At 43.3% G+C, this 144,179-nt stretch overlaps 2 protein-coding genes across 3 annotated transcripts in view; one reads left to right on the top strand and one right to left on the bottom strand.

Moving 5' to 3' along the window:
- The window catches only part of ifrd1 (interferon-related developmental regulator 1), a 6,083-nt gene extending 448 nt beyond the window's left edge, over positions 1 to 5,635 (bottom strand). The window contains exons 1-12 of the mRNA XM_053415106.1: positions 5,349 to 5,635; positions 3,211 to 3,315; positions 2,814 to 2,895; positions 2,493 to 2,617; positions 2,189 to 2,346; positions 1,980 to 2,030; positions 1,533 to 1,711; positions 1,318 to 1,426; positions 943 to 1,077; positions 657 to 785; positions 276 to 371; positions 1 to 169 (exon numbers count right to left, since the gene is read on the bottom strand). The exon at positions 1 to 169 is cut by the window's left edge and continues 448 nt beyond it. Coding sequence (XP_053271081.1) covers positions 83 to 169; positions 276 to 371; positions 657 to 785; positions 943 to 1,077; positions 1,318 to 1,426; positions 1,533 to 1,711; positions 1,980 to 2,030; positions 2,189 to 2,346; positions 2,493 to 2,617; positions 2,814 to 2,895; positions 3,211 to 3,315; positions 5,349 to 5,379 — 1,287 coding nt within the window. The 5' untranslated portion in view covers positions 5,380 to 5,635 and the 3' untranslated portion in view covers positions 1 to 82. The remainder of the gene's footprint in view (positions 170 to 275; positions 372 to 656; positions 786 to 942; positions 1,078 to 1,317; positions 1,427 to 1,532; positions 1,712 to 1,979; positions 2,031 to 2,188; positions 2,347 to 2,492; positions 2,618 to 2,813; positions 2,896 to 3,210; positions 3,316 to 5,348) is intronic.
- A 27,970-nt stretch (positions 5,636 to 33,605) lies between these two features.
- Positions 33,606 to 141,852, top strand: dock4b (dedicator of cytokinesis 4b). 2 transcript variants are annotated; one of them, XM_053414831.1, is made up of 52 exons: positions 33,606 to 33,845; positions 63,891 to 63,974; positions 66,516 to 66,556; positions 68,763 to 68,818; positions 68,900 to 68,996; positions 69,568 to 69,716; positions 71,834 to 71,918; positions 77,311 to 77,462; positions 82,599 to 82,680; positions 82,836 to 82,896; positions 83,002 to 83,134; positions 83,793 to 83,881; positions 89,266 to 89,391; positions 92,545 to 92,669; positions 93,246 to 93,408; positions 95,673 to 95,779; positions 97,305 to 97,458; positions 99,270 to 99,367; positions 99,563 to 99,646; positions 100,716 to 100,816; positions 101,618 to 101,699; positions 103,318 to 103,488; positions 105,683 to 105,875; positions 106,621 to 106,757; positions 108,346 to 108,480; positions 109,126 to 109,224; positions 110,063 to 110,157; positions 110,893 to 110,968; positions 111,488 to 111,588; positions 111,762 to 111,820; positions 112,606 to 112,754; positions 112,955 to 113,040; positions 114,902 to 114,997; positions 115,108 to 115,168; positions 115,686 to 115,779; positions 115,922 to 116,070; positions 117,470 to 117,556; positions 117,888 to 117,992; positions 118,267 to 118,408; positions 119,729 to 119,895; positions 122,113 to 122,199; positions 123,473 to 123,649; positions 126,698 to 126,781; positions 127,755 to 127,874; positions 128,425 to 128,546; positions 129,779 to 129,890; positions 131,094 to 131,175; positions 132,355 to 132,464; positions 133,309 to 133,381; positions 135,781 to 135,897; positions 136,629 to 136,690; positions 139,757 to 141,852. In XM_053414831.1, exons 1-52 carry the CDS (start codon positions 33,809 to 33,811, stop codon positions 140,210 to 140,212), a joined length of 5,910 nt encoding a protein of 1,969 aa, XP_053270806.1. In that variant the 5' UTR covers positions 33,606 to 33,808; the 3' UTR covers positions 140,213 to 141,852. The 2 variants fall into 2 exon arrangements, with proteins under 2 accessions (XP_053270806.1, XP_053270805.1); XM_053414830.1 differs by having other exon boundaries at positions 136,626 to 136,690.
- The last annotated feature ends 2,327 nt before the right edge of the window (positions 141,853 to 144,179 follow it).

Below are 144,179 nucleotides of genomic sequence, written 5' to 3'. Positions count from 1 at the left end.
GAGAACACATGTGAACAATTTGTCTAAAAAAGCAGGAAAGCATGATAAATGAGTTACTAGAGTCCAAAAAAAAATATTAAACTTAAAATTCTCCCACATCCACTCTCTTGTCCCTGAACTTGCTTCTGGCCTTGGTCCGAGCCTTGAAGGCAGCAGAGTTGTGCAGATGCTAAAACAAAAAGATGGGATTTGTGTCATGAATATAACATAATTAGGTCACCACGGGTAATGCATGATAAATAAATTAACACCAGTAACCTGTATAGTGGACGTACCCTTTCAAAGCGAGGTATTTTCATGGCCTTTATTGTGGCGGCATCAACCAGTATCGGTGGTCCAAGTTCAAACACGTCTCTGATGAATTCATTTCCCTGATTCAAGTAAAAACAAATATATTATTTAATGCCGACTGTTAATAGAATCATTTTTTAGAAGCATGAAGTACAATCTAACCGGCAGTAGCAAGTTACTTTTAGATGCTGTGAAATGTTCAATTCTCTCATCTTCACTTGTGAAATGTCCCTTTTCCACAGCCAGATACTTGGAATAGTTTTTTTTTTTTAACAAACATCTTACATTATCTTCCTGTAGAAGCGCCTATTTCAGTTTAGAGTTTGGCAGTGAGACAGATATTTATCAAGTCATTAGTAAGATACCTGTAGGTGGTCATTCATCCCAGAGCCCACAAACTCCCTGAAGGCGTCATACGTCCTCTTTCTGACCCAGCTATCGATGGTCATGCGCTCTGTTCCGAAGCGAATGGTCTCAGATTGGAATTCACCGTCCTGGAAAGACGTGGAGGAAAGTGAGAAAAATATCCTGGACCACAAACGGATCATTCAAAAAATAAAAGATTCTTCTAAACTTCTGTCTGACAAAGAACAGAATCTGAATCAAAGCTCAAGAGTTTAAGCTGTAAACACAAGCTTCTGTCAAACTCACCTCTACAGCCTTGAGCACGTCCCTGAACACAGAGCGCTGCTTTCTCTTGTCCGTCTTGGCTCTGTGCTTGTTACAGTCTGTGGCCAACGAGTTCAGTTTATCACACAGCTCCTCCCAGCCATCGAAATCAAAATCCTGAAGGAAGACAAAAGATAGAAATTCTGGATTCAAGTCCAATGTAAAAATTAGAAATCGCAATCAGCAGACACCATTTATCAAATTCAAAAGGCAGATAAAGATGCAGATTTAGTTAAGAAAAGACTCAAATAACAGGGGCATTTGCATCATGTAGCAGTAATTAAGAAGCAGTTTAAGTCCAGCTGACTGTAGTAATGAAGAGCAGTGGGAGATGAAGTGGGACAGATGTGAACTTACAGCGTCCATGTCTCTGGCCAGCTCAAACAAAAGGGCAATGGTCTCCCCTGCAGCAATCCTCATGTTGACATCCTCACTCTCCAGCAACTTTGGTAGTTTGGGCAGGTACCTGCAAGACAGCACACACGCATTTAAAATATTAATAAATATACGCCATACGTCTCTGGGTTGCAGTGAACTAGAAACTTAATGTTGAGGTCGACAGCGGGTCGTACTTGTGCAGGACGACTTTGAGCTGGCTGGCAGTGCAGATAGTAAGCAGCAGTGCCCAGGACAGCAGGGCGTTGGTGTACAGCTGGCTCATCTGCGGACTGACTGAAGGACAGGTACCATCCGACCTCGCACAGGACCGGGAGAACAGGTTCTCAAAGCACTCCATGGTGGCATGCACGTCCTGAAGCAAGAAGCGGTGATCAGCAAGCACATAAAAGCTGTTTGATAACAGGTTTATCATTTCTGACTAATTTCTTCAGGCAGTACAGAGTTCAGCTGCCAGAGCAGTTGACATGATGATGGTAAAACAGGAGGAGGCAAAATGTCAGAATCGATAAGAACAAATAATACGACCGACAGAAGGCTGTAAAAAAGACTTTACTGTGTCTTGCCCTTAAGCTTAAGAGGGTCAGCTAAAATAAATACTTCAAAAGTGATCAGAAACTTACCAAAATGTCATCTTCTGCCACTAAACTACACAGGCCCAGACTTGTTGCCACCTAAGACAGATACAGAGACATCTTTCAGTTGCATTTTCACTGAAATATCTCCTTTAACAAGCTCACAGATGCAGGCACAACATTTTTTTCAGCATCTTTATCCAAGATGCATATTTCCAATGTATCTGCAGACATCACAATATAAATCATGTACTCACAGCCTGTCGGGCTTGTATGTTGGCTGATCCGTCTGCCAGGATGTTTTTGAAGACTGGTTTCAGGGTTTTCAGCACCTCCTCACTCTCGATGCCTGAGCCCAGCTGGATACACAGCAGGCAGGCCAAAGACGCTGCCGCTCGCTGCTCCTCGCCTTTACCTGATAGAGAGGGATGGGCATTATGAGACAAGTTGGACTTTAAAGAAGTACAAAAGCTATTTAATTTGCGTATTAAACCCCAGCCTTCCAATTCCCTTCAGTCAAAGAAAAGAGCAACACTAAACAGCTGAATTCATTTCAGGTACCTTTCTTAAGGCAGCGTTCGATGCTGTCTGTGATGGTCATTCTTCTGTCAGAGATGAACTCGTACAGGATCCGTGTGGCCATTGCAGTCTTTAGCCCATCCAATGCCCCCTGTCGGGTCTTAGCACTGAGGAGACACATACAAACATTCATTGATACTATTATACAAAATTATTCAATCAGACAGGAGTGATGCGTGCCATCACTTGTCACTAAGTCATTATTGACCCATTACCTGCTCAGGTTTGCTATGATCTGCATGCTGTGATCAGATAACATGTTTACACTGGGGGGGGGGGGGGTGTTAAGGGCCAGGTTTTTACCTCTTATCCACGGTGCTGTCTATGAAGCCCTTCAGCTTGTACTGAAAATCCTCCTGGGCTGTGTCTTCACTAGCCTCGCCACCTAGAGACACATATAGACAGTGTAAATGCACGCTCACCTGCTGGTGTGCACAAAGAGTAAATGTAGAAAAAGTCTGTGGACAAAAAACAGAGGGGCTGAGATTTTCTGAGTGGGTGTTCTTAAACATTCGAAGAAAAACTAAAAAAAAAAGCATAAGATTCAAACCAAGAGATATCTCGTACACTCCAGCCATCCAGTACATTCCTGTTTGACGATTAATGCTTAACAGATGAACACCAACTGGCAGCAGCAGCAGGATGAGCACACATAATACAGACAAATGCACACCCAGCTGTAACGTACACACAAACCTACCTTCGTCCACTACACTGGTGGCGTCACTGAAGCTGCTGCAATGACTGAGGGTCTCAATGGAGGCGTCCTCATCACTGAAGGGCTGCACATTGCCATTGTGCCCCCCTGGAAAGAAACAGAGGAGATGTAATTCGGCCTAATCAAATTAAATGTGTTAAGGACAGGGCAGCAGGTCTATGAAAGTCCATTACATAACACAAGATCCACACAGGTACTGTGGCAAAAGCTGCGGTTATCTAATCAGGTTATGTCTGTAGCAGACCTTATCCTGCTGTACTTTTCATTATCTCACATGAAAATACACCGTGACCACGTCTTCTGGGTCAGGGGGACGTCTATTTGCTGTGTAAACAAAAGTTTGCTTTCGTCGTCTTGCGTGGGTCGGCGGCACATGGGTCGGGCACACGGTGAACTAAGAGACGTGGCATGACAGAAACACAGGGAACCACTGCATTTGCTATTCAGAAGAGTCAAGTGCTGTTTGGGTGCATTCCATAAACCCAAGAGTCAGCATCCACGTGTCATGCAGGGACAGACAGAAGCCAGTTTTCAGAGTCCACAGATGGTGCATGTGATTATCATTACAATACATGACTCACAGTTGGAAGATTGTTCTCTGGAAGGAAAACCTGCAGACAACAGGCACTTAAACACACAATACTTGTATAGCTGCCAGTCTTTGGTTATTTTTTTAAGTCTTCCTGGAAACTAGAGGGGTGTGAAAAACTAGCAGCAAAGTGGGTGTGAAAATCAGTCTGGTCATTTTCCAAATCATTAAATGATTAGCTCTCAAAAGGAGATTGTTTACCAGCATTTTTTTTTTTTTGGTAGATAGAAGAGTTATGCAAAAACTACAAAACCCCCATTTTCATAAAGCTTGAAACATAAAAGGATGGGGAGGGTTCAAGAAGGAGTTAAAGTGTTGTGGATTGGTGTCCCCCCCCCTCTCCTTTATTCTCTATTCCAGGTCAATTTGATATTTCCCTTGAGACAAACATTCGTGAAGATTTGTCTGCTGTGGGAAAATAAACACTTATCATAGTAGGGTGCTTTTCTACATTTCTCATGGAATAACTCATCATGATTTCAAAACAAAACATTTAGGGCACTGATATTTAAGAAAGAAGATCTAGATCTACTTTATCTAAATGTGGCTCAATATGGGGATTGTTGGGCCTAGGTTATAAAATGCTTTCTACTAAATGCTAGTCTAGCTCAAGTTTATTAAGAAACACATCTGACTAAATACAAACCCATATTTAGCAGACACTGTTGTGCACTGAAAGCAGACTGAGCAGGAGTCAGTGCCATGACCTGACTTCACCTCTGGTAGACAGACATGTCAACGTATTACTGTTTGATTTACAGGACTCAAAACCAAGCATGGATTCAGAGCAACTCTGCGATCAACGATCAGAGCTACTGGAAACTCCATCAGAATCAAATCAGCCATTTAATCCATGTGTGTTCAGTGTTGACGTGGACTCTCTAACCCCCTCCACACAGTACAGCTGATTTCTGAGAAATCCTCCTCCCCGCTCTCTGGAGTCCAAAATATCCGCCCACTGTGTGGAAACTATAATAACCACCTCACAAACTAGCTTAAACCGAGCTAACGCCAAAAGCATTAACCAGCAGGAGCTAACCGCGAGGCTAAAGTTTAACTGAGGTCAACGTGTAAACAAAAGGAAGTCACGTTGTACGAGTTGTGAGCTAAAGTCTGTTGCCAACACATTCCTCTTTAATGCTAATAGCAACCATATAAGCTGCCATTGAGTTACCAAAGCTACATCTTGCTAGTTGACACTAAGCTAGCAGCTGTTAGCGTACAAAGTCCATTAGCCGTAGCTCTGGTAGAATATATAACACACTGAATGGCTGGTAAACACGTGTGACCACACATATGAAGCCAAACAACGTTGTCGGGTGAAAGCAGGTTTCGTCAATAACAGCGCCGCTTTGTGTGACCGCAGCTAGCCTGCTTGTTGTTTTGACGTATGCCAGCCTCCATCTTTTGTAGTCCTCCCTGCGAGCTCACTCCACTCCGGTCAATGGACGACCCGCGCTTCTGGGAACTACATCTCCCGTCAGCCGAACCGGGGCAAGGCCGGAGAAACGCGGCCGCTCGGCACACTCACCTCGGCTGTGCTTTTTCTTGGTCCTCGGCATCTTCCGTGCGGATCAAGGCGGAAAAACAACAGAAACCTCTTGATCCAAAATCACCCGATACACGACCAGCTTTTACTGTATTGTCTCGTAAAATGAAAACCTTCCCGCGGAGCAGAGGACGAAAAGGAGCGGAGAGCGATCTGGGAGAAAGACTGAAGGCCGAGACGATACATTTTCCTCATACACTACGGCTGCGTGCACACAAGGCGGCGGCGGATCTTTATACCGGCGGACATGTCACGAGGAGGTTTCCCGGCACCGCTGACCAATCAGGGGGCGGAAGCAGGGCGTCGCGTGTGTTGGCGCGTGATGCAGCGAGCACACACACGTCAGACGTCATCATAACTTTCTACTGATGTAACACATGCTTCAGAGTTTGTATATTTATACATTAAAAAAATCTCACATATCAAACAGGATTTATATATGATACAAACTGGAAGACATCGCTTTATACAATTTATACAACACTTTAGTCAATAGTTGTGTTGTGGATGAGACAAGTTCCACTGTTACTCTGTGGTTCAGATCAATGGCTTCTCTGATGGAGCTGTAACACTATGAACTTGTATTGATGTGGCAAATACAATAAAACAACAACAACAGATGATTAGTCACAACTATTAATAGAATAAAGAAAAGAAAATGTACAGTCTAACAAAGGCAGTTTAATACAGTTATCACTGGGCTCTGTGGAGCAGGTGACACTGTTATCACTGGGCCCTGTGAAGTAGGTGACACTGTTTCCACTGGGCTCCCAGATGCAGCTGACTCTGTTTCCACTGGGCTCTGTGATGCAGCTGACTCTGTTATCACTGGGCTCTGTGATGCAGCTGACTCTGTTATCACTGGGCTCTGTGGAGCAGGTGACACCGTTTCCACTGGGCTCTGTGAAGTAGGTGACACTGTTTCCACCGGGCTCTATGATGCAGCTGACTCGGTTATAACTGGGCTCTGTGATGCAGCTGACTCTGTTATCACTGGGCTCTGCGATGCAGCTGACACTGTTACCACTGGGCTCTGTGATGCAGCTGACACTGTTACCACTGGGCTCTATGATGCAGCTGACTCTGTTATCACTGGGCTCTGCGATGCAGCTGACACTGTTACCACTGGGCTCTATGATGCAGCTGACACTGTTATCACTGGGCTCAGCGATGCAGCTGACACTGTTACCACTGGGCTCTGTGATGCAGCTGACACTGTTACCACTGGGCTCTGTGATGCAGCTGACACTGTTACCATTGGGCTCTGCGATGCAGCTGACACTGTAGGCACTGGGCTCTAGGATGCAGTCATTTTAAAAGATTACTCTGATACAGTTGTAGCTCTGTATTACATAATGCTTAATATAATGTGATGCTGTATTGTAATTAACCGCATTTTTTCAGTTCTCCAAGATTTATGTACAATCCAGAATACATTTAATAATTTACTAACTGGGCTGGACAAAATAACAGGATTACTATACAATTAATTCTGTCCTCAGTAACCATCAATTTAGTGAAGGTGCACTTTAAGCTCAGCTTTGTGATGATCCTGGGGGAAATGTAGGTGTATGTCGTCCTTTTTACCCTTTAACTCATGCAAACAGCAACTATTTGCAAAGCGGTAGATCCATAAATGAGATACAATACGTAAGAACGGACTCATTGTTCAATGTAATGCAGTAGAACATGAAAAAACTCAATTACTCTTGCTCTATTATCAATAAAATCAATAATGTTTTCCTCATTGTGTTGTAGAAAGCAATTAACACGGGTGGCCTGCAAATCACATCAATTAAATGTCCTCTTTCTAAACATTTGCATCTTTTGTTGGGGTGTAAATAAAGGCAAATATAATCAGAACATTTTCCTCAACACATACAGCTGATAAACTAAGCTATTTTAATGTCTTTCCTTTTTAGAAGAAAGAAATATACATGTTTTTATTCCCAGTACAAACCCAACATGGCTTCAGTCTTGTCGCTTTATTTACAGAAGCACAAGGAGTTATGGATTTATTCTAATACTAACATTGCGAGTGAGAATCAATTCCAGCTCGTTTCACATAAGCTTGGCGGCATCGCAGTAAACAGCAAATCTCATGAGCTAACGCAGCGTAAAGTTTGTTTCTCATAATCTAAAAGTTGAAATGCTTGTTTGGCAAAATCACAATCCAATGGTAATGGGCTCCAAAGTAGTTTCACTGGTTTGAATAAGTATAATTGTGATTATGTTTTGTAGAAGACAGAAGACGCCTCATCATCCCAGGGAACATTCCTATTACCATGATACTCATATACCTACCATTTCAGATTTGCTTACTGTGCATTTCACAGCTTGGCTTGCAACAGAAAAGCCTCTTTTGTATTTCAGTAAGTGCCAATGATAATAATAATGTTTCAGTAGTGCAGCCAGAAGTAGGTTTCCTCAGCTATATGTGGAGCAGTGTGCATCAGTGGCACAGGAGCTTCTAGGCCTGTAAAAACCAGGCATGTGGCCAGTATCTGTTCTCTAATACTCTGAGTTTTCTGCTCTGTCATTCATCTTAGCTCCAGTATTCTGTATGGACTTTGATGGCATTGTATTTATACCAACGGTAAACTGACGACATGTCTGAAGTTGCATGAATGTTATATAGTGTTAATTTTATAATAAGAAACTAATAATCCACCTATCGGGAAATTTGCAGTGTTATAGCAGCAAAGGGGACAGTGAAAAATAGTAATACATTTTATTTTTCATAATATATACAATGTAAACAGAATATAAGCAGTGTAACTGGATTGCATATATAAGATATTCAAATTGCACAGTCACTTGCTATATTTATAACTGAAAACCCTTATATCACATGCATACATACAGCTGTGTAATGCTTGTATGTTGGTTTCCACAGTCTATGGAGATTTTGAAGGTTGAACACAGGATCGACCTCTGATAGCTGAAGGACTACTTCTCTCTTTAGGTCTAAAACCCCAAGAGCAAAACTTCATTGTCTGTCTCAAGTAGAACTGTGAAGACACTGATATGGAGTCAAGCATGGGTCAGAGTCAAGTTTGTTTTTATAGATCCCAACTTTTGCATGCATTGCAGAAGTGGTGTACACATCGATCAATTTGTTTTGTGCGTACGCAGCAGTTGTAAATGAGGCCCCCTTGTCTCCCGTTATACCGAACAAGCTCATTAGATTTCTATCCCAATAACCACAGCATCTACTTACAAGACATTGCCGCTGCCTGATGTCCTAATAAACGTTTCTCAAATCTTGGCCCAACCTGGACCCTAGAACAGCTCGTTCCTGTTAATTATCATTTCAGGCTTTTTGTATTACTTCCAGTTACTCTTCTGCTTATGCAACATAAATAGCCCCCCCTGTCATTTCTCTTACCCGAGTGGAAAATCTCACAGATGCAGCCTCCTTGTTGGCATTCCCACGGTCCAACTGTCAGCGGCGCTCCTGCCAGCTACACGACCTGACAAGCATCACAACACAGGCTGGCAGCGTCCAAAGCCTCATTTTTCATGCAACTCATCTTCAGCCACTGGGACGTCTCCAGGGCTGCATCCCAAACACACCTACAGGTTGGTCCAGAGCCTCCAGCTTTTACCTTTTCAAAATCTAATACCTTAATAAATGAAGCTTCCTTTTTATCATGTTTTCTTCTCTCTCCGGGGAAGCAGGTGCAGTATCAAGACGTGGGTGGGCAAAAACAACAAAACACATTCAGCAGCTCTCCTGAATGTTCTGCCAAGATATTAATAAAGAACAAGCGCAGAAGCTCCCACAAACAATGGCCTCGTACAAGAGCACAAACAGCAGGCAGCAGCCAACAGCAGGAGGACTCAGCACTTAAAATCTAAAACTAAACAAAGCACAGACAGCTCCTTACACCGTCGAAATCCTTCATTAGTGGGTAAGACACAGAAAGTTTAAGTGTGACTTTCACGAAACAGTGAAGGACCGAAGAGCGGAGTATCTGCATGTGGAATAAAATGTGAATACACGAGGTGGCAAACACTTTTTACCCTGAAGATGCTTCACAAGCAGCCTGCACTCGTTTTCCCAGAGAAAAGCCACAGTGCACCTCAGGGGCACAGCGCATTGGACAGAGCTGCTGTTCTGTTTGTGGCATCACACGCTGAATTATTCATCAGGTGTGAAGCTGCGGCTTGTGTTTACAAAGTGTGGGGGGGTCACAGAGGAAACATCGAGTAACATGAGTGATTTCTGTCTGTGTGTCATGCCCAGCCTAAAACAGATTTACAAGACATCTTAATAAGATAAAAATGTTATTTATTCTCAATTTCTGAACTCACACAATTCACACAACCTGACGTCCTCTGGGAGGTTTTTAAATCAACTGACTTTGAGGACCAGAGGGTGAATCCCTGTTCAAGACTCTTGACTCCTCAATAGAGTTTGTTATAACATAAGATTCAGTGCCATAATTGTGCTTTCGATATATGTTTGTAATTTTGGTTGTCACATTTTTTCACACATTATTTCTATTGTTCAGCTCCCTCAAAAACATATTGAGACACATGGAGATTGTTTATATTGTGTGATTCTCTCCAAAGAAAAATCTTCTTATCACCCTGTTTTCAGACATATTAAGAAAATGATTCCACAGTTTCATCATCTCAAATTTTCCTCTGTTTGATCCAGGAATCCAACACCTGTCATCCGGACCAGCCAAAGTAGTAACGAAACATCTGACTGCTAGAAAAAGCAAAGGTAAGTAAAAACACTCAATAATATATATGTCAGATTTTATAAATGCTTAATTGCTTCCTTTTTTTTTATTTCCCAAATCCCCAAATGTCCTTATTGTGAAATGTTGATGTTATGAAATTTGACTGTGATCTGCTGAGTTTGGGTATTATAGGAGAAGTAAGGAGTGTACTTTTAAAAAAAAAAACATCCGACTTCTACACACAAACACGAAAATCGAAAGAGTCCGTGAGAATCTAAATTTTCAGGTCATTTTCCAACAAACCGCAATCACACAGTCCCCGAAAAAAAATCATCTTAGACTCAACTCACGTCGTTCTGTCAGAGCCACCAAATCCTGGCTAATTCAGCAACAAACTTGTACCCATGTCTAGTCTGCAATGTTTGTTTACGTGTGTTTTATTGTATATTATATTGTCATTGTCACTCTTTTTCTGTAGTCTCTCAATCTTCAATCCTTCTTTTATATCCTATTCTATCTCTTATATTCAAAAAAATAAAACACTGCGATACAGCTGTTCTCAATTTGTGTATTGTTCCCTTTCACATAAACCATAAATAGATATATATATTTGCACTATATGTAAATTAGATCTATATATGAATGTGAATGGCTCACACTTACCTGGTCCTTTTTTAATGTATTTAAACAATGTAAAAGTGGTATTTGATTTTTTTTAATCAATAAAATACCAATTATACAACTAAAGTGTGAAGTTAAACCTATATTTGCTTGATGAGAACTCAGCCTCCACGGTTCACAACGGTCCTCCCCACTAGGGGGAGCCAGTCTGTATGAAATTCCAAGGACACGCTGCTCCCCCTGCACCACAGCAAGTGAAATTCCCAGAGATGATGTTTTTTTTTTTTGATGAATGATTTATGGAGTCAGTGAACTGTGCTCACCGCTGAGCCCGAGTCCTGCTTTAAACGTTAAATAGGCCGAAGCGTGCGAGGAAAAAATATCACAAAACAAAAACCAGTTAGGACGAGTGTGAAAGTACCATTTTGAAATATGCATGATCAGTAATGAAAGTATTCAAAGCAGACTTTTATTTGGAAGGGGGCTTGGATCGGTGCAAGCGAGCCAAAGCAGTGAGCAGTGGAAAGAGGAGAAATCACCTGCCAGTAAACCAGTGCTGGAGCGTGGAAACAACAGAGCGGCCCAGTCTAGCCTCACTCAGCATGCCTGACACGTTGCATCAATGGGCACAGGCCCGGACTGACCTAATGCCTCAGGAATACAGATCATTACCCAAATCACAGATAGCCGGGAGAGGGAGGGAGGGAGTGAGAGGGAGCTGACAGCATATAATGAAAAATGTCTGAATTTTAATTTCATGTGTGTTTTTAAATAATTCATAAATGAAGTGGCCTGGAGCGATTTGGTGAAGCTGCTCGGGTTTAGCCTGGCGGGGAAGGGAGCGGGGTTAGGAAAGGATCTCAGGCTCCGTAGCTTGTTTGAAGTGCATCGTACAAAAAGCTCGGCCGAGGTGCTCTCCCTTAAAAAAGCCTGAACTGCTTCTCTTTAAGATTTCAGAAGAATGTGTGCTTGCTTCCTTTACTGGTCATTTATTGAATCACGAGACATTTATATCTATGAAATATCCGGGTTGTGGATTGCACAGGCCTCACTGGGTGTGCACACTTAAAACATAGTCCATGTTACAGACGAGCTGAAAGGAATATTGCTTATTCGCCCTCTTGCTGTACAATCGATTGGAAAGATTGCTGGAGGTCAGTCAGAGTTAGGGGTACTAAGATCAAATCTTTTTAAGGCCTTCCTATTCATTTGAATGATCAGCAACATGTATCAGCTTTAGAAAAGCAAACAACCATCAAATTTGGCTTTAGGGCGTCAGAGATCTGAAACATGTTTGACTAATTCGGACAAACAAAAATCCAAAATCTCTGCAGTTCACATCATTTGTGCATCGAATGCGCTCCATAGAAAATACACTGAATGTTCTGAAGTTATATATATAATTTAAAAAAGGTCGTAAGGATCCTACTGTGCTACTCTCAAAATGCTACTGTTGAAAATTAAAGTAAAGTTTCTTAAATTGATTTTAGAAAACTTGTTTGCCTTGCAGTTGTTGTCCCTCACCTCTAGGGGATGCTGCCTTTCAGTGTCCTTGATGAATTGTCAATATGCAGCTAAAGCCGCAAGATGTTAGCTTAGATTTGCAAGTGTGTTAAATCCAATTTTAAATACATATATAGTCACAACTATTCCAGTTGATAATTCATTTGGTAATTAAATCATTCTCAAGTCAATAGATCCAAACATTTCTCGTGTTTATCTCTGTTTAGTTCACTAAACTGGATAGGTATACTTATAAATCTGATACAGGAAAAGGAAATAGACAACTCTTATATAAATAAGATCTAAAACTACTCCTTTGATTTAAATATGATATGATACAATACAGATAACTCATACCTGGCCTTTCTCTTTGTTTAAACACCACTCAAAGTCAATTTAACTTGATGTGACTCGTGTGAAGATTGACTCTAACTCTTCCTGGCTTGAGCGTAAATATTCAGCCCTTTTCAGCTGCTTGTTGATGGAGGTGTGATGCGCAAATTACTCCATCCAGCCCCTAATTACAGGCTCCTAATCCCATATTCCTTCCTCTTTATTTTCTTGTAATGAGACGGTTTCAGCCAGACAGCTTACGATGTGACATCCAGGCCGCGCTCCTGTCGATGTAATTACCTCCCCACTGCTGCACACATTTGTCTTACCGGCTCATATTTTCAATCTCAGACCATTAACCTTTTTTTTTTTTTTTAAAGGGAGGCTCCTGGCAGATAGATGGATGAAGGGGAGGGGTCGTCTTTGTTCTGAGGTCCTGGTGTGCCAGGAATTCCTGACGAGAATTTTTTGTTCTTGTGGATCAAAGACAGTTAAAAAGAATAGAGAATAGGTTTGGGGGGGTGGGGTGGGGGTTCAGCCAGAAAACACCTGCACGCCGCAAACCTGCTCAGACATTTCATGTCGACTTCAAACTCGATCGTGCTCCGAGCGCAGAGTCACGGCTTTGATTAGCTGTTTGCAAATTAAAGCCAAATTAATCACACAATCCAAACAAGCTGGATCTATTTATATATTTGGAACGCCAGCCTTGGATTGGCAATGAAGGCACCCCAGACACACACGCCTGAAGCTTATGAGGTAACGTCACTGTCATCTGATTAGGTCGATTAAAAACACATTCAGTGGCTGGTTATGGCTTCATGAGGAGAATGGCTCCTTCACACACTCCTCATTACCTGCTGCCTTCTCTGATAGCCACCATCCTGCAGTCATGACACTTGTGATGTTGTAGTTGACCTAAAACAAACCACAAGGACGTTTAAGTCCATTTCGCAGGTTTCCACTAACCACTTTAGACCGAAAAGCCCCGTGCACTGAATCAATAGATGTCCGAGCAGCGATAGACGTCTTGTGCAATTCTATTTCCTCTGAAAAGCCCCCTTCTCCTATTAGGGGAATTTCCTCTGTTTGCCGCCTTCCTCCTCCGCGGGAGTGATTGTGGAAAACAGGTTGGCAGGAAAGCACTTGAAATAAGTTCAGACATCCTCTCTTAAGGTTCAGTGCAGCCATCCGGAGAGGCTAACTGAACCGAGCAAGACAGTTCAGAGATGAGTTGTGAGGACCAGTGTGCGAAACCCCCTGTGGCAATCTGGGGTCCCCCCTACCCCAGAGCTCCAGTGTTATTCTGAAATAACCCTGATGTCCTAGTCTCTTGTCTGGGGGGCATTTGAACTGCTTACACGCAAAATGTTGGACTTGTTCTTCAATGTGTCCAACAAACACAAAGTAAACTCCAGTACTGTTCAGTTCATAATATCTTCATGATGGGTGTTGGTATTTATTGTGAACGTGTAAAGTCAGCCCAGGTCAGTGGGGGAGTAAGGAGGGAGGACATGCAGCTATACATATTACTTACATATATCTTATGTCATAAGATTTAAGTGATATTCCGTGAGTCAGCCTCATAATTCAGAGGCGAAAAGGGATAATAAGCAATTTAACAAAGATAAGTCGTCTACCGTGGGTAATTGTGGATGCTGCTGCGGTGTGTGTTTGTGTGTGTGTGTGTGAGTTTGTGTGTGTGTGTGTGTGTGTGTGGGAAGGCAGCTGCTTTCCAGACAATGGAATTCCATCTAAAGAGAGGACATTACGCCCAAAGGCTATTAAAACAGGCAAACTATCTTTTGGGAAATCTTAAGCGCTCCGGCTTGCAACAGAGGGTAACTACACCTGCACTGTTGTATGTTATCCATCTATTTCCCACTTTATATTGTGCAATATCTGCCCACCTCTTTCATCACTCCCTCTCTTTAGTTTTTCATTTTGGTATTCATGTCTGGGTGTGTGCCTGTAGGAAGCACCACAACTGGGATATCTAGGTGCATATCGACTTCTCGACCGCTCTTCTGTGTTTCCCCAGAATATAAAAGATGCAGATGAAAGACTACGAGAAGAAGAGAAGTTTGAAAACTGCAGAAAGTTAGTTCTCGTTTCACAGAAAGACCTTTTCTGCTTACTTAATGCACGCGTGGCTACAAGAGCTGCTTGTGTCTGCCATACCATACAGTGTCTATGCACCTGCAGCCGCCACACAGAGGACCAGAACATCCATCTCCAAGACCCATAATGATGCATTCTGGAGGATGGACAGTGAGTGGGTTGTTCACTCATGGAGCCCCTGCAGCCCCCGGTCTGAGAGCACAGTGTAATCACAGTATAGAAGCACTGCGGTGAATCAAAAACACAGAGAGCACAGTGGCCATTCCAAGCAGCTCCACTGGAAATGAGTATCACACAGGGTCATGTGGAGCTCAGCTAAAGATCTAACAAATCTTTTGTAACCCAAGCGAAACTGGGCCGCGAAATACACATATCTAGTTAGAACCAGTTGCCATGTTGTGTGGTGACATGATCATATGTAGATATATATGTGAGCTTTTACTTTTCATCAGGATTTTTCTCTGATTGGATTTGAGACTTTCAGGTTTTTACAGAAAGCCTGTGTAATGAACTGGGGGCATGCAGTTGGAAGGATCTTGTTATTTTCAGGGCATAAAGGACTGAATGGATGAGTTGCATTATGGGAATTTATGGGTTGTCCCCCCCATTCTTGTTACACAGTTCGAATTTTGTGGCTAAAGGTCATGGTGACCTTGTTAACGCAGCATCTCAATAACATCTTGAGGGAATTTTGGGATCTTACCGATCTAGAGTCCTACAGGGGATATTATTACATCTGAAACAAACAGTTGAATTCTCTGCATCTTATGTGCAATACTAAATCACATAGAAACCTCTTCAGCTCAGTCTCACTGCCTGTTTATCCTGATGATTCACAAATCTATATTCGTTTCGGTCACGTCTGTCTGACTAAAAGTGACCAGACGCCGGACGGAGACTCACAGCTTCCAGAGAATTCGGCACATTCAGCAAAAACAATGTTGCACTTCTGAAGTGGCTAATCAGTTCTGTGTTTTTCCCTGTTCGCTATGAACCATTACTCCATCATCCAGCTCTGCAGCAGCTAAATCAGACACAGTACAGATGAAGCAGAAGCAGACTTTAGTTTTCTTTTGTCGACAAAACCCTTTGGCAAAGAAAATACAGCTCCAAACAGACGAGACTTCAGAGAGGTCACCGACTCGGCTGCAGGCTCAATGTGGGTCCAAGTTCCTTTGGCCTTCCGAGTCCAGGAAGTTAGTTGGGAAACCTGACGCTGTCATCTGGTGTCCAGTGGAAGTTTCTGTTCTCCTTCCAGACTTCTCCTTTTGACCAGCATCATTAGCTTAGGTAAGCAGAGATAACGGGACCTGGATAGCCCTCTACCTCTGAGGCAACACACTTACAGGAGAGAACTGGTGATTAAAAGGATTGTTAGTGTGTGTGTGTCTGTGTGTTTGTGAGAGAGAGAGAGAGAGAGAGAGAGAGAGAGAGAGAGAGAGAGAGAGAGAGAGAGAGAGAGAGCAACAAAAAAGGTTGCAGGGACGCAGTCAGGCAGACATTCTTGGAGTTGCCTGGCAACTCTGTGGCCACAAAGAGGGGGAAGTGTGGTGCTGCTTATGACGCCTTATGTAACCGCAGGGATGAGTTCGTGGAGAAAGACTGAAACAATGCCTTCCCAGAACTTCACCTCTTATATAGAATCTGGGAAAACAAAATTGAAAGAGAAGAAAGAATGAATTAAAGCAGGTTAGGTTCCACGCTCTGCTGTTCCAACAATCTTTACTCTCTTTAAAGGAGTTATATAATGATGCTTTTTCAGGTTCTCTTTATTTTAGTGTGTTATATAGGTTTGTGAAAGATCTGCACAGTTGAAAACCCCAAAGTCTTCAGTAAACACAAAAACATTCTGCTACTGAAGCCCCTGTAGCACCTCCTCAGTTGTCCAACGAGAATTCAGGGGTATTGTGACATCACGATGGCCAATCAGAGCAGACTGGGCTTTATTGGAAGGAGGCGCCATAGAGAGACATGAGCTCAAAATGAAGCCAGGCTGAAAAATGATGCAGCAATTATAAGGAAAGTTGTGCAGTTTATGAACTTTAGAGCTTTTACAAGTAAAAATTATGAACGGGAATATGAGCATTTATGCATCCACTTAACCAATCTACCACTGGGGGAAATAACATCAGCATCTCAGGATCTAACGTCCTCTCAAAAGTCTTAAAAAATTGCCTTATATAAACTATATATAAACTACACAGGTTTCTTTTGATAGATTCACAATCCATTACCCTGCCTTCATCATCCATGATGGTGTCTTCTTTTCCGTAGGTCAGCACCAGCTGTGCGCTGCAGGGTGGCATGAGATGAAGCCATGAGAACCTCCGGTGAACCTGCGGTGAATCCTGGCAGGGGATTCTTCTCTCCCCTCCCCGGCCGCCCTGGGGAGCGTGGAGCCTGGGATAAACACAGCCCATGGGTGCACCGAGCTAGATTTGCCTGCAGCTGTGTGGTGGATTATAACACTGGGTTAGAAGAGGGGGAGAAAGAGGGGGTGGGTTCGGATGGAGAGAGCGGAGAATCGGGGAGGAGAAAGGAAAAACGACAGAGAAATGGGGAAGAAGTGGTGGAGAGCAGCTGGAGATGATTAGGACTCCCAGGTTGCATCCTTCACCATGCTCCAATTCCCCCTCGCTCCACGCCTCCTCCACTCTCCTCCGTCTTCAAGCAGTGCAGAGGGACACCTGTGGTGCACTGAGATCCACTCTGCTCTTCCCATTAAACCAAATAAGGAGTGAGTTTGGTACATTCGGAGTCTGTTTGACTCTTTGCTTTTCCATAAAAACACACATGCATTTGTCACATCCATCGGGATAAATGTTGCAATTGTGGATTGTGGATTCTTTTTCTGGTCACCTCTTGTTCCAGGGATGGTTTTGGTCTTTTTTATATATTTTTGTGCTTGTACCCACACTCGTGACCTCCAGTTCCTGCTCCTCCCCAGAAATCTCTCCATGCACCTGTTTCCATTCTGTAACCAACCCCTCACCTAAGCTTCGCATTGATCACCATTGTTGCCAGAACGTCATTTGTTTGAAGCTCTTTTCTGATCGGAACTTGGAGGGATTGTATGTGAGAACGCAACCGTCAAAGTCAAATGTTCCCAAAATGTCAGAGTGAACCCCTGTGAGAATACAGCAGGAACGTATAAAACAAATTTCATACACAGAGGTAGATTCAAGGTCAAAAAATGAAAAAGCACAAAAACAAAACGAATGAATCTCAGGATGGAAAAGAGCAGCCGTACAGGTGGAAGACGCCAACTTAGATGTCACCTTTGAAAGATGAGAGAATCGAGAGCTTTTTGATGATGACTCAATGTCATGTGATAATTGTCTTCCCTTTTCCCCCCCACTCACCTGGAACCGCACTCTGCATCCTCTCACCTGGACTCTGGAAGCCACGATACCTTAATCAGCTATAATGGGTGAGTTTAAATAGTCAACTACTATGCATCCTCACAAAACAATGCCTGAAATGATATTTGGCTGAACACAAGACACTGTTCATTGGCAAGTGTGCTAAAGAAACATTTGTAGTGAAGCTCCGAGTCAGTGCAGTATATACACAGAGCTCCTGTATGGAATCTGTGCGGATGTTATATATGACTTTACTGTACGTCTGAAGTGATGGATGGAATTTATAAAACGCATGTAGTCCACGTGAGGAGAGCCAAATATACAACAGATACTAGACTGCGCATTTATTATACATGTCAGAGCGCACACGTTCATTCAGTATTCAGTCAGTATGTGCATCCAGGCATCTTGATGGCATACTAATTCCCCACATTCACACGGCCCATGCTGCGCTCTCCGCCTGAACCCTAACATTATCGCCAGCGGCCACAAACAAGGACAAGTAAATCAGCTACATGGCGTCCAGGCAGCTCAGCCCCCGAGCCACCGAGGAAAGGGTAAACAGCGTAATAGTAAACAGTAAGACGATGAAAATGAAAGCGAGGATAAAAATTGTAATTATTATTTTTGGATAGGTGCAATAGTGAAAACAGGAGTGAGTGACAGAGCAAAAAAGAGTCAAGGCGGAAAGCGTCGGGAGGTCAAGTGAGCAGCGATGGAGAGAAGTGATAGAGACAGAGAAGTATGGTAATGGCTGTGGGCAGTATTTAAATGAGTCTGTGTGGCGGTCCAGTGCACAGATTGACTGTGAATTATTACCACTGTGTGCCTGCGAGGCCAGTGGGCGCTCGGTAATTCAGAGAGACAGACACGGAGAGGCCAGAGAAGGAGACAACCCTGGAAGATAAAGGGTACAACATGTTAAATTACAGAGTATAGGTCTCCTTAAATCCGATCAATTACTTTGCTATTTGTTGTGCTGGACAGCCTGTAGTCAGTTCCAGTCATTTTTACTGGAGCAGCTTTATAATGTCTCTATGGGCCGGAGGTACTTTCGGAGCTGCAAACTGGGAAAGGGCACTTGGAAGCCACTGTATTAACAATACAAAACACAAAATACACATAATTGAAATATCTCATCATCTCAGCGTTTTAATCGGCCCCTGGTGGCTGGCTGGAGTATAGGTCATAAGCTCCACCTCCTCCATGTTAACGGATGGGACATTGTTGAAACTAAAATGTCATGTAAATGCATCCTCTTTTTTAGCCTTTTTTTATCTTTACCGCTTCTTTCTTTTCCCTCCATAATTTCAAACATCCCTTTTTACCTCCATGCAATATAATTGCATGTCTGTATTTTCTGCTTTAAAATTGAGAATGTGTTCCATAAGAAAATATCATTGCACAGTACGTGTGTATTGTTTGTTCTCAGTTTCAAGTCAGGCTCATATCAGAGCCGAAGAAAATCCTCCAATGTGCAGACAGCTCTTGTTACTGGTTTGTTTGGTCTGGAGGCTTTCGTGCATAATGTGTTTAGGCTGAATAACAGAGAGGCTCTTATTTTTGTTGGGGCGTAAACAGCTGGCTGAGGAGGCTTTGTCTATTCCCACCTGGATGTTTTGTTGGCTGTCTGGCTGCTGTCAGCTAAAAGAAACAGGCCTGGCAGAGAGACAGCATGGCGTTTACAAAAAAAAACTATTTACACATTAGTGTGCACCGCCTATATCTCCAGTCTACGTCTCCTCTTTGCTCGCTCACTCTCGGTCTCTCCCCATGTGTCTGTTTTACTTCCTTCACTTATCGATTCTGATTTTGGCACTTGTGTTCAAGGCAGCGCTGCTTCCCGCTGTTTGTTTGTGTGCAATGCCAGTGTGTATTGCATGTGTGTGTTAGACCCCCCCTGTCTGCCCCTGCTTTTGCAACAAGAGATCCAGCTTGTTGACACTAGACTGTAGCACGCTGTCTGATGAGCCGTCTTGTACTTAACTGGTGTAAGTGACGCAGGGACACTGGAAAATCTGTTGTTTATTTTCAAACGCCATTACTTTACTACTCGTCTGTAAACCTGTGCTGATATATATGCAAGCATTGGCTTTTCACTGAAATTGAAAATACCTGAGTGTCAACATTGTGTTTCCAGTGTTAATAGCCTACATCATTCGCTGAAAAATGACAGCCACGAATCCAATCCACCCCCAACCTGCCTCATGTATAATAAAGCCTTAACTCCCTCCGGAGAATTGCCAGGGAATTCATAATTTTCCAGATTTCTCTTCCTCCAAGGTGCTTTTACCACAAATCCACCACGGTAATGTATGCAGCCAGCGCAGAGATCAAAGATACACACACATACAGTAGATCGTATTTTGGTATCGCCCCTTTCGAGTACGTATGTGAGCTGCTAACAGGCATGCATGTATATCTTCAAAAGCGCCATGACGAGGCCCCAGGCGAGAGGACACGGAACTCTGGTCTTGATGTCAGATGCTTCCATGTGTGCCGCCTTCATTCGAGGTCAAATTATACAGCTCCAGCATGAAGGTGAATCACTGATTGTGATGCCTCAAAGCCAGGGTAGATTGACTGCACCGACCCTAAGTAAATACAGCTCTGCAGGATGGTGCAAGCAGCACTAATGCTCGACTACAAGCCTCGTGGCTAAGAATAGGCCGAACTATCGCATAATGTGTATGTGTATTTCAATAAATGGTTAGATTTTTTTTTAAATGGTTGGAAAACAGGTATATGAAGCTACTGCTAGCAGCTGTTAGCATAGCTTTCGTTGGGAAGCCTCTTGCCTGGCTCTGATAGCAACTGGAATGAGATGGTCTGGTCTACCTATTGAGCTTCTCCTGCCAGGGTGTTTTTGTTGCTCTAGGTTTTATACATCGCTAAGCCAACAGGCTAATATGAGCGTGGCATCAATACTCAAAAGAAGAAATGAAGAAAAAATTGAAATATTCCGAAACTGATGTGTTCTTTCATTCCTCACTGTTTTCTCTCTGTTGATAGTTAATTTCCAGAGACATATTAAGGTCCACTGTGCCATTTCCTGACACTCTGCTGTGCTGCAATCATTCCATCGATTCGGTCTTCATTTTCGAGTGCTACATGTCATGTTCGCTTAACAATAGCCCGGGCTGAGCCTTCAGTGAAAAATTGCTGCAATCATGGTGGGCCGCTGCTCAGAAATATAGAGCAGACTGACGCAAGAAACTGAGCCAAAGGGCTTTTTAAAGGTTATGTCATCGCCAGTGACAGTCGGAGGAGAAAAGGATTCAGCTCTTTCTGACAGGCCAGAGATGAGGGGAGGGAGATAGAGAAAGACAAGCAAATGGGTTTGAGTGAAGGTTTTTATACAGGCAGTGAAAGCTAGAGGGGAAAAGAAGAAGGTGAATTGTTTAGTTTTATCCCCTTGATTTAATGTCGTGCCGCCATTCACATCTGTGCAGGTGAAGTAGTGTCGTTTCAGGAGGAGGTACAGTTTCCCTCAAGGCGCTGTTTATATATATAAACAACACCCAAGCTCAGGGATAAATTGAAGCTTATCCAACAACATCGTGGTCAGGGATATCGGACACAGTCTATTTGTTTGCCCCTGCGAGGTTTTGAGCAAAGATGAGAGGCGGGATCGGTTGGTCCGACTTAAACATACACAGTACCTGGAGTGATGAATCGTAATCATGGGAAAGTAACGGCTGTTTCGGTTCCTCTCTGTATACCACCAGGTGCCAGTCTGTCTGTCACCCGAACTCTCACGCATCAATTCATCCACCTACTGAATCTTCATATTTATATACAAGCCACAAACGTGAGTAGCAAAAGCCGAAAAGCAGATTCTGTTTCATTTCACAAAAGCACGGACGAGGAAATCGGCACAAATAAACCAGAATCTGCTGGTTTCAGGAAGAGAGCTGCAACCAGCATCACCACAGACCACCAGACCCATTCAAAACAGGCCCGGCTTAAAATGGACACTGCCCTTGTGCAATGAAATTTCTTGTTGTGTTCCCTTTCCTTGTGGCTGCAGCTGCCTCTCAGATGTGAGCATGTAACAGGCCAGTGAAGGTCTAAGGTCGGGGAAACAAACCAGGATCGGCCTGACACAGAAGCACAGGCAGGACTGATATCAAGCTGCCCTGACATTTTGGAAGCGCAGCCTTTTTTTGTTTTTGATGTGGGAGGCAGAACAGATCTGTCTCTCTCTGCTTCTGCAAATCGGTCTGTCTCTCTCCGCCTCTAACTGCACGTCTGTCTTTGTTTCTGTCAGTTGCATAATATTTGACAACCCTCTCTTTTATTTATCTTCCCTTTTCAATGCACTTACAACACTCCCCCACTGTGTGCATGTGTGTACTGTGTTTGTGAGTGTGTTTGTGCTGCAACTGGATTCACGTGGATGTCTCTGTATTGCGCTGCTGTCCGCTGCAAATAGAGCAGCAATACGCAACTCCCCCCCCACCTCACTTTCAGAGAGTTATCAGGGTAAAGCCTGGTGTGTCTCCCACTGATCCAGGAGGCACAGACCTGCCCCTGCAGCAGCTTTCATCTGTGCCTTAATGCAGTGAAATCAGACACACACTCAGAAACACACTCACAGCATTTTTTCGCAAAGGCTTTTTCCACCGTGTCACATTCATTTTAGTCCCAAACCTTCCTCTTACCTGTAAACCAGCTTTATCGGGATCATTTGATGGTGAAAATGTGCACATGCACAGCAACATTTTTTCAGCGCTAATTATTTGGTATCGACAAGTGTTGATTGTGGTGTTGTTTGTTCGTCGATAAGGTTCTGGGTGGAGGGCTCGAAACCATTCAAAAGTGTTCACTTGAGAGTGGCGGTGCAGACTGTCACAGGAACTGACAAAGTGCTGAATTTACATTCCAAGTTAAATTAGCATTGATTATTACAGTTAACAAGTTGATTCCCAGCATCACTATGAGATAGTACAGAATGATGCTGAAATGTATTTCATCCTTTTTGCTTGCTTTTGCTTATTTCCTCCACCAAGGAGGTTATGTTGTCACCCCTATGCATTTGTCAGGGAAGAACCCTTTAAATTTTGGCGGGGACCCGGTTCAGGAGGCATCTGATCCTGGATCTGCATTTTCTCAGGGAGTCATGGATCTTGATGAAACAATCAGGCTCATTTAGGGAACTGATATTTATGATTGTGTTAAATTTAGTGCAGCTTTATTGAATTTAAGGGGACTACTAGGCCTTGATGGAGGTATGTGTTCTACTGAGTGCCATTCTAGTATAGAATGCATTTGATATCGAAGGGAAAAACACCCAATATGGATACTATCAAGAATGATGCCTGGATATCTGGCATTTGATAGAATCTATTGATTTTGAAGGATATTTAGCAGCTTGGTTTAGCTAACAAAGGATGGTTAAACAGTCCACTGCTTTGGTCCAAACCGAAAACTATGAACAGCTATGGTAACAACTGCCATGACATTTTGTACAGACATTCATGGTCCCCAGAAGATGAACCCTACTAACTCTGTTGATCTCCTGACTTTCTAGCAGTCCGATGAGGTGTTGTAAAATTCTAAGTATACATTCATATTCCTCCTTTATGAACTGTTATAACTTTGATGATCCCTTCCCTTTCGATCTAGCGCCACCATCAGGTCAAAGTATTTCCGATACTTTGATTTCTGAACAAATACCTGCAGCTTGTTTGAATCTAAGGTGGCTGTTGGGCCTTGTCAGAGGTACGTGCTCTTCTGAGTGCCATTCTAGAATAGCATGCATTTGATATTGAGAAGAAAAAACACCTTTAAAAACATGAGAAACATGTTCTGTATTGTCGATTCATGATTTCTATTTGCACCATGTTGGGATATTGTATGTGACAGTGCAGCACGGAGGCCTGTTAGTGATTTATGTATACTGTATCTGACACAGGACGCCTGACCAAGCTTATCAAGGCAATAAATCTATGCTGTTCCACTTCCTGCTGTGATTTGCAATATTGTTGACTTATCAGTGCAGATCAGTCTTTCCTGTTTCTGGTTTTGCTGACAAGCCAAATTCACACTACACCAGTGCACGAGCCACAATAGTGCTCACACACGTATACGCACACCCTCATGCATACGTAACAATACAATTTAACTCTATAGGGTCTTTACAGAAACAGACGGAAGCTTGGATGTAAATTAATTCAACTTTTATTCTAACAACTCTGAGCAGAAATATAGTCGTTATTGCAGTTTATCATGTTCATAATTTATCTCCAGGATTTCTGGAGAGTGCCAGGCCTTCCCACTGCTGCATGAGCTCACCACAACAATAATGAAGAAAGATAATCACATCATGGCGGAAATCCCAGATTTAGATCACCACTGAAATTAAATTAACTGGCCCGTTGACCTTGTGTTATCGCTCCACCAAGTTTCAGTCAAACAAAATCAGGACCGGACTGGTCAGTGTGTAACATTGATACAAAACAAATTAATTTTGCTTGCTGAGAAGAATAACATACTGGATCCATGCAAACACAAATAGACATAAAAACACCATATCTTTTTTCACACACACACACACACACACACACACACACACACACACACATATTCACTGTGATCACACATGGCACAGTAATCTTTATAATTTAAACGGAGATATATGGAAATTCATATTTGCCTCTGTTTATCAAGAAAACAAGTCGCACCTCCTGCTGCTATGTATTTTTTAAATATTTATTTACATATTTATTTATATAGTTTTATGTATTCATTTATTTGTCATATTAAATATCTTCACATATATATTGTGTATCTCATTATATATCTTTTTATTAAAAAATTTATTTCATTAATTTTATTGGAAGGAATACAAATTTACCATGACAGCCGACATGTACTCTTTACAGAGGAAACTGCTAATTAAAAAAAATAACAAAAAGTACTACAAAGACACAGAAGATGACAATAAATAATACTGAAAATAAGATTGAAAAAAGTCACTAAATATAACTCACATTATTGGTCCTTGAAGACGTTGACATGTATTTTGCTGAGATGAACCTTCTGCTGACCTTCAACTAAATCTGAGCATGAGCAATTACAGTATGTTATTTCATGGCATTAGAAGGATCACAGGTGTCATTGGCATAATTTACATGGGTCAGCATGTTTTTTTCTTTTTCACGTTATTAGTCCATGTGAACCTGCCGCCAGGGTAATCACACCCTTCTTGCCATTTGGTATATGCAGGGCCCCGCTGCATCAGAGAAGCAGAAATTACCACCTCGCCCGCAAAGTGAATCTTTCACACCACCCCTTCGTGGGGATTTGATGATGTAGGTGGAGCGGTTACAGACGCTGCAGCACAGACTGCTCCTCACACCAAACACCCACAGACCAACAGGCTGGTGGGAGAGTTACAACGCCGGGCAGAAAAAGAGCAGAACAGCCACTTAGAGCTGGTCGGGCTCTCGCTAGTCTGTGGTCTTACAGATATGACTAAGACAGATGATTGAGCACAGAAACAAATGATTGCATGTCTGTGTACTGCAAAACACGGACTCTCAACATGCTATTTAAATACGTGTGTATACGTTTGTGTATGTGCTTTTGTGTATAAAGAGTGTGCAGTCAGCAGATGAGATGAAACATGTATGTGGGTCATTGAGTAGGTGCAGGGAGGGGACACTTTGCCAAGGATTGCTTTCAACTTGCTAACAGATACAGCCATTTATGACAGCCATCTGTCCAGCATATAAGTGGTGTGTGTGTGTGTGTGTGTGTGTGTGTGTGTGTGTGTGTGTGTGTGTGCGTGTGTGTGTGTGTGTGTGTGTGTGTGTGTGTGTGTGTGTGTGTGTGTGCGCATACACTTGCAGGCACAATTATGCTTTTGCTGGTGGGTGTCGAGGTCCAGGTGGCTGGATACTGTAATATTGCACACACAATGTGCAACAGCACAGGGGATGCAGGAGCCCAGCAGGGCACGTTAGTCAGAAAGATACACTCATAAATGCCAAATGTGTATCCTGCTGCGACAATAAACCAAAGAGTGTTCCCTGAGGACATGTGGTACTCTGGCTTTTAGGGCTGAGTGTTAAGACTTTTGCACGTCATATGTCGTTAGCCTCAAATACTGGACGCTCGAAGAAATCATTGTAACACCCGTTACTCGTCGATTCTGTATCTTTGGAGGATATATAATAAAAAAATACCTGTACAAGCAGCAAACTACACATTTAAAACAGAGGCAGTTCCATTAATCTCCCTGTAATAGAAAGTGGGGGTAAAGTGGCTGAAAGGCTAAAGTCAGATCACATGGACAACGAAGTCGGTGGGAATCTGTTGAGAGCTGAAACACTTTGTGAACGGAGGAATCACAAATTCCTTGAGCAGTTGAAAATAAGCATTAGCCAAAAAACTGAATAAGAAATAATTGGATCTCGCTCATCGGCTCTGACTCATGAGCTTTTTGATGGTTAACATTTTGGGTGTATATCACACAGGCGGTTAAACTCGATAATAGATAACATGAGTGGGGGAAACGCTGTACTCTGCAGTCCTTTGATTCCCACTCGAAGGTGACAGGACAGATTCTTGTACAGCAAATCAGTTTTCATTGCATTTGAGCGCGGTTTTGCACATCAAAACCCATGAAGAACCATCCGCGGTGCATTCCGCTCTGATGCCGAAGAGGGAGACGGAGGAGGTCTATTTTTACATCCAGCCAAAACAAGGTTTGAAGTGAAGGCCCCGCGGAGAGGAGGAATGAAAGTTGAGCTGATGTGCCGCTCTCATCCACAGTTGCTGGGATCTGCGGATGCTCCTTCATCATTCAGAGGGAGAATATAGAGAATGATGCCCACTAATCTGGTTAAAAATACATTTGTGTTGGTTGTGAAGGATTTTTGGCAGCATGGTGTAGCTTGAAGAGTGGACAGTCCAGAGCTTTTGCCCAAAATGAAACATGTCCACCTATGGCTTTGACTGCCAGGAAATATTTGAACAGACAATGACAGCTGACATGCTGCTAGAGGATGAAGTGAGGTCCCACTGGTCAACGAGCTCGACCAATCGTAAGTCAGTCTCACATGTGAATCATGACATTTAAACCATAATTAATCAAACTAAACTTACTAGAAAATAAGGGCCTGAACATCAGTGTTAATATCAATTAGTCTGGCCCATGTCTCATCTGCCAACATGGAGGAGGCTGGCTTTATGGCCGATGCTGCTGCCTGCCAACAGCAGTGTTTTCTGAATAAGACAGAAAACACGTACCAGCTTAACATCAGAGAGCTAGCATTGTCACTTTGAGTGTGCTAGCATGCTGATATTAGCATTCTGCTCAAATTAGCTGTCATTTTCACCCCATTTTGTTCAGTCGATGTGTTTTTAAACATTAAAGATTCACACATGCTATGCTAAGCTAGCCTGTCTTGCATGTGTGAGGTCTGTATTTATGTGTGTGCATGCACATACACATGCATCTGTAAATATGAATGAGCTTTGTGATTGGATTATGTCCTAATAAGGGATGACGTACAATAATCGGTATAAAAAACAAAGGACTAATCCCTTCTAATCTGTGCCTGTACTCTATGTGTGCTGCTGTCTTGGCCTGTATTCCCATATGAAAACCCTTTATTAGAGGCACCGAGCTGTAAAGTGTAGTCGTCATATGGAACAATACACTGAGACGGGCGTTTTTCTTGTAAGGCACAGCCTATTTTCTTGGCTATATTTAGCCGCCTGTTTCTACTGGAGGTGAGGATATCGCATGCTGGGTGCGAGCTGAGGGAGGCATATGTTTTTCCCCTATCCGACCTACACTTCCTGGTGTGAATTAAATCAAAGCTGAGGAGCACTGAGAAGTGGTGATAGGCAGTGTTCACTTGAGATAAGCCGCTGTCAGCTTTGCTCCAGCCGGCCGAGCAAAAGTAAATCAGCCTTGTGTCGTCTCACTTTCTTCTGACAAATAAACTAGTTGTAGTTTCAGGGGGAAATGGGGAGGACGAGAAAAAAGACACCATGCAGGGCCGTCCCAACATGAGACTGGAAACACATCACTGACCATGTCATCTTCAATCCCCTCCATTAGATACAACCTGTTTATGGAGTCCTGTACAAATCCATCCTCTCCCCCTCGGCCATTTTTGAATGCAGGCGTTTCCTTTACGTGTGACCACGCATGCGCCAGAGAGGAAAAGATGCTAATGGCTGAGTGGCAGAATAGCTGAGCTTTTTCTACAGAACCCATCTGTGGGAAGTGGATCTGTCTGTGGCAATGGCCGTCTCGCTATCTTCCCTCTATCATCTGGGTGACACCCCACAGGGAACAGAAGGGTGTCCCTGATGAAACTCTGAGCAAACATGAAGAAGCATACACGAGGAGAGGGAAGAGGAGATGAAGGGATGAAGGGCAGGAGGACCAGAGCAGGATGCTGGGTGACCTAGTCTTTCCTCAGTCCACCATGATAATCCTGCAGTGTGCTTGTGAACTGTGAACACCTCTGATCACTCTTTTTTTCCATCCCCAGTCCATCTGCTGCAACTATATTAAACCAAGGGTACAATACATTTCTCTCTCTATATATGTAGGGTTAGTATTCAGGTGCTTAATATTGTCAGTATGAGAACGTTCTGTGGATTCAAGGGGAATAAAAGAGGATACGAGTTGTGTTATTGACAATTATTGAAAAAAAGTACCCAAAAAGTAAAAGTACACTTAAATCACAACATGACCTGTCAGTGTTGTCTTGTATCCACTGTGTATACCGTTTCTTTGCGGGTGGCTAATCCCAGCTGACATTGGGTGAGAGGCAGGGTACAGCCTGGACAGATCCAATTAATCAAACCATCTGTCTTTGGACTGCAGGAGGAAGCTGGAGTACATGGAGAAAACATACACAGACACGGGAAGAGCATGCAAACTCCACAGAGACCCCCCCCCCCCCCCCACCTTCCCATGTCGGCAATTCTTTAGAGCTGTTTTAACTGACGTACAGTATGTGTTTTATATGTGAAATCTATATCTGGAATGTGACTTTATCTAGCAATTAAATATAGTGAAGTAAAAGTTACATTTCCCTTGGAGTACAAGTACTAAAATGTACTCATTTACAGTACAGACAATAATAGCAACTTATTTCAATTATGTGTTAATATATGTTTTCATAGAAAAAAAGACACAGACTACGATGTAACCTTGGAAAGTCAACGAGTTTGAAGAGCTTTTGGTGATAAGGTGTGTACCACCCCTTGCCCGAATATTCATTATAATGATATATATTTATATTATGGTATTGTGAATGTGTCAGACCCCGACAATATCCTGCTGCGTTATTCATATGTGAAACTCCAGTAAAATGTCTGGACCCAATCTTTTCTGGCATTTTCTGAAGTCTGAAAATGGCACTCACAGGAACTGGAAAGAGAAATCACATTTCTCCTGTGTTAGCATTTCTGCAGTGGTGCAATAACACCATCACATCCTAAAGAGGTCATAGTACCAGAGTATAACATTAGACCACTGTGCGCCCAGGCAGCAGAAGGCAGAGCGAAGAGCTATCAGCCTCCTCTCCTCTGGAATCAGGAGCCCTCTCCACTTTTAAAAGACTTTCCTCTTTAGTAAAGCTTATAGTTATAGGGCTGGCTCAGGCCTACATCCCTATAGGTCTGCTGCTGTGGGCCTACACTGCAGGGGGGACTTCCCATGATGCTCCTCTCTCTCTCTATCTGAATACATTCATATCTCATTAATATATATGACTTACCTAGGTCCTTCCCTCTCCTATATTTGGTGCTCTCTCATGTCTATACTTTCTCTGGAGCTCTAGAGTCTGGATCTGTGATTGTGAGCAGCCATCTGCTACAATTACTATTTTTAGTCTTATTGTTATTTGTCCATGAACCATTGTTGTTGTTACTGGAAACACCTCTATCTTTACAATTGTCATTACTGCTCCCTTCATCTCTGTCAGACATAATCTTTGTAAAAATACTGAAACACCTCTCCGTTTATTTTAGAAACCCTCTTTTCTCATGAACGTTGTAACTATTGTTATTTTGTTGACTCTGTTACACACCACATCTATCTCACTTCTGTCCTTTCTGGAAGAGGGATCCTTCACATCTCATTTCAATAAAAGTTTTTCTTTGTTACTTTTCCCTCACTCTTGCCGAGGTCTAAGAGCAGAGGATGCTGCACCTTGTTCATCCCTATATGAGGCAAATTGTGATTTGTGAATATGGGCTATACAAATCAAATTAAATTGAATGATGGCCGATACATCTCTGCCTCCTCCTCGTGGCTTCTCTCTCACGACCACACGAGGCAGATGGTCGCCCACTGACAGCATGTTCAAGGTTCCTTCCTGCGTATATCTGTTAATGATGATGCAAGGAGTCCTTGACTTGACAAACAAATATGACAGCAGCTGTAGTTTGCACGTAGATTCACTGATGTAGAACATATAGTTTCCACTCTGTGAAAGTGCACACCGGCTCCAGTCAGCGGCCCCTCTCAGAAAGGAATCCATGGGGTTTCTGTCTTACTTCGCTCCCCGGCTTATGATTTATTCATATAGAGAGTAGAGCATTCCCCCACACACCGCCGCACCCTGTACCCACAACCCCCCACCTCTCCAATCAGGAAAAAATCCAATGTGTGGAAACGCACTGTAAAACGAATCCAGCTTTGTGTCCTGTAAAGTCTGTGTTTTAATTAAATGTATGTATTTTTGTGCACAAACAGGGCAGATTAGAAAACGTGACCTTTGCACTTTAAAACCACAAAGCCGGCAGCAGCGGGGCCTCGGGTTGCTTGCTTTTTTTTCAAAGGCTCATCCATTCATAATGCACCATAGAAACTACAAAGGTGGATGGGTAAGTGGACAGGCGAACAGGCGATGAGACACAGAGAGAGACGAGAGGCACATTTGACACTTCAAAGCATTTTTAATGCGCCATTTGCTGCATGGGAAATGAACCTGAGTCAGGAATTTAGTAAAAGAAAAACGCAAAACCAAGGTACCTCCAGACAGGTGAGGATGTTCATATACTGAAAACTACTGAGTGACATGGATGTATAACAAGGTGATGCTCACAAAAGATGTGTGACCCCACGTGCCTTAGCACTCAACCTGGACACTGCATTGTCTATTTAGACCAATTCCACTGAAGGGTGCAGCACCTGAATTGAGACACAGCTACTGAAAGCTGCGAGTTGAACTTTCATTTCTGCCTCCAGTTTCCTGCTTCTTCCTCTCACCACATATCCCAGTAGAAGGCCTGCGTGTGCAAGAGAGGACTCACTGGTACAAGGGTCATGCAAATGGCAGCCATTATCATGTGGCTCAGCAGATACGATTCTGTAGCGCTTCTTGAAAATGTCACGCCACAGGTACAGTTTGGCATCATCAACAAGGCCCGGGACCTCATCATGCACGTTCATCTGTGACTTTTATACTTGCGCTTTCCAAGACTAATAACGGTCATAACTGTACATACCTCAAATTGTAAATATCTACACACATATCTTTTTTCTAGTTTTTGTGTTTAAAATAATTTGACACTGTTTTTCTGCTTTTTCAACACACCACAGCTAAGTCCTTGTAACCTGCTTGGCAGTTAACCCTGATTCTGAATCTGATTCTGATTATTGTCTATAATGTGTGATTTGCATATCCATGGATAAATTTGAATCTAGTTATTGGATAGAGAGATAATCACCGCTTCCTAATACACCAATGTGTTCATTAGATTCTTCTCTCTTTTATTTCTTTTTTTCTTCTTTTCTTATTTTGTATAGGCTTCTCCCACAGTGAAAATACGTGACTGATCATTTACCACTCGTGTGCGCTTGATGATGCGAAAATGTGAAGATGCTTGCGGACGTACAGCCTACATTGACGTCACTGGATGCTACTACAAGTCCCAAAATGCATCGCACTCGTTTCTCGCGACGGTGCTGCGTTCAATGATACCTCGGAAATCTGAAGCTTCGACAGCGAGACGCACTGGATTTTTTTACACATGCAGTATGGTATGAACGTACCATTTGATTAGCTGAAATAGGCTACAACACCTTTAAAGATGTTAGCAACAATTATTTTCTTAATAAGCTAAGCTATATGTCCATCTCGTTTAAAACAGCAGTAAATTCAGTATGGGAAACATACCTGTTAAATCCCAGACTAGCTAGCATGTTATAAGGTAAGGGTTAACACGTATCTTTATAATTGGCTGTAGAAAATTTGCTTTTATTCAGGTGTGTAGCTTACGAGCTCAAACTTTTTCTATGAAAAGAGGTGTACGCTAAGTGTTAGCCTACTAGCCTTTTATGCTACTAGAATTTTACCTGGTGACAAACAGGCCATGTCGAATGTTACTTTTTTCATAGAATTTATAAGATATTAAATCTTACAACTTTGTCTATAACCTCATGTTAGGACCTAACAATGTCTAATGTTTGCGATCTGTTATTTCGTAACCGTAAGAACATTACCCCATAAACACAAGTATTATTAATTAATGTGTCTAAATATCTGTTTTGTTACATCAGTGTTTGATTTGTTCGCTCATTTGCAATCTTTTATTATTTTACTTTATTTGGGTCCCATCATCAGGAACGATTTATGTGATGATCAGGCAATGGCACACACATTTTCAATGTGTAAAGAGGATTTTAAAATAGCCCTTTTTAGAGCCTACTGTACTGTACTCCTTTCAACACATTCAGCTCATTTGTGGTGCAGCCACAGTAATGTAAAACTGAAAACACCTCAGGTGGAATTTAATGATGCATTTCAAATTTTGCTGAAGCTTCCAAGATGGACAAGTGCAAGCTGCATGTTTGTGGCTAGCAATGTCCCCAGCTCTCATGCTCTGCTGAGGTTTTTTTTACCCACTACGAGGGTGGGAACATTTAATTTGTCAACACTACACCTGTCATTCTATTGGTTTGTGAATTTTGACAGACATATTGCAATCAAAAATCCAAGCGCAGAAGAAAGAATTAGAGAAGGAATCAGAGAGCAGTCGTTTCAGGCTTGCACAGAAGCAGCACAAGGTGAGATGCTGAAGCTGAAGCGCAGGAAATTTGTCCGAGCACAGTAAGAGCACAAGCAGCGCAAATCTAAGAAACAGCCAGGGGCTATTTGAGTGTGAGAGCAGTGTTTTGAGGGAAAACATTACAAAAACAGAACGTGAAACCAACAAGTCCTGCTTTCAAACTGAAAAGCGCTCTCTTGAATAAAGAAAGGGGGAAAAAACATCTATTTAAATATATGTTAAGATTAAATAACTCAAAATATGTGATCATAAGGGCTTGGACCGAGACAACAAGTGGTAATCATAAAAAGGTCAAGATCTCATAATTAAAAACAGTTCCCACATTGAGCAAACACTGGCGATTGTGGAGAAAATAAGACTGCCATAGTTTTTTGTGTGGTTATTACTATTATAATATTTTTTTATTTAATTTCAGTTTTCTACCCATTTCTGTGCAGCAATTTCTTGAAAGGCCATTATAAATGCCAAAACAAATCTAATTTCACAGGGTCTTCAGGGTCTGCTGACTGTGTGAGAACCACATCTTCCGACAGCCCGTGAAGGCAGCAGGTCTCTGTACCACTACGCTCAGCAGCAGCAGCAGCTCTCTCTCTCTCTGCCTCCCTCTCTCTCTCACTCTCTCTCCCCGTCTGTAACCTAAACAATGACTCCTACTACAGACCGGAGGACGGCACGTCAGTAGAATGCGTTACCCAGCACAGAGCCCGTGCGTCTCGCTGCTACACCGACCCCTCGCTTAAATGCGCCCACCGTAAACATGTGGATACCTACTGAGCATGAGAAATACGGCGTCGGTAAGTTGATTCCCCCTCATCTCGCGTGTAGATGTGAGTGTGTGATTGAGTGAGTGTGTGTGTGAGTGTGTGTGTGTGTGTGTTTTCCTCGCACCGCTGTCCTCTGGCTCCGGTCGCAGGGCATGTGTAAATTGTGTGTAGAGGTGAGCTGGCTCCGCGGCACGGGGGGAAAGTGTTTGTGTGTTTTTAAATGTCAGGCAGCATCAGCTTCTCTTTCTCTCTTTCTTTCTCTCTTTCTTTCTCTTTCCTTCAGTCCCCGGTTGATGGGAGCCTATCGTTCAGTCTCACTGCCACATTGCAAAGCAGAAGGTTGTAGCTCTGACCCCCCCCCCCCCCCCCCCCCCACCTCACACCCCCCACGGTTTGCAAAATGAGCTGCCACATTCAGATTTATTTGTTCTTGCCCTGTTCTTGCTTTGTGTTTGTGCGCATCGCCCGGGTGTCATCCCATTTGGCTCTGGAGTGTTGTGTATTTGCTCTCGCTACTGTTTGAATGGGAGAGGAGGTGGAGGAGGAGGAGGAGGGGGTGTGGGGGGAGCGAAATCAGCTGCTTACCACAGTCAGTGGCTGAATGTCTGTGTACACCCCCCCCCCCCGACCCCCCAAAAAAACCCCTCTGCTAATTCTCTCTCAAAAAAAAAAGAAGAAGAAGAAAAGCAAATCTGCAAAGACAATGAGAATCTGTATTGATCCTGCTGTATGTGAGGGACCGGGATGGAGTCCTGCAGCCACACACTGCATTGTTCGGGGGGGGGCTGTCGGTGGATTCTGGATCGGCGAAGTGAGACAAACAAGCGACAACAAGGCAGCCGAAGCCAAATAAGCTGGAGAGGAGAGGAGAGGAGGAAAAAAAGAGAAAAAGAAATCCCACACAGACTTTGTTCTGTTCTGTCCCTTTTTGCGTTGTGTTCACGCACACACACAAAATAAGGGCTCATTGAGATGCGGCTGCTGAGAGGCGGCTTAAATGTCTCATAATAATATTCACTAGAGATGTTGGCCTGCTCTGTGTGTGTGTGTGTGTGTGTGTGTGTGTGTGTGTGTGTGTGTGTGTGTGTGTGTGTGTGTGTGTGTGTGTGTGTGTGTGTGTGTGTGTGTGTGTGTGTGTGTGTGTGTGTGTGTGTGTGTGCGTGTGATGCTCTGGTCCCTACATGATCCCGCAGCCCTGTGAAAACGAGCCAGTAATCATTTTGTAATTTTTCTCGCGAGCATGCCAGGAAAAAAAGTGGCCCCGTAGAAACCTCCTTAAACTAATAAAACTGGTATTTTGATAAGTGTTAAACCATCTCAATTATACATCTCCCTCCCTCGCTGTTCTCACTTCCCCCGTGTGAATCATGTGCAGTTGCGTAATAAGGCTCCCTGGCTCTTTTATAAATGTTCCCTCTTGTCCTAAAACATACACTATGGTGCCACCTTGCCACTGTGACCTGAAACCAGTGAGGCACTGCGAACCAGAAACCAGCCTCTGGCCTGCCCTTGTCACACTTGGTCACTTGACTGCTCAGGCTGCAATTTCCCCTGGTTTGGAGTTGTTTCCCTTCCATGTCAATGTGCTAAAAACCTGATGTCACTTACCGGGCAGTTATATTACATCACTCTTAATCCTACCCCGAGCTGAGCCCCCTGGAGCCCACAGCTTCCATATTCTGATAGGAAAGGATAGTATTCTTCCGTTTTGGCCACTTAAACCCGTTTCCTGTCAAAGTTCACTTGGCTGGATAATAGGAGGACAGTTATTTTCAAGGCTAAATACCCGCCATTGTCCCTAAACTCCTAGAAGGGGCCCTGTTAATGGGATTAAGGCTCCTTATCCCCCTCCCCTCCTCAATAACAGCAATAAGACTCTGTTAATTGGCTCTGATTTATTTTATTAAGACATGTTTTGGCAGCGGCACACTTCTCTGTGGCCTGGATCTTTTCAGGAAGGAACTTGGGTTTTTTCCTGTTGTGAAATTCCGGGTTACATGATCTGCAAAAAACACACACGTACACACAAAGATATGGGGAGGGGCTTTTTTGCAGCACAGGTTGGTCCAAGGTTAAGATAAGTGTATGTGTATCTGATCTGGGGTTTTGTTTGTACTGTACATCGCTGGATGAAGATGGTCGGGATGTGTTCATATGAGGATAACGCTGCACGTCCTGTCACAAAAGTTGTCACAATTGAAAGAGTGAGCTTGGGAGAGGAGGTCCAACCATGCTGACATCACACCTCGCTTGTCATGCAGCGATAATCTGTTTGTGAATGTGACTGATATGATTGGATGAAGCCCCGCTACAATTTGGATGTCAGAAACATGTAAGGGGAGGTTACTTTCCAACCATTTGTCACATGCCCAAAATGACATATACTGACGCCTGTACTCTCAGCACAAGACATGCTCAGCCACCCTGCATTTAAATAATGTTGTACTTGTTTGTTATGGTTACTGCAATGTCTCCAAGGCCCAAAGTATTCCATCAGCGTGTCGTAAATGTTTTTTACAGGTGTAAAGATGAAAAAAAGTTTGCCCTGATCAAATATCCTCACGCCAGCATTGATCCCCAGTTTGATTCCTATCCTCAGTTATTCATGCCAGGAGGAACGTCTCCTTCCTTTTCCACGAGTCCCCAAAACACCACCTGAAACGGCACCGAGTTACATCACACCTCAGTAGAATTAACGTCATTGATCCACATCTGTTTGTACTTTGCTGTGCAGACGTGTTGGCTCCTCCGCGAATATCCTCTCTGTGGAGTGATGAATTGTGCTAAATATTAGCACAAGTAAGTCCCTACCTTAGCCATTTTAAATGCGATCCCCTCCAGGTGCTTTCAGCCCACATTTGATCCCCTTCTGACAGGGAGGCAGGCCAACTAACAGGGCTTGGAATTCTCCTGATCCCTGAACATTTGATCTCGGGCCAAATCGAGATGAGATCCGAATGTGTCGCTGTGTAATTGGAAGGTTGCAGCGTTTGATGTCGATTCGCCTTACTAGAGATGTGAGGCCAGGGGTGGACGGGGGCCCCTGCCATTGATAAAATATGAATGGGCTCTCGTGAGTGGATTTTAAGGCACCCATTAGCCTACCAGTGGAGTGATTACTGGTTTTTGAACTGAAGCAAGAAGGGTGGGAGATTGATGAGCTGACCTTAATATCTGATTCCTTAATGTACTTGCTGAGCTTGGGATATGGAGACATTAAATTGAGCCAATGGAGAAAGTCTTTTGTATCTGTCATGTTTTTACAGACAAAGGTGGGTTAAAGTGCAATGACTCAAGGTCCTAAAGATTAATCCAGACAAATCCAGACAATTTCCAGAGATTCTGAGGAGTTGCTGTATGTTACAACGCAAATGTTCAAGTAATTTTCAGAAACTTTTCCTGCCACCCTCCTATAAATATCTCAGGATGTCAGGGAGGTGTCATACATGTAGAAGACACCAATCTAGATGTCAACTTGAAAAGACAAAGACCCAAAAGCTTTTGGCTATATCGGCCCATCCCAGTGTTGATGTGTGGTAAACAAAAACATTTGCTTTTAACAGAATTCATAAGTCAGGTCCTGCCTCCTGCCTCAGGCGCCACCCCTCGACTGAATGTTGCGGACAATTTCTTGTTATGAACACGTTTGTCCCGCACAATGTCCTTCTGTGACAAGACAAACTTTTAGAATGGAAACAGCTTAAGAGGAAGCACAAAAATGACGCAGAATTGAGAAAACAGCATCTTGGATGATGTCTTTCTGTAAGTAGATGATGGACAATTGGTCGTAAATGTAACCAAAGACAAACAGACTTTGACTACTGAAAGTACTTGAGGCTGCATTGTGTTGAAGACAGTCCACAGACAGAGTGAGGCCTTTCCCCTCATTAAGGCCGTCTGATACAGCCAGTCAAGCATGTCATTGCTCATCATAATTTAGACACATAATTAAAGCATTTTAACGAGCTGGGTTTGATCCGCGTGCGGGCAAGTTCAGTTCACCGCCAGAGGTTGATTGGAGAAGCTTGATTTAGTGAGTAGCCCTGTTCCATTCTTTGAGCTCTGTGGACAAGGCCACTAGCTCCATCGGGTAGAAGACAGGATGGAGCTGGGGCCTGATTGAATAGCCCCGGGCCCGGTGTCCTCCCCAGGCCGATGTCAGGCCCTGGGCTCTCTGCTGCTCTCCCACCGCTGACATGGCTGGTTCCTCCCTTGGGGCGATGTCGCTATGGTTGATCGAGATTGGAAGGGGTGGGGGTAGCGGGTGGTTTAGAGATGCTGGCGCGTGTCATGGGTGGACTCATTGTCAGGGCATCCACACTGCCCTGTTACCCCCAGATCCAGCCCCCTCCACTCTATAGGGGATTAGCAGGTTGTTTTTGAGGGCCCTGAGGCCCATTCCACCATTATACCCATGATTCCCTAATGCGGCAAGCCCGATCTATGGGGGAGAGTGGGGGGTGGGGCAGGGCGAGGCGAAACCTACCAGTTGTAATTGCTTCCTCACCCGTCACCTCATCCCCATCTGCAGAGATAGCGCCCCTTCTCTTGTGTGCGCGCCCACGGTTTTGCACACACAGAGCGCTCGTTCAGCAGGGACGGAGACAGTGGGAGGCTCCCTGGTGAATTAAACAGATGCAGTAAATAAAAAAAAAAAAGAAAGAAAGCAGCAGAGTTAATCACCAGTCCCACAAGCTGTTCCCTGGTGTGTGCATCATCTAAGGGTTAAATAAATCTACATGGACATGCGACATATGACGGGCTCGGCTAGTGTTTTATTCATGGCTGATTCACACCGACAATTATAGCATTCGTAGCACAAACACGTCCCATGACGTGAGGACGGAGTTGGAGTCAAGCAACTGCTGGTTCGTTTGTGTTATTCAATTAAATCATCATTTATGATGGAGCCCTCCATTATGAAAGAAAACACCAAAAACACGAGACCCAGCCGTAATAGAGACGGTTGTGTGGGACTACAGTTGTGTTGTTTTGTGGAACTAAAAACATATTTTCTCTGCACCTCCATTGAGCTCGTCTTCACTACACACACCAGGGACACCCTTGCAAATCTCACTGGACACAAACAACCAATATGCTGTAATTGTGTGTCCACATCCATGTATAATGTGGGGACGGGCAGCGGGAGAAGGCTTCTTATGCATTTTCACTCCAGTCGTCCGTGCTTGCTGAAGAGGCGATGCTTCCACTCAGACATGGCCGAGTGATTTCTAGTTTACCAGAATGCATCTGGCTGTTGTAATGGCCATTATTCCGCATATGGTTGACAGAAATTATTTGTGTCATATGCTTGTCTGTCTGGTGATTACTAATATTCTTCTCACAGGCTCATTTGTGCATTGTTGGTTTTCGGGCTGAAACAATCATATTGAATTATTCTGGTGGTTGATTGCTGGATTAATCACTTTATCTAGTTAGTTTAAGTCTATTGTTCAGAGGCCATGCACACAACCCAACCCAATCGTCGAACCAAAGTTAGATGCTAATTTCATCTGTGGTCCCTGGACAGGAAAATATAAAATACATCCAGTACAATGCAACAATACAGCAATTAATGGTAAACAACAAACCTAATTTACAAACAGTACATCACATAAAACATTAAGTATATGTTTTGTGACTTGTCCATCTAAAACTCCAAGGAGCTAATTAATGCTCAGTGTTCGACACATCTACATAAAAGGATGAAGCCTTCTGTATTTCCTTTGTGTCAATTTGCTCTGTATTTGTGCAAGCTTACAGAAATGGACAAAACTGATGAAAACGAAGCAATACCACCGAAAGTTCGACAAGGTGACCATCGGACAATTTCTATTGATAAGAAAACGACCACCATTAAACATGTTTGTTGTCATAAACCTTCGACTCTGTGACACATCACTTTTCACATGTAAAGCTTGTATTAATGAGCCTTTAGACGCCGAACGCACAGAAACATCTTGGCCAACAAAAGGATCTTTTGTATTTTTGGTAATGAGACTTTTTCTTTGTTTTCATAAAACTGAAAGGAGATTGTGGCTTTTGAAGAAGTAAAACCTTTTCCCCTGCTGGCAGTTAGGCGCCGTTCTGTGTGTGTTGTTGTACAGTTGTGGTTCTCCCATCCTCGATATCAATCTGTGATCCCTGCGTGAGGGAGGTTAATGGGATATGTCCTATTAGGAATTCAGCAGCTTAACTGATCAGTAGCGCTCCTGGAGTGGAGGCAAGTGCAGATTGTGCATGTGTGTGTTTTTGTTATAGAGAACCGGCAGGGGGGGAGGAGAAAAATGACTGACGTGCCATTTTCTTAAATGAAGGGGTGCCTGCCAGTGACAATAACTGTGATTGGCGAATGAGAAGGGCTGTTTATGCGTCAAGCACACACTATTATGGTGCCACAGATATGGTCGCCTGCGCTGGTCCAGCGTCAGTTATCTGTGTCCCCTGGCTGTAATCCAGGCTTGCATGTATTGACCATAAAGGAAGGAAGTACATTGATTTGTACAAGCGTTTGTGTGGGTGACCCAGTGCATTGTTATGACCCCGAGCCTTTCGTTCTCCCATGAATCTCACTTTAGTAACCGCTACCTCTGTTTAACCTCAACTTACCAAAACCAATGTGCTTAATTTATTATTAACACGCTACTAAAAAGGAGCAGCTATGGTCTGTTTGGGTTGAATCTTATGTCATTAATGGATTATTGATGGCTAATTCAGTGTCAAGCCTCGGTTAAAGGACATATGCATAATTTAAGAAAGTGAAGAGGTAATGGTCGCGGTTGTGTCTTGTCTTAAATTACCCAGTTAATTCTTGAATACAGAAGTGGCTTCTAGTGTGAATCACACGGTCACAGTGGGGGATGTGCGGCCGCTGGAGACTCACACAGATCACTGTGGTTCACTTCTTTGTTTTGTGCCGCTGTTTAATCTATTTCTCTGCGGGATGTTTGACCCTCGTCAGTGTAAATCCATACAGGGGCAGTTTTTTGTCTCTTCATCTTCTCTTGTGGCTTTACATTGACACAGTAGCATGACACATTTGGATACTGTACATATTCACTCACAAATGCCAAAACAACAGAAGAATATGAAGTCTGCCCGTGTATGACAAGTGGTTGGTTAATTGAGACATGATTAGATTCTGATGGGTAAGGATTTTTGCAGGCAGATTCCGATATTGAAACAAATATTGCTATTGGGTAGTAAAACATATTTGACATATTGGCCAATCACATATTTCCCCGCATTTTTTTCTATTATGTTATTAAAGAAATGTAATTGAGAATTTATCTTCTACAGTTTAAGCATAAACTTTACGATGAATAAATACAAAGCACATATAAAACCAAATATATTGAGTTTTAATGAAGAAAATAAGGATACATCTTTTGTACAATCTCTTATGCATCTGTTTTTTCTCTAAAATAAGAACTGTCATAATGGCATGGTGATACCAATATGTAGGTAGACTCATAATTGCATATTGACAATGTATGCTAATGTGGGTGGATGCACCAGCCTTGTAAATTGGTTGGTTGGTCTCTACTTGAGAGTAACAACCAACGTATCCCAAAGATCAGATTGTAGTCGGCTACGTTAGTAGTTTAATGTGGATGGATGGCCCCAATAAAAGATGCTCTAAATACAAATCATGCAGAGATAGATATGGCTCAGCTCTGCTTAGTTCCTCTTCATAGCAGGTAGTTGAGGAGTTTATCAGCAGCGAGGTGGATTAATGTCAGCGAGAGGAACATAGATAGAGGGGGAAAAAGCAAAAAAAAATCCTCAGACAGAAAGCTGCTGGGTGCCAGAGCTCGACCTTGACTGAGTCTTTTCACATTGGCTGTCCTCACGACCTGCCCTCATCTGTTCCCTCTCTCCTTCTACTTTTGTTTTGTATCTCCTCAATTAAATGGAAATGCTTTTGTGTTTTTCCGTTGTACTGAATTGGTTTTCCTTTGCGTCCTGTTGCCTCCATTTGAGTCCGTTTCCCTCTCCCCCCTTCCACTCTCCCGCTCATTCCCGCGGAGCGAACTGTTTCCAGAGACAGCAGGTCGCACTGTGATGACCCTTATCTCACTCTCTGCCTCTTTTATTCTTCATCTATCACTCACTCACTCGTTCATTTTCTGTCTGGCTTTCTCCCCCTCATCCCTTTCCTTTCTGTAGCCCACTTTCTTCTATCTGTGCTGCTGCCAGTTCGACCTTTATCTCTCTTCCACACGTTTCTCTTTCTCTTTTTTCAAACTCCCCTCTTCTGAATCCATGCTCACCTGCCCCAGATATCCCCAGATACTGTTTGTGTGTGTGTGTGTGTGTGTGTGTGTGTGTGTGTGTGTGTGTGTGTGTGTGTGTGTGTGTGTGTGTGTGTGTGTGTGTGTGTGTGTGTGTGTGTGTGTGTGTGTGTGTGTGTGTGTGTGTGTGTGTGTGTGTGTGTGTGTTTTTGCATACATGCATATGCTTTTCTGTGTGCAAAGATGCGCACATGTGCATGTTTGTATGTTGTATTTGTGGGTGTGTGTGTGTGTGTGTTTGTAGCAGCCCCAGTGGACTGCATGTCTGAAGATGATAAATTACTATAGGTGCTATGAAGTGGAACTGTACCGACTGTAGACTGGTTACTCTGCTTCTACTAAACGTCCTTCCTACTATTGGATAAAACATTCACCAGTGAGCAGGTTTTAGCGATGATCAACACAGAGGCGACCGTGCAAATCTCTCTGGCAAACACAGAGATTTCACACGTCCACCATGGGTATGTCATATTAGTGGTGTATATTGACCGTGGGCTCAGGAGCTGAGGCAGTGACATCGATCGGTTAGGAGCCTCCTGTCTTGAGTGCGATTGGACTGTTTTGCCCATCACTATCTTTGCCTCTGTCTCTGTAAAGATCACACCGGGAGGATCCGCTGATGCCTGGCTGATTTCTGGGCAGCAGCCTCTCTGACCTTGCTGTTAGCAGCCTTATTACCCGCTCACTTTGTTCCTCCTCTGCTGTGTTTTTTTGGATTCTACATTCGCTCCCTGTCCCCCTTGGAAGCACGTGCTATCTGCTTCCTGCTCTGACTGTGCCGTTCAGATGATGGCCTGGCACTCTCCTGCATGTCAACCTGCTGCATGCAAGGCACTGGCTCGCGGCCCGTCCTCCTCACCTCTCCTCTGGCAGCTCCCCTCACTTCCTCTCTCCGCCCCGCACACAGAAAAGCCAGTTTAATGTCAGGTTGACTTTCAAAAGGGCTTTTCATTGCAGCCCTCTGCTGCTCCCTCGCTTGCTTTCTTCACGCCTCCAACAGACTGAAGTGTTCAGGCCAATTGCAATTGATTTTTTTTTTTTAATGCACGACTGCTCAGCTGATTGAAATGGCTTTATTTTATAGTAGAAGAACTTATAGGATGGAATGGTTTTTCTTTCATTTAGATTTATGGGGCAAAAGAACGGGGTTACAACTCTGAAACCAGATTTACTCTAATCTCAGCGACAGAGCTCTAATATAATTACTCAGAAAACTGACTGTTTTTTCCCTGCTGAATGATTCTTGTGAACTCCCAAATGAATTGTGTGGGTGTTGTAGAGTGTTATTGCCTCACAGAGTCTGTTTAATTCATCAGGTTGACTAAACCTCCAACCGCGACCCAGTTCACTTCTTACGACTCCTCCCTTCAACCCAGCCTCTCAGCGGGGACTGCTCCTATTTGGGATGTTTATCCAGTTAAGAGGAAAGCCTTCAAACCACGCAGAGACCGAAACAGATCTCTTAGTTAAATGTTTGAATCTCGAATAAATAACCCCCCTCCCCTCAAACATCTGAGCTGCTGGATCATTTGAAGTTTTGTTTGTCTGAGGGGAGAAAAACCAAGTGTCTTCCCGCTTCTTGCCTCTCATCGTTGATTGAATGGGGCCTTTACAGCCGTCTTCCAGCGACACCAAAGTTTGGCGTCGCACTGCATTGTAGAGTTTATTTTTCAATCGGGCATTCCTTTTGGGCTGGGTTTTTCCTCTTCCCACCATTTTACTAGAAGATCTACAAGTAAATACAATAGACATTTTATGTGTTTTTTTTAATTACAAGATTGTGGAAATATGCTTGTTTGCTTGTTTGTGTGGAGTTAAATAAGAAGATTGATTCCACTCATGTACATATACTAAATGTATAGCAAGAGCAAGCAGATGGTTGCTAAGCATAAAAACTGTCAGGCTTAGTCATCAGTAACCATTTGGATTAGGAAAATGAATGATATATTAAACTTTTCCTTCCATGAGAGCATATATGCTCTACCAGCTCTCAGATCACATGAAGCAACACATCATTAAACCAGACATTCCGGGGTCAAGTATCAGTTTCTCCTGTCTCTAACAGGCGCTACCAAACACAGACAACATCCCGTCACAGTGGGGTCGGCTTGAGTGCCCCCTGTTTGCCGCAAGCCTAATCCCTCTCCAAGCATCTACCTGGTGCCTTTTTATTTTCCTCCATCAACCAGTCATACCCTCAGGGGAGGGAGTCTGAAGAACTAAAAGCGGAAAGTGGCGCTGCTAAAAGTGGTTGAAATGGATCCCCTTTGTGTGGGGGCAGGAGGGGAAATGCGAAGGAAACCCTCCCCTCTGTGACAGCCTTTGTTTAGCGTGTTAAAGCCCTAGGTCGGGCCGTCGGTGGCAAACCGACACCTCGGGCTGTCGGCTCAGTACAGCGGAGGAGATGACGCAAAGAATATCTTTTGGTACGTATGATAGCTATGTACACAACATGAGCACAAATTGCGATCCTGCAGTGGCTTCCCTCTGCGGATGGTTCTCATACCTTGTGAGGCCCCTGGCTATTCTTGTTAACAAGCAGTTTGTGTTGAGAGGCGGCCTCAGATAAAATATACAGACGCTGGCATGGAAACAGTTCAGAAGCTGGTTAGAAAATGCCCACATTTACTGCTGTTTATTGCAAAGGATCCCTCTGACGACAAATGGTTTTGTTGGTCAAGTAAAAACATTGAGATTGTGCTGGTTTCCATTTCGTTCCCAAGGACATCAGAAATAGCATCACAGCTCAACAGGAAGTATTTTCTGCGCTGTTAATGGATCAATAATGGAAATCTCTTTTTGTAACACGTATCCCCCTACCTATTTATCTTAAGCCTAATGACCTGCCACTGGATGCTTTTTGACCTTGATGGTCATCACCAAGCCCAGTATCATCTTACAGTCTTTGAGCACTTTGAGCTTGAAGTAAGATGCTTTCATGCTGTTTCATTCGATTTGACTTGAAAGACTGGTGAGAAGGAAAGCTTAGCATCTGTGATTTATGACTTTTTCTTTGAAACATGAATCCCATCCTCTCAGCTTTGTTTACAAAGCACCTCGGGAGCAGGCTGGTTTCACAGCTACGCCAGTGAAACCAGGCTTATTCCTCTTCCATCTCCCTTGAAAAATAAAATTAATTGAAGTAGCGAAGAGCGGAACACGCTTTGCGCTGCCAGGCTTCATGTGATGGAGGATCATGCCTGAGCAGCTGTCCGAGCTGAGGCAGTATCGCGGCCCGTCTTCCTCCCTGTCCGTCTTTCACTTCACTCAGAGCGGCTCGGGCCTTCTGCTGCACCGTGCTGACATAATGAGTGTGTGGATGCTAAAAATACTGATGCACAAATGGAGCATGCTGCACTGCACATGTTTTTAACATATGTTTTAAAGCGGCTGCTGATGCTGGTGTTATCTGTGGTTATCTGAAGCAGGGTGGGAAATATTCTTTGGCCTCTGATACCAAACCAAAGTGCAGCTGTTTCCTTTTGAAGACGCCTTTGATCAGCGGATGGTGACCTGGACTACACATGTAGAATCCAGTTGTTAATATATCACAATATCTGCAGGTACATGGATGTGCTCAGTTTGACATTTTGTAGCCTTCAGCAGTGGCCTCTCCTCCAGCTTGTATTGAGTTCAAAGGTTAGTGTGGTAATGGTAGCGATTGAACGGGTATGCATCCAGGCGAATTGATTTGAAAGGGGGGGGGGGGGGGGATGTTTCCAGGCATCATCATTGGTGATGCGTCACCCGCAAGCTCCCCCCCTCCTGGACCCTCATCTGGACAGCAGCCATAATCCTCTTTGCACAGTCTATCCTGGTGCACTAGTAACCTTACTGTAACCACCACCTAGGGATAGGGACTGGGTGACAGTGGCTGGCTGTGTCTGCTCGTCTGGCATATAGCTGCTGGAATGGATAGAAATATTACAGGCAAGCTTTTAAGTCCCCTAGGAATATAGCAGTATGGGGTGGTCTCTTACTTTACATCATTTTATGATTTTACTTAAATACTTTAGAATATGAGAGCATATTTCGAAGGTTATGTTTTCTAGCAAGCTATGCAAGTGTTTCATTGGATCAGTTTTACGTTATTGATTTTCCTAATACACATACACGCATATTATATAATTCATACTGCAGTGTGATTGCAGACAAAACAATTGCTATTTTAGGCCTTAAATATACCTAAATTTAAATTTGCAATATTTGTTGATGATTCTAGGCTGGCCCCTGATCATTCATAACATGGTCAAGCTGACTTTTCAACATGAAGAAAAGAAAATATATATGTATAAATTTTTATGAATTCCGTTGTCCTTATTGAATACCAATAATAACTGAGGCCATAAGTCCTGCTTGGAGCTGACAGCAGTGCAACACAAAGCTGGTGCTCCTTAACAGAGAGAACAGTGAACCTGTAAAAGATGTGTGGTCCATATGCATTGGTCTTGAATTACCTAGGTAGCTGTGATACTAAACCCTTTAATTTAGTGATCATAGTGTTTATTCAAATTCAGATGTTAATAGACTACTATTAAAGAAGTATTAATGACTGCATTGTTATGTAAATGTACTCATTCAGAGCTGCTAACACTGACTATTGTCGTGATTGACTAATCTGATCTTAAATTCATAAAATCCATAGTTAATGAAATATAACAGAGTGAAGCATCAAATCCTCTTATTTGGAATGTTAGAACTGCGATGTTTGAAGTTTTTGTTGGAGAAGAAGGACTTTAGCGATTTATAGTTGATGTAAAAAGTTGTTATTGTCTTTGAATCAATTGTCTCAGACCTACAGACCGCCATACGTCTGTTTCGGGGAAATACACTTACATGTATTGTAATGATTAGTGCACAAGATGATGAGATAACAGGGTTTTACATAACTTAAGTGCTTAGATGGAGTGTGCTTTATCTTGGCATCATCAGCCGTTGTTAGGTAAATCTCTAGTTGTGGAACATTTAAGCTGAAAATAGGAAGAGTTTGCAGATACACCGGTGCATCACTAATCGTGTTTAATGCATCAACTGTCCCAATCACCATGCATGCCAGGCTTTACCACTAAAGAAAGAGAGGAGAATGTGAAGGGAGAGGGAAATAAAAAGGAGGGGGAGATGGAGCAGGAGATATAGTGAGGCGGAGAGAATCAGACGGAAACAGAATGTGATGGTTGATGGGCTGTCAATTGCCGGGTCCACACGGAGTTCCTCCTCTGAGCCGAGCTGCCAAGGCTGGCAGAGCACCCGTACCCCTGTGTGTGTGTTTGTATGTGTGTGTGTCTGTATCCTACCCGTTTGTGTTTCAGGAACTCTTTCTGTTGCTCATTAGAATCTTTATGCTTTGCATCCCCCGGGGAGCAGCAGGCGTTGAACGGGCCACGCAAATGAGGCTACCTTTCTACTTTGTGCGATGGTGTTCATTCGCAACTATGGGAGGAGTAAAACCAAGATGAAATTAATCACTGCAGCCTCATCCCTCCCTCCCTCCCCTCCTTCCCCGCGTCCCTCTTCAAGTTCCGAGCTCCTGCAGACTTTTTAACTAGTTGTATGTAATTACAGAAAGCTTTAGAGGGTGCACACAACTGTCGCTGACCTAAATTAGGAAACTGGGACATCGCCCCCTCCAACTTTCTTACTCCACTCTATTGATTTTGTCTGTGAGCTCTAGCAAATTACCAGAGCACGGCCATCAGTTTGACACTCTCGCTCTCTCGGCCCCGCTGCTGCATTTGAATTAGCCTAGCCCGAATTAGCCGGCGCGTAACTCAAAGTGCAAGGCAAATGTTTCTCCTTCTTCTTCTCCTCCCAATTTAATCTGCAGAGTATCTGAGGGGAATTGGGAATCCCATCCATTCGGGGTCCCTGGCAGCACGACAGCCATTAAAAAACCAATTGCAGAGCAGCCTCTTTGTTCACACCACTGTAGTCGCGAGTAATGGACAAGATTAATGAAAAGTTTGAAGCAACTCCTTGAACTGGAGCGAAACTCAAAGTAGGCACCAGGGAGTTTTCTGCTGTGACAGTTGAGTATCGGTTAATTCTTTTTAAAGTGCAGGATGACTTGAGTGGCTACTCTCTCTGTCCCTCTGTGTATCTCGCTCGCCGTAGCTCTTGGCTCGGTGAGTTCCTACGTGGTTTGCTTTGATAAACACAGCTCCGCGCTGCGCTCCCTCCTGCCCGAGATTGATTCCCGAAAGAAACCGATCCAAACCATAGTGGTTCTGTTTTTTTTCTTCTTCATTTCTTCGAGCCCAGAGTACTCCGACCCCAGGAATAATCCTCCATGATCCACCAATGGCATGCAGCGCACGGGAAAATAGCCGTGAGGACAGCTGAACCCCTTAGCCCGGCTGGAATGTTTGACCATGTGCGAACACACACACACACACACAGACACACACACACACACACACACACACACACACACACGCCATACATTCAAACACACAGTGGAGCACAGTGCAGAGCACAACAACGTGATTCATTCTAAAGATTGCAGGCCCCCCTCGCCTTGTTTACTTTTAGCTTTTATTTGTGAAGCCTGCGTTTCCTGACAGCAGGCCCCATGCAAGGTGACTAAAGCAAGAGGAAGGAAGGAAATTTCATTTCCTACAGAAACCCATTAGACGTCGTAAAGGCTCATTTATCCTGCCTTTATGTACGAAAAGAGTCAGTTTGGAATAACAAAATCGTCTCTGCCCACATACCTCCATGCGGTCCTTACGTTGGCATGGTTGTTCAGCAATACAACCACAAGGGTAGTCACGTTTAAAACAATGATGGTCTAACATACCAACCCGCAAAATCTCACAAAAATGTTCCGCCATTGTTTAAATATCTCACTCAAGGTCGATAGTTGTCTCACTTGAACTATTGGCTACACTACCCCCCCACAAGTTCCAGTGGTACTGCTCTGTTTTGTCTGTTGCATCCGGAGCCGTAGGCTGTCAGAGGAAGTGCACAATACGCATCTAACGCTGAGCATAAATGAGCCTTAAAGCAAATGAGTTCCCTGATGCACACACAGCTTGTGCGTGAAACAATAACCTCCAGTTGTTTGACAGTTGTGGCTGTAGTTTCCAGTAAAGCAGTGCTTTGTGAGGCACCCACAGTATACCAACATTTTCCTTACCCCAGTTCATGCCCATATTCCTGTGAGTGTGTGTGTATGTATGTGTGTTAATGTGTGTGTGACATCTATTATTGATCTAAGTTATAGCAGATGTCAGGAGGACAGGCATTCCAACAGGCCACATAATCCAACTGAAACATTTTCAGTCTGTTAGGCAATTTTTTATTGGGAAGAATGAAAATTAGGGCCAATATTGACATGGACACACTCACACACACATTCATTCTCCATATTTTGTGGCTTGTGGAAAGCAGTATCACATGAACATTCTCTATTTTTATTCGGAGGCTAAATGACAGATTGCATACTTGTTGTACTCGTTGGTTAAGTCACCCCTCACCGCCCTCGTCATCTTGTAATTTTTAGTTCGGCTCCATTGTCGTCTCGATATTTAATGGCCTCCTCCTGCTTTTTCTTGTCTGCTGAGCTCTGTCGGACTAGTGGCAGAGCTTACAAAGTTTCGCTGTTGCTTAGAATCGCCTGATACCCAGTGGTACACAGTGTGTTTGGCAATGCCACTGTTGAATGCCCCTTTTGTTTGAAGGCAAAAAGATGCTAAACTATATTGGTACCACCTCTGCTGGTTGCGTTGGAAACCAAACTATGGAATTTAAAAGCAACCTTTGTCAAGATTTAGCTAATAATTTATAATTAGCTAATAATCAATAATTCGTAATGAATAAAAAGGAGTCGTAGCTTTGAAAATGTGGAAAGAAACATCCAAAAAGGTATAAGGTAGCATCGCTCATCAACTACTTCAGGTTTGGGTTTTACAACTGGCACAATATCATTAGCCGTAATTATGTCATTATCAAATTATGCTCTGTGACATGTAAATGGAAAGTTCTATAAGCAACTCATGTAAACATCATTTGTGTAAATAACTTTGAAGCAGATGCCTTAGTAAGGGCAGGTTTGTCTAAATTGTCTTCTTTTGTATGGTAAATAACGTTATAAAAATGTGTTATATCAAGCATTGTTATTGTTTCCATCTTGACACCTACGAATGTAGCTGTATTAATCCTGAAAGGAGTCATGGCACCTTTCAGGTCTACGGTACGCGCATCATGGATTCATGCTTGTTAACTTCCTTTCCGCCTCAGTTGCTCTCCCTCTTCTTCACTCTTACCTCTCTTCAGCGGTGCATTGATTGGAAAACCCTGTGTGCAGTCAGCGTATAAGGTCTGGGTGCTTTGGTTTAATTGGCACTGCTTTGTTTGTAATAAAATACCACTGTGCTGATAACACTGGGTTTAAATACAGTTAGTTTTGGATGCTTGATATAAGCAAGTTCCCTTTTAACTGTTTTAGCGTAATTGCTCTTTTCCTTCATGTTCTGGGGGGCGCACAGACTCGTGGCTGTGGACGGGTTCCTATTGTGAGGCAGTGACTTGCAGGCTGGCTGGCAGGTTGAACTGTTAATAAGGTATCCTCCAGTGGCTTGTATTTGTGTCGCACCTGCCATCTGTGTGTCCTTGAGTGCATCCACTGTGTGCACGAGTGATCTGTGTGTGCGTTTCAGAGTTCCTCCGTGCTGCCACTTCCTGTGAAGAGTCTTCAATAACCCTGGCTTCTCTCGGAGGCTACGACCGTCTGTCTGTCTGTGTGTGTGTGTGTGTGTGTGTGTGTGTGTGTGTGTGTACTGCTTATGTGACTGTGCACGTTTCAGTCACTACTTCTTCCTGCGACTCGAGCCCACACAGTCAACCTGAGCTCACATCCAGCCTCCCGACCCACGCCGAGCAGCCAGCCCCTTCAACTCTGCGCAGACAACTCACTCTGGGGTCTTTTCATTCACTCCCCACTGACTGGAATCACTCACTGACGCTCCAGTGCTGTCTCTCCTCTTATACAGTCTCTCTGTCTCAAGTTTGTCACTGAGCCCTTTGTTTCATCTCCTTGGGTGGAGAAGCGAATGAAGGCCACTAGGCCAGGATGTGAAGCGAACATACAGAATAATGACTACACAGCGTTTGGGATCCTGGGCCAGTGGGATACTCCTCTTTCTCATCTGTTGGTCTCGATTGTTTCATTCTCCCCCGATTGATCTTTGCTTGCAACAAACTAGGCTAAATTAGACTCTTTGTGGTTGGTACCAAAACGACCAACTTTTTATGAGTAGACAAGGGAAACAAGTGATATCATGATTGATTTGTCTTCACATCTCCAATTAGCTACAGCCCTATCATCGACGCTGGCATCTTTCCCCTCTTCCCCGCTCTTTTACTTTGAACTCTAGTTACTGCCTCTTCTGGGAGGCTTAGCATTTAGCGGAAGCAACATGGGGTCATTTGTCCATGACTTACTGATATCGTGCTTCAAAGGGACACGTATGGTCAGGCTCATCACTAATGGTAGACATATAACCAGCGTGGTAATGAGTTGAAAATGGCTGCAGAGGTTGAATTCAATATTAACCCCACAGCTTAACTGCTGACATTTACAGTTAGGTGTGGGGTTCAGTCTTCCTACCCTCGCTCTTGGGTTTTTGCATCTTTACCCAACGTCTTTTCTCTTTTATACTATTCTAATGTCGTCTTCATCTTCTAGAGTTAAAGTTAATCTCTTTTTACTTAACTGTCCCTTCTCCTTTACTCTTCCTGCACCGCTTCATCCTTTCAACCTTATCTGTCCACCGAGCCTTGCTGATCGACCCAACTCTCAGTCTCACCCTTCACCTCCTCCTTCTCTTCTCTCTGCATACGTGGGTTTGTGTGTGTGTGTGGGGGGGGGTGTGTGTGCAGCCCCCGAGTAGAGGGTTGCTAATCAGATGAGGCAGTGGCTTTCCTGCCCACAGGGACGATAATAACACAGCCTGCGGTTTAGGCTTGTTTAGATACTGTTGGCATGAATGCACACACACAAAAGTGCACTTTAACACACAGATGCACACGTACAAAAACACACTGTAGGCATTCTAAGTCACCTGGTAAATACCAAGGTATAAGTGTATTTACAGCAAGGGGCCAGGCTGTGGGTTTGCACAGAAGCAAAGCAGGGAAATGCACCTTCTCATTTCCTCACCGACCTTTGTGCCACAGATTCTAAATATGAGAGCGAGAGCGTATCGCTGCCCATGCATGATAGAATTACCTCTAAGTACATCTATGTGTTGATCTGCTCCCATAGAGACGGAAGGCCCCCGATATACGTGGATGGATCTCCTTCTGCCAAACAATGCTCTTCATTTGAGCTCAGAGGAGGTGTGTTTGTGCGCTCTGTGGAGTTCTATCAAGTTCATCCTCCGTCTGTGGGTTTGTGTGTCACGGCTCGCAGCCTGCAATCGAGAGCAGCGGTGGCGATGTTGCGGGCGGCGCGTTGCCTTAACAACGATTCAGTGTCCAAAACAGGCTGCATCTGCATGAAATAACAAAATGAAACTTGTTCCCAGGTTTGTGTCGTGCAACAATGCAGCGGGTTTAACAAAGGAGAAAAGACTCCATATGGTTGTTTTTGGTTCAGCGCCGATTCTGAGACCTCCCCCAGCTCACCACGCCAACACAAGCACATGTGTGTGTGTGTGTGTGTGTGTCTGTCTCTACAGACCTCTCTGGTAGCCTCATGCATGCTGAGAGGCTAAATGTGTGCAGAACAATATGCTTTTCAATCAGACTAGGGTGGGGAAATATCTTTTAATGAGGTGATAAGCACCAGCTGTCCAATATGATACAATGGAGTCGAATGGTACGATTCCAGCACATTAGCACACTGACACATGCTGAGTGTGCAAATGAGAACGATCCTTCAAACGCCGAGCTGCACCCGGCCACGCAGGGTCCTAAGGCTGGAGAGACACAAACCACTTCAGAGTTCAAGGTCTGATTAGTCACTCGAGAAAGCCTGAACATTACAGTTCACCTGCACATTCACTGGAAGCAGAAAGAAAAAAAATGTAACAACTCGACACAACTCATTGACTTTAAAGGAGATATTATGCTTTTTCAGTTGTTCACCCTTCCTCGGCAGTGTGTTAAGCTTAGGAAAAGATGAAAAGAACCAAAGTCTGAAGTAATAACCCAAATTAAAAATATGAACCTGGAATATGTCTCCTTTGAAATAGAAATACGGATCTGACATCACACCTCAAAGACAACTAATGGAAACCAGAAATCCCATCCTTGCTTCTACACTAGACTAAACTGACAATCATTAGGCAGCAGAAGGAGCAGGCGTGTGTGTTAGCATCAGGTTGTATTTCATAAGCTGACATTCTGGTAGCAAGATGTCGACTTCAGAGGGAATAGTAGTGTCTTACTTATTTATTGCTTCCTTCCTGCATACAGATGTATAAAAATATCAAATCCATAACTCACATATGTAACTTACCAGTGGGAGCTTTGCCATTTCCTGATTTCTCCCACCGCCATTATGTCATTCTTTGACATACAGTAGCTGCAGCTTAGGACCGTCTGTCTGTTTGTTAAGAAGAAAATAAGTGGTAAAATATTCCGATTTCTTTGTGCACATGTTGTCGATGCCTGCAGCAAAACTGCAATCAGTGACTTTTACACATTGATATCACAGCAAGGTTGAAACTGACATGTGGGGACGTGTGAAGTGCTTGATTGGTGGAAAATGCATTGTCGGTGCAGTAAAACTGTTTTTTGTTTTTAAAAAACCTCAACCCTTCACCTTTACATCTTTAAGCAAGTCCACCACTTCATATCTTATTGTTATCACATATTTATCTGCATAGTGAAGCCGTCTCTTCTTCTCTCTCCTCTCCGCGGCCGTGTGGTTTGAGCCCTGACCGCCGGCCCTGCTGCTGTCGGCCTGTACCTGTGTGCGAGCTGACAAGGAGCCGACACACAGCTCAGCGGCAAACAAAGTGAAGTGGAGCGAGATAAGGAAGAGTCGACATCTACTTATCTCTTTGATTCTCTCTCTCTCCCCCCCGCTCACTCTTTCTGTCTCTCCTAGTTTCTGTCGTCTCTTTCTGCTGCTTTTTCCCCCAACTCTCCCTGTTCCACCGTCTTTATCTGCCCTTCACCTTCATGCTCTCTGTCTCTTTCAGTCTTTGCCTTCCCGTTGCTCCCCACTCAGCACAAATCTCATTTTATCTGTACAGTACACAAGCTCGGGGCTGGTTGCGGGCGACACTGCAGCTCTCTCCAATTTCTAAGACTCTCGACAGACACCTAAACACAAATAAAGGAAACCATTATCCCTGTTGCACCTGCTCTTCTTAGGGAATCCCTTGATTTCACTTTTAAGAAGCGTTTTCTCTCACTTTACCCTTTTTCATATAAATGCTACACCTTCAATTTTGTATTTTTTGGTCGACCAGCTCCTCAAGATAAAACTACAGATGCTTTTTTTGCTGGATTTAGTTTCATCATTTTTTCATCATGGTTTCATCATCGTCAATGTGGACCTGACCGCTGTTAGGGCAGCTGTAGCCTGAAGCAATGAAGTTATTGCGGGTTTTTTCTTTATTTCTTTCTTTCTTTTTTTATTTTGTATTGGTAGTGGGTGAGGATCTTCTGCACTGATGTCATGTCAGTGAAGTGCGAATTCAGACACTGTTTAATGCTGTAGCTGGAACCAACAAACGCAACATGGATTGAGAATGTGTGTGTGTTTGTGTGTGTGTTTGTGTGTGTTTGTTACTGCAGTTGAAGTGCATAATCTGTCATTTGATTCACGAGAGGCTCAAGTAAAGATTGATGTGAGTCACACCTCCCCTTCTCTGAAAGAGAGCGGTTGACTGATGGTCGAGTGAGAATAGAGAGGATGTGGAGAGAGGTTGTGGTGGCTGAGTCAGAACGAGAGGCCGATCGATGCGTTGGGTTTCACTTGACACTCCCGCTTTTAACCGTTGCACCTGAAAGAAGAAAAGATCTTCTATCTTTCTTACGTTTTGTTAGTGGAAGCCTCATCCTACTCTTCACTTATCTCCTGTTCGGTCTCTATCATTCACTCTCTACAAGTATCTCTTTCCCTCCTTACATATTTCTCTTGCAGCTTTATCTCAGCCCTCACCCGCACCTTTCCTTTCCCTCCTCTTGCTCTATATATTTTCGCCACTCTTCCTCCCCTCTCTGTGTTCCTCTCTGCAGGGTGGGAGGATGGGAAGGCACCTGTGTGAGTTCAACTGCTGCTGAAAATTCAACACGCTGCAGCTCAACTTCCTCAGAATTCAGATTATCAGAGGAAGATAAACTCAGACTGCTTTTGTCAGTCTGAGGTCTTGGTTTTTAACAGAAACCTCAAGCAACCACAAGCTGGTAGGACTGGGAGATGTGGCTGAAACTGTTATCAAGATTGAAAATATTCATATTATCAGAGAATCGTAAACAAATCTGAGGTGGAGGATTACAACCGATGAGGTGTTACACTCACTGTGTTTGGACGATGCATAAGCAATACATCAACATGCACTGGTCTTTAAATTTAAATTGCGATTATTTCTATAATTTTATCGCCCCGACCCCAACAGGACTGTAATGATTCTGAAACTGCTTTAAACGTTTCCATCGTTCCGAACACAGACTGTACTTTTGGATGGACGGCATTATAGCTCTTCAAAAGGGAAGCCGAATCATCGTGAGCGCCCCCCTGGTGGCTGATTGCAGAATATATAATTAAATCCTGCCTCCTCCATGTTAGTAGATGGGATACGGAGCAAAATAAAGTAAATGCTTTTTTTCAAAGATGCTTTCTGTCCTTTCATGTAGTTCTTATAACTCTGATGTTTGTCTTTATGATTCTGGTAAGCTTGGTTTTATTTAGTAACTTGATGCTATAATATCGAGGTGAAACTTCATGATTGACAGCTGAGACTTATCGAGCCTGTATATATCAGTGGGACCTCGCTGCTGCACTTCCATCCCCTCATTGCTACTGCAAAGACTCTGGCTCCAAATAAGCAAGATGTCAGCGTTTGTCTCCAGGATATTTTGGCTTCATTTCTGGATAGTGGGAGGATGTGGAGGCACATTGTCCTAAAATATAGGACAATGGAACTGTTATTTATACCCCAACCCACTACAGGTGCAACCTCAGCACTCAATATTTTACTTATGTAACAAAAACATTTTTCATCTCCATCATCATAACTAACACATAGCCATAGAGCAATTCTTGAGGGTCTATTAACAGGCATAAAAACACTGGAATTAAAAGTGTTTTTCTGCCGTTTCACTGCTTAACTATTTAGATATCACAGATACAAAGACAGAAATATTACAATTCTACACAAGAGGTGAAATCTGACACATCTATATAGTTGAGATAAAACCTCCCAAGAGGATTAATATAATTATCACATCTGTACCCCGGCAGCAGTGGGCTATCTAATGCCGCAACTTAGCTAGCTTTGAAACTACGTGCACGCGCGCACACAGTCAGATTAATGTCTGCGATTGAAGTGAGGTTTTAATGCACTGACCTATATTTTTATTTAATCTTGATCATTTATGATTTCTCCTGCTCAGGCCAGTAGGACAGACTCTAGGTCTGTGTTCCTGTATTTTATGACTAAGGCAAAAAGCTAACCAAGTCTTGGCTTGTAACCAGATTCCTGTTGGTTTTTAAAAAGTATTAAAATGTCTTAGACTCAGATTGGATGGGTCTTAATTATTTTAGGCCTGTCACTGCTAAAGTTCCCAGCAAAAAAATTCTCCATTCTGAAAAAGAGGAAGATATATATATATATATATACCTATATATAGATTTTTTAATTAGTCATTCCTGTATGTTGCGTAATGTGAATACATCTTTTATGTTATCTCATCTTTGAACATGAGTCATGTTAGGTAGATTTTCATCTGCAATGGCGTTCTCCCATGATCCCACGCTGCTTCACCATGTCATCAAACTGGGTTGTTTTATATTCTTTTGATTGATAGACCTCTTCTGGCCGAAGTTACATTTTGCTAGTTTATACATTAAACCAATGGCTCTGTAATCAGCCTGCTAGTTAGTCTATTAATCGGGAAACGCTAATTTGACAAGTAGCTTGAAAATGACTCAATAGGGACAATAGGGATGAAGGTGCCGGATTCTAACACACATAAATGTGTATATACTTTCACTTTTTGTGCATGTTTCCTTCACAAATTTGGTCTTACTTTTCAGGTGGTCTTAAAAGTATCAAATTTACACCCTGAGCAAACATCCAAATGAAAAAGCTAATGGATCACGAAGCTGCTTTTTCTTCATTTCTATGTAAAATTGAGAGACTCAGTGTGTCTCTGCGTGAGTGGATGTGTTTACAGCAGCAGTCTCCTCAGTGATCATAGTGTTGGTGGAGATGCGGAGCTGAAAGCAGCAGGAGTTCATAGCAGTTTATAGACACGTTCTCTTTTTAATAAGTGGCTGTGCATCTCACCTGCACAGTTTGTGTTTGCTTCAGAGCTCTTTCACCAGTCTGATAGTTAGGCAGCGGACTCCACATTCAGTATCTGACACTGAGTCATTGCTGAAATGTTATTGAGGCCTGAGCCGCACTTTTTGTCACGCAGCTATTAAAAAAAAGAAAACATAATAACTTTCTTCAACCGACTCTGCTCTGAAAGGATCTGCTCCGGCGGGATGATTCGAATGAGGGGTTATTGTTGCCAGTGAGCGGTTTTCTGATGGTTCATCTCTGCACATACAAAGGCGGCAAAGGAAACCTGGCGGGCCGGCCGATGGAGATGGAGGAAACGAAATGAAAGCCGTTCCTCCTGGGTGATTCCGCCAGCCTGGCTTTTGTCTGCGCTGCCTATCAGACCTTTACATCCACACACGTGTGTTGTCGTCTGTTTCTGCCAAGTTGATTCCTGTTCAAGGCCCTTTCAGCACCGCTATGCCTTCAGATACCTCCATGTTCTCGTCTTCCTGTCGTGATCCCTGCTTTCAAATGCCTTTTCCCCAAGCTCAACCGGAAAAATCCCCTTTTCGCAGATGCACAAGAGTGCACACACGCTGACTTAATGTCTGTTAGCGACACTACAGCTGTCAGACACTTCCTCTGCTCCGTCACACTCTTGTGAGTTTGCGCCTGCATGTGTGCGCTCCATATATATGCATAAACACGTCTTTGTGGTTTGGGTTTTCTCACTGTACAAGATCCGCGAGTGTGTCCTTGTGTGTTGCCAACCACACTCACCCTCTCACTGGCTTATATTTACAAGGTGGTGGGCCACATACAGTATTAAGGCATGACGTGGAGGAATTTTTGCTTATTTTCTTTTTTCTTTACCACACAGAAATAAAAATGCCTGAAGCCTTTGATTAGGAAAACAGTGTCCATGAAGTTGGCGAAGAGAAAACATAGCTGAGCTGGTTTTGGTCTCAGCAGGAATGTTTCAGTCACATTGCTGGAATAAAAAGGCAGTTTTGGGTTTGGCGACTGTCTGTAATGCTTCTGGACAGTGTGATGCAGAATGTTCTGCGTGAGGAAGTGAAGAGCGTCTGTGCGTGAGAGAGAAAGAAACAGGATAAAAACAGATTTTTACTTCTCCCCCCCCCCCCCCCTCTTTATCACTTCTTCTTCTTCCTTCCTCAGAATCAACCCATCCATATTTCCCCCCCCTGAATCCAGTTCAGAAATGTGCATTTGCATGTGTGACTGTGCGCGTTTCGTAACACTCACACATATATTCCCACACACCAATGAAATATTCATGATCCTTACATTTGGCAGCGGTGGAGGCCAGTGGAGCGCCACCAGTTGCTGTGTTGTCAGATTTGCATATTAATGATATAAATGCTGTATAATTAACATGTGGGAGTGGATTACACACGTGAATCATTGTCAGATCATTAGGGGAGAAGAAAGGGTCAGGCTAATGAGGTTAGAAAGCACACTGAGTGCTTTGAACGCAATTCGATTTGGTGAAAAGAGCAATTTTTTTTAGGGCTTTGAGATAGAAATCAGTTGTTTCATGGTTATTCTGTCTCACATTAAAGGCGAGGTCTCGATAAATTTGATTTTAGCAGCAACATAACGTTGAGCTGAGATCGCAGGCTGTACCTGCCTCACTCAGCCATTTCTTTTTTGAAGGAGCACAGTGTGTTCTTGAAGGAGGAGGCTCGGCGTTCTCTGTACCCAAGGCTCGTGGCAGTGTTTGTCCTCGTAAGAAGCTTAGACGGAGCGACGAGGAAACCAAACGTAACGCGGGCTGACAGGCCACGACTCCAAGTGGCAGCCTGGAACACATGTAAGCCTAATCCAAGCCAGTAGGCTTTGAAGGGATCTCGACTGGTTCGGCAGGATGCGCTCACAAACCAGCAAACGCCGAATCGAGCACTACTGGATAAGAGGGAGGTGAGAGTGCATCACAGAGATCGAAATGCAACCTCTGACCTCAAGTCCCCGTGTGGACACAGATGCTGTCAGTTGATAAAGTGACTGTTTGCTCTCAGCGCAGTTTGATTAGATATCTTGGTTATGGCTGCAACAAGTTATTGTTTTCATTATTGATGATGCTATTATCACTACTTTTAATAATCACCTCCTGCCAAGACGGTTATGTTCCAACTCGGTCCATTTGTTGTTGGTTGCTTTGTATTTTATTCCATGAAACTTGGTGAAAGGATGCGATGTGATTTGGGTGTGGATTTGGATGAGTTGCTTAGATCCAAAATCCAGACATTTCAACAGGTTTTTTTGAGAACAATTCTGGATATTGAAGATTTTTTTTTAAGACTTAGCGGGAACTGAGATTTATGAATGTGTGCAGGATACTTCAGGGAAGAAGGGAAAACAACATTTTTCCACAAACGATTGAGATATATTGTTTTGTACTTCAATAAATAAGTCGTGACTAAAATTGTGATTTGACCTCACTGTTCCAAGTGCTGGTCCTTGTTTTTTGCCAACTGTGACCTCTGCACCATCATCTCTTGGTGGCATCCTCAAGTGGAGTGATGGATATGTCTGCTGCCCCGTGAAGCCCCAGTGACACAACGCATCAGTGTCAAACCACTAACGCTCCGCCAGAAACCCTCTTGAGTATTATTTTAGCTTCTGTAACTGCTCTCTTCTCCTCTGTTGATGCTTCTGTCAGTCTCTATTCCCTCATCCCTCGTTTTCTCTCGAGGAAATTGACAGGTTGGATTGTTCTTACCCGGCCTCTCTCGCTCCTCTTCAGTGTGCTTCTGTCCGTTTATCCGTGTGTACATTGCTCTTCCGGGCTACCGCCTTTTGTGTAAAGTCTATTTGAGGGATGATGGTCTGGTTAAGAATAGCAGCGTCCTCGCCATGACCCAGTGGGCTGGTGTCGCTTAGAATCAGACTGTGGGGATTTTTGTGTCTCTAAAACGTTATGAGTTTTGCCATTTGGTGGTTGAAAGGCTGGTCATGTGGAAACTTGGCCTAACACATTCAACAGACGGGGGATGTATGTGTGTGTTTTAATTGTATCCAAGTTTTATCAGGTCTGCATAGTTCAGGCTTTGCAAAAGGATATTCATGCACCAGTAGCATCTAGAGCTCAATCAAAATGGATCTTTGCGGGCCATCGCTTTTTTAGAAATGTTCCGATCCCCCGATACTGATTCCAGTACCTAGACTCTACTCTGATACCTGTGCTTTTAAAACAATTCAACTTTCATTGTTGTACTGTAATTGGCAACACTGGTGCCACCTATCAAGACCAAAGTCTTGCATATGTTAAATGTCACCGTTTAACTTTTTAGACTTTCCTGTTGCTGACATGTTTGCTTGCTATAACTTATGTTGCACTACCAGAAATCCCTTCTTCTTCACTGCTCTGAAAAACAGTAAAAAGAACAGGTGACACATGCTCGGATGTAGAAATGGCTGCCTCTCTGCAAGCTGTGCGAGCAAGGTGGCAAAGAAAACATTAGCGTCTTAATGCAAAGCAGCGTGGAGTTGAATTTGACCCTGAGCCCATATCTGTATTAAACTAATATTCTTTAAAGACGTGGTATCGGTGATAAACAAATCCACCGAGACTTGCCACGTTTGTGTGAGCTTTTTGATTTTATTTTTATAGGATTTTATACTTTGCGTCAACTGTGTGATCAAACAGCCATAAGGGACGTCTTTTTCACACTGCAATCATGGAAAATGGGGGGAAAACAACAACAAATCAATTCCCTCAAGAGTGAACACCTCTCCCGTCTCCCCGGCGCTTCATCATCTGGCTGTTGGCCAGTCCGAGCATGTTGACAGACAGGACAGTCCGAGACAGACGGATGACAGGCAGCTAGGGACAGACCAACAGACAGCAGCTGGCTTGTGGATCGACAGGCGGGAAGCTTTCATTTCACAGCAGCATAAAAAAGAAAAGAAAGAAAGGCGACTCGCGACTGAATAATTCAGTTCACTGCAGCTGGGAAAGTCACTTGGATAATTCATGCATTGGGCACACAGTGATTGTAAGTGTGTTTGCTGTGTTTGGGGCTGTGTGTGAGTGAGTGATTGGTCTTTGAATGAAATACAGAAAGTGGCCAAGTTTTATGTTTCACTAAGTGTGTGTGTGTGTGTGTGTGTGTGTGTGTGTGTCTGTGTGTGTGTGCAAGCGGTTGCTCTTTGAATGAATTACAAAGTCAGATGTGACACTTGTGACAAATCCCTTGTAGAGATAGTGTTTCTGCAGGATGAGGGATAACAAGGAGTTGGGCGAAGCTTCAACGTAAAATGCAAGAGGACGCAGACTAGCGCACACACACACACACACACACACACACACACACAGACACACACACGAGTAACAGTCAGCACAGAGGGGTCGAGCTGCCGTTTTATTTCATCAGCAGACCCAATGTTAACATGAGAGAGAGTGGGTGGATGGTTAATTCAGCTGAATGTTCTCTGGCAGTCAACCTCTGATTTGTGACTCTTTTAAGTGCAACATACTGTGTTTTTTTAAAGTATCTAACAGTTTTTATCAAAGCAATTTTGTAAAGTAGGAGCAGCAATTTTGAGAAATTCCCCAACACAATTGGTCAAATGTTTTTTTGATGTTGTTTGAAACCAGGAAAATTGAGTAAATGCTTCTGCTACAATAGCAGGAATTTTCAAATTAAAAGCTCTGGAGCCATGTCCCCAAGGAAGCCAACTCAACTTATTGTTTTGGATTCGTTGAATAGTGTTTGATGACGGTGTGTCATCAAATGCAGCATCTTTATGTGCTCTCCAGTCCATGAAACCTAACCTCAGTGTCCACAGTCTCTGCACTCATGGTCTCTGGGTGCATCTCACTGTCCTTAAACTGTTTTGGATTAAATGAAATCCCTTTCCAGCGAGGGGGTAATTTTCTCATTGCTGTTTGGACGGTGCATTCAGGTACACCGGACAATCCCTGCAGGCAGAGGAGATGAAATTCTCTCTGCACACTCCGGCTGTGACAGGATCCCTCTCAGTTCTGCATGACAGGGACTCTTGTTATATTTATGTTTCCAGTCCAAATCCGAGTGAAGCTGTCTTTTCCCTGTGTGTGTGTGTGTGTGTGTCTGTATGTGTGTGTGTCAGTGTGTGAATGCATGTCTCTGTGGGTCCATGTGTGCTCGCATACATTGCTATTTTAAATAGACCACTTGTGTGAGTCCTGTGTAAGAGCTTGTGTAGACATTTTGGTGTGTTTGTGTAAACGGCCATCGGAGGTCAGCAGTTGACATATCGGTGTGTACATGTAGGTTTAAGTGTGTGGGTTAACTCATCTTGTGTGTGTGTGTGTGTCAGTGCTACATGAAGAGTTGTCAGCTGACACTCTCTGCTCATGACTATTACATCCTCACAGCTCAATGTACCACTCAATGCTAATGGAACCTCAGCCTCACTGCCCCTGCTTCTTTACTTCTCCTTTTTTTTCTGTTTTTATTTTTTATTCAACATTCAGAACAGTAAAATCTTAAATCTCAGCTGACAACTTTTGGGGTTATTTTGTGAAATTGGTCTTATTTTTATAGAAAGTTAATTTCTTATGTCATCAGCACCTCTCGAAGGTTTGATCTTTGGCTTTTCAGTCATTGCTGAGAATTTACAATCACAACAGTAATTCCTTACAATGTTGTTGAATGGCAGTGACCAGTGAATGATCAGGCACATGGAAAATACCAATGTCTCACTCGGATGTACATTCCAGTTTGCAGCATTCCAGATTTTAACTATATTTTGGAACAGTTTATCAAAAGCCTTGTGTTTCCGTGTCAAAGATTTCTTTAAGTCACGTGAATGGGTCAAGCATCCTAAACCCTGGATTCCCTGGGTTGGCTGAGGATGACTCGAATGCAGGCTGTTCCCTCCACGTGTTTCACCCATGTGTTTGTGCTCAGGATGGAAGGAGTTGTGCTATCTCTGCAAAACTTAAACGTTAGAATCAATGTGTCTCTCCTCACAACCCTTCAGAAGGTTTATGTTTTTTACTTAAAATACTCTTCAAATAGAAGGTCAACATCGTTTATTCCGTGTTAGTCTGAATGTATTCATGCAACTTTTGTGTATCACTGCAGTTCTGAGTTTCTGCAGAAGTGCAGGGATATTTTATAAGCTTTCATTTTACTTCACCTACACAGAATATTGATTGCAGCTCCTCTCTCAAAGTTATTTTTCCTCTAGCATTTTGTTTTGTTTCTTTGACTTATTCTGGCTTAGGACCTTTTGCTGACGCTACATAACCGAGCTCGAACATTTTTACAAAAAATAAAAAACAACTCATGTGGGTGTTTGTGTGCCTCTTCTCGTTGCAGTGCTGGCCAGTTTCCGGGGGACTGTCCAGCATGGCCTCCCACTGGAGATTGGAGACACAGTGCAGATCCTGGAGAAATGTGAAGGTACGTTGCACATGTGTATTTGTATGTTGCCCTACAATTAGCTGCTTTATGTGAGGAAACAAAATGAAACCTAATATATGATGTGATATAAAAGTAACTGCTTTCAATTGAGGAGAGAAGTGAGGGGGCACTGACACACTTTGCCTGTGAAAGCTTTCACACATAATAGATACAGGCATACACACACACTTTGCACGGTTACATGTTCACACTCATTACACACATGCATTGATCCACAGATTTAAGTATGCAACCATGAGTGCAAGTACTGTGTCTTCACCTGGCGGGGTTCCACTGAGATAACACACTTCTCACATTTGTTACTGAGGCGCGTCGTGGTGGAGCGTGCACACAAAGTGAGCAGCACAGAGCAAACTCACCTTTGTAACCATTTCCTGCACAACGGGGCTGGCTGCGTTTCCCGCCTTCCGGCCCACACAGTGTCTGTTTTTCTCCTACACATGCTTTCTCACTCTCCTTCACTGTCTCTCCCCAAGTATGTTAAAGTTTTCTTTCTCCTTCTATATCCGAGAGTAAAGGTAACGACGGAAATATATTGAGAAGTAATGAATTTGATGATATAACATTTTTTGAAAGGGAAAGAGTGGGGATCATAATGCATTAGAGATTCAAAATTGTTTTGTCCTTGACCTTTGACACACACACACACACACACACACACACACCTTTTGAAACACTCCGTCTCACTTCCTGTTCAGAGGCAGAAGCCCACGCTCGCACTGAGAGCATCAGGCAGTAAGTCAGTCAGTCGTGCAGCCTGCCAGCTTGAGGGATGTGATATTGCGGTAAAAGGGGAAGTAGACAACAGCACAGCCAGTGGAATGCTTGGCCTAGAAGGGGGGGATCAAAATGTGAATCCTGGCAGCAGCAGCATCAGAAGCAGTGAGGGCGCTGAGAGATGGGCTGCTGACATCACAGGAGACAGACTAATGACTTTACCTTGTGTTGACACTGTTGACACGTCAAAACACAGGAGCATTCTGAGTGAAGGTGACTTTCACATGTCGCTCCTGTCTGTAAACACACCTCAGTAATTCATTTTTGACCTGACCTGTCATTGAGCTCCAAGTTGAGCTGTTGTTTAGAACAGTATTTAGTATATGGTGGATTTTACATAATGTTTAAATACAATTGAAACGTGTAGGTCACATGTTCTCGTGTGACAGTATATTGACACCCTGTCTACCACATGAGTTTGTGTTTTAGCCTCTCTACCACATGTTAACAGTGTTGGACTAGAACTGAGATTTCCAACGCCTTCCAAATTGCAGATTATCTTGTAGTAAGTGTAGTGAAAGTATTGTACCTCTGTCATTCGGCCTATTGTAACAGGTTGTTACATCCACTGAAATTACCCTGATATATTCTTGAAACATGTCTGATATCTTTCCAAGACATTTATCTCATGTTATTCTTTCACATGACTAAGTAAGTAATAAGTAGTAGTGACAAAAAAGGCACGTCAAAGTACTCCAAGGGACACACTGTACATAAGGGGGTCCAAGGAATATATTATATCTTGTAGGGAAAACTCTGTTGTAGTGTATATGAGAATAACTGCTTTTAAAAATCGATCAGTTTTTACAACCTACTGATCTACCGCAGATGTGTTCCCTCCTTGACCCACATAAAAACCTCGCAGAGAGCTACCACAGCGTTTGACCTTTGCTACTGAAAAATTGAGTCATCTAGGAAATACTGAGCTTACGTTCCACAGCGCAGACCCAGACACATTACGAGATGCTATTCTGACTGTGCATGTCTCGACACAAATCAGAAAAACACAGTGTAGGTCACAGATGCTTTGCTAAACTCATCTGTATTAGACTCATCCAATACATAGGAGCTATTTAGCGAGTGCTGTTATCTGGCGGGACTTTCAATGACTGGAACCATGAAATTTGCTTTATATCACATGTTTTGGGATAAAGCATGAGCTCCAGTCCTCCATTGTAATTAAATTAGATTTTTTCAGTCAGTGTTGGGATCTGCTGAAGAGTCAAGAACGTATAAATTTGGCTTGCGCTAAGATTGGACTGTGTGAGCGTATGCAAGCCACAGCTTTTACACTTCTTCTTCTGTGTTTCTCCTCACTTCTGAGAGGACATGTCATATTGAGGTTTACAGAGCGTGCACTTCTTTTGTGTGTCTCTTTATTCTTCGTTGCCTTAGCTTGTGGTCACTACACACACAGCTTGTGATAAAACAAGCTGCTATTTAACACAGGGCTCTTCGAGTGCTGCTCTGACACAGAGGAAACACACATGATGCCTCTCTCTCACAAAAAATGGGCAGATATATCAGCCATGATGCTGCGATATGAAGGCTTTAATTTACAGAGTGAACAATGCAGTAAAGAAGTGCATTTATTTTTTACAGTTTACACTGAAAAAAGTTCAGTATCAGAACATTTTCAGTCCCTAATATCAGAATTGGCCCCGAAAAATCAATATCAGACAGCTCTCGTGCAATATTAATAGTGACATACTGGAAATTAAAGTGGTCCTTTTTTCTCTGCAGGCTGGTACCGAGGATTCATCTTGAAGAATCCTAATATCAAGGTGAGTTAAACAACTCTTTGCTGTGTGTGTGTGTGTGTGTGTGTGTGTGTGTGTGTGTGTGTGTGTGTGTGTGTGTGTGTGTGTGTGTGTGTGTGTGTGTGTGTGTGTGTGTGTGTGTGTGTGTGTGTGTGTGTGTGTGTGTGTGTGTGTGTGTGTGTGTTTGCATGCTTTGTCATACACAACAATTCAACTCTTACTCTACTTTTTAATGAATGCTATATAAGTTGAAAACAGAAACAAGGATTTCAAACTAAAAGTCTCCCTCAGGTCCATCATTATTTGCACCAGCTGGATGAATTTTATCACCTCAGACACGTCAATGACACATTTCATCAACTAAACTATTATTGTTATCACATTTGTTTGTCAATCGCTTCAACCACACATTTTAGTCTGGTAACACGCACAGCATGTGTGTATCTTCGGCTGCTTCCATCCCTTCATCTGTTAAGTTTGGATCTAAACCTCACACTCACATGATCCATCCTCATACGTGTTTTGCATTATTTTGCCTGATAACAATTTTTATTCCGAGCTGTGAGGGCGTGCACAGACAGTGCCTGAGTCAATCGCCTGTTAGTTTCTTTGCACCCATTCACATAACACCTGTGCTTTTCCTGCAGTGAGACAGTTCATAAGGTCTGTTCGTAGGTTGAGTCTTATGATGAGGCCTCTGCGGAGGTTGTTGGCATAATTTAATTCCTACAACAGCTTCAACCTGAGCAGAGGCCTCATCAGCCCCAGTGAGTTGAAACACGTGGGCGTTCAGGGCCTTTATTGGAAAATGTTCTAATAACAGCCATTTCTCATTGACATGTCATCGCAGAAACTGCATATTTACATATAACTAAATGAGTGATGGTTAATCTCTGGTACAGGAATAGGCCAAAAAGTCAATTTTCTTTAGCCCATTATCACGAATCATAAATTGGCCTCAACAGACTTTATATATTTAATTTCCTCTATCATTGTTGTATCATGATTTTTATGAAAAGAATAGAATGATACAATAACAGGAACAGAAGTTTCCTTTACTTGGTTGAGCAAACAAATACAAGGAACATTAATATGTGAAGATATTAAAGACTTCAAGTCGCTAGCTGTCGAAACCCCTTCTGCATTTAAGTCAATCAGATTACTGATTATAATAAATTATACAGTCCTTCATAAGCTGTTTTCCAACATGCACAGAAGTCCAGACATTTTCCAGAGGGGCAAATGTCCGAGACTGTTCCTCTCGACATTCTACGTATCTTCTCAGATACGTAAAATTACACATGACACACTGTCAGAGTTCGGAAAATGTCCAGGTGAACCCATGTGAGAGTTCAGCAGGAAAATATCCAAAGATAATGCAAAACAAAAAGAGTACTGATATTTCAGGGTGAAAAAGAGGTGTCATACACATAGAAAATGGATAGAAAAAGAAGAAGGGCCGAAGTGTTGATGTTGTGAAAAAAAAAAGGTCCCGTCTGATTCATGCTCTACCCAGGCCCCACCTTTCACCTGAATGTTACGGACATTTTTCTGTTGTTTTGAACGCCTCTGACCCGGCTGCGTTCTTCAGATATGAAAGGCCAACTCACAATCTGACTGTTGACAATTTAATGTGATCAATAAACTATTAGCGTGACAAATAGCTGCAGAGGAGAATGCCTAAAGTCAAGTGAATGACAGCTGACAACAAAAAAATCAAACTCCATAAATGTTTAAAAAAAAATACTTTTCCTAATCAAAATCCAACCAGTTAAACCCAGTTTATTCATTTCTGATAATTAAGCTGCACATCTCCTGCACAAAACACAGACTGCAGGGAACAACAAAAATGGAAGACGAGTGACAGGAGCTCAAAGTGTGACTGGCAATCGCTTGTGGAGTAAAGCGTCAAGTGTGTGTCTGTTCTATTTATCCAGAGATACTTAACCATAAGTTCCACTTTGATATCCGCAAGTCTGTGGGGAGCAGGAGGGAGTTTATTAACGGAACACACACACACACACACACTTTCATCTTATTTTGTCTCCTGAATCCCATTGCTCTGTGCTTTTATCTCTTTTTCAGCTCCTTCTTTTAACCCACAAACATACTTTATGCCCTTTATTGATCACATGCATCAATCCACATAAACAGTTAAACTCCAATGCTGCAGGAAGGTTGAGGATCATTTTAAGCACTTCTCAATAACCTGTTTACCTTCTTCCTAAAGGGGATCTTCCCTTCCAGCTACATCCACTTGAAAAATGCCCATGTCAAGAATAAAGGGTGAGTAAAGTTCCTTTTTCTTTTTTCATTTTATGTGTTTTCAGGCTGTGAAACAAGGTTTATCCGTTTCCTTTTTTGCAGACAATTTGAGACGGTCACCCCCGTCGAAGACTCCGTCATCACAGAGATGACTTCGACGTTGCGAGACTGGGGTGCCATGTGGAAACAGCTCTACGTGGTAAGAATGCTCTGACACACACACACACACACACACACACACACACACGCAAACACACACAGATTCAATTAGCAATTCTGCTTTAGCGAAACTGCCTTTGTGTTACGTTTTTCATGGAGGGAATTTATCTGGCCCTGGGTAATTTAAATGCTACAAACAGTCAAAGCTTTTTTTCGTGCACACTCATTGGTGAGATTGATTGTGTTTGTGGCCTATTAAGCTATCTGGGGTGCTGATTTAATTGAGCTGATGAATACTCGGGGATCAAAGTGTATACATTTCAGGCAAAGAAGCAGCAGGACATTGAAGCTAATTTGCACAAATCCATTTTGAAGTCTCTGTCTGCTTCTCTGTCTGGGTCGCCCGCTTCTTCTCGAACTCTTCAGCTTTCTCCTGTTTGTTGTGCCGCTTTTTTCTTTTGTACATTTCTGGGTTTTGATTACAACTGTGTTTTTTTTTCACATTATCAATTGCCTCCCCCTCTATCTTCTCATCTGTCAATTTCCCCTTTCATTCATCGCCTTCGCCCGTCTCTCACTGTTTCCGCCTCTCCGTTTTTCTCCCTCCGCAGAAGAGCGATGGGGATTTGTTCCACCGGCTTTGGCACGTGATGAATGAAATCCTGGACCTGAGGAGGCAGGTGCTGGTGGGCCACCTCACCCACGACCGTATGAGGGACGTCAAGCAGCACATCACGGCGAGATTGGACTGGGGCAACGAGTGAGTAGACGACGAGCTGACAGGAAGTGGGCATTCCTTTTCAAATGTCCAAAATATGGCTTCAAGCGCAGAGCAGAGCCATGTTTTATAATCGCACATCAAATAATTTTTGAATTCTCAGTCATATTTCATGCCTTTATAGTTATATCAATCTTGCACCCCTCATGATGTCATCAAGTGGGTGAGGCCCTGAGTAGTATAGGAAACCTACTGAGTGCTAGACACTGGGGAAGGTTTATGTGATGAGTGGACTCAGCTGGGCTCGACCAGGGCTCTGCATATGGAGGCTGGAGGTGACTGGAGGAGGAGGGTCACATCGAATCAATGAAATGAAAGCTGACAGCGAAAGAGAGAGCAGATTTAAAGTTTGGCAGCAACGACACGGTTGGCCGATTGAGATCATGGCAAAAGTTGATTGGATAGACGTAAGCACCATGGTTATAAGACAGGGAGAGTGAGAACTGGGAATGAATGGGACAGTGAAAGTCTTTCTGATCGAAGTTTAGCTCCTCAGTAAAGTCCCGGCTCTGGGGATGGTCAAACACAACTCCTGTACAGCTTCATTCACACCCACAGCATGCAGCCACGGGCGGCCACTAACATCATTAGGGGGATGGTTGGACCCTTCTTGTTGTGTTTATTGACGTTACAAGGTTACATTATGTAATTGGATTTCCAAGTGGTGTGAAAGAAACGGTTACAGAGCACTAGAAGGAGGCTGGCTGTTTCCAGGTGCTTCTTTAACCTTGAAAGAGAACAAGAAGAGGAAATACCTGGGTACATCTGAGAGGAGGAACTGGTTATTTCCACTGGTTCACTGGATTACTGCCACTTCCGGACATATTTCAGGATGTCTGTCAGACAGTTTGAAGAACTGCTGCAGCCGCTGGCACCAAGATAACAGTTTTATTATATTCAACTTGACAAAGGTCCTATTTGGACTCAGCCTTGCACATTTGGTCTTTTCATGTGTTGTCTGTTGCTTGATTCTACATCACATCCTTTTCAAGACAAATATATAAAACAAATTGATAAATAAGCTTAATATCCGACTGGAAAGAGGCAGAAGTTATTCTACTATGACTGGTTTAAAATTAATGGGTGTTGATAATACAAGCATATATGATCTGTAGTTAATGAGCTACAATTAAATCTGCAAACTCACCACAACATTAATTGTTAATCTGAAGATTTGATTTATATTAAGCTTCTTCACTTTGGTTTTCACATAAAAGAGTTACTTGTTTGTTCTCCCTTCTTGGCTTCACTCTTCGTTCCTTGCAGCTCTCTAACTCTTCTTTCACTCGTTCCCTCGACTCTCTCTTTTTCTCCCTGGGCTCTTCTCTTCTCTCCCTGCTCCTCTGTCTTTTGTTGTCACCTACCCTCCCTGCAGGCGCTCTCTTCACTCCGTCAAGTCTCATTCCCCCTCTCACACAGACATCCCTGCACTCTCATTCTTTATTCTCTCTTTGCTTTCCATGCCATGAGGGTGAAACAAGGACAAAAAAACACACAGGTTCTCTCATTCTCATTCTCTTCGTCCTTACCCTTCACCCTCCTTCATTTCCCCTCCTCCTTATTGAGGAGATGGCCGGACAGGCCCCTCTTCGTGGGCACTTGTGTGGTTGACCGCGCCTGCCTCTTTTATTGCTGCCAAGGAGACACACTCTGTTTTGGTCCACTGAGAAGGAGTTGGCCTAGAGGAGGATAAGGAGAGGGAAAAGAAGGAGGAAGGAAGGAGAAAGTGAGAGGTAGTTTTAAGAAACGGACGGGGACACATAGAAACAGAGAGTGTTAAAGGATGGAGAGAGGACGAGGTGCAGGGCAGCAGTTGGAAGAAGGTGGATACACAGGACAGCGGGAAGAGCAGATGGCTAAAGGGAGAGGAATGTTTTCTTTCATCTCTTCCTCAGAGACGAGGGTGATCTGACAGCACTGGTCTGTATGTGTGTGTGTGTGTGTGTCTGTGTGCGCACTTGTAGATGATTCTCAATTCAGTCGACTATGTCTGTTTTGTCCACCACAGAGTAAGATATGAATTAAATATCGTTGTAATATGTGTATGATCTGTCTGATCCTGTGTATATCCTGTGTGTGTCTTTGTGTTTGTGTTACAGACAACTTGGCTTGGACCTGGTGCCCAGGCGAGAGTTCAGCATGGTGGACCCAGATGAAATCAGCGTCACAGAGCTTTACAAACTGGTGAGTGGTCTTACACCTCTTCTTCACGTGATCTGTATTCCCTCTCCTCTGGGGAGTCGGGGGGTGAAGTGCGGGTGATTACAGGATCTGTTTCAACACTTACCTGCTGAAGTGTCCTTGAATGAGAGGCTAAGTCCAAAAGAGCTCATCTCAGTCGCTTAGGCACAGTTTTTGAAAGTGCTGTTTATTTGAGCGTTATCTCTCAATGTAGGACAGACTCAAGTCTCAGAGCCCATTAGCTATCGTCAGACAACATATTTGTCTCTTGGGCGCAACAGAAAGCATTTATCTGTTTGCTGTCTGTTTACAGTTTGACTTTTATCACACAAGTTGAACATTTCTCCACACAAAAAATTGTGTTTTGGGCCCAGGTGACATTTTGGTTAAACTCTGTCAACAGCTAGCTGCAAAATGCAGATAAATCAAAAAGCTGATGCATTTCAGTCAATGCTCTGCCTCTCTTGCTCTCCACACAGAGTCTTTACCTGCGGGCAACCAAAGCCTGCTCGAACATGATTGGGCAAAGTAGAATTAGAAACCAGAAGCCCAAACTCTTGTCCCTCACATACAGACTACAGTAGGGGCATGGTGGTGCAGCGGTTAGCCCTGCGATACACTGGCGACCTGTCCAGGGTGTACCCCGCCTCTCGCTTAATGTCAGCCGCGACCCTCAAGGGCTGTAGAGATAATAAATGGATCCGTTGGTCTATAGCTACAGTCATATATCGAGTTTGTGACCATTTTGCCGAAAAGAATATGTTTTGAAATAGTCCCTCGCGGACTTACAGCTGCTACTTGCTTCAAGCAGCCTGCGTGGGGAGGAACATCCGTCAGCGGATCGCATCAGGCAGGCGAGGGGATGTTTTACCAGTGTCTCTCTTCTAGCTAACCTCCGAGGTTCGGAGAGAAGCTATCCATCAGTGACAGCAGTCTGTGAAACCTCTTGCTCTCAGCTGGCAGGTGGCAGGTCACACCTTCCCCATTCTGCCACCTAAGCACACCAGCTCCCTAAAACTGGGATTTTCACAATTCCAGTTTTAGAAAGATATGAACCTCATTTGAGTCAGCAACACTCTCATCATAATTACACCATCTATTGCAACTAATGGAAAACTCAATTAGGCTTGGTGCTGACAGCCACACTTGTAAAATGCTCTCTGGAATAGCCCAGCAGCATGTTAAGCTAAACAGGGAGTGCAATGCAGGAAGCCCCTATACAAGACATCAGGGAAGAGTGCGTCATATTTAAATAGACCACCTTAATTTGAGAATAACGGACTGGTCTTCACGACACCCGGGTGAATAGGTGTAATTTGGCAAGACAGTTTTCGTGACGTGGAACATGACGTACTGGGGAAAAAACTAAAAGGCTAAATTCCTCTTCTGGCAATGGGAAAGAAGTTAATCGCCCTTTTAAGCGGGTTTACCCACGTTTAGAAAACCTGCGTATACCCTAACCCTAACCCGAAACTCTAATTTTAGTGTATAAGAGGTAGCATGCGCCACAGTGCAAACAATATCATTTGTCCGAGTACTTCAAAGATTTGAAGAAACTCCAGCCTCACTCCAGCGGCAAATTACAAACAAAATAATATTAGAATTTAGTGCTAAATTGAGCATCCTATCTGCCTTACACAATATTAACAAACAGCAACCTCAGTTTCGGTGTTAGCCACTCTGGATTAGCACCAGTACGAGCATCAAATGAATAAATTCCTCTTTTTTCCATTTGTCCTCTCCCTCTCTCCCTCTTTCCCTCTCTCCCCCCTTCCCCTCTTCCCCTCTTCCCTGCATCTCCTTCCCGCTTTCTCCAAGCCCCAACCGCTGTTACCGTGGCAACCAATTCTCTTCCCCCTGGTTCGGTGCGGCGAGAATTGTATCGCACACGCAGATACACAAACACACACACACACTCACACACACACACACACACTGTGACGGCTTTCCCTTGTAGGGGTAATTGAAGCTCTTAATCCATCTGTTTCTTTTTTTGTGAGTCAAAACAAAAGCAGGCAGCAGGATGAAAGCTTCATGCACCTCTATTAAATGGTGTACAGTACACAATCAGCAAATGACTGCAATCCCAGTCCTTTACTGGGGACGAGATGAAGGCGCAGGCATCCACTGGTGTCACGCACACACTCGCTCACAACAAGACATAAAACACTCGAGCTGTATGACATCAGTCTTTTTCTGTGAGATCTTTTTTTACGAGAGCACCTTCTTTGTTTCTATCCTGCACCGAGCCGCTGTGGTGAGGGTTAATTAAATTGAGACAGAGATTACCTGGTGTGTGTGTGTGTGTCTGGCTGTGTGTGTGTATGTGTGTGTCTGGCTGTGTGTTGAAAGGGCAGTGGGGTGTTACTGTGAAAAAAATCTACAGTAGCTTTACTGCTGCATTGTGTCGAGGAATTATGGGATCTCTGCCCAGGGAGAAATAAAGAGGATACTGAGAAGGATGAAGGAAAGTCAGTGCATTGAATAAGAAAGATTTCACACAGGTGACTCACAGACTTCTACCATCAGACTTTACTTCTCCAAAGAAAATCTGGGAACATTTCTGATGAATTTTTGGCAATAAAACCAGAGCCTGTCCACTTTATTGTTTGGCCAATCAAAAATCGTCCAATTTGACCCTTTCACAGGAGTATTAGTATCTGTGTTTTCCAATATGAGCATTACGCAAATATGAAAAATTTTATTTTACAGAAAAAGCTTTTTAAATGTGCGTTTAGATTTTACTTATTTACGATAACCGAACCCAAACATCCATATTAGTCGGGCACTAAATAAAATGTGCCTTTGACATGAGTTATCACTGAAGAACTTAAAAACCTGAACGCTCATCTATTGCACTATTGAGGAATAAAAAGAAGCTTAATATGGAAGTGAGAGAAAGATGGCTCCATAGTTTAGGGATGTGGCTGTTTCACTCTGGCCTCAGTCTGACCCCTCTCTCCTTTTTTAGAATCTCCTTGTGCTTTGACAGTCGCTCCTCTCGGTGCCGTGTCGCTCTGTTTAGGGAAAGATTACACAGTCAACACTAATAAGACCCTTCGCCAAACACAGACACGGCCATGCCCCCTGTGTTCAGCGATCTCTCCCTCTCGGCCTCCCCTCGTTACCCGAAGCATTATGTGCTGCCAGCCGGCCCGCCAGCCTTCTTCCAACGCTGTCAGGTCTACGCCTTTTGTGTCTAGTCATGCCGATGCTGTCGTATAACCACTCAGTGCTCCCGCCGGGCCGCTTTAATGACAAACTGAAAATAACCTCCATAATAAAATCCCACAGCATAAATTAGACCTTTCAAGATGTGGCCGTTCTGCGTCAAAGCCAGCTCAGCCCTGTTGTGCACAGAATTAAAAAAACAGATCTGGTTAAAAACAGTGTTGGAGCCTTGTTGTTGTTAGATCGCCCTCCAGTGTGTTTTCTTCCGGAAGCTGAGATCCAGAGCAGTCGGTACACAACGAAACATATTCATCATCCTGACAGATATTGCAGCTGTACAATGGTTTGTAATGTAATGTTCTGTCGTGTTTAATTCTTAGAGGACCATGGTTGTGTCTTTATATAGTGCAGTCAGCTGTTTCCCAAAAGTGTACAATGTTTTTTTTGATTTGTTTCCTACCCTCTGGGCCAGTGCCCTTCAAACCAGGGGTAGGGGCCACCTGGGGGGGTTTCGAGGAAAAGAAAAACGATTTCCAAGGAACACAAACAATTTCACCAGAATTAAATAAATATATTTGAGCCATAATTGAAAGAAAAGATGAAAGAAAAGAAAAAACCTGCAGGGATTTTGACAAAACTGTGACAGAATCGTTTGCTTTAGGATAATTTACAGCAACACAGGAAACATTGTGACATGAGCACGTAGCACATTGGATTTTTCCTTTCCTCAAATCAATATCTTTTGCACAATAGTACTCCCGGGTCTCTGACACTATTTTAGTGGTCAGGGGCTGAAACATTTAGGAACCTGTGCTTTAGACAGTGGCTGTAAATCTCACATTTCACTGCAGCATGAGAATAGATGGAAGAACACATTAAAGCTCAGTGCGTGTCCAACGTTTCCATTGATTTCTCAGAGCATAATTCATGGATCTTGATGAAAGAAACGCAGGAAATTGCAGTTGACTGCGACTGTGGCTGTTTGCATTTGGCTCTCAATCCTCACTGATGCTTTCCTGTGTTGATGCTCCACTGCACTGTAACCTTGCATCTTCCTCCTTCTCCCCTCTCCCTTACCCATCTATTTACATCCCACTACAGAAGTGAATATGGAGCAACATTTGGCAGGGGGCGCGTTTGGCCATCTGGTGCTCTGTGTGTGTTTGGATACGTTTGTGTGTCCTTGTATTTTTGGACGTTGACGGCGGATTAGGACGAAACCTCTCAATAAACGGAGCCGTAATGTGCGAGCTGATCTGGATGGTGTTCTCGAGGCCGCACCGTGCTCTGTGGGGCTTTTTTATATATACTCTGGTATAGATTGACTTAATAAAGCATGCATTATCAGACGCTGAGATGTGATTCGATTCGACGTTGTGCGACTGTTCCTCCGCATGCATTCGTATTCAGCGTGATTCGTACAGCTTCTGTTCCTATTTCTCGGAGATTAAGAATCCATTTGAAAAAGGGGGATGCAGAGCACGGCAACTAAAATGTCTTTGTGTCAATAAACTAATTAGCCTACTTAAAGATAAGAGGTACATAAATACAAGTTGGTTGCTTTTATACCTGCTTGCGATTATGCAAGATGTTTTTCTAGGTAATAAGGACATCATGGTTTTCTGTGAAAGCACAAATTGCGTTAATACATCACCAAGCACTTGGAAGTGTTTATGTGAGCGTCTGTATTCTCACCCATATATGCGTCCTGTTTGATTCCTCTGGCAACAAAGACACAGTCACACAATGAAGCTCACGTCTTAGCCTTAGGTGCCGCTGACAGGCTGCGATATCACAAGCTATATTAACTCAAATCAATATCAACCGAATCTATATCTTTTTTTTGACTGTCTTCAAATATATATGGAAATGTGCAACAAAGAAAAATCTCCTCCCGACAGTGAGAGCTCTCGGAGGAATGTTATTAATCTTTGACTGGGAAACTCTGCACTGTAAATACAGCAGCTCTTGTTCGAGAGATGGAACCAACATGTTTTTTTTCTTTTTCTGAGCATTAACTGAATTTGATAAGCTTTGAGCCTGGGTTTAAGGGGCTTATGGATTTGACAGTTATTTTAACCTTCCCAAAATCCAGACCCTCCAACCTTTCACACAACAGCATAGAATTTAGTATTTATCACTTTTCATTTATTGAATCTTTGCATTTGTGTGTATTTGCAGACTAACATGGTGAAATTCCCTCTCCTCTCCTCCCTCTCCATAGATGGAACATCGGCATCGTAAGAAGGAGACCACCGCGCCCGCAAGCACCCACCACCTGTTTGTCCACGTGAAGAGCCTGATGAGCGCCAACCTGGGAGAGGAGCTCGAGGTCTTCTTCCACATATATGACGGACGAGAGAGCCGGCCCCTCAGGTAGAAGCTTGATGAAAATAATCCCTTACTGTTTTTAATACAGTTTTCAGGAACTCTGGAAAAATGTCTGAAAACCAGGTGCGCGTCTGAAAGCAGCTTGAAGAGAAGGAGGGAAAATGCGTCACTTTTGTATTTAGCTAATTGATTATTATTATTTTGATATTTAATCAAAGATATATGTGTGTTCAGAGGTTGTGTAGCAGGTGGAAGAGCAGACGTCTCTAATAGCTTCTCTTCTTCTCGTGCCACAAACTCTGCTCTAATTATATTCATGAAGATTTATTAAATGAAGCAGGTTGTTAAAACGCACTTGGACACATAAAAGTGGGCCAGGCCGTGCTATTTTTCTCCCATAAAACGTGTCCTTGCTGTCCACATAAAAGGGCCTGTCACCATCAGAGTCTGAACACGTCACTCGCGCACGCACACGCACGCCAACACACTCACCGCAGCCTCCTGATTGGGCGTCGGCCAAATAGAACACTGTGTTTAAGCTCCTCAGTTTCGCAGTTCAAAGCAAATTCCATGGCACGTCACAAACAAGCGGATCCATCAGGCGAGGGGGAAACGAGTGGGTTGAAATGACTTTTGATAAGTCGTGCTCGTGTTTGACGCCGCTCTCCGCCCCTTAGGGTCACATCAGAGGAACGGGGGCGACATTGATGGGACTCATTGTTTTATTATTGTGTGCAGGGGAACTGTTTCTCCACTTCTACTTTCTGCTGAACTCCAATTTATGAGTCATCAAAATTACTGTTGTGCAAAGTGGCTTGATGCAAGTTTCTTCAAACCTCACACGGAGAATGTTTTGTCAGTGTGAATACATTGCTCCCAAGGAAATAGGCTCTGTGTTATACAAAGTGGAAAGTGAAAATGCTGGAAATCTTACCAGGGGGCTTGCATGGTAAACTTAAACTCTCACGTTTTCACTCACAGCCCCTTCGGACAATTTCAGGAGAATGTGTGGACTTCATTTCACGTCTCAAAGCTGTAAACGTTTCCCTGAACAACAAGCTTCTGAGCGCAGAATATATCAGCAGATCAGAGGCGCTTTTAACCTGCAAAGTGTTTTTCAAAATGCTCCTGTTTCTTCTAACGCATACATCCAGAATCTGGGTGTAAGCTATAAGGCTCGGCAGTAATGCAGGTACATTTTCTCTGATCCCCAGTCTGTGCCTTGTCTTGAAGTGGGTAATGACCACCTAGCAGCATCAAATTAAGGTCCACTTGAAGCGCAGTCTCTCTCCGTCTCTCTCATTATGTTTCTCTTTCTCCGCCTGTCTTGCTCTCTCTATTTTAAAGCTTGAGCACCTCAGCCAGGTATGAGTCATTAGACTCCTCCACTTCTGTCGTGTATTACACTTTGATTTGGATTAAATGAAACACAATAATGTCGACTTTAGTTGTTGAGCGAAAACCTTTGTCACACAACAGCAGCTTCAGATACTCAGTGTATGTTGCCAACAAGATGCTCATTTATTCAAAGTGAATACAGCATGGAGCAGGAATAATGAACAAAAACAAAGCTTGATTTTGCTCAATACAGTTTATCTTGTTTCCTAAATCAGCTAATTACAAATTTTCTATCAGTTTTGGGGGATTAAGGCAGAGAAAGGTCTTAACCATTGTGTCTTGTCTGTGTGTGTGTGAGTGTGTGTGTTGCGTGTTGCAATGACATCGGTTGTCTTCAAGGAAAATCTTGCAATGGCAGCTTGCCAACGTTGTCTCTCACTGTCTGGTCGCACACAAACAGACACACACTCATTTACACAAGCTGCCTGGCAGGGAGCCATTTCTGCGCTTCCCTCAGTGCCGGTGGTTTGTGTGCGAGTGTGTGTCTGCGACCAGATGGGTGTCTGACCCGTTGTTTCTGCACTGTGCCAACACCAGCAGCCCCTGTGCATCATGGCAGCTTCTTTGTGCTCAGTTCAGACGACTTGAATGGCTCTTCAGCAGGACACACACACACACACACACACAAACACACACACAGGGGAATGCTGTACCATCCTCACACTCTCTCTGTTTTGTTGTGTGTTTAGTGGCTATTTCCAAACAAACACACATTTATGGCAACTTTTCGCACACTTGCACTTCCCTCTTCCGAGTTTGACCTCTGCTCACTTCTAACAAGGTCATCCATGGATGGCTGGACTTGGAATCGCAGCGTGTGCGTGTGCGTGTGTGTGTGTGTGTGTGTGTGTGTGTGTGTGTGCTTTTCAGGAGAGACCTCAGGCTAAGTGTGCATTTGTGTATCTCTGCATGACTCTGCTGTCAATTATTTGTCTTTTTCAGCCCTTTTACAAAAAATTTTGTACACATTTAAACACCATTTTTGCCAGTAGACGTGATTTCCATTACCACCACCTGGAGCCGGAATCAATTAAAACCAGTGTTTACTGCAGATTAATTTAATTTGACCAGAGGGGTGAATGACGATTGTCTCTATTCCCCTTGCAGACAAAAGCCAAATGTTAGAGTGGATTAGTGGGTCTTTGACCAGAGGAAAAGAGACTTCTGTGTCTTTCAGGGTAAAGTTTTCCTCGTCTTCTCCATTCAAAAGTCATTTTCTAGCCTTGACATGGCCTCTAAGGGTAGATTAGCTGTTGGGGGTGGTAGGCTCAATTGGCAGTTAATTTATCCAGTATTTTACACGCCAGTCTGTCACCATCCCAATCCCCTGTCCTCAGTCCCCATGTCGGGTGAGCTCACAGCTCCTAATGCAATCATCGATTTCAGGAGAGGGAATAGGGAGCGCTGTGGGGGCCCGACGGGGAGGGAAATCGGCTATTCATGTTATGTTAATGCGAGCGGTGATAGAGAGAGATAAGGTCCCACTGGGGGACGCTGGTGCTCGCAGCTCGGGTGATCAACACGCTGCAGCTGTGAGGGCGTGCGAAGGGAGAGAGGGCTGGCGCGTGTGTGTGTCTGTGTTTGCAGGAGTGGCTGTTAATTGGTGGTTGGGGTTTCAACAATAGAGCGCTAATAAGGGTTGAGGAATGCATGCACGCAAGTCTCATGTCTAATGCAAAGGAATCCGTCTCCATATGTTGGGATAAATGGCCTGGAAAGTCACGGATCGGCTAATGAGGAGCGACCGCGTCCAAAGCTAACTGGCTCTCTACTGGTTTGCTCCTATACGGCCGATAAAAGGAGAACTCTACTGAAGGAATACATGTTTGAAACATCATAAGCATTTGTATAATTAATAATCAAGCGCTTAATTAATTCAAACGTGGGCACCCACTGCCCTATATACACAAATGCACTGAGTTACAGTGAGGAAAGCAGCAATGACAACTTGTAGAAGTAAGAGCTCTAACTGGCTCAAGCTATTATAAAACATCCTAATCCATTGTAGCTGCATGCAGCAGGAAGTCCAGTCATATAGGATCAGAGGGGGGTAAACTCTGTTCTGGTGTGAATGGGCCCCGCCGTAGCCTCGCCTGTTAGCCGTGCCAGCGACTTGGCTCATTATCAGCCGCCAGTGCATTACAAGGTTTTCTCTCTGCTTATCAGTGGACTGTGAAAGTCACCTAACTGGATTAGCCCACAGCTCACCAGCCAGGACGAGACGGGGCCCAGCAGGAGGCCCCCCCGCTCGCTTCCAGAGTGCGTGTGAGATAGAGAGAGAGCGAGCGAGCGAGAGAGGACGGAGCACAAAGAGAACGAAAAGGCGATCTGTGTCCGTCCTTTCTGTTTTTGCCCGACATGCACTTCATTGGACGCCTGCGCACGGACGGCTGCGTGGGGCGTTTGAGGCCAGGGCTGTTCTTTTCAGGCAGTTTGTTCAGAGCTCGCTGTGTTGCTCTCGATCTGTTATATTTCAAAGTCTCACTGAAGAGTGTGTTCAAAAGATCCAAACTGTGATTCAGTGTTTTTCCAGACAGGAAGCCAGCCACACTGTCTCAGTGCTGCTGTTTATAGCATCGCAGATCTGGGGATGGGGATGTCAGTCTGTCTGTCACCTGGTCGCAGGATACTGCCGGGGTCAGACATGTTCCCTACAACCGGAAACATTTCAGATGAGGGGGTGGAGTCTTGGTAGAGCCTGCAGGGGGCAGGGCATGCTGATTACATTCTACTTCAGTCACGTAAAGAATTTGTGAATTGGTCCTTGCAACTTTTTTGATATTTTGCATCGGCCCTTATCGCCAAACGCTCTTGAATGTCTTTGTCTTTCCACATAGACATCTTCATCGGTGTCATCTCTTTGTCAACATGACATATTTGTATTCTTCCAGTTTCGCATCAGTTAGAAACAAAAATTTTCGGATCTATAATGGCCTAGCTGTAAACTCATAGTTCTGTGGACAGAGGGATGAAGTCCATAGGCTTGTGTTTGTGGTGTCTGCTTGTCTGTTTCTATCTAAGTAACATACTTACTATGGTGCAACTTCCCAGGTCGACATTCACTGACATTGGGATGGTTATGCTAAACAAACTGATTTATTTCACTTGACTGAACCAAGAAATCACACTTGTGAATCATGCATTATTTCTCTATGTTTTATCCCATTGACAGCATAGTGCCTTCGTCGTTGAGCAGCTCTTATCAGTTAGTTTCTGAGTTTCCTTCTGTATTCAACACGCTGGTAAGGGTTTCAATCTCTCCCTTTCACAGACACTTGATTTATGAAACCGGCTTGGCAGTTACACGACTGAAATTCCGCATTTCTTCTTGTCAGCTTGTCACTATTTTTGCTGACGGTCCAGTATCTGGGCTAAAAGGTGTCATCGAGAATCCACAGCATGCAACAACACCATGAATATTTTATCTGGCGGTGCAGGAGCCAGTGTGGGGATGCTCAGAAATTCAAACTCTGTATATCTTCTTTTTTCTCTCCGTTTTTCTCAGTTCCCCCGTCTGCCTGCCTCTCTCCCGCCTCGCGATCTTGTTTTCAAACCGCTTCAGTTTGAAGTCTGAACTTTGAAGACATTTCTCCAGTGCCCACCGTGCAGCGCTTGACATTTCTGACATTGTTTCTAATCTTTATTCTGTTCCTGTTAGCTGTGGCTTGGATGCAGTTGTTTACGACGACAGCCAGCCGTCACTCCTGACCCCATTCATCTCAGTGTGTGTTCCCTCTCTCTCCCTCTCTCTCTCTCTCTCTCTCTGTATCTACTCTTGTACAGTGAAAGGTTCTTCGTCCGGCTGAATAAGAGCGGCTTGCCCAAGTCGCCGGAGAAGACCGAGAGACAATGCACGCTGTTTGTGGTTAGTGGTGTAGTAGTTTAAACTTGTGTAGAGCTGACCTGACTCTGTCATACTACATAATGCAGAAAGCAAGAGGATGCTCTGTCAGTGCTCTGCAACCCGTTGACAATGATTGAATCGGATGCTAATGTGTATTTTCCCGTGTCTTCTGTCAGGATTTGGGAAGCAGCGATTTGCGAAAAGACGTCTACATCGTTGTGCACGTCGTAAGAATAGGTGGGAGCTGCTTCTTTAATCTTCTGAACACAACATGCTTTTTCAAATCCCTCAGGCTTTCACAACAGTTCTGTTGACACAACCCCTCTTTGTGTTTGTGCGCAGGGAGGATGGGAGCAGGGGAGAAGAAGAACCTGTGCAGTGTGCAGTACCGCCGGCCGTTTGGCTGTGCTGTCGTCAGCATCGCCGACCTCCTCACTGCTGACTCGAAGGACGACCACCTGCTCAAGGTTTATGCGTAAGTCACAACTGCAGACAACTCGCATCCTTTTCTTCCAAATATACTATCATGACACAACTCACAACTCAGGAATCTAGTGCAACAATTGCCTTGAAAGAAGCTCCATGCGACTGCAGGCAATTCAATTCAAGTCATCTTATTATCTCATAGTCCAATTAACTGGCAGCAGCATCGACATTTCACAACCAGAAGGTAGACGTTGCACTTTTCCCTCTTGCACTTCAGAGGTTGTGTTTTTTTTAGTTTTTTTCTGTCTACCAGCAGCCGTGGAAGTGTTCTGTGATCCATTCCAGTCTGCACAATGTCCCAAGGGACAGAGAAGGCTACTGTGGATACAGTAGTTTGACCTAGATTATATCTGGATCAGACTGACTGGCCAAATACACAAAGCTCAGGAGAAAACGCAACCGCTTTCTCGACACCTGCACTAAGACTGAGAGCTTTCAGTTGGATTAGCATTCAAGTTCTTAGTCGAATGATGTTAGATTGGTGACCATGGAAAATAGAAATTAGTTTTTACCCCATCTGCTAAATAACGAAAGCAACAGTCTGTTAGACAGGTTAATAATTCCTGGGGACAACTGAATTCCGCGTTAATGAATAATGAATAAAACGTTTATTTGTGCCATTTTTTTACTTTTGTGTTTTATCTCAGGTGTAACACAGAGAGCGAGTGGCACCAGATCCACGAGAACATCATCAAAAAGGCCAGCTCCAGATACAACCTGTCTGGATCCAACACCGGTAAGAGACACATCTCTTTTATCCAATATTGCTTCCTCCCATCTCCACATCACTCTTGGCTTAGGACTTAAAACAACGAGGGGGTTTAGTCATCCATTATCCCGTGATAACAAACTTAGCAGCTCACATCATCATCAGTCTCTTTCCATGTGATAATCAGCTTCCGGTCAGTCCCACTTAGTTTGTATGTGCGTGGGAAGTTCCTCTTTCTTCACATGCACGGAGCTCACTGTTGCAACCGCACTCAGAGGATTTTTTTTATAAATAAACACGTTTGCACCATATGGAACAACAACGTCGGCAGTTTCCCGTAGCAACAGGTTGGCGGAGAATTAAAACACGGAGTTCTTCAAACGTCAAAGAAATGTCGTCTGATATTTGAAAGGCTTGTTTTGCTCCGAGGGCTGTACATCCCTCCTGTGGATTACAGACAGCATCCCCCCCCCCCCCCCCCCCCAACAGAATCATCAAGCTACAGCTGTCGGAGGAGTTGTGTTGCCAATAATCTTGTGTATGCAAACAGATGATGAACGTCTTGATTGTGATTTCAAATTATAACGTGCAGTGGAGTCAGGAGTGGGGAAGCGAGACGACGCGCTGCAGTCGTTTGAAAGCGTCGGCCCGTGTGCAGCTGTTTGCATCAGGAGGTCAAACCCACAACCGACAGCAACAGTTCATCAGGAGGTTCCCTTAATGTTGATTTACATAAGTGCAAACTTTTTTCCGGGCTGTAATTTTCATACTGGTAAATGTTCATTTTCCACATTCACGCAGCTGATTGTCTTCTCACGTCTCCCTGCTGTATTCTTATAGGAACATTACAGCCCGGCTCCATAGAAAAGGTTGATTATTATTGAAGGAGCGTGACGCATGCAAACTGGAGCGATGGAAGATGAGGCTTCATGATATGAATGTCAAGAATCTGTGAGACAGATCTACTGAGTCAGCTCCTCTTTCTACCTTGGCTCCGAAACACCAATAATTACTTGAGGAGAAGTGGTTCAGCTCCAGTGTGTCGAATTATCACGAATAGGCTTGAAGGGATGCGGTAATTAAACTGAACGACTACAAAGCCGTTTGGAACATCCTGCAATACCCGAGAATAACAGCACTGCAACATCCAGCTCAAATCTCAGGTGGAGATGAAAAGCGTTTGCATTTCTGAGCAGACTCAAAAGTCGACATTAATTTCGGATAAAACATAAAACTGAGGAATGGCACTAAAATGGACCCTCGGCGCCGATATAAGGTAGTAAAACATTTCCGAAACTGATATATCGGCCTATATACATATATAAAAAAATTGGCAATGATTCCCTAGATGTTGGTATCAAATCCCAGCGTATTAATGTATTTGGGGCTTGATATTTTATACTTAAACCATAGATTTGCTTATTAAAACCTGTAAATAAATCCAAACTGAAGTAGAGATTAGTTACTAGTTATTAGATAGCACAGATATCATTGTTGTAGTTAAACTTAAAGCAGACAACAGATGAGTGTGTGTCTCCGGTAGAAGCTGCACAGTGGTTTGTGCCTGCTGGTTGTCATTAATACTTTTTCTCATCAAAAACAAACCTCCCCGACAGAAGGCTGCATGCTGCCTGAAGACACTGTATTTCCTTGTGATGTTTTTTTTTTCCATCTTGTACATGTTTGCTTCAGGCTTTGATTTGACAGCATTATGCACACTCCCCCAACACAAACACAAACACAAACACACACACATCATAAACACACGTAATTGAATTATTTGAAAGAGTTTGTGTCCTTCTCTGGCTGCAGTTTATCACAAACACATGGATGTTAGGTATTGATCAACTGTCCCCCCCGAGACATCGATCGGGCCGAGCGGGGGCCGATTTGCTGCAGTGCCTCCTCTTTCAAAGTGCATTAGAGGAGAGCTGAAGCTAATTCACACAACTTTGTCCCGAAAGGCTGTTTCCACCACTTATCTGAATTTGACATTGATCCCCTGAAATGAAGGAAAAAGCGCTTTAATCACAAGGCGGAGGTAATCGCTTCAATTTTCAAAAGATAATGAACGCTCGATACCAGGTTTCATTTACGTGTTATGAGCACCATTCATCTGTCTGGGCTGCATTTATTAATCACCATTTTTATTAGCTCCCATAGTTCAGTTTCACTTGTCAAGGACTGTGCTCTTATTGGCTCTTTTTAACTTCCTCTATCCCTTTTAATTACATCACATACACAGGCACGCACACACACACACACACACACACACTGCTCTGCCTCTGCAGTGAGCAGGACTGGTAACATTTGAGACAAGTTGCCTTTTTGAAGATCCACATTCAGCAACTGGTTTGAAGTAAACTAAAAATCTCTTGGTATCATCCATCCCTCCTGTTTATCATGTGAGGGTCGCAAGGCACTGGATCCTTTTCCAGCTGATTTGGGTGAGAGATCAGACTCCAACACAATTTCTAACAGACTAAATATCGAGGCAATGTTGAAAAATGTGGCCGTTCTTCACAACTGTGATGTCAACAGAAGCGTTTGAGCTCTCCTCCAGCCTGTGAGCTGTGATTACACAGAGGAGCAGGAGGATCATTCAGACTCTCTTCTCTCTTGCGTGCGTTCTTTCACAACTTGCGGTCTTTAGATGTTCAGGGGGTCACACATTACATGAACTTTCCCCTAGTGAGACCCCCGACAAGTGTGTCTGCTCTCCCAACTGCGTTTCATCATGAAGTGTGAGGTTGTCTTAACCACTGTGTGTTTGGACTGTGGGAGGAATCTGGTCCGGACAAAACCAGCACAGACACAATGAGAACATTTAAACCTTACAGCCTTAATGTCTGAGATTGCTTTTAATTTGTCTTGCCTTAAATTGCCCGTACATTAACAGTGTCCTGCCCACTCTACATGCAAAGCAGCTACAGCATCGCTTACAGCTCAACGCTACTCGTCTGAAAAGTCAATTCCTTCCAAAGGGCGATTACTCTGCTGCGGAGAAACATGAGAGAATACGTAACACTTGAACGCATCATCTTTAGCTAACAGGTCAGGGTCTCCCCTTCACTCTGTGTCGGTAGAATGTCCGTGCAGGAGTTATGGATCACCCTGCATAATTTAAAGGCCACCATTTATTACACTTAGTGTCAGGAGGGCAATTAAAACAAGAGTGCAGTGGACTGAGATAACGTAATGTGCGTATATGTGTGTGCCATTTGTGCGCCTGGTCTTTGCACGAGTCTGTGTGTGTGTGTGTGTGTGTTTGTCGCTGTGTTCCTCTCCTCTTAAACAGACCTGGCAGTGTGCCAGAAGTCTCCTATTAGCAGCCAATTAGCAGGGGGAGAGACGAATGCACGGCCCTTAGAATATAAAGAACACAGGGTTGTTTGGGTAATAAACAGGCAGCGAGGGAGAGACAGTTGTTTTGTCTCGCATGTAGCCTAATGAATATCTCATCCTTCTTTACCTGTAGGCTTCAGGGTCACTCTCAAGATGATCAAACTCGAAAGAGGAGACTCAGAGTTGATGAGAGGAGAGGTTGATTCCCGTTCGCTTGTAGCAGAGTGTAACTGTTGAAGCGTCTTTCATAAGACTCTGGCTGTGCGTGAGTCAGGTCAGGTGGATAAACCGGCTCCCACCTCCACATGCAGGCGTAGGCAGCGACAGAAGAGGCTGCGACAACTCCAACGTTTTGTTTTGGAGTTTGTGACGAGGCAGGCCGGGTGGGCAGAGAGGAGCAAGGGTTGAGATTGTTTTTTTTTACTCTTTTTTATTTTATCAGCATCAGCTCCATCTTTCAGGCAGAACAGTAATGAATCTGGTTTGCCTAATGTAGCCTGGCTGTAGCTTTTAGAGCATGTGTGTGTGTGTGTGTGTTAATGTGTGTTTTGATGCCAAAGGCTTCATCCACATTAAGGGGCCAGCAGATTAGGCCTGAGTGGAAAAAAAAAACTCTCCCCTGAACTTGGAACGGGAAAATGGGACTCTCCTCTCAATTCCCAACGGACCTTGGTGCCACTTTGCACTACAGTTGATGGACTGTGTGTCGGTTTGAATTATTTATTATTTTGGTACGGCTCCAGATAAATGGGTAGATCAAGGCATTTTGTTTCACATTCTCTGCAGCATTTCCCACAGAACTCATTCAAGCTGAGGCAGTAGGAAGGTTCACATGCACGCTCATCAACATCGCTCTCATGGGGCTACAGGATCCGACTGTTGCAGATCAGATTTTCAAATGTCGAGGGTCAAAGTTGAGGTTCAAAGTTCACCAAAGTTGATCTCCACTTTTGTGGAGGATGAAGAAATACATTGGTGGTGATATTTGCTTTGCATTCGCGCATTTGCGGCCATGCGCTAAAGAGGGAAAAACGAGCTCTCACATGTGAGAAAACTCACAGTTCAACAACTTTATGGTCGCAGATGTCGCTGCACAAAGCTGTACAATGCAGCAACAGAGAAAAACACCACACAAACTGTGGCAAGACAGATTAGAATTTGCCGTGCAGCCACAGTCGAGATGACGTGGCAAGATAGACAAGATAGGGTATTAGCTGTATGCTGCCGTACAAAGGCAAAATACAGTGACTAAATATTTGTCTCAATTTGGACTAAGAGTAGACTTGTGTTTTACCAGACACAGCTATCATGGCCACAGAAATATGTCTCGGAAAATGTAAAAAAAAAAATTATCGTAACCCACCTGGCATCTTAGTATTTCATTTTTTCCCTTTCAACATAACTTAATAAAACGAAAACACTATCCAGCCACGACAAAATTAAGTTTTCTATATTAGTGCGTTTCTATGAGATACTCAATTTGGCCCCAGCTTGAGAACCTGAAACCTCTTTTTTCCCCTCAACCTCTTCCTGCTCTGTCTCTGCGGCCCTGTTTAGTTTGACACATCGCGAACACGTTTTACAAACAAGTCACGTCTCTTTGTTGACTCTCAGTGACGGAAATCTCTCACACAGCTAATGAACCATTTCACCGCTGCCTCCCAACTTCCCTGAAAAACATCCACAGCAATAATCGTCATCGTCTCTGGTGGGCTCCCTTGCTGTTTAGCTCTTAATGTATCTGCCTCTCCTTGTCATGAGCACTGACAGACACACACATGCACATCAAGGAGCTGTATTTCGGGAGCTGTGTTTTAATTTAGCTGTGCTGACATTTGGAATTATTGCATAAGGATATTGATTCCAGGCAGCGGCCTTTATGTGGGATTTCCTCTAAAAAAAGAAGCGATACATGACTCACAGGCTGTTTGCATTTGGGCGTCCATGTTATTTTTATGGACATACGTGTAGTAGAAGATGGCAGGTTTAACAGATATGGTCATGTTGTTGCTGAAAATATGAATGTACTATACAAGGTTTTGAATGTTGCCGTTTTTTCATTTCAGGCCTGGCGGTGGCTCTGCAGCTTCTCCACGGCGACATCGAGCAGCTGAGGCGGGAGTACATGGTCCTGTTCACCCGCGGCGTGTCCATCACCAGGAAACTGGGCTTCTCTGATGTCATCATGCCAGGTAGAACCGCACCAACACAGCATCAGTACCAGAACTTACAGAGCACGTGTTTGAAAGAAAGCAAAGCTGTCGTCCTTTCCAACCTTGAGCCAGATGTTCAATTGTCCTCCTTCTGAAATCATCCCTAGATATACTTCATCTAGTGCAAAATGATACACAAATAATATGGCCTAAATAAAAAACAGATATGTAGTGATTTTGTGTAATTAAACACTTCTTAAAGACTATTGATCCAACAAATCAATGGTTGAAATCAGGCTCAGAAAATGAAAATATCAGATATTACATTAGTCAATTGAGCTGAAACTTAACAAACTATGGCTTGAGGTTATATCAAGGCAGACTGCAGAAATACAGAAATGAAAAACTCATTTAGTCCTGAATGATTGAAAGAACATGGATTCATCGCAGAAAAACTGAAAAGAGGACTTTCCTGTTTATTGCACGTTGTGTCGTTGCTATGTGGATCCAAGCAGCAAAGGGTCACCTTCAATCTGAATGAACAGACATGTACCAAAGATGTATAAAAAGATGTCCGTGCACCAGAGTCTCTGTCTCTCTCTGTGTGTTAAAGCTTTGGGATTCTTTTTCAGTTTTTGTTGTGGCTTCACTGAATGTTGCAAAGTTTCCTTATTTTTAGTTTCATGGAAATAGACAAACTAGTCTGATGGTGGATGAACCACTCAGCCCCACACAGTATCACCGTCTAACTAAATGATTTAGCTTCTTTTGAGACTTCCTGGAATTATTTGGACATTTTAAAAACTCAACCTTATTTACTGTTGGGCTTCCAGCTGGGTTTGAAGAAATGGGGATTTCTGTTTCTTTGAATTCCCTCATTTAACTTCCTGGGAATTCGTTTCTTCCTGGAAAAATAAAGTGTGGTGATCTCTGGACGGGCGATATTTCAGTTTATTCATCATAACTACAATTTCCAACCAATAAATTGTAGAAAAACAATCCTGCTTTTTAACTCTCTCTTAAACGTTTTTTCTTTATGATAACCTACACTTGTTTCCTAAGTAAACTGAATTAATTTATATCTATATCTTTATAATGTGTACCTCCGACTTGATATTTTATCTGACACCCTCGAGGCTAAGAACTTAATGATGTGTTTATATAGTAGACATTGATCCGCCTCATCATCATCCCGTCTGCTGTAGTTGCCTAGGTAACGCCTGCTGCGTGAGTGATCTCCACCTAAGGGCGCTCCCTCAGACTGATGAAATATTCCCCCTGATTCAGGTAGAGAGACATCACTCATACAGACCCCTTCAGAAACCCCCCCGGGCCTATCTGGATAGGGCCTCGTTGCCTTGGTGACAAATGTACAGCCACTTGAATGTCACATGATGTAATATGTAAGATATTTACATATACAGGAGGGAACGTATGAAAGGGAAAGCGGCTGAATGAGCCGTCCCACCCTTTGTCTCTCCATTCATTTATGAGCGCTGGACGTCAGGGGACTGATTTTTATTCTTTTTTTTTTGTCCTCAGCAGAGCAGTTCTTTTAAATAAGTGAGGTGTGCTGCCTGGTCACTGAGATAAAGAGGAAGCCCAGACTGTGGGTCCCCCAGCGTCTCACTAACACAGATTTATGTTCACTGTCTTTGTCTTTGTCTGACTACAAACCCCGAACGCTCTCACTCTTTTTTCTGCAAGTGTAACTCTGCCCTTGGGCTCAGGAAACTGTCTCCCCTTCTTTCCCCCCCGCCTCTCCCTCTTTTCTGGATTCGTATCTCTTTGTCTCTTTCTCCGATTTTTTTCCTTTCACTCTTTCCCTCGTCCAGCAGCTCTGCCCCCTACCTTCCCCACTTCCTGTTTTCCCATTGTACGTAAGAAAACTGCTCCCTTGTGTGTCCACCTTCCTGAAGTCTTTGTGTGTGTGTGCGCTGCCAGCGGACAGTATGGGTTTGTGTATAGAATGCCTCACGTTGCCATGGTTACTGTTGTTAGGAGCAGAAAATCAATGCTGACCCTCGAGATGGAGATATGATGAGCACACGCACACACACACACACACACACACACACACACACACACACACACACACACACACACACACACACACACACACACACACACTCGGAGGTTACCCAGGGAACTTATTTTACAATGTGTCAGACTACAGAGGAAACAGGCCTGTCCTTTCCTCACCCAGATCACTTTGACTTCCTCTACAGAAGGAAATTAATGTGTTGCCTAAGCCAGACATTGTGCATTCAGCTGCAATAATAACAAAAAGAGACAAATATTACTTCCGAGGATTATTCCCTCATACTCCACTTGACCATAGACTGAGTTGCATCAGAGTTCATGGGTCATATTTTTGTTTTTATGATGTCCCCACTCTATATTCACTGTTAATGCTCCTGCTATTACCAAGTCTTTTGGAATTTATGTGCAGGAATAGGTAACTGTGACACCTTGTTTTCTCAAGTGATGTTTTTCTTTATTGTGCACATGTATGTTGGTCATCTTTAAACATTTTATCCCCTATATGGGCCAGATAATCCAATCAAATCATATTTTATTCGTACAGCCCTTATTCAGGATTAACTATTTTACAATCTATACAAGGTGCTGCCCTGACACACCTGCTGCACATCTGCCTGTGGGAGAACAAGGGTTGGGTACAGTAGCTCAACTGTGGATCCAGAAACCTAATTTACCTGAAGTGATGTCACTTGAGCCGGGGTCACATGCATGAATTAAATTTTAAAAATCCAGTTGTTTGGAGATGGGAAGAAATGAGCCTCATTAGGCCGTGTTAGGAGCTACTGTCATCATGAGATTCTTTAAAAAGAATAAACTCTTGCAAAACAAGGTCATTCAGATTCCTTTTCCCAAAAAAAGGTCAGATTTTCAAAACCCTCAGACGCAAGACCGGCTCAGGTATAATCGCTACAGGATCTGATGGCATATTCTAAATCTTGCATTCTCAGATGGTCAAAGATCAGGAGCTGAAGCTTAGATTTCATGTCAGCAGAAGATTTATCTTTAAATGGCCACAATGTAAAAGCTGTGCACAGCTGTCACGGACTATTACACCAGAAGTTGTCGTCAAGCTACAGACAGATCATTAATAATTCTTGCTCGTATGCATAATCAATGCCCTGTTGCCTTTTCTTTTCCCTGTTCCTACAGGAGAGATGAGGAATGACCTTTACATCGCACTGGAGAAAGGAGAGTTTGAGAAGGGAGGGAAGAGCGTCGCCAGGAACGTAGAGATCACCGTGTACGTGCTGGATATTGACGGACAGATCCTCAAGGTAAGAACACATCTTTTTAACAAAGACCGTCACTGTTATCAGGAAAAATTCTTAATTTCTGAAGTACTTTAAGAACAGTAAAAACCTTACTTAAGTTATTCTTCAACTAACCTTTTCACTAAATAGTCTGTGTCGTTCTTTTGGAGCCGAGCTCTTTATTTAAATATCGCTGACCCAGATGAGAAACTGAGAAGTGCCTTTCCAGTATGTTGCTCATTTCTGCTGCAGCACAGTGACAGTCAGCTTCTGTGGTTTCCTGCGCTGCCTCGGCCTCAGAAAGAAAATAGACTCAAATATAACCCTGCTGCCACCGCCTCTGCCGCCGTGGCGCACACAACCCTCTCACACACACACACACACACACACACACACACAAACCAGGTCGTTCCCCCCTCAATTGGCATTTGTGGCGCGTGTGTACGGTTTTCAAAGTCTCACATATTAATTCATCGCGTGCTCGCTCTTTACCACATCCTGTCATGGCCTCTCATTTCCTCTCTTCACTTCCTGTTCTTTCTCTGCATCAGTTGCCTCCTCCCGCTCTGCTCACTGTCTCGTTCTCTCTCCGTCTTTCAGAGTCACGTGGCGGCCGGCTCGGGGGAGCCAGGTGGGGACGAGTACCACTCCCTGGTGCTGTACCACAACAACAGTCCGCGCTGGGCGGAGCAGATCAAGCTCCCCATCCCGGTCGACATGTTTCGGGGGTCGCACGTCCGCTTCGAGTTCCGACACTGCTCCAGTAAGTCGCACTGGGACTGCGGATACTCGATCGCATCACTCCAGACCGTTTCATGCATCCTCTGGAGGTGCAGCAGTAAAGAGGTGTTCTCATGGAGAGCAACACAATGAACATTCCACTTTTCTTCCAGCTTCAACCTGCCAACCATGCAGCCTCAAGCCCCAAGGCTGCTGCCGCCTCAAAGATACACTATTTCCTCATAATGCGCTTGTTTCAGTATTTTCATAATGAGACTGTTTGTCAGACTCCTCACCTCCTAATGAGACAAAGCTTTAATTATGACCAACATACGGCTCACCGGCCTCCCCCGCCCTCTTTCTGGGCCACAGGGAGAGAAAAGCCAAATCTCCTCTCTCATAACAAGCTGATATTATCAGGCCAAACTGGGAGTGTGCAGTTGATATAGTAGCCTTATTAGCGCCGGCAGTGCTTGCGTTGCCACTCCAGGGTTGCCCATTAGGAGCCCGGTTCAGGAGCCTGTGGGGACACCAAACTGAGGAGACCATATCATTCTCACAAACTCGGGGGACAACTTCCCTGCTTCCATGTGCAGACACAAAGAGGGAGAGGGAAAAGCAAATTTTTGTTATTATGCTTAAATGCTCTTGTATTTCTAGCTTTTATGCAGCAGCTGTATTTGTTAATTTGTTTGCAGGGAGTTGAGAGTTGTTCCTAAATGAGGCTAAAGTGGAGTTTAAGGACCTGACAGCCTCGGTAGTGCAAATACTTTGTTTTGTTGTTAGCTGACTCTTTGTTGACTTGCTCAAACAATTGAAATGATTTGTCGTCGTAGGCGTACTTTACCTTTACTGCTGTCAGAAGAGCCGGATTTCATTTTTCTCTCTTTTCGTAGACAGCATCAAATATGAGGTCTTTGAACGTTTAGAAATTTAAAACCCTGAATTCCCGACGACAGTGTAGTGTATTTGCTCCACATACATACATCTATCTATCCTCTACCTGTTCTGCCAAGCTCCGCTAAGCTTGCATTTCTCACAGCACCGCTTAATCTTCCCTAATCTCGTTGTGCCCAAGTCTGTGAGGGTTTATAGATTAGAAAAACCTGTCTGAGGGGAACCACACACAACGAAAAGCAAAAAAACAAAAACAACATATCAGCAATAACTTCCCTGGTGTGAAAACTTAATCACAGCAAAGCGAGACAGACATAAAATGTCACCGGTGGAGTAACTCGTGCTTCCCCTGGGGGAGACAACACAGACACAAAACATAAACACAAGACTGACGCTGGATGAATGAATCCGAATTGAAACCTTTGCTTCCTGCTGTGCGCGCATTAGCGCATTATTGTCAAAGCAGCCGATAAATCAGATTACATGTAATCATGCAAATGACCCCCAGAGCTTAAAAAGCTCCTTAAATACACAGAGGCAACATAATCAGACGCTGTTTGTGCCGTCGGTCAAGGTTGTTTAGACTGCTGGGTGGGGGTGGGGGTGGGGGGGGTGGTGTCTATAAATACATCGGGGTAACGATGTATTTATAGATGCATTAGATGTCACACTGCCCACAACAGTGTTTCCATGGTATGGTCGGACCTTAATGGTTTCCTGTTGTGTTTCTCATCAAAATGCATTGAGGTTGCTCATCTCTCACAAGCACCTATTATCACTTCTCAGCCAATACAGATGTTTGTTTGATTGACATGCCAATGTTTGAAATTATTTATATGCCTGTCCCACCTGATAATTTTTCTTTACTCTTTTTTTATATAAACGCTCTAATCACATAAATGCAGCACATTTTGTTTATATCCTCCATGTTTTGTTTTTTTTCACTTTCAAACTACATGAACACATTGAAGCCAAAACTACAACTTCACTAGGGAAGTAAAAAAGAAAAATTCCTTGATCTGCACCGGTGTCCCTTTTCATGTCAAATTTTAACGGGTTGTTCTCTGGCCCGTGTCCCACCCTTCCACCAAGTGTCATGGAAGGTAGTTTTTGCATAAACCTGCTGACAAACGGTCGGGTGTGAAGACTTTGGCCGAGGTAATAATGTTTCTCACAACTCAGCCTACCTTTAACTTCCAGACAGAATAGTTCCACAAACGTTTTCTGCCCCGATGAAAAGTTTCTTCTTCTTCTTCTTCTTCTCCTCTACTCTTTCAACATAAAGACTGCATTATGAGGAAAAGCAGCACCGGTGTCACAATATTATCTTTTGATATGTATTTGCTTGCTGGCAGCTTGTGCTGGTGTGTTTTGGACTCAATGTCATGTCCATGTGTTGTTGTTTGGCAGCTAAAGACAAGGGAGAGAAGAAACTGTTTGGCTACTCCTTTGTTCCTCTGATGCAGGAGGATGGCAGGACTCTGCCAGATGGCACCCATGAGCTCATTATCCACAAGGTAAGACCCACACACCCTCACTACCAGCCTTCAGACAATGCTTGGACACAATGCACTGCAGAAATGTTCATCTAGATCTGTACATTTGGGCTACACAGTTATATTTTGATTCAATTTCAGGATTTAATTCGTCATATTGGAGATTTGACATAAAATGAATGGACATAACTGTAGATTTCTCCAAGCAGAGGGGGCAAATATCCATGATCACCTTGTGAATTCGTCATTTGCGTCTTGTCGATTCCTATAAGTGAACCCACTCACAGTTTTGTGTCACACGGGTCATCAAGGCTACTTTATATCTATACATGATCGCGCAAATCATTTGCTCTAAATAGCAAAACGCCGTCTCCCTGCTGTTGAGCCGTTTGCCGCTGCAGCCTGACAAACAGCTCCCATCCCTCCATTACGGCCTGACAGCTCGGTGACTAACGTCCACTTATGCAACATCGCCAAGCTGTGAGGTTTCAATTTTGTACCACAAGTGAGTGTTAATATATGTCTGTTTGCTCCTGTAAGAAACACTTGGTGTTTGACTGGAAGTGGCACATTTCATTTCAGGCCCAAGCTGATGCATGTCGTCTCAAGGCGGCAGCGCCCCTCTCCATCTCAGTGTTTAGTTTTGACCTTTATGTCCAGTTTCTGCGTTTTACAGACCTTCGGAGACTCGCAGTCATCTTTTCACACTTTTCGGCTTCGACACATCAAGCGACTGAAGCAAATAAAATGTCCGTCTTCCTGAGCTAAAAGCCTCTGCGAGATCCTCTTGGGTGTAATTGACAATAATTGCAGACTACATGCTTTTCCTCAGCTGCAGGCAGGAGGGGTGTGTGCACAAACGAGGCTTTTGCGGAGAGCGGAAAAAAGCATGGAGCACTATAATACATTTTATTGCTGTGGCGGAGCAGTGACCAAACAGTCTGATTATTTATTCCGCTGTTAACTCCGGTTTATTTTAGATGTCTTATAAAACAAAGTCTCCTCTTATTATGGTCCTCGTTTTTTTTCCTTTCTCAGATTTACTGTTACATAACTTCCTAGCCTGAGTCTGCCAGTTCAGGAGGACAACTCTGGTTACCTGGTGTGTTCCCACCATCGGGGTGGACGGGGAGGGGGGGGGAGTTAAGGGCCCATTGTAATGCCAGATGGAAGTTGCTGAAAAGCTCAATGAAACCGGCATGGCCTAGTTTCTCCTCAGACCCAAAATAGACAGACGAATCAGTCCAAACTGTGTGGAAGCTTTGGAGCTCAAACAACCTCAGCTGTGCACCAGGGCTCTGCATTAAAGCCCTGGAAATAACTAAACCTCACCATTCTGTGCAGCTTCTTCATCCTGACAGAATGAAAACACATCTCAGAAACCACATCATGTTGTTGATGGTCTGAGATTGGTAGATTCACATGTTTCAGTCATGACTAACACAAGCCGACAAACCCTCAATCTATATATTAAGAAATGATCTTTAGCATCGCCTCCTTCTTCTCATTTACACCATGTTCTGTTGTCTCTCTTGTTTCTCTTCAGTGTGAGGAGAACACCAGCCTGGCCGACTGCTTGCGCTACCTGAAGCTGCCGTTCTCTAAGGCCAACCTCCCGGCCAACAACCAGACGCTGAAGGGCACCAAAGAGTCTTTCTGGATCACCAGCTTCCTCTGCTCCACCAAGCTCACACAGAATGGTAAACTAGACCCGGGGATTGAGTCGTCTTTTGGCTACTTGCCTAGCGAGGTGTGAGTAAGCTTGTATATTGCTGCACAATCTAGTCCCGTGCATATGTATAATTCAGTAAGCGAAGCACTTGAAGCACTGCTGCCAAAGATGGTGATCAACACCTCACATAGGGCAAACAAAAGGGTGAACTGCCACGTGTTTGAGGTAGATGATGGATGTTAATACCTGGTCACATGAGAAAGTGAGAAAGTATGTGTATGTGCATCCAGGCTGCAGAGTACGGATCTGTAGTCTTATCTATGATGAAAAAATGTATTATCCAACCATGAGGATGAATTGAAATATAGTGAACATCAGTGTTAATTTCGTTGACGAAGACGATGACGAAATATATTCGTTAACGACCTTTTTTCCATGACGAAGACGAGACGAAGACGTAACGAAAACGAATCTTTGAAAATAAAAACTATGACGAAATCTATTTTAATTTTCGTTGACGAGACGAGACGAGACGAAAATGTTGGTGGTTGACTAAGTCACAATAATTTTTAAAACATCATCGTATCAGGCCGTCATGAAGTATCAGTAGCGGGCGAGTGAATCTGTCTGTGTGTGTGTGTGTGTGCCTGTGCGCTCCCAGATAGCGCTCCGGTCCGTAGCTCCGCCCCCCGCCTCGCGCACTCGCTCAGAGAGACACAGTGAAAGCAGAGCGCGTTCTCGTGGAACAGCCTCTCAGTGACCGACTGCTTCTTAACTATGGAAACAGTGAAAACACAGAGTTTCTCTGGTCTCAGCTGGTCAGAGATCAGCGCCGCAGCTTCTTCATCAGAGCAGAAGCTGCAGTTGGTTTGTACCGATGTTCAGTTTCTGTGTCCGGCTCCAGTCTGACCTGCTCTCCCTTTTTGTTTTCACATTTAAAATTAAATATATATTTTTAAGCTATTAGGCTGCAGCTATATGTTTTTATAGAAAAGGAGTTTAATGTGGCTATTAAATGTGACTAAAACTAGACTAAAATGGAATTAGTTTTCGTCGACTAAAACTAGACTAAAATGGAATTTGTTTTCGTCGACTAAAACTAGACTAAAACTAAGAAGGATTAAAATGACTAAAAGGTGACTAAAACTAATATGCATTTTCGTCAAAAGACTAAGACTAAGACTAAATCAAAAATAGCTGCCAAAATTAACACTGGTGAACATCAAAGGAGACGTTTGTTTTTCTTCTTCTGAGTCACTTTTGCATTTCAAACTTCACTATATTAACAGTCAAGTGATTCTTCAGAATTTCAAACGCTGTGAATAAATTTTTTTTTATCTCATAAAATATCTGGTAGAATAAATAAACAGAAAAAGCTACGGGCAGAATTGACTTCCTTAATATACTGGAGTCTGTTTGTGAATTGATTATAAGTATTTGCTGAAGGAGACTTTATTTGACAGATTGGAACAAACAAAGCAACAACACACACACAGATACACAAGCAGATGCACACATGGACACAAATTCCCACATAAAGTCGCAGACACGCACGCTTCAGGTTGAACAGAATCCGTCTGAAAGACTTTCTTCTCCAGGCTTATGATTTATTCATGCCTACTTTTGGGTACCGCGTCTCAGGAAAATGACTTTTTATCTCCTTTATCCCTCTGCACTTGAAAATACAATTTATCTGGATTTTGGGGCGATAATTGAAGGGTGTGGCGAGGTGCGCGGCGCTCTTTACAAACAAACAAAGACGTTTCTCTTCTGCTTGTCACTTCTGCTTCTCTGTATCGTCTTCATTCACTGTTTGATCTCCCTCTTATTTCCCTGCAGGTGATATGCTGGACCTGTTGAAGTGGAGAGCTCACCCCGAGAGGATCAACGACAGCCTCTCCAAGCTGAAGGAGATCGATGGCTCGGAGATTGTCAAAGTAGGCTCACACATCGTCACATTCTCGAGCCCCCTGAGTTCTCCTGCTCTCTCCCTTCTCATAGTATTGATTGTTTTTGATTGGATTTGAGTCCACGTGTGTTTTTCAGCAAGTTGTGGAGAAGTAGAGTTGATTTAAAGCTTCAGCTCTGTGCCACTTGGTTCAAACTTCCTTTTCTCCCTCCCACATCACCAGTTCCTTCAGGACACCCTGGACACTCTCTTCGGCATTCTGGATGAAAGTTCACAGAGATACGGGCTGAAGGTGTTTGACTCACTGGTAAGTAAGTCGTCCTCATGGTCCGCTCGTTTCGGGGGAGTTTTTTTTTAACATTTTCCGTTTCCCGTGGGGCGAGTACAAATCTCATGGCATTTCAGTCAGACCCAGAAAAACAGACACAAAGCATCGGTGAAAGATCTCATGATGTGTCGCTCCAGAGCTCGCTGAACCAATCTCACCCCGGTCATGCTGCACTGCGCCGATAGAGCGAGGTGGGGAATCGATACCTCTAACTCTCCCTCTTCATCAGTCTCTCACACTGACACACGTACACTCTCTCCTCGCAGCGCAGCATTATAAATGATGGAGAGGTCCAGCGAGCCGGTGCAGTCATCAACTTTCCTTTTTGTGGTTTCTGAGATCAGTCCAACAAGTCTGACAAGTGAACTTTCCGAATGGTTGTAGCTTGCTTGTTGTTATTGATTTACTTCTAGTTTTTTGGGGGGTTTATACAATTTTATTTCATTTGGATTTGTTTTGCTTATTCAAACGTGTAATCTAATCTTTTTTTCAACCCCATCAGTTTCAAGTTGAAAATTCATAAATCAACTCTCTGAGAGATATCACTATAATTTATTAAATAAGTTGTCTTCAGCAGTTTAATCTCCCCCACAGTCCTCAAAGAACCAAATGTGTTTGGTAAATGTGTGTAAATGTATTGACGAGATGTGCATCTGATGAGGGTATGGTCAGGAATATGTATAATTTTTACTTTGAATATTTCACTCAGTGTGAACATCAATATCTTGTGACGTTTTTACCAATATATCAGTGGATAATTCATGGATTTTGACGAAAAAATTCCAGAAAGTAACACGAGTGTGTGTAATGTGGTGCCACACGATGGAATTTAAGGAGACTGTTTATTCTTGGTGGTGATATGAACTCTAAAGATTGCTTTTACAATCGGATTTATTCTTAAAATGACTCAAATCTTGAAATGTAAACTGTATTCTGTGTCCTCAAAATGAAATACTAGAAAACTGTATTTCAAAGGGATAAAAGAAGGGCATGTTCTATGTAAAGGAATCCTGTTTAATAATCTATATTCTGAATACATTACGTCCAGGTCCATATCATCAACCTTCTCCAGGACAGCAAATTCCAGCACTTCAAACCCGTCATGGACACCTACATCGAGAGCCACTTTGCTGGAGCTCTGTCCTACAGGTACGTGTGACGGGGACATTTCTGCCTTCATGTCTGTGAATGTGGCTGTTTTAAGACGACAGCTCCAGCCTGCAGTACTGTATTATAATGAAGTGTCACATCACAGGCAGGCGTAGAGGTCAACCGGCATCAGAGCTGAGAGGCTGCTCCACTCAGCTCCCGGCTTTGATTTGAAGTGCGAATAAAATGGTTATGGTGCCCCCTGGCTGAGGAAAAGTGAATTATTAAATCACGACTCTTCTCCTCCAATCTGTCACAGGCTAAGACACTGTGCTGCGGCTGTCCTCATGTTTTTTTTTCCTTCTCACTGCTCACAGGCTGCTGCTGCCGCTGCCACATCCATCGGCTTTAAACTTCTCTACCTGTGATTTTGTTTCATTAGAAGTGTCACACATTAATTGGAACTATCTGAAGCTATTAATAGAGAAGCAAGGTGTCAATTAGTCCTGATCAGAATGAGAAAATTTTCTTTTCTGACACCAGTTTCCTGCTGGATAGAAACGTCCATATTTAAATGTTTTATTGGATTTCTTGGTCATCCTAAGATCAGTATTCCTCACCACAACCTTTAATTCAGCTTTTTATACATTAAAAGCTTCATGAAACATTTATGAGTAAATGAGTGGTAGAATTTTTTTTAGAAATTGATGTAAACAGATGTGAAGCGTTTCATTTATAAACTGTGCAATGCTTGATCTATATTTTTTCAAAATCCAGTGGGAGACCTTGTGTGATGTTGCTAGAGGGGAATGCTGATGGTGTGTGTGTATGTGTGTGTGTGTGTGTGTGTGTGTTCTCCAGGGACCTGATCAAAGTGCTGAAGTGGTACGTGGACCGCATTGTTGACGCAGAGCATCAGGATCACATACAGCAGGTCCTCAAGGTGAGGCGCTTGGAATCACTGAAGCAGACTGAGATATTTCCGAGTCGTACACTCCTACGTGTCTCTGCAGACGCAGAGTCAAGCAGCGCACACATTACACAGTCAACACAGATGCATCCAGAAACACAAACAAACAAACTTGACACTTCTGTCAGCCCCCCCCAGGCTAATTTATCTCCACATCAGCAGTGAATATGTCACAACGCCATTCATTATTCCTTTCCTCTGTCTGATGCGCCGCTTGCAATTTTAATCAGCAGAAAATAAAATGCAGTGCCTCTGGTGCTTGGAATGCACACCACATTATTCTAATGGCTCAGGCAGATGCACCATCAGAGAAGCAGCGTGCAGCTCCTGTTGTGCAGTTTCCCCATTTATCATTCACTGAATATATCCTGCACCAGGAGCTAATGTTTGATGCAAGTAACTGTTGTCATGCAGGAAATAATAAATAAGAGAGCAGATGTGGCTCCTCATGCACACGATCAATAAAACATCTGTTATCAGGCTTTTGAGAGCAGTGGTTCCCAAACTTTGGACGATGATGGGTGGGCACGAGATGGTTCCCAGTAAACAAACAATTAGAAGAAGCACATTCAGCAATTATCATAAAAAAAACGATAATTTTTAAAAAAAATACAACTATCAATAGATTATATTCTGCTTTCAGGCTTTCTTTGAAACCCACAGTTTACAGTATAACAGGAATCATATGCATGTAGGCAATTTTCCTGTGGACTTACTCAGATCAATATCCTCTGTATGCCTGAACCTTCTCTGGGGGCAGTGGGGGGGGGCACAAGGCACCGTTCATTTGGGATCAGGGGCTGAAAAGTTTAGAACCTCTGCTTTAGACCACCTGCTTTTAACGAGTTCCATTTTCTTATACCTTTAATGATATGAAAATCCAATAGTACAGAGTTATGTAGAACTATAAATAATCCAACAATGTTTGATTTAAATGATCTAAATCATTGTCAAAATGTGGTTTTATTACCTGATCTTTGTCTCTCAAAATCCTTTAATTACCTGTCCAGTTATATTTCTATAAAATGAATGAAAATCATGTTAATTAACCGTCATAAATCCCAAATCCACGTTCAGGTCTTAAAGCAACACTGTGTTGATTTATTGAGCAACAGCGCCCCCTGCTTCATGTAGAGAAAAACAACAACACACTCTTGTAACAGAAACAACTGCCGGGCCGGGGCCTGATTCTTACGATTGAAGCTACGACTATTTGACAGTTACACATTCGTCAGTGAAGCTTACATTTTTAATTTCACTGATTACTTCTCAAAAACTAAAATATCTCCTGTTCACACTCCTATAAAAAGGTCAAGCAAACATTTGCCAGTACTTGCACTTATTTATGAAATCCTTAATCACTTTAAACACGATTTTACTATCACAGTTGGCAAATGTCATTGTAATTTCAACCCAAGTGCTCTCAGTAAAATTAAAATGAAATTGAGTCATAAAACTTCATCTGTGGCTTAAGCACACATCAGGTGAAAGTTCAGTATGACATTGTTCTTCCGCTTGAAGGGGAGTCTGGCTCTCTTTTTTTTTTATTACCCGGCACAAATGATAAACGATTGTTCCCTCTGTCCTCCAGGCCAGCGAGTACATCTTCAAGTACATCATCCAATCCCGCCGGCTCTTCTCGTTGGCGACGGGAGGCCAGAGCGAGGACGAGTTCAGGGTCTGCATCCACGAGCTCTTCATGTCCATCCGCTTCTTCCTGTCGCAGGAAAGCAAAGGCGCCAGCCCTGTCGCACAAACACAGGTACCGTACATGTGCAGCTGTCGCCTCTTTGTGATCATCGTGTGCGTCTGTGAATATGTAAATCTCTGCCTGTTGGCACATGTGCACCACATGACGCTGTCTGTCTCGAGGACTGCCGTGATAGCTGAGGAATTGGCTGTAATTTAATTTCACGCCGCCGGAGGGCCTGGAGTCGGAACAGGGATTTTTTCTGCGGCAGCTTTTCCTTTTTCCGGTGGGAGGTTCGCACAGCGGGACGGCCGCCTTCGCTCGTTTCAAACCAGGGCTAAACAAACAAGTTAAAGACGCCAAAGATAATTGTAATTACACAGCAGCTGTTTGTGTGTGCCTTTTTTTTTTTTAAGCATTATCCTCCGAGAAATACCAGCATTACGGCCTCGGCACTACCTGTGTGTTCCTCTCTGAGTCTGTTTGTGTTTTATCTAATCATCGTCTCCCATTTGCCTGCTCCTCCTTCTCCTCCATTTGGCCTTTCCTGTATTCTCCCTATTCAAGTCAGACCTCTGTGCGTGTGTTAATTCTCCAAAGCGTGTAAAGCAGTTTCTTTTCTTTTAATTTCTCGGTGTTTTAATGTTTTGTTCGAGGATTAAGGCAAAAATAATTCTCATCAGGTTCATTCCTCCACCAGGTTTTCTTTTCACAGCTCATTTGAACAATTATACCGATGCGCTCGAGAGACAGAAAGAGTAACGTCATCAAAAGCAGAGTTCTTCTTTGTAATAACAGAAATCCCTTTGTACTGAGTCTGCCTCTTTTTGAAGCCATTAAATGAAAGCACTAATGCAAAAGCCACAACACAACGGAAACGAAACCACAACGGAAGTGAGGGACAGCGGATGTTCACAATGAAACCAGCAGAGTAGCTCACTGCGGTCAAGTCGTAGATGTTAGGTTAAGTGAGCTGCCGTTTGTGAAAAGTCAGTTGCTTTTGGATTCGTGTTTTACGTTAAAGCTCTTGAGTGAAATGCCTCCACCGCCGTACGTGAGAGTCAGATCACGATTGTGACATTAGATTCTAGTCGGGCTCCCTCTGTGTAATCTGAAAAGCGCTGCGTCATCCCTTCACTTACTTCTGATTTGGACGAATCCGTATTCTCAACACAACAATTGCATTAGCTAATGCTAATCCCAGTTAATCTGTGGCACGTGGACACACAAAGGCTGCGGATCCAGGTACACATAATCTGGAACCTCTAATGTCAGACTTTACATCACAGGTCGACTCAACATCTGATGTCGTCCCATCAGAGTGGTGATGAATGAATATTGTGAATTCCGTGTCAATAGAGGATTTGTGCACAGATGGAATTTGAATCCTCTGTTAAACGCTCACTGGGACAGTCTGTGTTGAACTGTGACCATGTTTTTCATCAGGAAAATACACAGAAGCACAAACCTCCAAACTTGATAAACACTCGGTGCTCGACAATAGTAACACAAACTAGAAGATGAAAAGTTTCCACAATTGATGCTCTCAGAATCTTTTTTATCTTACCTTGTCATCCCGGGCTGGTAATAACCTGCAAAACTTCATCTTTCAACTTATTGGGGGCAATAACTGGTGTGTTGAATGCGTAGGTATGTCAAATCAACTCACTACAATTGATTTAATCAGAAATCTAAATTCTCTCTGGAGCCACTGTCTATCTGCAACTTTCCAAATTAGCAGATTCCAACGGTGAACCTTTTAAAAAGTGTCTGTAATGTAAAAGTCCTTGTTCGAACTGTTTTAACTAAACTTTTGTCAAACGTGACATTGAGCACTTCTTCACATTAATCCACATCCCTAACTACCAAAACCAGTCCAGGCCAGGGATTAAAAACAGGTTCCCACACATGAAGAAATGTTCTCCCAGCTCTCTGAGAATAGTCTGTTTGCATTGTGCTAATCAAATGAGCAGAATCATGTGTGTAATAAGCACTTCTATCATTTAACAGAACTTGTTATTTCTCAGCTTTGCCCAGGAGCTTCACATCAGCATGATAATGTGATTCCCTTATAATATCTAGTATAATAGTATGTGATGTGGAAAATGCACTGACTGAGCAATATATTAATATATTGAAATGCTTTGCTTGAGGGATTTTGCCTGTCAGGCATCAACAAATTAATTTCCGAAATATATTATATTTTGCCAGTGGTGGCTTTTTCAATTTTGTGCCTGCATGTCCAACACTGCCTGTTTGTGTCCAGGCCGTGTTCCTGCGGACATTCCCAGCCATCTACGGCGAGCTGCTGAAGATCTTCACCGTGCGGGAGGTGGCCGGGTTTGTCAGGGAGATGCTGGGCAGCCTGCCCACCACCGTCCACGCTGACTGCCCCCTGGAGGCCGTCAAACTGCAGTGCATCGCCAAAACGGTGGAGAGCCAGCTTTACATTAACCCAGGTAGCCAAACAGCCGCACAGTTTATTTACACTCTGAAACACCAGCACGATAAAAGCCTGGTAAACACACTGATCTGAGCAAATAACACTTATACAAAAGATGTTTGCGAAGAGATTATGAAATGAAAAGAAAAGTAAACAGCACAGAGGGAAACAAACAGATAAACAGAATAAATGGCTTCATCCACAACGAATCTGACAAACTGATCAGTGGCATTTTGTTTTCTCCTGCAGCTTGTACACACAGGCTTTTAGTCCATATTACACTGTTACAGGGCACAGTCGGGCACTAATTCAAGAGCACACCTCGGCTAATTGTTGCCCTACAGTGCAACCTACTCATGTCATTAAGCTGCTCTTAATAAAGACGGTGGACTGAAACAAATTACTGTGGCAGTGTTTTATTTCCAGTCTGCTCCCGAAGGCAAATGTAACACGATAAACATCCCTCATGCGAAACACATTAATGTCACATAGAGAATTACCTCACATATACATTTAATTATGTTAGAGAAATGAAATGAAGGCAAAACATGAACTCAAGCCACGCACAGAAAATGAATGCAAATGTTTTCTGTGTTTGATGTCTTACCGTGTTCGTCTGTGTGTGTGTGTGTGTGTGTGTGTGTGTGTGTGTGTGTGTGTGTGTGTGTGTGTGTGTGTGTGTGTGTGTGTGTGTGTGTGTGTGTGTGTGTGTGTGTGTGTGTGTGTGTGTGTGTGTGTGTGTGTGTGTGTGTGTGTTGCAGAATCGCGGTGCATCCTGCTGCCGGTGGTGCTCCGTGTCCTGCAGGCCCACATGCAGGAGCAGCGTGACCTGGTCATGTGCGCCCGCATCCTCACCAGCATGCTGTCGCTCATCAAGAAGGAGGAGAACGGCACCGCGGTGAGTGTTCGTCTGACCGAGGAAATTAGGCCGACCTGGTCATCGGTGTCGTCTTTTAACCTCCCGCTCATGAGGCCCTTTTCCCAGACCCCTGCTGGGAAATGTCATGCCTAAAATGAATAGTGCATATCTCCGTAACCTCAGGGTCTATGTGAATAGTGTTGATATATAAATGTAAGATTTTTTTACAGAGGTTGAAGCATCAGTATAGATGCTACTGGAGTAAATGAAAGAACACCAGTTTACAATAACAACAGTGAAAATCTCTTATTTGTTGTGAAGCACTGTGTGTGAAGCACTTTGTAACTGAAAAGTGCTTTGTATAAAGTATTATTATAAATTATTATTATAATTATAACTGGATACCTTTTTACCAGCCAAGCTTTAAAGGTGTACCAGCTCTAAAGAGTAATTTGACAATGTTGTGATTTGACTCAATCAAGTCTATTTTCCAAAATATTGTAGAATTTCAGCTTCAACAAATAAGTTCAAATCCAACACAAGATGTACCTTTGTCTCAGATCTCCCTCCTATAGATAAGTGCCTTATATATTTTATTATAGATGCCACAACCATGTGACACTATCCTGAGCTGCAGCGACGACTTCTCTGCTATTCTGGAGGGCATGCAGGCAAAACATGTACGATTTGCCTACATAACGACTGGAAAATAGCTTTAAAGGAAGTCAAGGCTCCAGGGATTAGTCTTATGGCAATTTCCTCGCCAATACTTTGCGACAACAGATTGTTTTGTTGTGTGTTTACGGTCAATTAGTCTCGGTAACAGGGACTTTGGCGGCCTCGCAGTACGGTAATGAGACCCATCAATTTAGCAACGGGTATTGTTCAAGTGGCAGTCACTCTGAGCTGTGTGTGTGTACTGTATGTTTGTGTGATTTATGTGTGCATGCAGCCTGGGTTGGCCTGACTTGTACTGTGCGCTGCCAGAGGGGCAGCTATTGGTAAAGGCGTCCAGTGGGACACACAAACACACAGAAACGCACACACACACACACACACAGAGTGGCACTGCATCTAAAGGGAAGTGACAGCGGTGGCAGCCAACGTGCCAGTCTCAAGCTCTTTCTCATTATCGCTCTGTCCAAGACCTGCCTGTAGCAGTAGAGACTAGGGGGAGACGCTCACAAACAAACACACACACACACACACACACACACACACACACACACACACACACACACACACACACACACAACACACACCATTTGATCCTCTGCTCCCTTTCAAATGCTTTAATCTCTCACCTTCTCTTTCTCATTGGTATTCCACCTCCTTTTAGTTCTTTCTTCTTCGATGTGAACTTACCGTATACAAATGTTGCTTTTGGCCATGAAACTTCAGTTCATTAAAATTGCAATGAAAGTGCGATAACTGGGCGAAGAGGTGCAGAGTTTGGCTCAGAGGATGAATGACATCGGCCGCCGATCACGGTTGGGAATGCATATTAGCAGAGATGGCTTTCAGGGAACATTCATGTATTTTTGGAGAGAAATTGATTTCAAGTTTCTTCCTTTGTGTTTTTGTGAACACTCTCATTAGCTGGTGTGTGTGTTTCCTCACCGTGTAGGAGCCTGTGGTGTCTGAGGAGGTGGAGCTGATTGTGGAAAGCCTGCTGGGAGTTCTCCTCAGGACCATCCTGGAAATTAGCAACCGGCCGCCGTCTGCTGGGCCCGCCATGAGACTTCAGTTCCAGGACGTCACGGTATGTGTGTGCATCGTGTGTGTGTGTGTGTGTGTGTGTGGTGGGCTGTGTGTGTGTGTGTGTGTGTATTACCCCCTGTAAATTGTTTTGGGACTTCCCAAAATGTGCAAAAGTAATTATAGATTTTTAAATTGAGCTGCTGCTATGGCGACTCTGATTCCACTAACATTATTAACAGTAATAGCAATAATTAAAATTTGTAATACAGCGCTGAAGTGAAGAACGGTGAAGTGGATAATGATGAGATCGCCATCATCATTATCACTGTGTGATGATGGAGGGTTGTAATACAGTTCTACTAATGTTACTACAATTCTGATGTGTTGCCAGTAGAGGCTAATAAAGGTTAATAAAATAAATACAATAGATTCAATAAAAACAAATGCGTTATTTTATATTACCTGTATTAATGGATACACAGGAACAGCAACACATGTCTCTCCTAAAATTGTTCTTGTCAACATGTAGTGAACAAAGTCAGATGTGTCCCACTGCAGTGATACTATTTGACTCATTTCTATGTGAATGTTGTGACCAATAATCATTTTTTAAAGTTCTGTTAAAATATGGCACCTGAAGCTGATTGTAACTGTATTATAATGAGGGTAAAAAATAAAAATGTGTGTGTGTGTGTTTTCCCACCAGGGAGAGTTTGTGGCTTGTTTGTTGAATCTGCTGCGACAGATGAGTGACAGACACTATCAGCAGCTGCTGCAGGCGTTCAGCAGCAAAGATGACCTGAGGGTAAGACCCCCACCTCCATCTGTCTCTCTCTCTATATACATCTATGTCTGTCTGTCTGTCTGTCTGTCTGTCTGTCTGTAAGTCTGTCTGTGGCCACTTCTTGTTTCACTCAGTACCTGTGGGAATCTGAAATAAAAGAATAAAAAAAGAAAGAAATGATAGATGAATACAGTCAGTGTCCTTCACTAAACACAGTCTGAGTCCAGATGTGTCCTGATGAGCTCGGGTCGGGTTCAGACATTGCACAGGCTTTCTGTTTGATTTGTTTACACTACACATGCCTATAATCAGGGAAAACCAGGCTCTGCTCTGGTTCGGTTTGATCAGTTCTCTCTTGGGCTCGGACTGAAAAAATTGCAGCAAGAGCCACATTCTAGTTATTGATAGAACTACAGGCTGCATTATATCAATGTAATCATTTCTGTGGAAGTGATGAAGTTGGAGCCTGCTCGCCAAACTCACCTGTGGATAGAGAGTGTGGATCACCACAGAGGAAGCTCCAGGAACTGTGTAAAGAGCTGCCAACACCACAAGGTCGTTTCTGTTAGACACTGACAGAGGCGTTTTGAAGAGGAACAGAAACATCATTAGAGCCACAGGGAAATCCTCCCGAGTTTCAAGGGCAACTGAGACACTTTATTTATAAAACAAAAGAACAGAGAAGGACTTGTTAAAGTGATATACCACAACACCTGCGTGGAGGGATGTACAACGATAGTGTCTTAAATTAAATAAGTGCAGAGTGAAGAGTGAACAGTGCAGCAACTATTTCAGCACCATGGAGAGAGACACGATGATAAAGTTTCCATTAACACCACGTCTGCTGTTGTGGTTCCAGGACTTCCTCCTTCAGATCTTCACAGTCTTCAGGATCCTAATCCGACCAGAAATGTTCCCCAAAGACTGGACCGTCATGCGGTTGGTCACCAACAAGTAAGAACACACACACACACACACACACACACATACAGAGGAAAGAAGATACAAAACAGTAAACAAATAAAATACAAAGGAAATTAAATGGTTTGCATTTAAGACTGGGCCATGAGGAAATCCGACTCATGAGCTGTTTTGTGACATGGACCTAATAATCCAGACATTTTCCGCAGTTTGCCATTATACTTATAAAGAAGCCTTTTTTTTCCTGTATGCATAGTTAGTTCCGCATTTCTATTTCTATTCTTTTAAAGCTCAACGGTCACCAGTGAGAACCAAGGGGATGATTTGTCTCACTAAGTCGAAATTTCTAGACTGCTGATAGGTGAAGGCACAAACATAAGTAAAATATTTAATCAGAAGCGTAGAGGGATTTTGATGCAGTGCGCTCGATGAAAGGAGAGTTAGTCCAAGGCTAACGTGCTGCACCTCAATGGAGGACACTGTGAAACACCTAAAGGTCAATGCAAATGCTCAAGTAGAAATTGACCAGAGTCTGTGGATACTAACAATGTAACACTTATCTATCCTTAGTCAAACAAACTCAAATTAAAAGAAAGAGACACATTGCTCTTTTTATCTTTGTGGGTTTTTCTATGGGTTTTTCTATTTGACCTTCATCCTAATGGACAGTCGGTGGCGCAATTACTAAAAGTGCTACTTGATAAACATGTAGACTCTTCATGTTGAGGCAGGTGACCCTCCTCACCTCCTGCTCGCTTCTCCTTTCAGTGTCATCATCACAACGGTCCTGTACCTCTCCGACGCTCTGAGGAAAAACTTCCTCAATGACAAGTTCGACTACAAGGTAGGTGGAGATGTGCCGTGTGACTGTAGACGTGTGGAGATCTGAGCGCCGCCGCCGTGCTTTAAAACTTTGCGAGCATCAAACATCCCTACAACTGCGGACACTCCCTCAGACACACACACACACACAGGCAGATGCACATTTTCATTTATTTTTGCACGTCACTCTTCCAAAACAAAAGCCGGCAGGGAGATGCAGACATAAAACGGAGATAAAATCCATGAGTCAAGAACTGAGGGCAGACAATAAAACAAACTGGAAGCCAAAAAACCAAAATAGACAGAGACAGAAGGGACATAGGAAGGAAAGAGAAGAAGAAACAGCAACAAAAACTAAGATATTAAATGATTTTCTTCCCTCTCAAATGCTATAGATACACATGTCCCTTTGTAGTTTCAATACAGATACTAATATTAGATTAGATCAATTTACCTCAATTCGTGAACATTTAATCCATCCGAGGTTGTTATTGAAGTTGGATTCAAAACTTGACTGATTCGTTTTTGTTGCCACTTTCAGGTGTGGGACTCGTATTTCTATCTGTCTGTAATATTCATCAACCAGCCCTGTCTTCAACTGGAGTCCTTCTCTCCCTCCAAGAGGAAGAGGATCCTAGAAAAGTAAGAGTTGTTTGCAAATGTATGCATGTACTACACACACACACACACACGTATACACACACACACACACACACACACACACACACACACACACACACACACACACCAAGTACTTAACATGCTGTTCTTGCCTGCTCGAGCACAATTTCTAACCCTGACATTTTCTCATGCAGGTACGGAGACATGAGGGTGATGATGGGCTGTGAGATCTTCAGCATGTGGCAGAATTTAGGTAAGATGATAAAACGTAGATGGGCCCAACACGCTTGCTTAACATGGACTATATTGTTGTTTTTATTGTCATTTGATGAGAACACCCCTGTTAAAACCTTTACTGCAAATAAAAGAATAGGAACAATAAAAAGAAAATAGCAATTTAGTAGAAATAAAAAGATGTCGTGAAACATAAAAAAGATGACATCACATAAAGGTAGGTCTGTAAAAATAGATTTTAAGAAGTGTGAGTCACGGAATCTGCAAGCCCCATCTCCTCAATATTATTTAAAAAATATTATTTAGTCACTCTTATTCCGATAAGAAAGGAAATACCGTAAAGTGAGGAACAGAAAACTGTCTGTCTTATTCCAGCAGCCTGTCCTGTATCTCTAACAGTCTGAAGTCAGTGGGACACACTGACATTACAAAAGGAAAAGTAAATTGACTCTGGTATTTCTTTGAACACTTTTTTTTAACTTTATGCTAAAAATGATTTGTCGCTATGGCAACAAGCTGGATGCCTCACTGTGCTTCCTGTGGGGGCTTTTGTTCTTTTCTGCTTCAGTGATGAATTTATAAAATTTGTAGGTTTTTATAATAATCACAGGTTTGTTTATGTGGATTAAATAGTGTTTTTGTACAATAAGAAAAGCATCATAAGTTTGATGAAAATACAGATTTTGGGGGGGTTTGGTTGATGCACGGAATCCACATTAGAAAAATCCGTTTTTATAGATGTTGAAAATTGCCTCTGACTCGCTGCCCTCAGACTCTGACCTCAGTGTGGCCTCTCTCCTCCAGGGGAACACAAGTTGAACTTCATCCCGGCGATGATTGGTCCCTTCCTGGAGGTGACGCTGGTGCCGCAGCCCGATCTGAGGAATGTCATGATCCCCATCTTCCACGACATGATGGACTGGGAGCAGAGACGCAGTGGCAATTTCAAACAGGTACTCAGCAGGAAAAGTTCCTCTCCCATTAGCTGACAGAAAAGAATCCTTCACCTCTTTCATTCAGACTGAAACTTTCTTTCAATAAATGATTGTATCCAACGACTCACGATTTCAATCTCTGAAGGACTGACCCTGGTTCCCAATCGTTTGATCCGGCAGCCTCTTTTGAGATTTCTACTCTTTCCCCTTCCTCACAGGTGGAGGCCAAGCTGATCGACAAACTGGACAGCCTGATGTCCGAGGGCAAAGGAGACGAGACGTACAGGGAGCTCTTCAACAGCATGTGAGTCACAGAAAGCAACGGGAATAGTCGCTGATGTGTGGACGCATATTTACTTCAAATTTCCCCAGTTGCTTTAGTTTTTTTTATAGGAGAAGCATTTGCAGTTAAGTGGCAGAGCTCGACAGTAAAATAACAACAGCGGTGACAAATTGGCTCGGACAGAGGCCGGCTTGGGACGACCATTACACAGACAGTCAAGATAGCTGTTTATGGAGTCTTCAGATCAAAGTGATATGCCCCACACAAGACCTCATCAGGCAAATGCCTGTGTGGCCGACGCAGGTGGTTTTCCTCCTTAAGCAGCCGTTTTATCTGCGTCTCAGTGTCCTGCTTTGGAAAATGAGCTTTTAAACCTGCACAGATGACTGCATTACTCCTCGGATAAGCCCTGCGCCCCCTGAACAAAACTGTGACAACCTGCTGCTGAGAAGGAAAGTGTTTTTCGAAATTGAACGAATCTCATTTGCATTCAGATTCTTTTAAAAGAAAGTTTGTTGGTAATAAAGAATAAAAGCTGGGAAAGTTTAGGAATAAATACGACTTCATCCTGTGTCACTCACAGTTTCACGCATCGATATTTTCGTAAAACTGGTTCTATTTAGTTTTTTTTGCTTATGTCCAAAGGCGGTTCTTCCAGAGAAATGTTTGAGCTGTTTGAGATCAACCGGATAACAGAAATTTTGTTTTCGGTTCATAATATGCGACCTAAGTGCTGGTAGTGTAACAGTGAATTATCAGAACAATTAATAATAATAAAACGCATCGAACATCGTGTTCAAGGTTTTTGGAGGTGATTGTTTAAATAATAATAATAATAAGAGGTAAGTGATCACTATTCATCTCGAGTCACCTTCATCTTCACGGTCACCTCCTCCACGGTCAGTCCTTGTCCACTCTGTCTTTGTGTTTCCAGGTTTGTGATCTTGCATGCTTTGTGTGTGTTTTAGCATGTGTATGTGTGCGTGTGTGTGTGTATATATATCCCTGCCTTTTTAGGGATTCTGTGCCTCTTCATATCTTTATGTCTCTCTTAACTACAAATTATTTATCTTTAACTCCTAAGAATATAATTCCATGAAACAAAGCCATATTTCGGATTCACACAGACATAGTTTTTGTCTCTCTAACTATCACAAACATGTGAATCCAAGTATTTACCAATATACGCATCTACTGTAATTGTCCCTTTGTCCTTCATAGTCAATCATCGTCTTGGCCACCATTTTTATATGTGAATTAATACTGAGAATAGTGATATATAAGTACATATTATTAAAGCCATATCTATATATAATCTATACTGTGCTGTATATTTGAATAATGCATAAGAAGCCATTACAGTTGCTGATTTATAATTCAGCCTCAACGCAGTTTGCAAATTCAATTTTTTTTTGTGTTTCCTTGCTTAATTAATTTATCAGTTCATTTATTTCCCTCCCACTAACTCCACTAACCCCTGAAGTAACCTGTGTGACTGTGTGTGCTGACATTAATAGTATTAATATTAATTTATTCCGCCTATGCTTCCCCGCCTGGAGTAGAATTCCTCTGTTTGGTCCGTACCCTAGGTAAGACGCTCTCCTCTTTGTTCTCTCAGTGTCGTCTGTGACTTTCAAATTTTAGCCTCTATGGGGGGTATTTTACTTTGTTGAATCCCACAGGCAGGCCAGCAAGCATAGGTGACACTGGTGTGACTGGGATTCCTTTCTTTGCTTCACCTCCTTTTCTTTTTCTTAGTAATTTCTCCTTTCTTTTCCTCCCCCAATCGCCCGTCCCTCCTCATCTGCTCTCGTCTACATCTCGTCTCCTTGGGTCCTCACGTCCCTCTGTCTCGCTCTGTCTGTCTTCATTTGTCCTCCAGCCTGCTGAAGAAGATTGAGAGAGAGACCTGGAGGGAGAGCGGCATCTCTCTGATCGCCACCGTCACTCGCTTAATGGAGAGATTGCTGGATTATAGGTGGGAGCGCACACATGCACCTAAGAACACACAATAAACACGTACACAAACACTTTATCCTTCTCAATAATATCTTTGTGCATGTCTAATGGCCTCTGTTTCTTTTGTAGGGATTGTATGAAGCTGGGAGAGGTGGATGGTAAAAAGATTGGATGTACTGTCAGTCTACTGGTGAGTGGCAGTCACTCTCTGTGTGATCTCTCAGCTCTGTCTTTGCTTTGAACAGCAAAACAAATGCACAAACAACAACAAATGCACAAGAGAAAACAGTAGCAATAAATGAAACAAGTAGAGAAAGAAACAAAAAGAAACTGACTGAGTAGCTGTTTACTTAGATTTTCTGAAAAGGCCTGTATTGTTTGATATAGTAAGATTTCTGGTGTGTGTGTGTGTGTGTGTGTGTGTGTGTGTGTGTGTGTGTGTGTGTGTGTGTGTGTGTGTGTGTGTGTGTGTGTGTGTGTGTGTGTGTGTGTGTGTGTGTGTGTGTGTGTGTGAGAGTGTCTGTGTGGGCAGTTGGATCAGAAGTCGCTGCTCATCACCAGCTGAAATATTGTTTTGCCTCGGCCACAGAGAAATCTGCCACACTTTAGAAAATTGTCCTCATTTGCATGTATAAACTCTATCATTTATATTTTCTTCTTCTTTTTTCATGCTCAATCCTCGTCCGACCGCCCACTGCTGCTGTCAGAACTTCTACAAAACGGAGCTGAACAAAGAGGAGATGTACATCCGCTACATTCACAAACTGTACGACCTGCACTTGAAAGCACAAAACTACACAGGTACAGAAAAAGCCTTCCGAACACACAGTACATGTGTCCTGATCTGTGTCTATGAGTGAAACATGTTCCTGAGACACTAAATCCTTAATGTTTTACCTTCAGATTCCATTGTCTCCTGACTGTTTGATTTTGTGTGTCACAGAGGCGTCATACACTCTGTTGCTCTACGACGAGTTGCTGGAGTGGTCCGACCGGCCGCTCAGAGAGTTCCTCAACTACCCCATGCAGAGCGAGTGGCAGAGAAAAGAGTATCTGCATCTCACCATCGTCCAGAACTTCGACAGGGGGAAGGTGAGCTGCAGCAACACACACTCACACTCACACACACACACACACACACACACACATGCACACACACACTATGCCTAGATGGGGGCACACTTGTAAAGAAAGAAGGAAGAAGAAGAGAGCTTGATGTTCGAGGTGGGGAAAAATAAATAGCTAAGGTGATGACCGATGTCTGCATTTGCATTTGCTGACTTGTCTGCTGCTGGATGGAGGCCCATTTTCGGTTCAATAATTTTAGCAACACAAAAGAAGCAGCATTTGACAAACGGTTTTGTGACGCAGCTCGATGCCAGGGAATGTGCCGCATCACTTTGAAGTGACAATCTTTGCTATTTTTTATTAGTCAGCAGGATTACGCTAAAAAAAAAACTACAGGATGAGTTACCATGAAAACCGGTGGAAGGATGAGGTGTGGGTCAGGGAACAGCCCACAAACAATTGGAGCAAATTTAGATCTGTGGAAGGTTTTTATTACTTTATTTGTTTAACACTGGTAAAGGTGTTTTTCAACATTTCAACATTTTTCATTGATCTCTCAGAAATAAGTCACAGACCTTGATGAGGAAAGTCAGACGTGTTGTGGGTCGGAGTGAAATTTGGTTCGGATCCGGATCAAGTGAATTTAAAAGTGATCGGCCTCGGTACTCTTACCAATGCCTGATGGGTGAAAAAAACCATGTCACTTGCGGTCAGACATTTAATATCCATCTCTCGTGAACTGTGACAGCGGCTCGAGGCGTCAGCACCTCCTCTCGGTTTGATCAGATGAGTCTAATTAAAGCGGTATCTGTATCATCCACACAATATCCTACCTGCGCCACCCCCGGAAGAAATATAGCTGGAGAGGATGACGAGGGTGAAGGCGAGCCTGACGGATGAAACGTGACATGCTTAGGTGGTGCAATGAAATAGTGGACTGAAACAGAGCTTACCTGATTCAGGATGCGCAGGTGCTTTCAGTACCTGTGTCAATGTACCACACTCTCAGGGAAAAGTGACATTATGAAACACCTCCCAATACACACACACTCTGAAAAAGGAAAGAAAAATCTGCCTCCCCGTTGAAATAACATCTCTACGGAATCATTAAAAACGCTCCTCTCGTTACTCATCGTCCAATTTCCCTTCACGTTCATGAGCTCTGCCATCTGCCGATGCTTCCCAACAGGGATTAGCAGGCAGCAGGGAGGGAAAGCATTTCATTTAATTAGCAAGATGGCTGAGAGCTGCGTGTACCTGCATGAGGAGGCTAGATCTGACTCCTTACTAGGTTGACTCACCAGTGCCATCCAGTGGGGGTGAAGCGGCACAGCAGCACAGCGGGAGGGATTCTGATTCATTTTTCTTTTGTTTTTGTTGTTTGTATTCACTGAGATTGGGTGTCAATTATGTTATTCTTTAGTGTTGGGAGAATGGCATCATCCTGTGCAGAGAGCTGGCCGACCAGTACGAGTCTGACTACGACTACAGGAACTTGAGCAAGATGAGGGTGAGTTTTCCAGAACATAACCCTGCCCGTACACTCCCTGGAGAAGATTGTTGGATGAAGTCTTTCTCTAACCACATGAAAATTAACAAAACATTAACATTCAAAATATAAAGTCCGAAACATTATTCAAGCTCTGCACTCATATGTTAAGGCTTTGCAATTATATCTTCACAATTATAACCTGAATTGTTTTTTTCCCATCATGTTTATCCACTTTTTAAAGACAGGGACACATCAGGGGTCAATAATATTCAAGCAGGGGCCTGTGCCCCCCTGGATCTGCCCCTGTACAAAGCTTTTTTTGTTGATACAATGTGATTTTCCTTGCTAGATGATGGAAGCCTCCCTGTACGACAAGATCATGGACCAGCAAAGACTAGAACCTGAGTTCTTCAGAGTCGGCTTCTATGGAAAAAAGTTCCCTTTCTTCTTACGGGTAAAGAAATCTCCATATTCCCTGGGTGACGGTTGAGCAGTCATATTTTCACCCTCTCCGTACAAGACCTGCAAGAAGAATTAACTTCCTTTATATAAGACTCCTCCAGTGAGGTGACATTCAGCAACTCTTTTTCAAGGCCATTTAATGATGCAACAGCCTCCGTCCTTGGCGGAGTTTGCAGATGAGGCTGCAGTTGCGCTGCTCGGCCACCAGATGTCAAGCTAACCCCACGCTGTCCTCCACTCCCCCCCCCCTCCCCTCTCCTCTGCAGAATAAGGAGTTTGTGTGCCGCGGCCATGACTACGAGAGGCTGGAGGCTTTCCAGCAGCGGATGCTCAACGAGTTCCCCCACGCCATCGCCATGCAGCACGTCAACCAGCCGGACCAGACCATCTACCAGGCCGACGCACAGTGTATCCTTGGTTTTCATAGAGAGACACAACAAAATTAACGTGCGTTTGTGGACAGATACATCCAGGCTGAGCAGACGCAGACAAAGTAAAGGCAGCACATCATACACATGCTCACACACAGATCCTTACACACACTATATCCTGTAATGAGGCACTTTATCAGTCTCCGTGCTTCACTCGTCCTCTCACAATCGCTTTCTTTTCATTATCAAACGGCCCATTTCCAAGAAGCCACACAAACTCCCTGTGCTGATTTGCCGTCTTTGAGCAGCGTCCTCGTGCTCGCTGTAATCCAGATGAGAGAAACTCCACATTGATACAAATGGTGATGTGAGTTGCCTCATTTATTGCGATGCACTTATCGCTGTAAGCTTTACAAGCCGCAGTGAGTACATGGAGGACTTCTTTGACCTGGATTCCATCACACAAGCTCAATATTGACTTGATATTCATGAGGGTGTGCAATTTGGTGCAGTTCCCAATAAAAATCCACATCTAGTTAATTTATATGTGGTTTCACAAGAGGTCTGTGGGGCAAGATATCGTTATTTTTACGACCAATGCTGCCAAAATTCTCTCACAGAACGAATTCAGTCTAGGGCAGTGGCGGGGGTGCACACGCAGAAAGGTCGCTCTCGCATGCAACAGATTCCTAGTGACAAGGACACAGACTAAAGAGAGGGAGGGACGTTCTCTGGTGAGTGAGTGAACGCCATTTCATGGGAAGTGCAGTTGCGCAAAAACGTCAAGGTCTGACTGTGTGTACGGACGGTAAAAGCTTTATCGACGTTAGCAACTGTGGGGGTACAAATTCTTATCTTAAGTGACAGTAATAAGAGTCGTTATAGTCAGTGCAGGGAAATATGGATCCTGTGTCTATGTTTCCTGCTTGAACATCAATATGGAACCCAAGTGTGTCTTTGATGCATCTCCTCCATCAAATATTTTTCCATAAAAACATGGGGCCGAGGATTATGAGACACAGGCAGTGTCAGACCTGCTTGTCTTAACATTGGTGTGTTTTGGAACTATTTACGAATATTTGTTTTCTTGGTTGTGACTCATGTCCAATAATTTCAAGCCTCTGGTGCGATCCTTTAAAATGTCTCATGCTGCCCCGATGACGCACTTACACAACCCTGCAAACCCCTGCCTGCCTGTCTGGTGTGTGTGTGTGTATTCTTGTCATCTGTGTGTAATTGCATCTCGCGACTTCCCGATGTTTCTTTCAGGTCAGTGAAGAAGCGCTGTCGGTTTCGGTCTCGAGTGCTTTCTGCTGTCGCTCTCTCGCTTCTTTCCTTAACTTCCGGCGCCTTCCAGACCTGCAGATCTACGCCGTCACTCCGATCCCGGACAGTCAGGACGTGCTGCAGAGGGACGGGGTGCCCGACAACATCAAAAGCTTCTACAAGTTCAATCACATCTGGAGGTTCAGATACGACCGGCCCTTTCACAAGGGCACCAAAGACAAGGAGAACGAGTTCAAGGTACGGGGGTGCTCACTAGATATACAGAAGAATATAGGCAGCCACATGAAGCATGGGTAAATGCGAAGAGGGAAGTGTCATACACACACTTCTCATCTTCCGTATAATTTTCTCCCCCTTTACACTCCATACAAATCGCAGATTTGATGCGAAATGAAAATAAGGCATTCATAAAGAACTCGTGGCCTCCTACTGCTCGTGGAGTCGCTGCAAGATGTCGCGCTCTGAACAATTTTCAGAAACTTTCAATTATACATTTATGATTGTATTTTTTTTCTCGCTGCAAACCGAAACCCCTTCATTTACTCCCTTTCTTACCGCGCTCATCGATCGTGAGCCTGTGAAGGTGGTGACAGTTTGAACCTGCACCCAGGTATTAGTCTGCGTGTCGCAAATGTTTTATTCATCTTGACTGCTGCTTTGCTAATTATCCTCAAAAAAACTGTTACCAGTCTGTGCTGTATGAAGCTTCGCACAAAAACACACACACACACACACACCTCAGACCCTGATATTAGGCTCATAAATATTCAATGATAACACACACGCTCCATGCAGACGTGTTATCGCGGCTCCATCAAGGCTATTTGGATAAATGTGATCATGATATCACATTTCCATCAGGACTCGATACTGCTGGCCTCGGGTGGGAATAATAAATATGGTGAACCTTAGCGTGGTGACAAGAGCGTGCGGCCTTCTGCATATGGATCTGTCACAATAAATAAAGAAAGGAAAAAAAATCAGTTTTCAAAGAAGCCTGTGTCTTCAGGAGAAAGGTCAAGACTTGAGTTCTTTTTTTCCATCTTTTAACTTCTCTGCTCTCTACACTGTAACACAAGTGGTGTTCAGGTCCGCCCCATAGCCTTAAAACGCCCCAAATCAATAAAGGGCAACGGGGTCGTGTAGTGACATGAAAGCCTCCGTTTCTACCTCAGGACGCTGGATCGATGCGGCATGTCAGCACTTATCTGCCCTGCTGGAGTGTCCTTGAGCAAGACACTGCATCCTAAACTTAAATTAAACGGCACCGTGTCAGCACCTTGATCCTCACTTGGCTGTGGGGAGAGGGCTCAGCAGGAAACCGCTGTGATCACAGTGATGCAGTTTCTCCTTTCAGACCAGTTTCCCTCACGAGAATGTAGACTGTGATTGAAGATGAATGACGCGTCTCCACTGCCTCCCGCTATCCAGAAATGAAGCCCAGAAATGTCAGTTAGGAACACCGCCATTTTAGTCTGAGAAGACGGTGCAGGGTCTCCCGGATACACACCCTCCACCAATCAGGAGTCAGTCTTAGCTGTCAATCATGAAGTTGGATCCTGTTTTTATTGTATCAATCAATTAAAACCATCTATTGAGAAAAAAGTATTTAAAGTGTACTTTGACTTTTTAGTTTGGTCCATGTCCCATCTGCAAACATGGAGAAGGCAGGATTTATGACCTAGACAGCAACTAGCCACCAGGGGGCGATTTAGACGCTTTGACTGCAGTTCTGAGGATCTTTATATGAAGTCTTTTTTTTTCTAATTAAACAAAATATGTAATGTTGATTTGAGAAAAATAAGCAAAATTAGATTTAGTTTTGATCGAGAAGGAAAACAGAAACTAACATTTACAATTATGGGTTGATTAGTTACTGTTGAAAATTTAAATCAGTCCTTTTTCAAGTAGAAATTCACAATTACTCGTTTTAGCTTCGACTAATCAACAATTAAATCTGAAGTAAAAGTCGACTTTAATATTGTGAATTCAAACATAGACAAAAATTTGCGATGTAGAAGTACTGAATGGAGACTCGGGCGGGATGGAGCTTCACTGAGCGCACACCCGGCATCATTAGGGGAACCTTGACCCCAACTTTCTTCACATGCATACAACAAACAGAATAGACGATACTGTGAGTGCGACTCTCTCATGGTAATCGCCTGCTGTGAAGGCTATAGTTTCCATAGATCGCGTGCTGTCAGAATGACCTTGTGGGATGTTGGCGTTTTGACACGTGTGATGGCTGACAGGCTAAGTGGTGGAACATGAATGATGACATGAGATATAAGACCCGGCATCTGACCTACACCTAAAAGTGGGTGTTTGGCAGTGGGTGCACTCAACATGTTTTTCCTCGCATTAGGCCTCAGGAATTAAAGTGTGTGGATCAGGCATAAGTAGCTATGGATTTTATTATTAACTCTTGAGTGTTATCGTGTGTTCCTGCAGAGCCTGTGGGTGGAGAGAACGACCCTGACGCTGGTCCAGAGCCTCCCGGGCATCTCCCGCTGGTTCGAGGTGGAGAAGAGGGAGCTGGTGAGTGACGAAGACATAACTGCCACACGCCGCCACACAGGGGACGCCGTAATACAATTTTACTTACGATTTACAGTATCGATTCAGGCCATTACATTGACAAACAATAAGAGCCCGGGTCATGAGTTCAGGGTCATTGGACATATTTGATTTCCTATATTGGATTGCTTGGATGCTAAATGTCATTACTTTTCCAACCAGTATTTTCCTCAGGATTTTCTTTTTGCAATACCCTGTTTTTTTAGCCAGGAATCACTTTCACATTTGAGTCCATTTCCGCACTGTCTTGCACGTATGTCCCCCTCGGAAGCCTTTCGTCTCGGATCTCGTCATTCAGATCTCTGAGGAGTGGGAGGATTTGAAATGATGTTTTGGTCCACCGTATGCAAAACACAACCGATTGTCTGTCTCTGTTTGTGTAAGCGCGTGCTCCTTCGTGCCGAGCTGCTGCAACGTGCTGTGTGTAATTGTGGTTGGTGAGCCCAGTGTTATTCTGCGATGGTTATGCAGTGCAATGGCATGTAAAATACAGAACTGGCCAAAGCTGTATTAGCAAGGGGATTAAGCTTTGTGGGAGACAGAGGAATAAAAAGAAAGGGGAAGATACTGTTTTTGTGCGTGAGTGTGTGCTAAAGTAACCATATTCTAATCATGTGTGCGTTTGTAGCAATACAGAGTAGGTCTTTTATTTAAAGCTGCTGCAGTCGTTGTCTTTAAATTAACAGTGGCTCAGATGGATGTGCAACGTGTCACCGGTAGAGATAAAACCACACATCACCCAACCACGCATTTCCCTCTCAGCTCATTGTTTTTGTGTCACAGCCTAAAAGTCTGGTGTTTTGATTCTGTCTGACAGCATTGGCTTTGTTTTCTGATGAAGCAAGCAGCACTTAAACAAATTTGACACTGAATGCTACTGACCCCGCACCAAACAGTGTAAACACGGAGTTAGCAACCTGCTGGTCAACGCAATGGAACATTTAGGCTGATTTCCCCCCCATCAGCAGGTGGTGGTACCCAAAAACTGAGCTAAAAGAATATAAGATTTAAAATGAACGATATCTTGAACCCATGCTACGTACCATTAAAAATATAATGGTTAAGGCATCCCAGCCTAGATATCCTGGTTGTAACTTTTACCATATTGCACCTCAGCACTATATTTTGTTTTCAGTCCCCCTTCTTAGGGTTGTTTTATTCCCACCTTCAGATTGTACAGAGCTCTTCTCTTGATGTTATTGTTTTCCCTCCTCTATACTCCCTCCCTTCGCAGGTGGAGGTAAGCCCGCTGGAGAACGCCATCGAGGTGATCGAGAACAAGAATCTGCAGCTGCGCACATTGATCACCCAGTGTCAGAGCCGGCAGATGTCCAACATCAACCCTCTCACCATGTGCCTCAACGGGGTCATCGACGCCGCTGTCAACGGGGGGCTGGCCCGCTACCAAGAGGTATGGATGGATACGTGGAGGACATGGTTGGAGTTTTTTTTTTAGCGAGGCGTGAGAAGCCGTGACTTATGGATTGCCTAATGATGCATGAAGGTGGGTTTTAGCGAGGAGATGTATGGACAGAAAGCGTTTTGCAGCAGGTGGAGGGAGGGAAGATGGATAGATGGATGGATAGATGGATGGATGGCTGCGTGAATGGCCGGGTTAAAGTCTGACCGGACGGATAGATGAGTATCGAGCAGGAAGGGGTGGCAGCGGGGAAATGAGATGGATGGTGATGGAGGAATGGATGCATGGGAGGATAGACGTGGGGAGAAATGACAGACAGAGGGATGGGAGGAAGGAATGGAGCGAGATAAATGATTAAAAATGGCCGAAATAATGAGAAGGGAGTGTTTGATGCTGCTGGTGTATCACACGCTGAAGGGGCAGCAGCACCCAGATATGGTCGATCTCATTGATATACACTTGTATCTACTGCTCCTCCAAAAGCTCCCTGATGGGAGACAATTGCAGGGCAACAGTACGGAGCAATTTCTAAACCAGGAGGAGCACAATTGAAGAAAAATACAACTAAGGATCTTCTCATAACAGACTGAGTGGCTCAGGCGACGAGCTCTTTGTCGCATAGCAACCATTCTTTTCCACCGGGAGTGCGTATATGGGGTTGAACGTTCATGTGTGTGTGTGTGTGTGTGTGTGTGTGTGTGTGTGTGTGTGTGTGTGTGTGTGTGTGTGTGTGTGTGTGTGTGTGTGTGTGTGTGTGTGTGTGTGTGTGTGTGTGTGTGTGTGTGTGTGTGTGTGTGTGTTGCGTGCGAGTGTTTATTAGGTTTGTGTAGGAGAGCGTGCCTCTGTGAAGAAGTAGCCCATTAGGGTTTGTAGGATACTTGATAGAGCAACAAAGGCATGGCTTTGCTCAAGTGCTTTCCACCCTTACTGCCATTACAAAAAAGAAGCATGAACATAGTTTTCAACTTCCATTACAATTACCGAGACACACTTTACTTTTATACACTGTTGCCGCTACCGTTCCCATGCATGCAAGTGCGTAAATGCTGTTTCAGTGGCTAAAGAGTGACCACCAACTTCATCCAACCATTTCTAAATTGTACGTTTATATTGCACACTATAGAAAGTATCGGATTTATTTAGTAAGAGTGGGACCCAGATGGAACGATATCTGCAGCAAACGCGTTGCCACCCACATCAGCGCTCATCTTTCTCATGGCAGGATCTCTCCTGCAGCAGTGCCCCGCGGAACGCGCCTCTGTAAATCTATTAATTTCTCAGCGTAATGCCGATTGACAGCTGTGGAGGTTCGCTCGGCAACAAATGAGGGAGAAATTGTCGTTGTTAATATTCAGATTTATTGCTTAAGTATGAGTCGAGACCCTCGAGGAGGAATGCTGTCTGATTTATCCCCCCCCCCCCCCCCCCACACCCTCCCCCTCAGCATTCCATCTCTAATTGGACTTTTCTAATGATTAATTGAACCACTCCATGGCGAGGTCTCTCTCCCTGCAGCCCGACGAGAAATTTCCATCACTCATTTAAGATTATTGATTATTTTCACTGGTTTTTCCGGGGGTCCTCGGATGGAATTTTTCTTGCCTAAACGCAGAACTTCTCTTTAGCACTACCTGGGCCCTACTGCGCTTGTACTTTTTTTTTACATAATTTTTTTTTTTTAATTTTGATAAGGACAAAGACTTAAGCTTTCCAAAGACAAAAACATTAACCACAAAAAAAAGATTAAACACAAAACAAAAAAAAACATTCCGACATTTGCCTCCTTGCTTCTTTCCTTCTAAATTGATAAATATTAAAAGAATGTGCGTCTGTTTCTCAGCACATCATGTCACCGTCTCTTTCTGAAACATCTCCTCATACCACGGAACAAAAGTCTGGTTTGAAACATAATTTCATTGCGATGCACATTTTCAACACTCCTCCAAAAGGCATAAACAACCTGACAGCACCAGAGAAGAGGTGCTGTTGACTCCTGCACTGCATTCATACTTCATAATAACGTAGTAATACTGTTGAACGAGTGGAACATCATATCATGAACCTGGCATACTAATTTCAGCTTTTTTAATAAAGGTTGTCGTGTGACTGGAATACTGTTGTTCCTTGTTTCCCTGAGCCATTGACTTGATTCATTGATGAGCATCTCCTTGTTTGTGTCTGCTCCCTTTCAAAGCAGCATCTTTTCTCTTTAATCGGCATCGAGCTCTGTTTCTTTGGAGATAGACAGCTGTGTCCCGAGGGGAGAAATTGTGCTGATCTTTTCTTTTTTTTTTTTCTGCAATCTCCCCCCTTTTACCTCGTGTTTCCCTCTGTGGCAGATTTTAAGGCATGATAGCCAACAGGGGTATTTCATCAACCCGTTGTCTCGCCCCTTTGCATACTCTGATGAAGATTTAAAAGCCTTTGCCATAATCCGCAGACACATCACAGGTGTTTATGGCGTCGCAAACAGCGGGGACCTGGCGTTATCGTGATTCAGAGCGGACCGGGTGCTTTTTTTCATCTCATCCTTTTCTCTTTGGAGTTGCTTTCTTGTGGTTTTTTTTGGAAGGCTATGTCTGGGAAAGCGAAGAGAAAGCGCGGTAATCAAGGAGCATGATGTTTTTGAAGAGGCGTGATCTGTAACAGGAAAGCAAAGACATGAATGAACATGAAAAATGCTTTCAAATCCTGAGACCGAATTGGCCCCAAAATCAAAGTGTGATCATTTAAATCCTCAAACGTCCGTTTGGCACAGAGTTGGTGTATTTTTAGCAGCTTTGCAGCTTTGTTCTGGTCCCTGAAGTCAATATTAATATCACACACTTAAACCCAGACAGGAATATTACACCCCATCAGAGCTTGTTGTTAGTTTACTCTGTTTGCTTTTTTAACAAAAACAAGAACAAAAACTTAGGGGCACTAATTCACTTTGTCAGCCCAGCTGGGATTCAGGTATCACTGCAATGCAGAAAGCGCCAGTGCTTCAGCTCCTGGTGCGTGTGTGTAACAGATCCTCTGCATTCTGTTTCCACGCAGGCCTTTTTCGTGAAGGACTACGTAATGAATCACCCCGAGGACGGAGAGAAGATCGGGCGTCTGAGGGAGCTCATGTTTGAACAGGTTGGTAAATAAGAGATTAAAAGGTGGCATATATGTTCCTAATGTGCTTCATATGCAAGGGAAATAAATAACGCTGTTTATGATGTTGATATATAAATGATCTGACAACGAGTTTGTCCTTTGACATGGAAACGAAAATATAAAGTAACCTCGGATACAGCTTGTGACACAACACGCTCAACACAAGCTCTCTTACTCACTTGTTCTGCAGATGAAGATTTGATGAGGCTGTCAAAAGCTCCACAACAAACGACCGTGTGTTGTTTTTTTAATGTGACAATGCTTTAATGCCAGATTAGAAATTAATATTAGGGTTAAGGTCTTTTTGAAAGGGGATAAAATGTTAATCAGGTAGAGTAGGTTCATTGGTGATATGTATATACAATCTATTATTATGATAATTGTCTAACTTATGGTCCCATTAAGAGTAAAGTAGACGATAAAGAAATGTATTCAAATTGGCTTGGATACTGTGTGATTTGCAGCTAGTGCCGTATTGAAAACCTCGTATGTTTGTGTTTCTGTTCTGTGGTTTCTTATCAGCCAACAAATATGTTGATACTTATATAAGATAAGCTAATGTTGGCCAATTAATCAGTTCAGCTTTAAAACATATAACGCATGACGAGATAAAGCTGATTTATCTGATTTGACCCATATCATTTCCAGATATGTCACTTGATTAAATTGCAATTTACATATAATATCTTCATATTTTATTTAACCAAGCATAAATATTATATTGTATGATGTCTATTACTTTTATTATTTGGATCTTTGTTATTATAATTTCTTTGCTCTGATTGTTTGTGAATTCCGTATTGTTTGTCGTAAATCACTTTGTTGCTTTTATTGAAAAGTGCGAAACAAATAAAGTTATTATTATTATTATTATTGTTATGTGTGGAACAAACAAGCAGAGTTACACAGATGATGTTGGGGGAGACTTTAACTTGTAGCTCTCTTCTCATAGGCTCATATCCTGGAGTACGGCCTGGCTGTGCATGAAAAGGTTGTTCCTCAGGACATGAGGCCGCTCCACAAGAAGCTGGTGGACCAGTTCCACTTGATGAAGTCCAGTCTCGGCATACAGGTAGGACAATACATGGGGACATAGAGAGTTTCTAAAGGAGACATGTGAGGCTCTAAAGGAGACATGTGAGGCTATCTTAGTTTCGTCTTTCCTTCAGTGCAAATTTGTTAAAAAGTTCAAACTCTGAAAACAATGGCTGTTCCTGAATCTCCCGATACTTCCGCACCATGTAGCATACATTTGCATAATGCACCCCTATTGGCTAGTCTGGTTTCCTTCCTGGTTTCAGACAGAGGCTGAATAGAGGAGCTGCAGTAATGGACAGTATAAGCAAAGTTATGTTTTCTGAAGATTAGAGCATGAAAAATGATTATTATGTCTCCTTTAAAGTTAGTTTGTGATGATAAATCATGCGTAAGAAAGATTAAAACCCTCTCAACTTGTATCATCTTTTTTGTTCTAATCATTAATGGAATCTTCTGCAGAAGCACCCTGTGCCCCCCCTCATGGAGCACTCTCCACTTAATGTCTATTTCACTCGCATACCTCATGCTGGCGTGAATAAGCATGTAATCGGGTGTATTTCCTCATCTCTAATTTGAAACCCCAGGAGTTTCCTGCTTACGTTGGCGCAAGTCCTGTGCACTTCACCAACGGAAGCCCGCGAACCTGCAGGAACTCTGTGCCCAACATCATCAGCCCAGACGGTGGCCGAGGGATTGTCAGGCGGAGGTGACTCCTTTTCTCTCTTCTTTAATATTCTATGTTGTATGTATGTGCTTTTATTGTATGTATGTATTTCTTTCATCCATTTTTAAAATCTATCTAAAAATAACAACAACAAAAAAAAGGAATCTCAACCATCCATCCCCCAGATCCAGGCAAAGAACCTTGAGGTTGAGAATGAGAACTAACTAACTGATCCCTTAGCTCCATGACCTGGAGCAGATGAGAACTTAATACATCAGCAGCCAAGAAAAGAAAGCGCGAGTTGGGAGGCTTCCAACATGTGGCAACCATTTTTTTTACTTTTGAGTGAAAGTTATTCCATAGTCTTTATTTCAAATCGCAGAAAGAGATTATGCTGCGTATACGCCGATTCAGTATAGACATATTCAATTTGGAATATAAATACAGTATATTCATTACTGAATAAATTGAATAACAGTTAGTTTAAAAAGCACCAAAAGGCTCATTTACCTTAGGATCAGGATTTATTTTGAATTTCTCCTTTGTGGTGTCTGACCTTTCTTTGCTTTCTTGATGTGCTGCCCTTCACCGCAGACATCGGTCGTCACCTTAGCTGGTTCCCCCCGACTCGAACATCACGCTCTCTGCCTCTTCTCTCTTCTTCTTCCTTCGTTCTTTATGAGTGTGCATCCATCTTGGCGTAGAAAGTGTGCGTGTGCGTGTGCGTGTGCGTGTGTGTGTGTGTGTGTGTGTGTGCGTGCGTGTGTGTGTTGATGTGTTCACTGACCCTACCACTCTGTCTACCTGCGACATTCTGCCTCCTCGGTCTGATCCCAGGGGGCACGGCCACACAGAGAGAATACACACAGTCACATCACCTCAATCGCCATGTGACATTTCGTGTTTTGCTTGTTGAGTTTTGATTTTGCTTCTTTTCGTTTGCCAACAAAAACACCGGTTTACAGTCCTCTGCTTTCACCTTCCTTTAAACAGCCACATTGTGTTTGTTCCATAACCTTTCTATTACACTTTGACCTTTCGCCAGATAAATACTTGATGAAATGCTGTCATTGCCGAATCGACTATTTCATTCTAATCTGACATTTTCTCCCTGTTTGTCTTGTTCCCTCTTTTTCGTCTGACGTTGCGCGGCCTCTTCTGCTGACTTTCTCGGTGAGTTAAACCTCTCAAAGCTAAAACAACATCTATTTCCATTTACGAAAAGCTGCCACAACCATCTCTCTCTGTCCTTCTCTCCCCCTCAGTCCCCTCAGCTACCCTGCGGTGAACCGCTACTCCTCGTCCTCTCTGTCGTCTCAAGCCTCCAATGAAGTCAGTAACATCACGGGACAATCGGAGAGCTCGGATGAAGTCTTCAACATGCAGGTACAATCTCTCTCTTCCTCTATCAGGCTACATCCACACCACAATGGTTCTGTTTAAAAAACACTTCACCTCTGTTATGAATACACCGTTCGTCCACACTGCTTCTGAGTTTCAGAATGTTGGAAACGGTGCTGGTCCCGTTTTAGTATGAAAACTCCAGGGATGGAGATTTTTGGATAAAAGGAAGTAGAGACAGTCACAACAGCTTGTTGATTGGGTCTTTTTCAGTCACGATGGAGCCTTCGCTGATTCATTAGGCTTCTATCACATGACCCCTTTCCGTAAGAAATCAACAGACCTCGGCTGCCTGTGTAGAACGCAACATGGATGATCAATTACAAGTGTTTCTGACCCCGTTGTCATTGCTAACAGCTGGTGTGTAGTTAAATTCTGTATTTTACAACGACACAGTATTGAGTAGGTTATTATATTATTATTTTAAATATCTGTGTACACCTGCGTGTGCAGGCTGTGTGTTTTCAGGCGCTTTATGTACGGGGATTTAAACTGAGCCAAAATACTTGTGTGGACAGAGTTTAAAAACTCAACAAAAAAAAAAGGCCAGACACCCAGTGCAATCTCCTATGCCTCACCACACACCCAAACAAAGGCTCTTAAGGTAGTAGATTGAATCCACATCCCGGCGTTTGCCCTCATGCTCCCTGCAGATTTCACTTAAAATACTTTTTAATCCACCCTCCGTCTGTTCTGGCCTCATTCCTCTTCTCCTCTGGCCCCCTTTCCCTCTCCGCCTTCCCCTCTGTTTGTCTGGAGCTTTGTCTGGCCGAGCAAATTGTCGTGATTATATCAAATAAGGACACGATTCTTTGTGCGCTCTGTCCAGGGAGCCTGCCGGAGTTGGGCAGTAATCTAAACTGGATTTGGCCAATTCAGAAAGCTGCTGACAACTCCTGGCAGGCTCTTACTCTGCACCTGGCAGGCCTGGAACTATACAGCGAGGAGCATGAGTGGAGAGAGAGAGGATTCTGACTGAAGAGATTATCATCGTAGCTTTAATTCTATAGATCAAGTACTGTTTCTTGTAAGGTGTATTATCACAGTATGTGTTTGAATTATGGTTTGAATTAAGCTTTTCTTGTTGTTCATTGTATATCATGTTAACGACGTGTACATGTACATGATATTCTGGTGGTGATAATAATAACGCAGTTGTCTCTTTTGTCGTCTGTCCCCCCCCCACAGCCCAGTCCGTCTACCTCGAGCCTCAGCTCCAACCATTCTGCCTCGCCCAACGTCACCAGCTCAGCACCGTCCAGTGCCAGAGGTGAGACCTGCGCTCTGCACCACCCACTCATTCTGCAACGTGATACACAGTAAACAGCTTTTAACCGATATCTCAATCCAGAGCGGCTGGCAGACAGAGGTTTTTCTGGCGAGGACGGCGAGGTTAGAAGACAGCTGCAGGGATCCATGTAGAGGAGGGAGATGAGGACAAGGAGGGAAAAAAGAGAGAGAGAGAGAGACAACAATGACAAGACAGGCTTGAATGGAAAGTTAGAGGCTGAGAAATAGAGAGAATACGAAATGAGCCAAGATGAAAAACTGAATTGGGATGAGATGTGGGGACAAATGCCGTCGAGAGAAACATGCACCCAGTGAACAATCAAGAGCGAGTGACAGACGATAACAGCGAACGTGGAGTGTCCCTCTTTGACCTCAGTGCGATCGCCAGGCCAGCGTTGAACCTGGCCGTCCAAGTCCACCTTCACAGTGGAGTGTGAACATCTGTGTTTTCAGCCTGATCCACATTGTAAAGATTAAGAATTTATGATGACGTTTACGTGAGTGTATACACCCCCCTTTGGCAAGCTGCCGGCATTCGGCGGCACCCTCATGAAAAGCGGCCTCTGTCTAACGATATAGCCTTTAGAGAAATATTACTAGTGGGGTCTTATCTGAATGAGAACCGGTGATGGGTATCTCACACTCATAAGATAGCCTTCCAAGTGCTATCGTCTTCGCTAATGGATTAAGATCCACACGGTAGCTAACACCAGATGAAAATGGTACAAGCGAGTAGTTGTGTGTTTGTGTGCATGCGATTCTTTATTTGAGGGTTTGCACGTGTCTCGGTCAGCTGTAATTGTCCAGTGTTACAAAGGAGGTGAGGGACTCTGTGTGTGTGTGTGTGTGTGTGTGTGTGTGTGTGTGTGTGTGTGCGTGTGCGTGTGTGTGTGTTCGTGTGTGTGTGTGTGTTCGTGTGTGTGTTCGTGTGTGTGGCAGGTCATTTATCATGTGGTGGAGCTAGTGAGGCTGAAAGAATGGTGTGGAGTCTTGGAGAGAGAAGAGATTGGCCTCTCCTGATTTGTGGCCAGCATTTCTGGCTAACAGTCGAACACCTTGCTGTTATTTGGTCCCTTATGCGTTTGCACGCGCTCTTAAGTGTGTGTGTGTGTAAACGTGTGTTAACACTGTGTTATCTCATATTGTGTGTGTATTACAGGTTCTCCTCAAATGGCAGAAAAACACAAGCATTCCAGAGAAAACGCCTGTTTGTCTCCGAGAGAGAGACCAGTCAGTGCCATCTTTCCCAACCCCCTGGACCCTGCACAGGTAAAACACACACACACACACACACCGACAGACACAACCACTGTTTTTTACCATAATGACTACCGCATCGCCACATTGTTAGTACTAAAACATAGAATTACACAAACCCATAGACACAAATAGTGCAGAGTTTTGCCTTTTGTGTCGAGTTGTCAATTTATTAGTTTAGTTATTAATAATAGAAAACGCACATTCCAGCACAACAAACTAATGTTCCCACAATACCAACTAGAACAACATGATACTGCAGGTTCTTCTCTCGCTGAAGGGCAGTACGTCACACAATCCCACACACTCCGTCCTCTGTGAGAAAGCTGCTGTAACAGATACTTATTGTGTTTGCTGCCCAGAGTCGTACTTCTTCCAGTCAATGCTGCTGGGACAGCTCCCCTGTTTTTCTTGTCCAGTTGAATCACAAGAGTCGGTTTGATGTCGGGGAGGGAAAGAATGATTCCAACCTGACAACAGTGAAGCACTGCTCGCTGCTAATGGAATATTGATTATTACAAACATAGATTACCTGTATACATTCTACTGTAATTACAGCAACTGGGTAAAAAAACATCTTATTTATAAATGTTTGAGGATGGATGTGCTCACCGACTGCTACAAACACCACTGCTCGACATATAGATCCATACTCGTTCAACACTCTTTCTCTCCGTCTCTGCTGCTGCTGTCTTTCCTCCATCTATCTTTTCTTAGGGAATGACTTTGCACTATATTTATTTATTTACAATAATAATTTATTCCTCTCTGCCTGAAAACTGTTATATACCAGTTTTATATTGTGTTGTTGCTGTGTGTGTTTGTAATGAATGTGGGCTCATTCTTCTGTTTGCAGAGAGCTCCTCCCCATCAGATAGGAGACTCCACTTTACCACGCAGTGACCCCAACCTCTCAGCGCCAGACAAAGGTAAAACACTGTTATTTTTGTATCTCACCTCCGCGCATTGACCTTTCTTACACTCCCGTGAACACTCTGAATATACTCTCACCTTTCACCACCAGGAGAATCATAATGTCAGCCTGTGACGAGTCATATTTTTTTCAACATAAATGCATGAATGAAATGTGCATGTAGGGTTGGTGGAGACAACAGTCATGGCTTGTATAAAAACTACACCCAAAAGATATACGAATGATTAAATACAAAAGAGTCAAAGTAGACAAGTTGTTATCTATGGCGACCAGTGTGAGTTAATTTAGCTGTGCTCAATGCTAGGACTCAAATCAACTCAGCTTATAAAGAACTGCTCATGGCTTCAAATTACAAAATCCTATGCAAAGAAGCATTAGCTAATTTAATAGTCAGCTGATTTAACTGCTAAATGTCATTTAAAACTGCCGAAGTGCCTGAAACCTGTATTCTCTCAAATGACCAGCAGGGAGCAACTCCACTGGTTGCAAAAATAAGTGCGTTTCTATAGAAGTCAACAATAAAATGTTTTCTCACTTAAATTCTAACATCTTAATACATCATGGTGTTCATTTTGTAAATGCTCCCACTTAGAGTAAAATAAACGATTGGGCACATCGGCTATTGAGGCGTGGATACTCTGTGATTGACAGCTAGTACTGTCCAATGGTTGCAGGCTGCAGGTGGAGCTGGGCTTGCAGTGTCCTGGAGCTCTTAGTCAGGCTCCATCCTTTCAAATACTTCTAGTTTCAAAAAAACAAGATGAAAAATGCCAGACTTGAGTGTTCAAAATTGAATTTCACAAACCACTTGGTGATGTCATGGTGGGTGTCCCCTTGGCATAAGCTCACCTCAAAATCCTCTTACATTTACATCAGGGAGTAGATCGTCACCGTAGAGCTGCAGGCTTCGGCGACAAGTCAACTATTTCCGTCGCTATAAGACGTTGCGGCTTTAACTCTATTATATTGCATGATTCCTGCAGCAGTAGCCGACAACTTCTCTATTACTCACTGATGCTAACACCACTGCCCAGCGTGGTGGTCATCTGTCTGGAAAAGCAGTGTGAGTGTGTAACAGTTCGACCACAGAGCGACTGGGGGCCTCTGTCTTCACACAGCTGCTACAGGGAGCATGTCAGAGATCACACACACACACACACACACACACACACACACACACACACACACACACACACACACACACACACACACACACACACATGCTGGGTTTCATTATAGCAGACAATCTGTTTAGATTATAGCATTTGATCTGACCTTGGTGCATAAGTGTGATAAAATGGCAGGTTCTATCCCTTCATGGCTTAGGGACATGTGTGACATTCATATGTATGAATCCATATCCCCCAGGTTGTCATTTTGCTAAGCAGAGTCAGGGGATCCATACATTTATTTATGTTTTTAAGGAGAAATGCCCATGTAAATCGAGAGTTGCTCCCAAGTGTGTAATTAAAACACAAGAAACCTGAGCGGCTTGATTTCCTTTCTCTGAACTTTCCACAAAACTGAACATGTGCAGTTTTTTCCTCCCCCTTGTTCATCATGGCCGCTCGCAGACACAAAACAGGAGCAGCTTTCAAAGCACTTTGTGAAGTAATTAAGGAGACGACGCCTCGGAAGGAGGCGCGAGGTGTGTGGATGCGAAAGCTTCCGTGAGAATCGCACAGGAACACACACGCCCCTCCATGTTGATTGGAGTGGGATCTGTGAATAATGCAGCGAGAGACAGATGAACTGACACAACGTGGTGACATCACACTTTTGTGCATATGACAAAGAAAAAGGTGCAAGAATTTACACCAAACCTGTGATTGTATAAAAAAGTGTGATTCGTCTTGAACCTTTAACTCTGGATTCCAAATATAACCTCAGTAAAATATGATGTTAAATTATGATGTCATTCACAATCACCTGGACTCAAAGGATGAACAGATTCGATCTGATATGTTTTCGGCCATAACTCAAGAATTAATATGCTCATCATGACTAAATACATTGTAAAAATCCCTTCAAAGTCCTCACTGCTTATATGAACGTTAAAAAAACATTGGGTGTAAACTGCAGCTTAACTTTTTTACAGAAACTTCTCCATTTAAAGTCTGAACATCTAAAGGTTTGATTAACAGTGACCTGTAGACTAATGAACAGAACAAGGACACTCTGAGACTAAAAGTATTAAATTAATTAATTAATTTGAGAAGGTTATTTCTATTTATAAGTATTCTTTATTGTTCTATAAAATTAGAATATTTTGGGTGTGTTTTTATGATAAACCATTTCATCATCCATTTCACACATGATCCCACCTCTCCACGTTGTCTTTTGTTTTGTCCATTTCCTGTCATGTGACTTGTGATGTCTCTGTGTGCTGTGAAGTGAGACCCACACCCAGTAGCTGGAGCCTAGACAGTGTCAAAACGGGCGCCCCATCCTTCACTGACTCTGTGGGCAAACTGCTCTGCCCTCCTGTCCCTCCTAGGCCTCCGTACTCAGGTAAACCGGCCCGTCGCTGCGACTCCTCCAGTGAAGAACGATACTAATCTTCCTCTCTGACTTTTGACACCTGGTGCTTTCTCCGCCTCTTCTTGGCATTCCCCCCCCCCCCCCCCCCCCCCATCTGAGGCTCTCAGCTGCCGCTTCCTTCGCTTCAGCTCACACACACGACGACGCCAGCAGCTTTGAGAAAAAACTGAAATCAATGCCGATTGATATTCCAGTCAATTCCCGGATTTGTATTTTTGCTCCTTTCGATCCCTGTGAAATGCACGACATTATCTCTCAACAACAGTTTTCTCCATCATCAACTCAAACTGTGTTTAAGTCAAACTGTGTTTAAGTTATCTACTTATTTACAGATCTAACAGAATCCACTTATTTCCCACTGCTCTGTGATGTATCGCGTTGCCCAGCAGCGTTATGAGCAGATGGAGTGTTTTTCCCCTCCTCCCCTCCTCCCCTCCTCTTTTCTGCCCTCTCTACTTGGAGCAGGGGCAGCTGTTGGATGTAGAAACAGCTTAAAGCAGCCTTAAGGACTTGCAGGAACATCAGCACGTATTTGATTCATTGACGCTTTAAGCGACTGGCCCTCTCCTCGCCGTGTGTGTATGTTTGCATGACTCACGCTGTGTCATCCTCGTGTAAAGAAGAAAATGCACCGCTAATTTGAATTTGGCCTCTTTTCTTCTCTCTCTGTCTCTCTGTCTCTCTCCTCTGACTGTCAGCAGGCTCCTTGGCTAGAAACACGAGGTCGCACTCGCCCGTCCCCGTGTCCCGATCGCCACAAAAGGTTGGTTATGTTCCTGTCACTCACTTCCTCTCTCCTTTTAGTTTTCAGTTTTGGGGGCTTTACTCCATCTCACTTTCTCTCCTTGAGACACCCTGCTTAGCGACGGGTTTCGCACGGCCCCCATGTGGACGGCCATGTGTAGCCCAAGATCTGTGACCTCTCTAACTAGTCGCATCGACTTGGTTAGTTTCAATGCATCCACCTACTGAAATAGATGTACGTATACATGCATGGAAAGCCAGACCGGACCCTCAATTCAGTACAAATGGAACCATTGGCATGAACGAGTGACCAGACAATAGAAGCCTATGTGGTTCTTTGAGATCAATGTTTTCAGGTTGTTGAAATATGTGAAAGTGGATGATGAGGCCCCAAACTCCAGAGGGTCAAAGCAACAAGAACTCAACAGTGGTTATTACCCATGATCCCCGGCTTGCTGAAGCTGCCGCTTTAACAAATACACCAAGTTCTGTTATGAATCTTTACTATTTTAAATAAATTCCTGGCTGGATATCAGAGACATAATCACTGGTTTTTCATGACTTTCAAGTCTTTTTAACTGATCAAAAGCTCAGCGTTAATTCCTGGGCCTGATTAAACTGTGACTATCAGTCAGTTCCACACTTCTCACAGGATATCTCACCCACTCATAAATGTTACATAGAGCATGAACAGACATTCAGGGCTACGACTGGTAAATCACTCTCCCTACTCCAAGTCAAAATCTTTCACACCAAAGTGAGCAGGTATACACAGGTTCATTTTTAACGTGAGTAAACCTGCTCAGGAAAGGTGATTGACTGTTTCCCCATTGCCAGTAAAGCAGCTTGCCTTCCTGTTTTCCCCCTCAGGAACAACAGATTCAAAGTCACTAATGCCCCCAAAAATGAAGTGCTCCCTCACAGCGCTGTCTCGCCAAATCTGCCCATTCACTCTATTGAATTCAGTCTAGAGCCGGAGCCGGTGAAATCCTGTGTCTGCTGCAGAGTCATTTGAAGAGGGAGTGAGTGCTGATTGAATCCATTGCAGACAAAAGCCAGATGTTAGTGGGTGTTAGTTGTTTTGTTGACCAGTGGAAAAGGGGCGTCAGTGAGCCATCAAACTCATTTCGAAGCTGCTCTTTTAGGATTAGAAACCTTCCGTAATGCTGCTCTAATTCAAGCTGGATGGGATCTGTCCTGCTTGAAAAAAATATGCAAAACCAGACAGATTTATTCAACTTGACAACATGCATTTGTCGGCGAATTTAAATTTCAAAGCGTGAACCCTATTTGTGAATTTTCTTTCCCTTTACTGTTCATGTGATGAAAAACTGTACTCCGTGTTCCCTTTAGCTTCTCTTAACTATGATGTGATAGAACAAGTTTTTAATTACTCTGACCTAGCTTTTTTTTATTTTTCTGTTTATCTACAGATAACTGATTACTCTCGTTTTGTCTCCCAGCTCTGATGTAATGTTAATCCGGCTCTTAGTAGTTAATAGCAGTCTGCAGAAGCAGAGGAGGTCAAGCGGAGGTTAACTAAGCAGTGAATGAGTTTGGTTTAGAATCCACCCGCTGAATCAAAGCTTTTTCTCTTGTTATCTCTTCTTTGTGGGCTTCGTCACAAGCAGCAGTGCTGAGCTTCTGGCTTTGTTGCAAGTGTGATGTGTCTTCTTACATGTGACAGCTGAGAATGTGTGTGTGTGTGTGTCTGTGCGCGCGTATGAGGTGTATGAGGGAAAGGAAACCAAAGTGTGAGTGACAGCTTGGCACTCAGCACGCTCTGTCAATCAGATCTGTGTGTGCATGTGTGTTTGTGTGGATTGGTGTGCGACTGTCTCCGCATGTGTGTGCTGCGGCGACAGAAGAGGCCTGGAGCAAAGTTTCAAGCTGCCCATCACGGCGCAGCCAGAGACGGGTCCTCCACGGACTTCCAGCAGGCCCCATTATCTGGCACACGCACACACACACACACACACCCACACACAGACACACACATCAGTCAGGGGCCCATTACCAGTCCACAAACCCCAGGACAGTAGCGAACTGGCAGAAAACTCACAGTGCCAGACTGACAACAGCTGCACATTCTCATCTCCATAGGTAGAAATCATATTTAGTTGTAGTTTTAGTCTCTCTGCTGAAAACTTGACCAGGAGTTGGATAAGCTCTTCTGTACTGTATTAAATACACTTACCAGGCTAACCGCTACGTGGAAAGGTTTGGTCAATTGTGCATGTTAAAAGGATGAAGTATTTGTGTAGACCCCTTGTAGCATGAACAGTACAACTTTACTTATCAATTGCATACTCCACTAGATCCAATTAAGTCCCAGCAGATATAATAGCAGAATGGTGTAATTGCTTAGAAAAACATTTTCGATGAGTGATTGGATTTTTTGAGGAGGGGCTGGTGCAGCATATTGCCTTATTTCAACTCAGTGCACAGGGCCAGCAGACGGGGCGGAAAAACCTGCTCCTCTCAATCTGTTCACCGACTCAACTTTCTTCTTTTCAGTTTTTATTGTTGTTTTATGGCTGTGTCAGCATCTTGGATTCACTATGGTCATATGCTTACCACAGAAATGGCTCACAGAGTTTCTGAAAGACAAAGTGCAGAGAAAAAAAGTTTAATTATCGATACTGCTTATCCTCTTGCTATGAGGAAACAGGGATAACCATTGCACTAAAATTTCCTTGAGATCATTTAATGGAAACATAAACACTATACAGTATATACACAATACAAATCAAGAGCGGCAAGGTGGTGCAGTGGACAGCACCCAGAAGACCCTTTAAGGATAGATGGATGGAGGGATGAATGGAGATTAAGTAATGGTAACTACAGGATGCCTCATTTCAGTGGTTTCCAACTCAAAGGTCAAAAACCCCAAAGGGTTCCTGAGATGAATCTACAGGGAAACAGTATGATTACAAAAAGCCCTGAAGAAATGTGTTGTATAAAAGCATGTGACATACTTTATCTAATTGTTTGAGCCTCAAAAAGTCCTTGGATTGAATCTCTCTGAGAATTTAAAAAGATAAAATAAGTATATATCACATCCTGTTGTTTCTTCTCCCTCCAGAGCTCTGTGCCACCGTTCACCCCCTCGCCCACCGAGTGCCAGTCGACCAGCCTGGTCTCCAACTCTCCCGTCCTCTCCGGCAGCTACAGCAGCGGCATCTCGTCGCTCAGTCGCTGCAGCGTGTCGGAGGCCTCGGGCACCGAGCTGCCCGCGGGCGACCACCTGCCCCACCCGCTGCCTCCGCCCACCACCTTGCCAAACTCGGTCTCAAGCAGCTCCGACGAGCCCATCCGCAGGGAGAACAAGACCCCGCCTCCTTACAGCGTGTATGAGAGGAACAACCCGCGCAAACCTGTGCTGCTGCCCCACAGCCTCTCCATCCCCCCACAGATTGACCCCCCCGCGCTGCCGCCCAAGCCTCACCAGCTCCGCACGTGCAGCATGAAGCTGGACGGAACCTCGGACCCTCGGGTCCCCAGACCGAGGCCTCTGCCCAGGAAGGTGTCCCAGCTATAGATGCTGTTTAGGGCTCCAGATCTAAGGGGGGGTTTGTGGAAGGAAACAACACTGGCGTAATTTGCACTTTTCTACTGGGCACTCACTTGTTTTTTTTTTTGTGATCTACAGTTTGGCATTCCTGACCTTCACTCCAATTAAAGAAACAGGCCTACCGATTAACTGGCAGTCGACAAAACAAAAGGAAGAAACTTTCTTTTTGTATTTACTAGAGGGCATTGCATTGACTTCGACTCAGTCATTCAGCACTTTTAGCTCTAGTACGTACAGTAGGTCGCCCCGGTCAGTCACAACATATGTTTACCATAACACAGTTTTTGATAGATGTAATAATCTCAAATATATGTATATTGGTATATATGAGAGTTGTTTTTGCCTTAAGTATTGGAAACAGAGTCTTTTATCCGTGAGTCTTGCACGTTTTTTTTTTTTTTTTTTTTAACAACTCAGTACATTTATATTGGATGTGGCTAAAAAGGTGCTAGAGGCCTTTAGTATGCATTTCAGTGACGTGTAGTAGACTAGGGTGTGTTCTCATATCCACACAATCAATGGTACAGAACAAAAAACTCTGACAATGTAAGACGTATTTTAATTCGATATAAATTAAAGAACCAGAAAAGTTTTTAAAAGCTAATTAAAAGCCACAACTCTACTCTTCATAAAACCTTCAAATGAAGAGTTTACCATTGGTCATTGCCAATTATGTGAACACACCCTTATCCTCCTGCATGATGTAAATGATAACAGATCTTTAGGGGGGTGGGGGCTACCAAGTATTGTGCCAAAGGAAAATGTACAATGTGCTGTAACAAAACTTTTTTCTTTTTTTTAAACTGGAACCTGGAATCAAGAGGTTTGGAACCGCTGAAGAGACATTTTTAAGAATTGAAAAAAAATGAATTGTACCCACTCATCCTGATTGAAACTGTAATCTACTGATCACATGTAAACTCTAGATAAGCACAAATGATATTTTATCATCTGCTCCGTCACCGCGGAGTCTCCGTGTGACGAAGACGTGATTGAAACTGGAGTGTCGCTGTCAGCGGTGACCTTAAAAGGCACGACGACTGACTCTATCACAGAAATATTTACAAATTAATCATTGTCAAATATTTGTACAGTTGAGATTTACTTTCTGTTTGATTAAAAAATGGACGTGAGTTGACTGCACTATAGATAGTTGCTCGGTTCAACGCCATTGTCGCAGGGGAGTACGTGTTCTGTGGCGGGCGGACTTCAAACAGCTTCGTGAAACAGATGGACATTTTTTGGTATAAGATATTCATCAATCTTAAATATTGTGCAGCATTTTTGTGGGAGGGTGTGGGCAGGCGGGGGGGAGGGGTTAGCTTTTAGTATTGTTTGTATGTTTCTTGAGAAACTGTAAATTATACGATGAGATTAATGTACGTATGCCAAATATAAACATTTGTGTATTACAATTAATGTAAATATTGTGTTTTTAACAAAAATGTAGCTATAACAATTTACAGCTTTGAATGTAATGTTGAAGCAGCAAATGATTATTATTATTATAAATGTTCAAACTTTTATGGTTTTGTGAGTGTAGAAGATCATGCGTAATGGCACCTAACACATTTACAATTTCAATAAACTGCCCTATGTAATACAAACGCATTAATAGACAGATTTCTACGTAATGAGAGATTTGTGATGAACGTTTGTTTCTACTTCCTGTTTGTGTGGGTGAAAAGCCTCTTGCTGTGTTTGAGGAGCTTAAACTGAAACCACTTATTACACAATCGATTATTAGACGTTCAGCCTTTCCTCCCGGTTAACACAATTTGGGGTGGTAATAGGAACACAGCGGCAATAAAAAAAAAAACAAGGAGGGTGCTAATTCACTTAAGAATTGAGAAAAACACCCAAAGGTGCGTTTAGCTCCTTGAAAATCGAAGTCGTCTCGGGTCAGGAGGAGAATCCTGAAAGAAATATGTCTGGAAACAGAGGTGAAGGTTTGTCTATTCTAATTTTAAAAAGAAAAGCTTTATCAGAGTAATGATTCTTAATTAAGGCATTTGGGGAAATTGGAAAACACGGAGATAATTATATTTCCGTAATAAAATAAGTCTTTAATTTGTCTAAAGCAAAACCAAGGTCGATTTAAATCAAAACACTGACTTGTTATATTATAACATGTGAATTAAAAGCCATATATTTCACACAGTGAAAATCACAAGGTTAAAGATGTGAGGCTGAAGGTCAGGTGCACCTCATTAGATTATTTACACCTGAGCTGTCACATGAACATCGTCCATGTTCAATATAAAACACATATAGATTGATTATTAATTGTTATACATAATTGTTGTGTATAAAACAGTTATCAGGTTCATTAACTGTGGATCTTCTGGATTCTCCTTCTACAAACTAACCAGCTGACCAGCTGAGGTCAGTTAGCAGCGGTTAGCATTAGCAGGGGGGATAAACACCATTTGTGGACTGAAAGGTAAAGTTGAGCTTTTTGAGTGAAAACAAACACTGTCATACTCTTTGTGTCGACCGCTGTTCAGGTAATTCTTTATTTATAAATGGAGGTGGTTTGCTTAGACATGTTTGTGCCGCTTTTGGTCTGCGCATTACCCTAGCCACTGCTAGCTACCTTCCCTGATAGCTGTGGCTAGCTCCGAGTTACCCACCTTTTTAATAACTGGCTAGCTCGAAGTTTAGCCACCTTGTCTGATAGCTTTGTCTAGCTCCGAGTTATCCAGCCTGTCTAAAAGCTGTGGCTAGCTTGAAGTTAGCCATCTTCCCTGATAGCTGTGGCTAGCTCTGTGTTGGCCTCCTGTCAGCCATGTTTAAAGTGAGCTTTAATTAGTTTATGTAGTTGGTGTTGCTTGCAGATATGCTAACGTTGGAAAACGGCTAATGGCGATGCTAATATTTTTTATCCCCGTTTGTTTTTGTTCAGTACGTCACATTCCCAGCACTTTAGCATGCTAACACACGAGCTAACGCATTGAGCATGCTGCTGCTAGCCTGCGGGCATTAGCTTTCAGCTCAAAGCACCTCCATGCATAAGTGCTAGCATGCCTTAGTGCTAGCTAGCTAACTACTGAGCATGTGACATGTTTGCCGACTTTATGTTTAAAGAGTTTAAAGATAAAAATGATTACGTAACAGCATTTCATTATTATTGTCCTGTTTATCTAAGTTGTAAAAGTCTCTTGTTTTATGAATTAGGCCAATTTGGTATTTGTGTTAGCCATAAAGAGGAGTTCTTGTCAGCAGGTATGTTAAAAATATGAACCAAAAACAGGATTATCAATATCACTAGTTTAACAAATTGTTGGTTATCTATGGACGCCCAATTCTGCCAGTTTTAACATAAAAAATATCAAATTTGGCAGGCTAAATCAAACTCATGAAATAAAAACTACTTGCTGATTAACTCAATAAGTAAGTAGGTACAATTTTATTTATGCAGCACCATTCAAAACTTAAGTAAAGTGCTAGGTTAGGAGATTAAAGGAGCACAAACTGACAGTTAAAATCATGTTCTGGGCATTTAAACGATAGCTGGGTCCCAAGTCTCAGAGGAAGGTCTACTCTGCCCATGAACAGCTGAAATGATCGGCATGATCGGCATCATCAGCTCGCCCTGCTCTTGTTGTCGTCGTCTAGCAACAGAGCTGAAGTTGGACTTGACAAGAAAGTTTAAATGTTTAAAAAATATATATCTGTAAGGTAAGCTGATTGGTTTAGTTGAAGCGAGATACTTGTCGTTTGTAGGCGCCATTACCTCTCGGGAAAAGGGTTCGTCACCGAAGCGTAATGGATTCTGGGATAGGTTGGTCGCGGGGGATCCATGTATTGGAGCTTTTGTTCCTTGGGGATGAAAGGACACATTTGATGGACATATTTGAAGGAGCCTGTGAAATGGGACCGCCTATTCACGCAGCTGAGACGCACCCGTCTATAGATTGCAGCCTCTGGAGAA

This window comes from Pleuronectes platessa, chromosome 22 (assembly GCF_947347685.1).
Source record: "Pleuronectes platessa chromosome 22, fPlePla1.1, whole genome shotgun sequence".
Taxonomy (NCBI): domain Eukaryota; kingdom Metazoa; phylum Chordata; class Actinopteri; order Pleuronectiformes; family Pleuronectidae; genus Pleuronectes; species Pleuronectes platessa.
The sequence above is the reverse complement of the archived record's forward strand: the minus strand, read 5'-3'. Positions and strand labels throughout refer to the sequence as shown.

Excerpts from the sequence above, each read along its gene's own strand:
- dock4b (XM_053414830.1), top strand. The coding sequence starts at position 33,809 with ATGTGGATACCTACTGAGCATGAGAAATACGGCGTCG. Across the intron at positions 110,158-110,892 it reads ATGCGGTTGGTCACCAACAA|TGTCATCATCACAACGGTCC; the intron begins GTAAGAACACAC and ends TTCTCCTTTCAG. Across the intron at positions 117,993-118,266 it reads AGTTCCCTTTCTTCTTACGG|AATAAGGAGTTTGTGTGCCG; the intron begins GTAAAGAAATCT and ends TCTCCTCTGCAG.